Source organism: Peromyscus maniculatus, chromosome 14, assembly GCF_049852395.1.
Source record: "Peromyscus maniculatus bairdii isolate BWxNUB_F1_BW_parent chromosome 14, HU_Pman_BW_mat_3.1, whole genome shotgun sequence".
In the NCBI taxonomy this organism is placed as follows: domain Eukaryota; kingdom Metazoa; phylum Chordata; class Mammalia; order Rodentia; family Cricetidae; genus Peromyscus; species Peromyscus maniculatus.
In genome coordinates this window covers 21,262-165,440 of record NC_134865.1, presented here as the reverse complement: position 1 = coordinate 165,440, position 144,179 = coordinate 21,262, and the positions used below count along the sequence as shown (strand labels likewise).

General features: G+C 45.5%; 1 protein-coding gene across 5 annotated transcripts; it reads left to right on the top strand.

Moving 5' to 3' along the window:
- Positions 1 to 35,957: 35,957 nt before the first annotated feature.
- Positions 35,958 to 132,102, top strand: Frmd6 (FERM domain containing 6). Of its 5 annotated transcripts, none has more exons than XM_076550541.1 (14): positions 35,958 to 36,032; positions 93,416 to 93,680; positions 100,463 to 100,553; positions 105,450 to 105,529; positions 106,500 to 106,576; positions 109,366 to 109,552; positions 112,756 to 112,911; positions 116,179 to 116,244; positions 116,982 to 117,050; positions 119,189 to 119,363; positions 122,774 to 123,109; positions 123,857 to 123,988; positions 126,880 to 126,971; positions 129,186 to 132,102. In XM_076550541.1, the coding sequence occupies exons 2-14, from the start codon at positions 93,582 to 93,584 to the stop codon at positions 129,468 to 129,470; spliced, it is 1,845 nt and encodes a 614-aa protein (XP_076406656.1). In that variant the 5' UTR covers positions 35,958 to 36,032; positions 93,416 to 93,581; the 3' UTR covers positions 129,471 to 132,102. The 5 variants fall into 5 exon arrangements, with proteins under 5 accessions (XP_076406656.1, XP_015859399.1, XP_076406655.1 ...); XM_016003913.3 differs by lacking the exon at positions 35,958 to 36,032 and adding an exon at positions 58,494 to 58,630 and having other exon boundaries at positions 105,450 to 105,553; XM_076550540.1 differs by lacking the exon at positions 35,958 to 36,032 and adding an exon at positions 58,496 to 58,630.
- Positions 132,103 to 144,179: the final 12,077 nt, after the last annotated feature.

Below are 144,179 nucleotides of genomic sequence, written 5' to 3'. Positions count from 1 at the left end.
GAAAAGCGATCAGCTAAGCAAACAAAACAGCAGACCCCAGCCAGAAGTCACAGTGTTAACTGTGGACAGAGAGCCCAATGGTCCCTGTGCCCCAGCTCCTGGTCTCCATGCCTAGCACAGTGGCACCCCAAGTACAACCCAGATCCAGTGGGTGGACTTATCTGGGCGTAGGGTTGAAGACAGGGACTCACAGCCCCTGCCACTTCTCTGAGGCAGCACAGCTTTCTGGGCTGGCCACTCTGGCTTGCCCTCTCCCTTAGTGGTCAGGTCCTGAATGATGACGGCCTCCCAGGTTAAATTCTACTTGTTAAATACGGAAGCAAATGCCTTTGAGGTCCTCTGACTCCTCTGCCCTCCGTGCTTTCCGGAGACTGACTAATCAAACCTCTGTGGGGTGTGGTACCAAAGTCCCCAGGTCCTCTAGGTCTGGATGGAGAGAGAGCCAATAATCTCCACCTTCAGTTCAGTATCCCAACGTCCGCCCATCTCCAGCCACATAACCCAGGCTCCTAAAGAGTTACCAGAAAGCTTGAAATCACAAATCTGAACCCCTGTATTTTAGGAATTCAAGGTGACATTGCTGCTCTTCTAAGTTTTAAAAATCACAACACTCTGATTTCTCCCCAAAGGCTACAGAACAGGAAACAGTTGTACTCTCCACCTTTGCAGAAAGCCCTCCTTTGAATCGCCACGGGGAATTAGTGCCCTAAGCACAGAGAATTACTGCAGTAGATGGCAAAGATGTGCAGAAACTGGGGGCCTAGTTTTTTCCTCCATTTAGTACCATTTTTCAGAAGAACAAGAGTAATTGGGACATAATTTAGTTATCAACAGGAATCACAGTCCTCTCCTGCCATTGACTTCGGAAATTCTTTTGACTCTCGCAGTGTTACAGGCAGGGCAAGGAAGGCTGAAATAGATGTAGAATTACAATGGCCAAAGGTAGGAGAGCTTTCTGTGGATAGTTAGCAGGCAGGCTCGGGGTCTTCCACACAAGCTCCTGAAACTCGGTTTGCAAGGGAGGGTGTAGCAGAGAGCCGACTCCTCCCCGGCTACAGCTAGATAGCAATCTCCACAAGAAACCTCTGTTTTTCTGAGACTTAGATTTTAAGGCAGCAATTTTATCTATAACATCTAAGCCCAGAATTTATTTTTAGCTTTTCCAGAAAGTTGTACCGATTCAACTTTGCCTGACAATATAAGAGGGAGAGGAAAAAAATTTTTTAAAGTATAGATTTTAGTTAGCTAAGCAATTTGCCTTCCTCTGAACCATCAAACCTTGGCCTTGACCAAAGGCAGAGAGAGCCAGGTGAAGTGGAACTGTGGTCAGAGACCAGGAGCAACGACAAGGATGGCAGCAAGCAGCAGCTGCCAATAGTCTGGCTAGTCATTTGCATATTATTTTAATGACCTATTTAACAACACTTAGGTTTGGAATGAAAATTGGGTGATTAAAGAAAAAAAAATATCTCTGGCAGCCATTTTTAGAACATAGAGATAAGGTGTGTTTTCACCGCTGGCTTCCTGAAGCAACAGAGCTGCACAGATGTTGACCTTTGAGCCAGGCCTGGGGTTCTCTTGTATCATGTATGCCCCCTCGCACCCAGGGAACAAACATCATGGCTGGGGAAAGCTGGCTGGCTCCGACCCCCCATGTGGAAGCACCTGAGTTGCCCAGGGCCACCTTTTCCTGACAACTTAGAGAGGCATTTCCCACCCTGGGTTTAAAATGTCTTTCAGGGAAGGTTTCATTCTGGGTAGCTCATCTCCTTCTCTCCCAGGATGAGGGGATCTTTCCAGAAGTTTCAGATCAAACTCACCTTCTCTGTCCGGGGGATCCTGCCAAAGCTCCCGAGTTCCATCCTTGACTTGTGCATTTTCTTCAGAGCTTTACAAATCTCTGCAAATTTACTAAAAGATTCAAGAATTGCCTCCAAGCTTGGGTTGCTGCTTAATGGGGGGGAAAACGGATTTTCTTTTGATCATTTATGCACACATAAAGCCATGAAATAGGGACACTTGGATGAAAGCAATGGGTCCCCGGGAGGTTGTGAAGCCATTATCCACAACCCTGGAGTCTACATCACTTTATCTCTCTATATGTTAATGTCTTTGAAAAGGAAGAAATGATTTTCTCACTTTGTGAGTCTGAAAAAGTCACCCAAAGGTACTAAAAGTATAAAGAGGAAAAATTTTCCCATTCAACATTCTCCTCCCTAGCAGTCTAGATGTCCTCCACTTCCTGAGAGTCACCGAGTCACCGTGGAAGCTTCCTGGCAATGTCAAGGCCAGCACCTTTCCCCATTGGCCATCTTCCCTAAGCAAAGTTGGCATCCCTGCCCCTCTATTCACCCTCCCTCCAGGCATTACATCTTTTTTTTTTTTTTTTTTTTTGTTTTTTTCGAGACAGGGTTTCTCTGTGTAGCTTTGCGCCTTTCCTAGAACTCACTTGGTAGCCCAGGCTGGCCTCGAACTCACAGAGATCCGCCTGGCTCTGCCTCCCGAGTGCTGGGATTAAAGGCATGCGCCACCACTGTCTGGAGTATTACATCTTAAGAACACTTTTTTTTTTTTTTCCCAGAGAAAAAAATATTGTGGAAAACATGTTACCAGACTTAGGGTCACAGTGCGTGTACCCCAACATGCTAGATTCAGCCACCTATCCTCAATAAGCCAATTAAAATAGACAATTGATGCTGAAAAGCAGAAAAAGGGGATAAATTCAATGTGGCCACACTGGGAAGAGGGACATCATGAGTTACCTTCAAACAGAAGCTAAGAGATATGTACAGGCAAGTAGTCAGGCCCAGAGGTAGCCCTATCCACCATTGTCTCAACTCAAGTCTCACCTGCAAGGTTGGCTGACAAGTTGTAAATCTTTCTCCCGGAGAAAAGTTCCTCCTCTGGCTGCCCCCTGCTACAGCGGGAGATTCCCAGGAAAAGTCTAACATCCTGGGCTCCATTGATTCGATAATCTAAGCCACAGAAGGGCACAAGTGTCTCTTTAGAGAATATCCATTCCTGCCAGGCAGGCCAGTTACAAGGGAACATCATTATAGCAACTGGTTTCGTGTATATTTTGGCTCTTCCAGACGTCTCTGGGTAGCCCTGCCTGTCCTGGAACTCACTCTGTAGACTAGGATGGCCTTGAACTCAGGGTTTTGCCTGCCTCTCCCTCCCAAGTGCTGGTTCTAAAGGAGTGTACCACCACCAGCCGTCTGAACACTGACAGTTTTTTAGTGTTGCCTGTTACCACGTAAGTTGGGGACTTGAGGCAAAGGTTATAATCCCTGAAAAGTTTCTACACCCCATAAGCCTCTCTGCCGCTGCAGCAATCCAAATCAGACCAAATCAGACTAAATTAGAAAAAGCCCTGGTTTAATGGGTAAAGCGTTCCTGGATGGTTCTCTGGTGCCCCCAGAGAGGAGACAGGGTCGAGAGACTGAAAAACCACTGGTCTGTTTTCTGGGGTGCAGTTTAAATACGCTGTGGAAGCTGTGCTTGGCGGGACTTTCTGAGGGGCAGGGTCTGGGCAGAGAGATGGGGCTTCCACCAGAACATTCCAGACTCTTTGGGTATATGGACGCCAGGGTGCCAGGGGCTGAGGTGGAACTTCCACCACAACAATCCCCTGTAGGCCAATGTGCAGGGAATTGTACCAGACTGTGTTGCTGGACAACATTGACCAACTATGAGTCTCTACCTTAATTTAGACTTCTATTTAACTTACCACTTACTGAGCAGTTCATAGTTTATGATTTGAAATTTTTTGTTTGTTCTTTAGTTTGGGTTTTGGTTTTTGAAGACAGGGTTTCTCTGTGTAGCCCTGGCTGCCCTAGAATTAGCTCTGTAGACCAGGCTGACCTTGAACTCACAGAGATCCGCCTGCCTCTGTCTCCTGAGTGCTGGGATTAAAGGCGTGTGCCACTACCAGCCTGCTGTGATTTGCACCTTTATCACTATTGTTCTGCCTCCCCGATTAAACACCTGACAGAGGAATTATCTTAGCTTCTCAACTAGCCCCATAGCACCAAAATGACCTTCCTGAATAAACAGCTGGATATCCTGTGCTGGAAAAGGACGTCCCCACATCCATTTAGTTACACAAATACATTTTAAAGTGGAAATTCCCAAGAGACAGCTGGTCCCTGACAGTCACTCCTTGACGTGAATGACTTCCAGAGAGATAATTAGACACTCCAAGAAACAGAGCTGACTAAGGAAAATGGAAGTAATATGAGGTTTGGCCTTTTATTTTGTTTTGGTGTGGAGACAGGATCTCAATGTGTAGCTCTGGCTGCCCTAGAATTCTATGTAGACCAGACTGGCCTAGGTCTCACAGCACCTGCCTCTGCCTCCTAAATGCTGAGATTAAAGGTGTGTGCCACCTTGCCCAGCTCTGCAATGTGGTTCTTTTGAGACAAGCTGGATCAAACTTACATCTATCCTCCTGGGATGATAGGTGTGTGCCTTCATGATAGACAGGAGCAATTTCTGAACCTGTGGAACTCTGAAGAAGGGTTGCCCACCTACTCTGGAAGGACTTGGGGGGGGGGATAATAGCTGTAGATGTGAGTGGGTGTGGACGTAGGTGTGTCTAAGTCTAGGACAAAGAAGGGTGGGAGAGGGAATCCTCACTAATTCTGTGGCTAGGTCTGTAGCTATACACAGATGTATTATCACCTCGTTAGTATGAATGGATAATTTAGAGTATGAATGGGTCACTTGCTAGAGTGGCCCACATGTAAAGAGTACTTTTACACTTTTGAATGGTTGGAAAAAATAAAAATATTATTTTTATGACATATATTATATAAGAACTCTATGAAATCCAAATTTCAGTGTTTATAAAATTTTATTGAGACAGCCTCACTAGCTCATGTATGTCTTTCAAACAGCAGCTTTTGTACTATGATGGTAGACTTGAGCAGTTTTATCAGAGATCTTATTATTTGTAAAGCCTAAAGTACTTATTACCTGGCCCTTCCAAGAAAACTCTGTCTACTCCAGGTTTATAACACGATATTTCCTCTTTTTCAGCTTTAATTCTTTCAGTTGAACAGCCTTCATAACAATCATAAATATTGCTCAAAAAATAAAATTTCTTTCCTTTCAGAATATTAAAATGTGGAAATATTTAAAGAGCTGTTCATCCTCTGTTACTATACACACAGAACCAAACTTCATGCCTCACCAGATGGCATTTGTTAAAGTATGGTGAATCCAAACAGCTGGTAGGTAGGGAATCCTTGATTGGCGTGAGAGTATAAATTTCTGTATCCCATCACAAAGAAAACGCCTGTGTTGAAATCCTAGTTCCTAAGATGATGGCATGGCAGGAGGGTATCTTAGGGCAATCAGAGTGTCAGGAAGCAAGAGCCCTCACGAATGGAATTAACTCCTCAGAGCACTGCCAGAGAACTAGCCAGCTCCTCTCCTGAGTGAGATCGTAGCAGGAGCGCCCCGTTTGTGAACCAGAACTCAGGTCCTTCCCAGACACCTTGAAGTCCTCGGACTCCAGAGAAACAAATTTCATGACATTTTGTTATAGCCACTCAGAAAGACCAGAGACAAGTGACATGGGACTGTTAACTCTTCGTGTAGTGTGGGCCCATCAAAAAAAAAAGAGGTAGAGTTGTGAATGATCCCCACTTCTTTTTGTGTCTCTGTATTCTCTGAATGAATGTCGATGAACAAATACTGGGTTGGTTTTTTTTTTAAAGAAATCTATACATGTACATAGTGAAAAACTTTTTCCCTCTCATTCCAGAACCAGACATGTTTTTGTTTTTGTTTGTTTGTGTTTAATGGAACAGGAGCTGTTAAGTTCTTACAGAGGACCCAACTTCAATTCTCAGCACCCACATTGGGTGACTCACAGCTACCTGTAATTCCAGCGCCAGGGTCTCTGACACTTTCTTCAGGACTTCCCAGGCACTTGCACAGACACAGACACACACACACACACACACACACACACACACACACACACACACACACACATAATTTCACAATTTAAAATAACAATAGTAGAAAACTGTAATAACTTTGATATATTTTATAAAAGCAAATTCTCCCAGGAGACATTGGAACAAGGACATTGTCATCAAGCCACCCACGGGCTTGAGAAAAGGAGTCTGCAGGTCACTGGCTGTGTCATTTAGATGACATCGATGCTTTCCATCTGTGCTTACTTTAGTCTTTCCAAGCTCTCAAAGGAGGAAAACGATGTCCTTTTTTTGTGCTTTTTCAAGCACTACAAAAGCTAATGCATAAAAAATAACCAATAACTCACCTAGTGTGGAGCAGATAAGCATTAAAAAGTATTGATTTACAGCACCTTCCACAGAAAAGTTTGGTTATAACGATGTTCTATAGCCCACAGTAGTTTGTCTTGTGGAAAACGTCATTAAAGTGAAATACAGGGAGTAAGGAGCGTGGAGGGTGAATGACAGATGGGGGACAGCCACACAGGGTGAGATGCCACCTCTCCTGAAGATGAGGGGAGATGGAGTGGTCGGGAAGGGTATTAACTTAATCATTTGGTCAGAAAGCTTCCATATAGTTGGGGGACAGCTGGATTGCTGAGGGAAAGGGGAGCAGCAATGGTCAGAACATCTCCATGGATGTGATAGAACTGTCACAAGAGTTCACAGGAGAGGCAGGAGGCTTTCATACTTCTTATGGGAATAGCCCCAGGAGCCCAAGATGCCTAGGATGCATCAACTCCACAGTGAGCTGGTGAGAAAGAGATTACTCCGGGGGGACCATTGAAGTCAATCATGGTGTGTCCAACACATTTTCCAGCCTACCTGGTTAGAATGATAAGGAATATTTTCTCACTCAGGGCTAGAAAGAAAGAAAGTTGTTACACAGTTACCGTCACAATAACTATAATTAGAGGAAATTGTTGGATATAGTTGGATGAGGGATAAAAAAAGAGTCACTATAGACATTTAGGAAGTTAAGAGGCTAGACACTAAGAGTTTCAGAGAATGGAGAGAGGGGAGCAAAGGTTCTGTAACCCATTGTGCATCTTCAGCAGACACCACGGTACATCCCCTGGGTAGGAGAGTGTCAGTCAGAAACCCTACAATGTGCCGAATTCTTTTAGACCCCTTTTGCTCCTCATGTTCGACAGAGAATGCTACTCTGAGAGTTCATTCCCACGTGTTGGTTCTACCGGAACCTTCTCATACCTAAATTCTCTTCATCTTCTCAACTATTTCTTTGCACCATTCCTGGCATACGCATACCGTTCAGCCCTGGATACTATATTCTCGAAGTCCATGACCCACATGAGCAACGACGTAGCTATGGGAAGAGTAAAGTGAAAGTCAACCCAAAACACAAGCATCTTCACCCCTGCCCACCTACACAATTACTACTCTTCCTGGATTCCTTTGTACATATATTTCTTTACATATATTCTTTGTATTGTGTTATTTACTCTAGTCCAGTTTTAGGATAGATTACTCTAGGTAGCCATTGCTACATCATACGAAGCAAACATAATATTCTCCTAACATTTGATACATACGTCATGCCTGAAGCACTTTGGGTCTTTGCCATATCTTACCACAAAAGGTACATTGTTCTACTTAAACATCCCCCTTGAGGAGGTGAAGGGCAGAGCTATACCTTAAGACGTACTCAGTGAGATGTGGTTATCAGACCTAGAGATCACAACAGGTGCCCAAGTGAGGCCTGGGCACCCATCCTCAATAAACCAATAAAAGCAACCAAATTAAGCATGGAAAACAGAAGAAGGAGATTTATTCAATGTGGTGATGCTGGAAAGAAAGACAAAGAAATCCAGCAACCCCTCCAGTCCATCTTTGGGATCCTGAAGTGAGATCAGCTTAAATAGAGGGTCAAGGATATGTGGGATAAGCAGTTCTGGTCAAGGTGTGGCCCCGCCTACCTTGGCCCCTCGTTGTCTGGGTTTCAGTCATATCCTGTGAGGTGGGTTTGGTTAGTTGTTTAGGGAGATAAGTGCCCCTCTGGTTGCCCTTTTCTTTCTCCCAGCATGAGATTCCTGGGGAAATTCCTATTTCTTTGGGGTCCATTGTTTTAACAGTCTGATAGTCAGATAGAGAGACATGAATGTCTGTTTAGAGTATATTAATTTGTCCCAGGCTTGTGACAGTATCACATTCTATCTACAGAAAAGTCACTTAGTAGCCCAAAGTGGTACAGGATTAACTTCCTCTGGATTATGGCTATTTGCTAGCTTGGCCCCTCTATTTGAGACAGTATGCATACCTTTAAAAATTAATGATGTAATATTTGTTCATTTTGAGACCCATTGAAGAAGAATGCAACTAGTCTTCCAAACATCACTTTATTCGTTTGTTAAAAGGGCAGGCAGAGGAATGAGAAGCCTTGTGTCCCAAAACTTCTTACCTTCCTAGGGCTGATCCTTAGACTCTAAGCTACTCTGCAGTGATGCTTAATTACCCAGATCCCATGCCATTGTCTCTGGAGGGTCAGAGAAATTAGTGTCAATTGAAAATTCTGACTTAGTCAGAAGCAAGATGGGTCAGCCCCCTAAGACTAGGGAAAGCCTCCTGCCATATGCTTGCATCCTGGTGTCATGCTTCAAAGTCATTGAAAGGATGAGTCAAGAATGCAGCATCAGGCCAGGCCATGGTGGATCATGCTTTTAACTCCAGCACTTGGGAGGCAGAGGCAAGCAGATCTCTGAGTTCGAGGCCAGCCTGGTCTACACAGTGAGTTCCAGGACAGCTAGGAATACACAGAGAAACCTTGTCTCAAAAAACTAGAAAGGAGGAGAAGGAGGAGGAAGCGGAGGAGGAGGAAGAAGAAGAAGAAGCAACTTAGCAGCTCCTGGAGAATCCTAGCCTGGAGAAAGAAAGATCTTCCCACTCCACACACAGACATTCTCTCATACACAGGCAATAGCATTAATCATAAACATTCACGCCGGGCGGTGGTGGCGCACGCCTTTAATCCCAGCACTTGGGAGGCAGAGGCAGGTGGATCTCTCTGAGTTCGAGGCCAGCCTGGTCTAGAGAGCTAGTCCAGGACAGGCTCCAACGCTACAGAGAGAAACCCTGTCTAGAAAAACAAACAAAACAAAACAAAACAAAAAAATTCACAGTTCATTCACAAAATATGCACACCTACACGTATTCGGCTATACAGATGTAAACACCTACACAGTTACACACACACCAGTACACACCTTGCATGTGCACACCCTCACATTCACATATACACATATATGCACAAACCCACTAAGTACCGCGCAGACCATGGATCCAAAGACCAATCTCTACCCTCTCTCACCCTAACTCCCTCCCCAAACTTCTGTTTCAGTGGTGCTCTGGCCTTGAGCTAGACTGCACCGTCACAGCCCCCTCCCATCATTTTTTCCCTTCCTAGTATCTCTAGGCTTGAGTGAGTGTCTGAAATCAGTGCCGGAAAAAAAAAAAAAAAAAAAAAAAAACAGGAAGTTTGTGGTGACCGGAAGTAAGAGGGTGGCAGGAAGGAGCTGACTTCCCTGTGTTGTCTTTGGAAAGGGTTGATCAGACGATTTCTTCAGTCTGTTCAAACAGACTGTGAAATTAGCCGTGTTTGCACCGTACGGTAGAAAGTGAACTCCACATCTAATTTAATATGGAAGACGGGGTCATGGTCATTGAGATCAAAGAATAAAACGGCTCTGTCTAATCTTCCCGGACAAGGAAATGAGTGGGCACCTCTTCCACATTATTATCTGTTCCTTACATTCCTTTGATTCAGTTTTACTATTTTCATTACCCGGTGATACGTGTTTGTCGTCGGATTGTGAAAATTTCAGAATTACAGGTAACTCCCGTAAGAAACAGACTGCTGTGGTTCATTTTCAATATGAGGTGCATTTAGAGGTCACCGGAGTCACAGAGAAGCAGGAGGCTCTGGACCTCCCTCTCCCTAGCTGGCACCCGGCGCCAGCTTGTCTCCAGACGAGATTTGGAAAGTCACAGGCATCATCTGCTTCGGGCCTAAGCCCTCATCAGAAAAGGGGGGCAGTCTCAAGCCCCAAATTGTTCATTGGACGAGTCTTTGTATAGTAGGCCAATAAGAGGGGTCTTTGGGAAGTGGGCAAGGCTTGGCCTATGGGAAGAGACAGGAAATGATGAGCCTACTCTAAAAGAGCCTTCCTCGGAATCAGCAAGCAAGCCACGTCTGCCTGTTCCCCCACGCTGGTGTCTCTGCCTGCAGAACTGTGTCTTAAAAGCTGCTCCGTTTTCACTAGCCTCTTGAATTTGTTATCTTCTTTTCAACAAACCCTTCCTCCTCCCTCCAAATTACTCTCTGCTCACAGAAAGGCGCTGTTGGTGGTTCCCAGATAGCCAATGCGGGGCCCCGCAGCTCTCTTTTATGACAAAAGGGATAGCCTAGGACATGAGCTGTCTTAGGCTGGCCTTTCCCCTCACTTAAGCATATGTCTGAAAGGACTTTCCATTAAGTGATTCTTAAATGAGGCAAGTCCCTGGCCCTCTAGGCAGGGCCTTTCCCTAGCTCCCGCCCAGTGCCACGTAGAGCCTGAGGATCTGTCATGGACCCTAATTCCTAGTCCCTGCCTTTCCCATCTTCTAGTCACTGTGCCCTCTGTGTCTGGGCTCCCGCCTGTCTGCTGTGGCCAAGAGAAGGAAGCAGAGTCGTCTTACTGTAATTATTTGAGGTTCTGGGCAGTGTGTGTGTGTGTGTGTGTGTGTGTGTGTGTGTGTGTGCGCGCGCGCGCATCAGATCCTGTAACACAAAACAGAAGAAAATCATTATGCCCTAAACCCAGCTATTTACTCTCCCACACAGGATTTTTGGGCGGGGGGGGGGGGGGGGGGGGGGGGGGGAGTTTGACTGCATAATCTGGGAAAGGGAGCTGGCATCCTGGCTGGGAGCCTTGATCTTCAGAGAGGCTGGAAGGCCCGGCTGGGTGAGGGCCAGGAAAACAGGACTCATAGGAAGCTTAACCAGGGAGGATAACCCAGCATCAAGACAACACAGAAGCAGTCAGATTCTTTTCCTCAAATTCAAGGTCCTTGAATGACCTTTTGGCTCTAGACTCTTTGGACAGATAAGTATCCTGTATGTATGGTATGTAGGGTAGCCTTCTTTCATCTGCATAGGGTTTCATTAGTGTTCTGTTTTGTTTCCTAATACATCCATCCCTACAATAAACATTCATTTGTAAACTAGGCACAGTAAGATATTAATATAAATAACTAATAATAGAATAATTATACCAATGTGCTATAATAAAAAGAGATTTTAAATAGACAAATGATTTATCTCTGGAATTTTCCATTTAATATTTTTGGACCATAGTTACCTTTTAGGCAACTGAAACCCTGGAAAGGGAGATCACCGTGGTGATGATAATTATAGCTACCTTGCAGTACTGTGGAGTTTTGGGAGAGAAAGCATGAGAAATCCTGAGGCCGTTCTTAGGAAACAATGATCTGTAGGTCCATCTTTCCCTTCTTCCGGTTATGATGCTGGGAACCCACTGCTGCCTTCCTTGCCTGGACCTTCCTGGGCGGAGATCCCTGGTGCATCTTCACTCATCTTTTCCTAAAATACCAAAGCTGCTTATATGCGATCTTCGTTCAAGCCCTCGCTCAACGCCCACCTCCCTTCACTCACTCAGGCTCGTCCTTCATTCCTTCAGCAGAAATGTGCTGACAACTATTCTGTACTAAACATCCGAGTGCTGATGGGAAATAAAGAGATTAGGCTCCTGCTGTGAAGGAGCCCAGGGGACAGAGACGGCTCAATGAGCTATCCTAGTGCAGCGGACACAAAGATATTCTGGTTGGATGGCTTCTCTACTCTCTTAAGTTACTCCAACTCTATCTTCCAAGCATCCTATTGAATTTTTATATTCTTTCATGTTCTATTTTTTTTTATGTCTTAGTAGCCTTTCTATTCTCTGATTATTCTTTTTAAAAGTAGTATCTCTTCAAATGTGTGAAAGAAAAGCATAAATGTACATTTCGACCAGGAGAGCTCCTAAGAACCTGATCAGTGAGCCTGGCCTTGATTACCCCAGCCTTGTAACATTGTACGCAGGATCCAAGGAGACTGTTGGCCTTGTTGATAAGCGCAATCACTGCATCTCTCGTACTGTTTTGGTCTGCTGTGTCCTCGGTTGTGGTTTGGAGTAGAAAGAGGCATGATCTGTGCTCTCTGGACTGCACAGCCACCTGGGAGAGAGCAGCACACACACAGTGATGATACTGGGGTTGTTCTACAGACATGAACATGTGGAAGAAAGCACTGGGAGGAGGTGGAGAGGGCCAGCGGAAGACGCCATGTGGTCATGTTGTGACTGAGCTCTAAAGGACGCGAGGGGATTCACCAGGCAGGGAAAGAGTCACAAGTAACAAAGGACAGCGTGGGGGTGGGGATGGGAGCATATTCCATTAAATAAGTGGTATTAAAGAGCTCACTGTGTCATGTGTGTTGAGATTGGTGAGAGATGAGGGATTCTGGGACTGGAGTTGTGTTGTAGGATATTCCTTTACACTGTGTGAAGATGCGTCACTGTGATTGGTTTAATGAGGAGCTGAACGGCCAATAGCTAGGCAGGAGGTATAGGCAGGACTTCTGGGGACAGAGAGCTCTGGAAAGAAGAAAGGAGGAGTCAGCCGCTAGCTGGATGCAGAGGGAAAAGACATGCAGGAGAGGTAATAGCCACAAGTTACATGGTAACACATAGATGAATAGAAATGGGTTAATTTAAGTTATAAGAGCTGGTGGGACAAGCCTAAGATATAGGCCAACCTTTCATAATTAATAATAAGTCTCCGTGCCATTTTTTTTGTGAGCTGGCAGCCCAAAGACAAATCTGTTTATAAATGGCACCCAACATGGGACTCTTATATAGAGCAGAGTTTAGTTTTTAACTGAAGGTGAGGCAGTGGTCTGGAAGGAGACTCAGCTCAAGACAACCATTCCTCTGGACTGTTCATACCCTCCCCTACTGTGTTAGAGACTAGGCTCTCTATCTGTACATCTTCAACTTTTAACACAGACCTCTGGAAGACAGATGGTGCAGATTGTGAATCTTCTCACCCCAAACATGCATGTAAACACAGAGTCTGAGGTGGCAAAGACTCTGAAGCCTGTGTCTATTCAGCTTGCTTGGGCTCAGGAGAAGCCTCTGAAAGGTTTTAAGGAGTACTGTGTGCCTAGGTAGTATTGAGATCCCACCCTCCTGCTTCCAGCAGAGTCACTGCTAGGTGGGTATCCACCTGTGTGTGGTTCCAGCAGCAGCTGCAGGAGGCAGTACTCAGCAAGCTCTGTTATTTCCCCTGATTACTTGTCTTTTCTCCCTTGCTCTACTTACAGGCTCAGCCCCGGGACAATCCTCCACCTAGGGACCCGTGGCAGGAGTTGAAAAAAAAAAAAAATGGCCAATTTGACTTTATTTCAGGTCATCATTCCTTCTACCATGCTGCTTTCCCAAAAAGAGTTCCCAAATTGCCCAAAAGCTGAAAGCTGAAAGGTCCCATCTCAATTTCTTTTCATTCCTTTTTTTTTTTTTTTTAAGCTTTCAATGTTTGGTGGCTTCCTAGAAGAAAGGAAAACCATTGATTATAGTTGGTTGGCCATTACTAGCTTCTTTCTTTTTTTTTCTACTTAGAAAGTTTCAGACAAATATCTTAGGGTTTCTATTGCTGTGAAGAGACACCATGACTATGGCAACTCTCATAAAGAAAAACATTTCATCGCAGTGGCTCAGTTACAGTAGAGGTTCAGTCCATTGTCATCAGGGTGGGACATAGTGATGTGCAGGCAGACATGGTGTGAGAGAGGTAGCTGAGAGTTCTATATTTTGTTCAGGCAACAGGAAGTGGTCTGAGACACTGGGTGTGGCTTGAGCATATATATATGAGACCTCAAAGCCTGCCTCCACAGTGACACACTTCCTCCAACAAGGCCACACCTACTCTAACAAAGCCACATCTCCTAGTAGTGCCACTCCCTTTAGGGGCCTTTTTCTTTCAAACCACCACCACAAACTTTACCAATAAATTTTAAATATCATCCAACTAAATTTAAGGATATGAAAGGTACTAGTATATAACTCAGAAATATTGTGTTCACCCAGCAGGTACAAGGCTCTGAGTTTGATCCCCAATCTCCCATCAGCAGCAGCATAATAAAGATTTTAAGAAATTTTTAGAATCATTTTTCAATGGCCAAAAGCATCTCCATGTATTGTTTCCCATTCTAATAGTCTCTACAAATGTCAAAATAAAATCAAGAGTACTTAATATGGTTCTAATTCTGCAAATAATGGAAACAATACCAACTTCTATTTTTAGAAACATTTATATTTCTCTGGTCCTAAGTTAGGAACAAATACTCTGTAAGCCTCCCACAGATTCTCTTTCTCATAGTTTATTTTTGCTTTATGTGTACCTGTGTTTTGCCTGCACGCACGTCTGTGTACCAGTTCCATGTTAGGTGCCTGCTGAGTTACAACTGGTTTGTGAGCTGCTAGGTGGACGATAGGAAATGGACACAAGTCCTCTGGAAGAGAGAAGCCAGTGTTCTGAACTGGTGAGCCATCTCTCCGGTCTACAGGGCTCTCATTTTCAAGTGGCTGATTGGTTAGAAAAAAAAGGATGAACATCGCTGATGGCCGTGACCTCTATGTCTTTCACCTGTGGCAGCAGCGTTGTGTAGATGGAGTCAGAGATTCAAAATCCAGTGGCTTGCTCAAATGCAACCCTAGGAGAGAAGGGACACACGGCAAGCAGGAGAATGTGCAGGACAAATAGACTGAGGGAAGAAATGGACTGGTCTTTCTACTGTTCCTTGGCTCTATGACACAGAAACCATCATTTGCAGCCTGACAGCATAAAAGCCAGACATCACTTCCAGGAAGAGAAACATAGAGGAGGAGGCGAGGAAGGCTCAGCAAGAGGAAACCACTAGTGAGAAACCTATAGAAAAAAATTTTTATTTAATTTCTGTATCACTTTGTTGTTTTCTTGATGGCAGTTTGAGTCTAGACTTGGTGTTTCTGGGTTCTTGGCCTTTTATTCAAGGAATTAAAACAAAGGCTCACAGAGATTTGCAAAAGTACCAAGGGAACCTCATTTAAAGTGAAGCAATAGAAAGACAGATTACAGTGTAAGAGATTGGGGCCACCTAAGTGAGACTACTCAAGGACCCTAGGTCTCTTTTTATGGGATTCTAAAGGAGGGAGCACTTGCTAAGGGATGTAGTTTGGATGATTCTCTTTTTGATTGATAGGTTAGATTATAATTATGTCTCAATTGTTTATGTCTGTCCCTTCTTGCAATGCACCTGATTCTAATCATCATGTACGCCTGACTCTGAGCAGACTTTAGATGGTAAGTAGGGGATTCTCCCTACAGTTGCTTTGAGGACACAATTTTTGCCTACTGAACATGTACCCAGACCAGTTTTGTTTGACTGGCCCCTCCTCTCTCCTACCCAGACACAAGACTACAACTGAATAGGCTCTGGCTAAGTTTGATTGTGTCAGGGGAGGAGAAAGCTGTTTTCTCATTTAAAGAGGGGTGTGCATGTAGCTCAATGCAGGTGGGAGTCTGATGTTGGCTTGCTAGGTGTGTTGTTCAGAGTGTATACACAGAGTAAGAGTCTTGGGCTGTCAAGGGCACAACTGCTAGAAGAGAGGTGTGCACCTAGCCCAAGCCAAGCCGGGTCCCAGGCTGCTTAACTACCCTCTGCGTTAGCCTGCCTCAGTTTTGTCTCCTTTTCCCAGGACTCCTCATGGAAAGGCATGGAATGGCCTCGTAGGAAGAACTCTGTCACTGAAGAGTGGCATTGATAAACAACTTTGGATCTGTGTGTGGTGGTGACTCAATGCCTTCCATGGCTCTTGGGCACTATGAAATCACCAGGGTGGCTTTGATAGAAGCTACGGTGTGGGCTCCATTTGTAGAGATGTGATTAGTAGACAGTGTGACCTGGACATTAGGATCTTGCAGATCTTTCCAGGCCTTTCTGAAAGGTAGCCACGGTTGAGAACCACTCTGTCTCTTGCTGTATGTGCACATGAATCGCCCGGGTATCTCATTAAATGCAGATTTGAGTTCAGGAGGCAGGGGCTTGGGGCCCAAGAGTCTGCATGTCTAACAAGTCCCCAGGAACGGCTCCACCTGAGAAGTAGAGGAGGTGCGATCTCGGAGCCCATGTCTGGTTAATACTATCGGCTTGCTGGACTCCATACCTTTAGCTATCGGTCACTCTACAGCTCAGCACTATGATGTGAGGAGTTGACAGACTACTACAGCTGTAGACAGTTCCACTAATGAGGATACAGTTATCATGGCAGAACGCTCACGTCACAAAGTCAAGTGAATTTTCTTAAATCATAAAAAGAGTTGTTATGGTGGCACATACCTATAATCCCAAACTTGGGAGGCTGAAGAAGGAGGAATGTGAGTGTGAGGCAAGCCTGGTCTGCAGAAGTGAGTCCCGGTCTCAAAACAAAAACTGAGCTGAACCAAACTAGAGGGTGGCAGACAAAATTTTATACGACCACAAGTGTTGTCCAACAAGGTGGCGGGGGGGGGGGGGGGGGGGCGGGGGGGGGGGATAAGAATTACGTCAATAATGATCTTTTTAAAAGAGATTTATTTTTATGTGTGTGTGTGTGTGTGTGTGTGTGTGTGCGTAGGTGTGGAGGAGGAAGCAAGAAGAGGGTGTTGTGTATCTCCAGAACTAGAGTTACAGGTGGTTGTGAGCCACCCAATGTGGCCGCTAGAGACTGAACTCTGGTCCTCGGGAAACAGGTTCTTTTATTTATTTGTTTGTTTGTTTGTTTGTTTGTTTAATGCACGTGAGTGTTCTATCTGCACGTGTACCTTCATGGTGGAAGAGGGCATCAGACTCTACTATAGATGGTTGTGAGCCACCATGTGGTTGCTGGGAATTGAACTCAGGACCTCTGGAAGAGCAGCCAGTGCTTTTAATCCCTGAGCCATCTCTCCATCCCCATGTTCTTTTTTTTTTTTTAAAAAAAAAAAAACAAAAAAAAAAAAACAACATAACTTTTTATTGATTCTTTGGGAATGTCACATCATGCACCCCAATCCAGCTTCTTTCTCAGTCCCTCGTAGCTGCCATTCACCCTGTACTGCCCCCCAAAGGAAAACTTAGAAATAATAAAAATTAAATTAAAAATACAAATAAGAATATTAATTTAAAAACAAACAAATAGCCGGGCGGTGGTGGCGCACGCCTTTAATCCCAGCACTTGGGAGGCAGAGCCAGGCAGATCTCTGTGAGTTCGAGGCCAGCCTGGGCTACCAAGTGAGTTCCAGGATAGGCGCAAAGCTACACAGAGAAACCCTGTCTCGAAAAACCAAAAATAAAATAAAAATAAAAACAAACAAATAAAAAGCAAGCAAACAAACAAACAAACAAACAAAAACCCACGTGACTCCTCCATCTTTCCTGCCTCTCCTATCACCTCTTCACTCATCTCAGTGGCCTTGGGAGGTGCTGTGTATCATGCAGTAGACCCTTTGGTCCAAACAGCTTTACTTGCACATGTTCATTGTGCAATGTGTTGTTGGTCAGGTTCAAGGCCTCTGGCTTCTGCTACACCGTCAATATTGGATCCTCACTGTCACTCCTCTCCCATAGCCTGCTGTTGCTCCAGTCATGGAGATCCTGCGGCTACGGTTCCCGCAGGACTTGTCCCTTCCTGTGCTCCAACAGGTCATAGATAGGGTAGATGTTGGGGAATGCCAACTCAAAGCCCTAGATGGTAGCTGAGTTGACCAGTGTGGGGCACTGGGACCACCCCCATGAGGGGTGGGGCCAGCTCTCCAGGCCAGTGAAGGACGGGGCGATCTCAGCAAGGCCCTCCTAGTCCTGTACTCAAAACACATGGTTCAACTCATAATTCGACACATGGTTCTCATGGGCTCCTGTGGAAACACAGGCAACAGACATCAGCACCGACCGCAGCTGCAGCAGGACCACGGACCCAGACAGAGCCATCAACAGCAGCTTGGGCCCGGATGTCACCATGACCCAGGGTAGCAGCGCAGGCCACCCCCATCTGTATGTCCTGGTGACAGCCTGACCCTTGGGCACCAACATGGCCTCAGGTGTCGGCCCAGACCCTGGGCATCTGCACAGCTTTGGGTGGTAATAGGAGCATGGACATTGACGCAGACCCTGTCTGCAGTAGGGCCACGGACCCAAACATGGCCCTCAGCTGCAGCTCAGGCCCAGACAACACCATGGCCCAGGGTGGCAGCGCAGGCCACTCAGATCAGCATGGCCCTGGTAGTGGCACATCCCTTAGACCTTAGCATGGTCACAGGTGGCGGCAGCACAGAACCTAGGCATCCTTGTGGTCTTTGGTAGCAACACAGGCCACGGATATCAACACAGACCCCAGCTCTTGTAGGACCACGGACCCAGACATGGCTCTTGGCAGCAACTCATACCTGGGTGTCATCATGGCTCTGCGTGGTAGCGCAGGCCACCTCAATCTGTATGGCCCTGGCAACACCATGACCCTCGGGCACCAACATGGCCCTAGGTGATAGTGCATGTTCTTAACTGCCGGACCATCTCTCCAGCCCCACTACCAGTGATCTCCCCCATTCTCCCCCGCCTTCCCCATCCTGGTTGGTTTTTTTTTTTTCTTCCGGTTTTTCAAGACAGAGTTTCTCTGTGTAGCCCTGGCTATCCTGGAACTCTCTCTGTAGACCAGGCTGGCCTTGAACTCACAGAGATCTGCTTTCCTCTGTCTCCTGAGTGCTGGGATTAAAAGGTGTGCGCCACCACCACCTGTCCTAGCATTAGTGATAGTAATAGTGGTATTCTCTTCATTTTTATAGTTGTCAAGCATTCCATAGTTATAACCATTTGCTGCTGTGACACACAAAATATTGCAAAAGAAATGCCTAAAAATCTGCAAGTAAAAAAAAAAAAAAAAAAAAAAACAGTAAATTTAGCTGGGCGGTGGTGGAGCACGCCTTTGATCCCAGCACTCGGGAGGAAGAGGCAGGCGGATCTCTGTGAGTTCCAGGCCAGCCTGATCTACAGAGTGAGTTCCAGGGCAGCCAGAGATGTTACACAGAGAAACCCTGTCTCAAAAAAAAAAAAAAAAAAAAAAAAAAAAAAAAAAAAAAAAGACAACAAAAAACAAACAAAACAGCAAATTTTAATGTTTTCATATATCCAATTTTATGTTTAAATTCACCCTTATTTTCTATTAGCAATATATAGAGCTCATGAAAATCTCTCCACTTAGCAGGTCATGCAAATGAGACAAGTGCTTTCATTAGATAGCTGTTAACCCACAGAGCTGAGGCTAAAGCCGGCCTCATTGCCATAATGTGGTTCTTTCCTCCAAAATGTTCTCTCTCTCCCTATGAACGTAGCATCCTTATTTATGCTAAGCAGCTTAGAGAGTGCTTCTGGATCTGAGTAGCCACGTCAGGAAGGAAAAGCTGGCTCCGCCAAGCACAAAAGGACCCGCGTTCTCATTTTTATCTTGCCCGGCAACCAGCTGCATGGCTTGGACACCTTGCTCAAATCACAGGGACCTGGTTTCCCGCTTCTGCAAGATGTGTATAAAGAGCAACGCTCACTTCAAAGGTCAGTCTGAGCATGAAGTGAGACAGCGGACACTAAGGGGTGGCTCCACCTCCACTGTGTGCTTCCTGAAGAGATGAGTGTGTAGAAGACACCGCCCCCCCCCCCCCAAGCTTCCTCCAAACTCAAACTCGCAAAGTGCGAGAGCCGTATTTGGGGGAGATCTGTAGGAGCGTTGTCTAGCTGGAATTCTTCTAGCTGTCAAACTATGCCTCCCAGTTCTTAGCCATCTACTAGGCAACAAGCAGGAAAAGTCGCAAACAAAACCAATACAGTGGCGTACGTGCCACACAGGGAAATGAAGAAGAGTGAAAAGTCCCGAACTGACCGCCGTGGGTGGCGCTGGGGAGAAAGCGGATTTGAAGGAGACAGGAGGGAAAGGCAGTCCACTGGAGAGCCTGCAGGTTCATAGGCTCAGAGGCATGAGGAAGGCTGGGTGAGGGCTGCTAGAGCCTTGTGGGGGAGACGAGCAGATACAGAAACAGGCCAGAGGCAGCTTATGAAGAAACCTTCTGGCTACTATGAAGGGCTTGTGGCTTCATATTTGAACCAGGGAGCGATATACTAAATTTGTGATTGTTTTAAATTAACTTTAACTGCAGCGAGGGAGATGATGGGAAGAGAGTTGGGAGATTGTAGCAATAATCCAAGCAGTGGCAACAATGAAATCCAAAAGGGTGTACTAAGAGATGGATAGGTCTTAATGACTGTTTGCATGTTGGGTGTGGGCATGCAATTCAGAGAGGAGGAAGCCAGAGATGGCTGTGACCCAGATAGAAAATGCAAGGGGAGCAGGAATAGGGCGAGAGCTGCTGAATTATTCAATCCTCGGGTGGGGAAATCAGAAAAGTGGACTCAGCAGATCCATGGATACATGTACTCCTGAATCTAGAAAATGGGCGAGCACAGAATCTGTGGGCAAGTGGTCAGCTGACTGATGGGGAGATCATCCTGTTCCTGTTAATTATCAGCAATGTCAGCCTAGCCTGCTGTCACAGTGCCCTGGTACTGGGCTGCATCAGAGACCCACTAACACATCATCTACAGGCTGAGGTGTGAGCCTGTACACCTTCACAAGACCCTCTTTTCTCGAAGAAAAAGTGTCCTCTGCAATTCTAATAAAAGTGGTAGATCAGTAATCTCCTATGGATAGAATATGAGCTATTTGTACAACTTCAGTTTTTCTAATTGCCATATATCTTAAAAGTAAAAAGAAAGGTAAAATCCATTTTAATAATAATTCTAGTCCAACATATATAAAATATAATTTCATGGCTGAGTGGTGGTGGTACATGCCTTTTATCCCAGCACTTGGGAGGCAGAGGTAGGCGGATCTCTGTGAGTTTGAGGCTAGCCTGGTCTACAGAGCAAGTTCCAGGACAGCCAAGGACAGAGAAACCCTGTCTTGAAAAACCAAAAAAAAAGTATATATATACACTTTATACTTTATACTTTATATATATATAAAATTTTATATATAAGTATATATATTATATATAATTTTATCTTTAATCAATAGAATTATTATAGAGCTAGTCAACATTCTTCTTGTCACTGTAAGTCTTCATGATCAAGTGTGAATTTCAGTCTTGCACTCCCCTTGATTCAGGCGACAGCCTATGAAGTGTGCGGTAGCCACACTACTGAACAGTGACACTGTATTGGACGCAGCCACAGACCACCACTCTCCTGCCCAGAAAACTACAAAGACTGAGGAAAGTGTCTGGACATCATGGAACTTCTCAGAACTCACCAGGCAGGCACATCTGCACTTGGTTAAGAACACTGGCTTCTAGGGCCCGGTTCTCAGAGTCTGATTCTAGAAATAGAATCTTCCTGTGTTGTGAGGCTTCCCTTTTAATATCTTGCTCACGTCAAATGTGAAATAATGTACCTCATGTAACGATAAGAACTCATTCTTGCACATAAAGAGAGGATTAGACAAATCTTTTTGTTTTGTAACCCAACAGTGGACCGTCTACTAAAAGATGAATTTGGGCATTTTCTGGGAGACACTGCTGCTTGCAGAATTAGTTTGTTAACCCTGTGGAGATTGTTTCCAGGCTGGACAGAAGCCAAGCATTATATGCAACATTTTCTGGGTGGATAGCTTTAAATAGGATTATTAATTCAGCAATTTCTTTTCATTGAGTTTGGTGGCTTCCTTTACCCATGCACTGTTTATATACATATTTCAGAGACATTCTGTAAGGCCCTATTCTGTTCCCCAAACCCTTGCATATGGGTCCTTTAAAGATTGTCCCCTCTAAAGAGTACTTTTCACGGAGTCTTGGACAGAATTATTTTTAGAGGCAGCGTCACATCGTATGTGAAAGAGTAGCCCTTCCTGTAATCGGCCTGTTGGGATGGTTCTGTTGTGGTCTTTACATAATTATAGACCTACGGCAACGGTCTAAGGGCCATCAGCATATTTCCGAGGCTTCTAAATCAAGGGCGTGTGGTTAATTGCTCACAGGTGTTTGCTGGTGCTTATGAATGCATGTAGTCTTGAGTTTCATAAAATTTTGGCAGGAAGAAGGGACAGGGCTGAGGAGTTTCTTAGGTCCATTCAGTCAACTGATTAGAAGACAAAGGGGTCTCTCTCCTCCTTCGAGAGCAAGTATTTGGAGGATGGCTGAGGACAGACACGTGTGTTTTAAGAAATGTTTAAAAGGAAAAGAAAGTTATCAGGAAATTGTCAGGACAGGGCTGCTCACTATTGTGGCCCAGGCTGCTCTCTCCCTGCTTGGTGGAGACAGGTCAGCACAGGAAAGTGGTACCGAATTTTAAAATGAAGCAGCGTCCCCGAACAAGAATTTTTATTTCTCTCCTTTCCTTCCTTCCTTCCTTCCTTCCTTCCTTCCTTCCTTCCTTCCTTCCTTCCTTCTCCCCTCCCTCCCTCCCTCTCCCCCCCCTCTCTTTCCTCTTTTTCTCTTTTCAGTTTTTCAAGACAGGCTTTTACTATGTAGCCCAGGCTGTCCTCGAACTCGCTCTGTAGACCAGGCTGTCCTTGAGTTCACAGAGATCCACCTGCCTCTGCCTCCCAAGTGCTGGGATTAAATTTTAATTACTAATACTCTAAAGTGTAAGCCATCTGGTTAATTCTTCTTTCTTCTGACTCTTGCTGGTCATTGTGGAGGCAATGCCCTTGGAGAAGACAGAAATACTGATGAGAAGAATTCCATGTTAGATTTGTGTAGAAGTTTGTCTTAAAAAAACAAACATGCCATTATCTTGTGACATGGTATAAAATTCCAAAAAGTGTTTCACACACAACTTCCGCAGCAGTTCTTTGTGCGAATTAGAGAGTAAGAGCCTGAAGACATAAAAACTCATTGACCACATCATTCCGCTCAGATGGAGAATTGTTTTTGTGTTGTTTTGTTTTGTTTTTGGCAAGTCTGCTCAACAAGCATGGATTGAACACCCACAGTGAGCCGGGTACTGATGTCCACAAGGATGAAGACAGCGTGGTTCCTGCACTTAAGAGCATCATACATTTGAGGAAGAAGGAAAAATAAATAGAGAATCCAGCAGTGGGTGCCAAGTACTAGGGTAGAGGCTTGATGTAGCCAGTGAATTGAGAGACATTGCATGAAGACTATGACAATAGAACCAGGTTCTGAGAGATTGGTAAAGCTTAGCCAAATTATGAAAGTCTAGGATTCCAGAGAGAAGACAACCAGTAGATAAAAGACCAAGTAAGGAGAGGGCGGGAGTGAGACTGGAAACACAGGTAGACACGGTACACTCTAGGATCATCCTTCTAGAGATGGAGGAGACTTTAGCTTACTTACAATCTGGAGGGAAAGACTCGGCCCCGTAGAAGAGATTCAATACACAGAAGCTATGAGTAAACAGCAGAGCCAAAACTTGTTCTCCACAGAGCAAGGGATGCCTGCATTTCTAAAACTGGAAAAAAGGGAAGCAGGGTAGAGTTGGATATAGAATAGCTTGGAGAGGATTCGGTGGTGAGGTGGCTATGTTTTATGGCCATACATCTTCTGGTGAATTTCAAAGTGTTGTTATTTGCTGAAAGTGATAGTTTAGTCTTCAGCTATAAACTGAAATTATCTTGGGATCTTAAAAAAAAAAAAATCAGGCCGGGCGGTGGTGGCGCACGCCTTTAATCCCAGCACTTGGGAGGCAGAGGCAGGCGGATCTCTGTGAGTTCGAGGCCAGCCTGGGCTACCAAGTGAGTTCCAGGAAAGGCGCAAAGCTACATAGAGAAACCCTGTCTCGAAAAACCAAAAAAAAAAAAAACAAAACAAAAAAAAAAAAAACAAAAAAAACAAAAAAAAAATCAGTGCTTGAGCTAGTAAGATGACTCATCAAAGGCCACCAAGCCTGATGACCTGAGTTTTATCTCCAGGGTCCACATTCAAAGGAGAGAACTGACTCCCACGAGCTGTTCCCTGACCTCCACACACAAATAAAAGTCATTCAAACAAACAAACAAAAATGGTGCTTAGAGCTGATGCCAGTGGATTTAATTTAGTTTATCTTGGATAACAACCTAGGAAAGGACTTCTTTTAAAGGGCTTGGGGTGAGTTGATGAAGATGCGACAAATGAGAACTACGGATTTAAATTTAAGGGGTTGGGAGTGCAGCAGAGGCTGGGTAGCACCGCTCGGGGAGGTGGGTAATGAGAAAGGGAGTTGAGCATAGGCAATGAAAACTGAGTCAACCGCAAAGACTTTGTAAGAGCCCCAATCTGCAAGGGCTGTTTTCCCCCACAGTAGCAATATTATACCAGCAGGGAGGCTTGTCCCGAAGTGGGCTTTGGTGGTTACTAAGGTAGTGGTAGAAACGAACATGCGCTCAAGGGTACAGAGGCATGTGTATGGCTCAAGTCACTTCCACTCAGTCTAGGCCAGGCTCGGAAATAACGAGACCGGAAGCTCCCCAGGCCAATCCCACCACAATCCCATATTTGTGCTAGTAGACATTCTAGTAAACAGGACTCTGGGTCAGAAAGACAAGAAGTAAACAAGCCACAAAGAGATGCAAAGGAACCAGCTACTCCACTACCTGTATCATTAGCTGCTGAATAACCTAGAGGCGGCTGTGTGTGCCTGCTATAAATATGTATGATGTTGCAACATCAAGAACTGCACAGTATCCTCACCTCCTTTTGGATAAAACATCAGGACCTGTCTATGATGGGTATGACTTTCCCACGTGTCCCAGAAGCCACACTCAAACCTTAGGAGGGCTCTGTGGTAGCCCTCTCGCATTCCTGGGGACAGGCACACTGCTCTTAACTAAAGCGGTGACCTCCTATTGAACTGGTTGCATTGTACACAGTGAGTCACTGTTCTGGCAGGAGTCCCTGCTCTCCACACACGTTCTGACCTACCTTTGGAATGTAGGAACACTGACCTTCTCTGTGATAGCCTGATAGAAAAGTGGCTCCATCAGAGATCTCATGACTAGACAGCAGGCAGATGGCGGGAAGGGAAGAGGAGGGGGGGGGAGGGAGCAGGAAGAGCAGAGGTGGGAACTGTCAAGAGGAAAAGGGAACGCTGGTAAAGACTGGCAGGAAGTTAGTCTATAACCCGGACTATTGCTTAATATGGGAAATCTAGCCATGCAATGCTCAGTGTGTCACAACTACACTCCAGTGAGATAACCAACCGGAATACGCATTACACTGTGGACTATATTTCAATAGACCTGCTACTGCATGTGTGCCTGAGACCTTGGTTAGTTGTTTTAGCTTCTCTATTCCTCTGTCTTTCCTATCTGTAAAAAAAAACAGAAAAACCAGCCTGGAGTGGTGGAGTTACACCTTTTCCTTTCTCTCTTTCTCTCTTTCTCTCTTTCTTTCTTTTCTTTTCTTTTTTTTTTTTTTTTTTGGTTTTTCAAGACAGGGTTTCTCTGTGCAGCTTTGGTGCCTGTCCTGGATCTTGCTCTGTAGACAAGGCTGGCCTCAAACTCACAGAGATCCGCCTGGCTCTTCCTCCCAAGTGCTGGGATTAAAGGCATGCGCCACCACAGCCAGGCTAGAGTTACACCTTTAACCCCAGCACTTGGGAGACAGAGGCAGGTGGATCTCTGTGACTTTGAGGCCAGCCTGGTCTACAGAGTGAGTTCCAGGACAGCCAGGACTATGTCTCAAAACCAAATAATCAAGCAAACACCAACATGGGTGAATATACCATTGCCCACCTTCCAGCAACTCTGCAAAGTAGGCGATGCTGATATGATCATTATATATTATATTCTTAATGTTGAACTGCTGCACTAGACCCCGTAATTATTACAATTCCTGTGTCAGCTAAAATATATTAGCAAAAATAAGAGAGCAATAGTAGCCATTGTTAGTTATTCCTATGTGCTGAATTGGAGAAACTTAAATCACCTTTTCTCACTTCTTATACTTGTTAAGATTCATCTTATTATCTAGTAAAGAGCAAAAATCACCTGGTAAATTTGTAAGTGAATTTAGTGGTACAAGAACAGTCATGCATGTTAGACTAACACATGCAAGTTTCCAATGCATGACATTTATGATCTATTTTTTTCACGCAAATTGGTTGGACATTTATTATATGCTTACATTGAGTTGAAACATATACAGTGTCTGGAGACCATGCATAAAATTATATATAATATATAGACAACAATAAAATATATTAGTGTGACATAATACATGAAAATATAATATTCACATTTGCAAGAGGTTTTTGAGACAGGGCTTCTCTGTATAGTCTTGGCAGTCCCAGAACTCACTATATAGAACAGGCTGGGATTGAATTCACAGAGATCCACCTGCCTCTGTCTCCCAAGTGCTGGAATTAAAGGAGTGTGCCACCATGCCTGGTTATTGCAAGAGGTTTTTGCTGTGGTTGTTTTAAGATTTATTTATTTTTATTTTATGTGTATGAGTATTTTGCCTACATATGTGTATGTGTACCACATGTGTGCAATGCCTCCATAGAGGTCAGAAGAGGAAGTTGGATACCTTGGAACTGGAGTTATAGACAGTTGTGAGCTGCCATGGGAATTGAACCTAGGTCCTTTGCAAAGCAACTAGGATTCTTAATTGCTGTACCATTTCTCCAGCCTACATCCGTAAGAGTTTTTAAGACAGGGCCAAGTGTTGTGTTTGAGAGTAATAATGACATTCTCTGGGTGACATTACATCGTTAAACATGCGTGGATGCAAGATTTTTCTGGAAATTTACTCTCTGTTAAGACCAGAGGATAGAAAGAAACCTGTATTGTACAAAGTTAGATACGGTGCAGGCTGAAAAGGAAGTAAAGGAAATGTTTTAAATATTAGAGAAGGCCGGCCGGGCGGTGGTGGCGCATGCCTTTAATCCCAGCACTCGGGAGGCAGAGGCAGGCGGATCTCTGTGAGTTCGAGGCCAGCCTGGGCTACCAAGTGAGTCCCAGGAAAGGCGCAAAGCTACACAGAGAAACCCTGTCTCGAAAAATCAAAAAAAAAAAAAAAAAAATATTAGAGAAGGCCAAGGCAGCTGGTGTTTAGGGAGCCCATGGAGAAGTGGAAAGAGATTTAGACCTGCATTCAGGAATCAGAGGCAGCGGCCCTTTTGCTCAGGCCTCCTTCTTCAAACACCTGCTCTGGTCATTGTGAGTGACACAGATTGCAGAGAGGCAAATGTGAAGCTATTGGGAGGCTGTGATGAGTGGCCCACCAACTCGATGGTGGCTTAGGAAGAATGGAGGTGGACAGAAAACTAGGCAGAGTCAAAACACATTTTGGAACTGAAATTGGTAGGTCTCCATGCCAGGTTGAATAAGATGAATATTGAAGGGTGCTAAGAAGGCCTCCTAGGGCTTGGGGGTCACAGCTCAGAGGTAGACACTTGTCTAGCACATGCAAGGGTGTGGATTCTGACCTTAGCACTGCAAAAAACCAACAGAGACAATGGCACCCAGGTATCTAGTCTGAGATAAATAGATGGTGCTACCACTGACTGAAATATTGAGGTCTACAGGAGGAACAGACTCAGTAGAGGAAGAGGATGATGCCGTGGGATCTACTTTCAGAATCATGTAATCAAACCGAAGCAATTTCATTCCATTACATTCAGTAAAATGTTATAGCACAATTACAGATGTATTTTACAACAAATTGACAGTTATATCTGTTGTGAGATGTATATGCATGTGCACACCTGTATGTGTATATATGCATATGTATTTACAATATTAAGGAAGTCCAGATGATTCTTGGAGTCCCTGTGCATAAGAAATAATGAGACAAAATCTCCAAGGATCATCCAGTGGTTTCAAATTGCCTTGGCTGTTAGTGCGGCTCCATTTGAACCTGCTCTTCTGTCCACAACAGATATTTCTCATGGCATGAGTTTCACACTAACTGTTCTTGATTTGATTAAAAACAAAGAGTCTTCCTGTGTATATATTAGAACAGGAATTTAAGCCTGTGGGGAAATTGAGCAATATGAAGAAACACTTATTTTTAATAAATCATAGGAGGCCAGAGTTAAACATGTGACTAACTGTGTCCCTTCCATAAGCATTTATTGTAGATGGATGTTCTCTGAGTAACTGAGCTGGAATCTGAGGTGCAGAGGAAAAGGAGGAGGGGAGAGGAGATGGGAGGAAGGACAGGGGAGGAGAAGAACATGCTCCATTTCCTCCCCTCTAACAAATCTGCCGCCAGTATAAAAAGGAAAGCGTGTCATTTGGAAACGTTGTAAATATGACATGAAAGGTTTCTCCTCAGTGCCCTATAAAGCAAGTTCTCTGCCACCGTGACATCACAGAACCACCCCCTGCTGCTTCAAAAGTGCTGGATAGAGAGTGGACTCAGAGACCAGCCCCGACTCAGAGCTCCACGGTTTATAGCAAGTGGACAGGGCATGGTTAGAACCTAAGACACAGATCCACCCAGATGTTTTGGAAGCTTGGTGCTTCCTAGCAGCTGACCCTACCAAAACTATCTTAGCTACTTTGTATATTTTTCTGGAATATCTGAAGTTGCTCAAAAGCTGGATGTCATGTGTTTTCTTGGGGGGGGGGCGTTAATATTACTCCATTTTTTTAAAAAGTTGGAAAGTGAAAAGAAAGATGGACTCGAGACTACTAGCCAAGGCCGATCCTCATGGTGACTATCCACACTGTCCCAATAGCAAACACGTTTATTTCCCCTGTAGTCGTTAGTGCCTTCCGTGTTCTTCTCACTTTCAGCGTGCCCAGCTCTGCCTGATAAGCTCTTCACCTTTATGAGCCCCGGGGCCCCTCATTTGCAAAATGAAACAACTGAATGAAATGGCCTACGTGGGATTTCTTCCTGAAGAATCTCTCTGCAACTTGAGTGCTCTCTGGGAACGAAGAGTTCAGACCCCATGGGAACTGGCCTGACCGCTCCGTGGAGGTCATCCAAACCTGATTTCCACTCAGCTTGGTTTGTGCACTCTACTTTTAAATTGGCCTGGGAACGTCTCTAAAAGTTACAACTGGATGAAATAAATCCATCAAGGGCCGCTAATTAGCAGGGATACATACGCCAGCAGTGGCTTACGAAGAGAGCTCTGTGAGGGTATGGGGAAACGATTCTCCCCAGACCTCAAAAAAAAAAGGTTCCACGGATTTGGCACATGTGTGGGGGCTGGGGTGATGACTGTGTCTCTTTCTCTGAGGAAGTATGATTCCCAAGCGTGTCCCAAATGAGAAAGGTCTGATTCTCCTATAACTTTCTGTTCGGAAAGAAGTTAAGCTATACCAGTCACACTGGGTCCTCAACATGGACTCCTACAACCTGAGCCCACAACCATCCTAGGGATGCTCTTCCTGGGAACCTCCCCTCTCCATGAGCCTTTTCATGTTGAATATCCTCCCCCCCTCCCCTTGATGAATAGTTACAGGCCTGTCCCTTCAGGATCTGCTGAGATAGAAGAATGTCCAGACTCTGCTGCCACAACAGACCTGAGTTGTCTTTCGGGGCCCCACAGATGAAGAGTCCTATAGACCCAGGTCCTCAAGCCTTACTGCAGATGCAGGATACTGGCATAGGAAGCTTCTAGAGCTCAGCAGTGCACTCACACGTGTCTTCAAGTTCTGATGCTTCTGGAGATGGCCTCCAAGTTGGAAGTAGGAACTTGAGAAAGACACAGCACTCAAGCCAGCTGACTTCCCAGTTTGCTGATGAAATCGACTAAATTTGCTGCCGTGGGGCTTTCAGATCACCCCAGTCCAGGGCTGCAGTATAATTTACTTTAAACACAGAGTGGCATTTAACCACGCCACTGTTTATGGACCCAAATCAGCACTCACAGGAAACTGCCTCTTAAGCCTTAACTTTTTGAAGTTCCTCGACACCACATGTGACTTCAGCAGCCTGGTTATTTGTGCTCAGTGGGGTGACGCAAAGGCTCTAAGTGCGGAGTTGGATGTGCAGCCTCCACTAGAGGACTGGCATCCTCACTGGTCCAACTTTGATGGGGCTCCAGGCTTTGAGAGCTTGAGACTGACAGCCAAGGCCACCCCTTCTTGGTTCTGAGCTTACCCCTGTGCCGCCCACCACGGCCAAGTGACCTCTGGGATCAACTTCTTTAGGGCCACAGCACATCCAGATGACCTGTTTTGTCCAGAGGAGCTTCTGAAGGGACCTGAATGTCTGGTTGCTCCACCCTGCAGGCTGCTCAGGAAGATGGGCAGAGCCTCACAAGGACACACGGGGCTAACTCTACCAGGTTGGCTGCCCTTCCTCACCGTGGCTGTGATCTCTAAAGGAAGGAAGCCATCCGGCAATGACTGGTTTCAAACCATCAGTTTCAATGTATGTAATTTGGAAACAGTAACTTTTTAGACTATAGAAAAATGTGTAACAGAATCCTCCTTGCAACCCACTGTAAGTAGGTCAATATGATTTCCCCCACTTTAAGGTTGGGAAACAGATTCTGCCAGACACAGTTAGGGGCAGAGTGCCAGCAGAGGTGCTAAAGCTGGAACTGAAAAGGCTTCCCATCCGGGTCAAGCTCCTGTGGTCACAGAGGAGGCCAGTGCAAGGAGCGTGACCACACCAAGCATCGTGCAAACCAGGGCTGTTTTTTTTTGTTTGTTTGTTTGTTTGTTTGTTTGTTTTTAGAACAACAGGAATCGTTGGCCACAACTAAACAGTACAGTTTGTCTGCCAGCCAACACTTAGCAGAACGTCTTCAGTAACCTTTGCCCGTGGGAGCACATCCGGGTGATCCGTGAGGTCAGTGGGCTGTATGGCTCGGATCGTTCAATTGTGAGAGACTCTCTGAATGCTGCGCTGGCCGTAACTGGAGTAGGGAGCGGACAGAAAGATTGCAGTTGGGAAGCATTGCTGTAGAAGCATTTCCAGGCACTTACCTTCGATGAACCTTCCAGATTTCATTCACTTTGCATGCATGTTTTTACTCTTCTTCCTAGAAATCAGTTTGTGGCTGGAGGGATGGTTCAGTGGTTAAGAGCACTTGCTGCTCGGCCAGAGGAGCCAAGTTTAGCTCCCAGCTCCCATGTCAACTGGCTCACAGTGCCCAGAAACTTCAGCTCCAAGGGGCCTGATGCTCTCTTCTGGCCTCCATACATACCCACACATACATAGTATATATTCACACTCACATGGACACACACACAGACAGACACAAATTAAATCTTAAAAAAGTCAACCCTCCACACACATCCTACTTACCACCCAAATGGCATAAGCTTCAGGTTCCACACCTGTGCCAGGACACCTGCTTAGGTGGGATGGTCTGGAGAGAGAAGAGCGATCAGCGTCATCCCAAGAGGGGGCAAATTAGGCAACTTCTCACAGTACCTTATTTATCATGGTGTAAGTAGAAGGAGATGGTTGCTCAAGAAAGCTCTAGAAATGCAAGCAAATCTCTCAGCTCCAGCTGAGGGTCACAGGTGAAGACACAAACGGAGCAGTCGCCCTTGGCTGTGTGAGGAAAATAGCCCATTGGTCTGTCCTCTGCTGTAGCCGATGCTTGTGATGCTTCCTGCCCGGCAGCTTTACTTGGCATCGCTCCCTAGTCACACTCGGACTCACACACATGGCACACTCAATTCTGGTTGGTTCTTGTTTGCAGAACCCCCAAAATTCAGTCCAAACCAATCTTCAAGAGTCCTTCAATCTAGTTCTTTCTCAGCACAAACTCATCTTGTGGCTTTGTTAGTTAACATTAAGATCTTGACTATACAGTGAGAATAAATAATAACTGCTCCTCAAAAAAAAAAAAAAAAGAGGGGTGAGATCAAAATATGTATGTGTTTATTTAAACAAAGTCTTGCAATAATACTGTTGCGAGGTACTGCTGGTCAGAGGTTATAGTCTACCATGGCCTGGTAGCTCTCTGGGAGCTTGGCGTATCATGGAGGACTCCCTTCCCATGTTGGAAGCTTCCTGTTCTCTACCTGACCTTTTTTTGGAGAATGGGTCTCTAGGCCCAGATGCCTAGCTTGTTTCTAGTGTGGCCCTTAACACAGCTCCTTGCAAGAACTTCCCCCCTTGCTGCCCATATGGTAATCAGACATCATACTAGGAGCTTTGCTACAGGACCCTGATGCCACCCACATACAGAGCCTTATGGTAGGAGTGTGGTGTTTCATGCAAATTAGATGATGCCCGGCCATTGTCTCCAGCCTTTATAGCTCCCCTCACGCTGGAAGGAAGCTGAGCTGTAACACTGAATCAGTCTCCCGGAAGGCTATTTCTGATGTACCACAGGTTGGACAAGGCCCTGATTCCCACTTCTGCTCCCTTCGCCCTCATGGCCTGGTGACCAATAGACCACGAAGAAGGAAGGAGCCCACAGAACATAGCCTAGGCTAGCCTTGAATTCCCAGTGCTAGGCTATAGGGTGCCACTAAGCCAGAGGAAGACCTGAAGAGACCGGCTTCAATAGACAAGCGAAGGCAATGCTTTGGCATGTGGAAAGCAGGGAGGGACTGGATTGGTATTAAAGAAAACACAAGTGATCCTGGTAGAAGTTCTGCTCATGTGTTAGGAAATGAAATGAGATTTTTCATTCTGCAGAATCTTTGTCTCAATGGACCAGGTGGCCCTCATGCTTCCTCATAGTCAACCCAGGAAATGGCCCTAACAGGGACCCTGGAATTCTACATGTCCAAACACCCAGAGATAGTAGAATATGAAAACTAGACCCCTGATTGGTCACTCTGAATGCTGGCATCCCATAAATCACTCAGCCCCCTCCCGGCTCTGTCAATGACTTTTACCCAGTCAAATTCACATCCTCTGTTTCCCCTGCTGACAAAGCCTCATCGGGTCTTTTCAGTTTGGGTGACTCTGCATCTTCCTTCTCCTTCCCCAGGTACCACGGTACATTCTGCCCCTTTTGACTTCTGGTCACCACGAGCACTTGGTCCCCAGTCACAGCACAGCTGCTGTGTGCTGTGCTGAGGAGCCAGACTGACTGACTCCCCAGTCTCTTTGACTACACTTTGAGCCATCTAAGCCATAGAGACTCTAGGTAACGCCGGAGAAAGAAACAAGTGAACGGAAGCAAGTTGGCAATGCACAGCACACATGAGGCAGAGACAGGAACTGTGGTTCGCTGAAAAGTCAGAAATTTTCCCATCGACTTAGTTCTTTGTTTCTTCCTGGGAACACCTTGTGTGCTAGTCAAACACTGGAGTATAGAAGAAAAATCGAGTGTCTTGGAGACTCTGAAGAGCATATAAATGGCAAATTGGACTTGTCAGTTTCTCAACTGTCCCCTCTTCATTCCTAGTTTTTAATATGTTGCCTTCCTAATAGTGAGATGGCCAGTAGGGGAAGTGTCATTCTGTTATAGTATGTGTGTGTGTGTGTGTGTGTGTGTGTGTGTGTGTACATGAGTGTATCCTATTATAGAGTGTGTGTGTATAAGTACATGTGAGCTATCATTCTATTAGTGTGTGTGTGTGTACACATGAATGCATCATACTATTAGAGTGTGTGTGTAAGTACATGTGAGGGTATCATTATTTTATAGTGCGTGTGTGTGTGTGTGTGTGTGTGTGTGTGTGTGTGTGTGTGTGTTCTGTTTCTGTGTCTTTCATGACATGAACTGTCCTGGGCTTTAGTTAGCTGGTGGATCAGAGCCCTAGGAACGTTGCTCCAGGACTCCACAGGGATGTTTTTCACTTGCCCCTATAAACATTTTTACCCTTATAAACTTCAAGGCTGAGATAGTTAGACATTAGCATCAAATCTTTTACGCTCCACGAGTTAGTAAAATGAATTTTTAAAAATCCAAATTGGAGCTAAGGGAGGTTGGAAATTTTGTCTGGGATGCCAACTTGCCTATTTAATACCAATCTTAAATGGTGATTCAGCCCAATCATGTACAAATTTAAAACTGTGTAATTAAACACATTAGGAAGCTTTTAAATGATCCAGGTAGAAGAAAGAAATTATGATGATAATGAAAGTTACATTGTACAGCTTGAAACCCAGAAAGACAGTTAACATCAGCTCTCCTGATTGCTAGAAGAGCCAACATTACCGTGATTTGACAGCACCGTCATTGACTGCCTGCTCTGTCTCAGGCATAATGCAAGGTTGGAGGGAAAACTTCACCAGCAAGACTGGTAGTTAGAACCCGTGTGTTAGGGGCAGAAATGAGAGGATGCTATCTATATCCTTCTTCATTACAAATGAGCTCAGGAGAGCTTGAAGAATTTCTATTGTTTGCATTTTTAGAGAATCAGTGAAACAAAAATTGAAAACAGGACCTAGGATTTCTAATATTTGTAAGCCTATATTTGTCCCATGGCCCATTTGGAATTCCCTCTTTCTTTCTTTCTTTCTTTCTTTCTTTCTTTCTTTCTTTCTTTCTTTCTTTCTTTCTTTCTTTCTTTCTTTCTTTCTTTCTTCCTTCCTTCCTTCCTTCCTTCCTTCCTTCCTTCCTTCCTTCCTTTCTTCTTTCTTTTTTTTTTTAACATGATTGCTTGAAAACAGGCATATTCTAGACAGGGTAGAAGGCAGTGCCCGTACAACTCTTGCCTAAACTTTGGAACCGATTTCATTCAGTGTCTCATAAAGCTATTATTAAATGTGTATACGTATAGTATATATATATATATATATATATATATATATATATATATATATATATATATATATATATATAGCTACAGCCTTCAATCTTTTAGCGCCTCAGCAGAAACCTCATCACTCCAGCCAGGAGGGTATATACAATATTTATCTCTCATTCCAGGTCTTTGTAAAATATTCTTCCTTCCCTTTTTAGCTTACCCAGATCTTGCCTTCTTTAGGTTCACTACGGAGTCCCATTACATAGGAAGCCACCCCCAATCCACTCGTGTTAACTGCGTCCTCCTCTAAGTCTCTAGCACTTACTTTCAGAATCAGTCTTTACAGCATTTAATACTATTCTCCTCTCCTTCCACCTCGACTGAATTGTGAAACCCCAAAGAACAAGGCCCATGTCTTATTCTTTGGAATTGTCCTGTCCTAGGTTTTTCACTTGGCATTAAATATGCAAGATAAATATTTGTGTGTCCAATCCTTGGTGGTACTCCAAGGTCTGATGAGGAGAGAGATAGCACAGTGAAAAGAAAGAACAGGCATTCTGCATCCAACAGGGCTTTTTGACCTCCATGGCCCCCATTTTCTTCTTCGTTGTTGCCATGGTAGAGGCATGAGGCTTCTCAAATAAGCAGCAGGTACTGTGCCTTCTATCAAGAGGTTCTGGACCAATTGGCAACTGTTTATGCACCAAGTCCTGGAAGATAATTATCCTCTTGTGCACAAGTTTGCCAAATAGATTAATGTGGTCTTGAGGTATTTCTTATTCAGGGAAATAAAAATCATTGAGTAACACTATTTGAACTCAGGAGAAAAGAATCAGGGGAGGGAACACAGGAAAGCCTGCAGTTCATGGCAGCCTTGCCTGTGTGACTTTTTCTCTTCATCATTAGGATCAGGACTAGGGTGAGTACAGCACAGGTCATATCTTCATGAGGAAGAGGTTTCCAGAGATGTCCTGCCCATCATTCATTCACTGTCAGGATTTATCGTTCTCCCCCAAGCTACTCCAGTCTGATGTCAAATTAAGACAAGGACCTCTAAGACACATCAAAGGGAGATCTTAAAGGAACCTGCCCTGTGAGCATTTACCTTGAGTCAAATGACCAGTATGGGTGACTTAAAAACCTATGCAGAGATGCGCTGTGGGATAATGGTCTTCATCTCCAATCCTTTGTCTTTCTGCAGTGAGGTAAATGCCAAAACCTTTGAACCACATGGAAGCCAAACAAAGCTGGTTCTTTACTGGTTCTAATTACCTGGTGCCCCGAATACAAACGGTCTTTTTCTTTTCAGTTGCACCGGTGATTTCCAGCAAAAGGAGAGCCCGAAGTGTTCTGGCTGACTTGAGAACCTATAGCTGGGCCATGGGTAAGTGCACTGGTTAAGACAGTCTGAAGAACTGGCGAGGAATTGGTGTCGTGCTAAGATGCAGTGGAGGCTGGGAGGGGGATGTGCTCAAGAACAGAGGTCTACAAAGAAGCACCTTGCTGCCTACTTGTCTCTAAGGGTCATATTTCTTTGTCCTCTCATGGCCTCCCATCTACAACGAGGGTGACTATTTCGTAAGACAGTTGTCATCCTGAGGTTTGGATAGATGCATCGGGTAGTGACAACGGGCAATGGCTTTAGGGTCAGGAAGGCCTGGGCTTGAATCCTGGTTGTGCTGTCAGCTATCCCCTTGAGCAGAGAACCTCTATGGGTCTCATTTCTCTCATCTGTAAAATGGGAATAATTGTTGCACCTACTGTACAGGGACATTGGGAAGATTAAGCAAGGTGCTGGGGCCATCATGACTGCTTGGTAATTATCAACCATAATTTCCCAAGGACTATAAGCTTCTTATAGTAAAAGACTCACATAGTTGAAAATCCCAATGATTTAGCTGCCAGGTAGGCTTGCAGGACCTTTTCAACTTTAAGTAGGTTTTAAGTAGGCTTCATTTGTATGCCAAATGGGCTAATACTTAGATGACTCACACAGTCTCTGACTCTTCTTTACCTGTCTTTGGAACTGCACCCACCCATGTGGGCCGGGAATGTAGCTTAGCAGTGCAGCTCTTGCCACACATGGACAAGGCCCTGGCTTCAGTCCGCAGCAGAGCAAATAAACAAACAAACAAAACCCTGCACCCGTCAGTGCTGGGAGCAGCTGTCTGCGTGGTCTGGCGCTCAGTCAGACCTGGAAGGACTGAGAACGGGCTGAGACTGGTGGCGCACACCTGTAATCCTGGCATTCGGGAGGCAGAGGCAGGAAGGTCTCTTCTGTGAGTTCCAGGGCATCCAGGGCTACACAGTGAGACCCTGCCTCAAAAAAAACCAAAAAACTGAGACTGGATGAAGTTGAAAGAAGACAGTATTAAACAATCCAGTCCTGAGCTGGAATTCATTCGCGGTTCTTGGAGATCCTCAACCACATTTATTTCCTGCTGTATCATCAATCACAAATGAATAGTCCCAGCCCCCAGCTTTGGTATATGTCTGTAAGACCCAGAAAGACATTTCGCAAGCTTCAAATGTGGCACACAGGGACCAAGCCTTGTCAGAAAGGCCTCTCTAGAGGAGACACTCCGGGGCACAGGTAGCTGAGGAGCAGCAGAGGAAAAAGAATGGACCATTGGAGATCATTATAAATCAAGCCAAATCAAAAGTAGGAGAGGACAGACAGAGGCTGGAGAGCCAAGACAGGAAGTGGCAGATGGGCGTGTGGGTGCCAGGTGCAGACCCTGTGGCACCTGCCTTGACATCTCCGTGGCTGATGTTCATGACCAGAAGTGGCTTCTGGCCTGCTGCTCCCTGCTTCCCCGTGTCCTCTCTCTTTTCGGCTTTGTGGCCAAATCAGCCTGTTTCTCTGCTTTGCCCACGGATCTGTGCTTTGCCCAGTTGAAAAGCTGCACCACTGGCACCATTATCCGCCGAGCTATAGACGGAGACCGTCCATTTCCAGGAATACAAGCTCACGAGATTTCGCACTACCGTGACTGCTACATTTGATAACAGAACGTTATGAATTATATAGCAGTAAGACATTCCAAACAACTTCAAGTACAGTTGTAAGGTCATAAATTTTAAATATGGAAATGTTCTAGGAACTTTTTAAGAGTTGTATAATCATCACCACAATCCAGTTTGGGAATAATTCCAACATTCCCCAGATAAGTCCCATGACAGTTTCCCAGTCAGTCCTGTCTCTTATCCCAAGCCACAGGAAGCCTCTAAATACTTTGTTTCCATTGGTTTCCCATTTAATAGGATCATACAGTCTGTCTTTTATATCTCCCTCCCTTCACTGAGTACGATAGCTTTAAAGTTCATCCATGACATGTCAGCCATCGTTGCTTTTATTCTGAAGAGATTTCGCTTTCCCTGCACCAAGGCATTTCCAATTGACATTGTTAATACTGCTAAGAATACTCATGTACGCAGGGTGGTGGTGGTGTATGCCGTTAATCCCAGCACTTGGAAGGCAGAGGCAGGCAGCTCTCTGTGAGTTTGAGGCCAGCCTGGTCTACAGACTAAGTTCTAGGATAGCCAAGGCTACGCAGAGAAACACTGTCTTGGGAAAAAAAAATGCTTGTACAGGTCTTAGAGTGGGTATGTTTTCATTTCTCTTCATTCCCAAGAACGGAATGGCTGGGTGACATCACAAATTTAACTTGTTAAGAAACTGCCGAGTTGCATTCTGGCGTGAAAAGAATCCCCATTCCCACCAGCCTTGTCTGAGGGACCCAGATGTTTCATAGCTTCGCGTGTCCTGGTGTCTGCTTTTTCATGACAGTCGCACGGTGGGGTCATAAGGACCGCACAGGGACACACAGCCATTCATCAGCTTGGAGCCACACGGGGAGAAACGGTGTGTTGAGTCAGACACTCGGAACAAAGTGGGAGAAGAGACCTAGAGCTTGTGGCAGATGCTGGAACGAGGTGCTGGCGGCAATCTCCTTCCCCCAGCCAACTGGGCAGTTGCTCCTCTCTCCCCAAGACCTGCTTTGTTCCTACAAACTGAGGTAGGGCCTTCCAGGATCAGCCTCTCATAGCCTGTGTTGGTATTTCAAAGAAAACAAGCAGAATCAAAGAAATAGTTTGTTCTTGATTTTCTTCTCAAAATGATGGGATTGGATCAAAGTTTGACATGCCAGGTGGTGGGGGGTGGGGGGAGAAAACAAAGGGGCTCACTGTTCATTAATTGCCCACATGCCAGGTCTGAGATGAACATTTCCATATTTTACATCACAAAACTCATCAAGCTTAAGTTAGTTTTACAATCATCACCCTACAAGTGAAGAAACACAGGCCCAGAGAGGTTGAGTAAATCACAAAGGGTCACACAGCAGGTGAGGGTAAGAGCCAAGCCTCCACCATTTAGTTCCAAGCTGGATTTCACTGTGCCAAGAACAAAGGAACAAGGCGGGATTTTAATGGAAAGCACACATAAATGTCAGCTAACAGGAACTCCGACTCCAAGCTTTTCAACTGCCAATCATGATCCCCCCTGTGTGCAGCAATTATCTCCTGGCGCAGGGCTTCTCGCCTGCACACTCTGGTGCAACGCACGATGCAGAGTTCAAGCCCTGGGGCCCGAGGGTCCGTCCAGCTGGCAGCTCCAGGAGGAACGTGGAGGAGTGGGATTCCTGAGTGCTGAAAAGACATTTTCGTTTTTTCTCCCGGCTAAGAAAAGATCGTTCACTCCGAGTCCTTGCCTAGTTAGCACAGAGAAAATCCACAGAGTCATTTTTACCACCCAAGGTGAGAAACAGGGAGGCTCCAGAATTAAACTGGTACATTTTTTTGAGTAATAGTTCTGCATCCCTCGGATAAGAGGAATTTTTACTGATGTCACTGCCACCCACGACCACCTGGCATCTCTGCGTGGTGGCTCCAGAAGAGGGATGTTTTGTACAGAAGGAGCTATGGGGCCCTCTCGGAGAAGGCATCCATTATCTGTAGGCTGTCTAGTTCCATTGGCTCGCCTGTTCCTTACAGAATCAAGTCAGGAGCTGTTCATGCTTAGTTTGAGATTGTGAGACAAGGGTCGGGAGACAAGACTATGAATCATATATTAGGAAGTGACTTTTTCTAGTTATTACAGCCTACACCAATTTCAGTAATGGAGGATTACTTGTATGTTAGCAATTCAGTCTTTCCATGTTAGGGCTTTTTATTTAAATCCCAACTCCAGCGGGATCCTGCTACTTGGCTCATCTCAGGTAATTGCTAACAGCATCTAATGGATATAAAACTACTAGTTAACACCTGGGGCCCAAGGGTAAGAGGAAGGACTGGACAGAAACTTCAAGTTCTCCTGAACCAACTGTGGAGTTAATAAAGGCAGTGATGTGGCATAGATCAACCTGTTCCCAAACTGTGTTTCAAGAGATGCTCTGTGTGGGCTAGACTGCCCCAACTCCATTATAAGTTTGAGGAACACTGAGTGGATGTCTTTGCTGAGTACCAAAGTGTACACATTCTTGGCCATTGAACCATCTCTCCAGACCCCATGATAAAGTTCAAATGCTTATCTATTAGCCCCAAATCTGAGAAATCAAATTCACTGGAGCTTGGGCTGGGAGGGAGTCGGCTATTATCTTCTTCTCTCTGTCTTTTCCTCCTCCCTCTCTTTCTCCTCCTTTCCAGGATTTTCTGGTTGGGCACGCTGAGGTTGAGGTCGCCTCCAGACTGCTACAGGTTTCACATATATGCAGCCATCACAGTCTGGGCCCACATCAGGAGCCCACAAAGCAGTGACGTCAGTGTGTGAGCTAGCCAGGACATAACAAAAAGCCTATCGGTTATCCAGATGCGCAGAGTGAGGTCGCCGACGCTAGCTCTCCGATCAACCACCTCACTGAACAGGGAAATTTAACACGGCTTGTTACTACTGATTAGTTCCGATGTGTTTGCTGTTTGTAATACAAACACAGCTGCACATCTTTGAATTAAAAAACGAGAAAGTGAGTAATTATTTGCCTTAATTAGAAGGTAGCCATAGAATGATAATAAAAAGCAATGGTGTGTGTTTTTACAAGTAAAGCATGTTAAATCAAATGGTATGCAAAATAACGCTAATCAATTTTCACACATGTACCTAAAAACATGCTCCTGAGAGGGAACTGAACTGCTTAGAATTAACAGTAGAGTGGTTACGCGTTCCACACGCAGAATCACTGTCAACCTCCAGAAGCATAGGAAGCTGGAGCATTCTGACACACCTTCTTAAATTTTGGGGGATTCTGCCCCCCCCACCCCATTTTATTTTTATATATCTTTAAATGAATGTAGGGGGTGGACAGAGAAATCCAGCAAATGCAGTCCATGCTATGAGTTCAATCTTCTGCATTCTTAAAAATCTATATCGCCATATTTATGAAACGTCAGAGCAGAAGACTTATTGACTAGGTGGCATGGGGGCCTGGTTCAGCCCCCACTGCTACAAGAAGAAAACAAAACAAAAATGAAACAAAAGAGAGAGAGAGAGAGAGAGAGAGAGAGAGAGAGAGAGAGAGAGAGAGAGAGAGAATGCCTAAGCAAACAGCTTGCATGACCTGAGCAAAGTGGGTTAAAAGAGTTAGCGCCGCGGCCTACGCTGTAGATGCTCAGTATTATTCAATATATGTACGTGGGCTGTTTGGGCTTTTCTGCATTGAAATGAGTACAGAACCACACTGAATACACAAGTACATTTTCATCCAGTGAAATAATACATAACTATTTCTTTAAAATGCTTGTCTCTTGCCACCTGAAGTCCTATGGAATACCACACAGAGCCTTCCTATTGCACCTTGGGAGACACCAGTCTGACTTGAGTGAAGCAAGAGTGAATACGCAGCTCCTTTGCTCAGAGGGGAGACTGGGAGAAACTCTCCCCTCAAGGGACAGGACTGTGCTGTAATGTGTGTGTGTTTGTCCAACCCGTACCTAGCATGCATGGTGTCTCAGCCATGTTGGGCACGCAACGAGGATCTGCTTGAATAAATGAGGGACTGTTTATCATATCTCCAAATTATCTCGACTCCCCTAGTCCCCAAACCAATTATTTGTCAAGGTGAAGGCTTTAATCAAAGCTCTTAGCCTAAGAAAATTAAATTGCTGGGCTTGGCCCCTTTTGTAGGAAATGCACAACTCATGAAATCCAAATGCTCTTGAGAAATCCGGACACGTTTCATTTACCTTTTTTTTTTTTCCTTTTCTTAAAAACAAAGGAAAAATTCAAAGATTAATTTATTAGCTTTTATCAAAACAAAATGAAAAACCCTAGAGAAAAAAGTGGAAAATCGTCTCTCCTGAATCTGGAGGTAACCAGTAACTTAGTGTAGCTGAAAGAATGCAGTGAGGAAAACTGGAGACAGGTCCTGGCACACTGGTTGTCCCTAACCCAGTAAAGTCACCTCATTGCTTTTCACATACAAAATGAAGATGTTAGCTTAGACCGGCAAGCTTCCTTCAGGTCTGCAGACAGTCAGTTTCCCTCTATCCTTCAAGCAAGGACTAGCCTGTGCTCTGCAGTAAGCTTAGTTCCTTTGCCAGCACCGTCTCGAAGGAAGTCTGCCTACATCCTGCTCTTGGGCCCAATGACATCAAAAATGACGGAAACCTAGCCACTGGCACACAAAATCCTCACTTGCCAGGTGAGGTTTTGTGTCAAGTATTTGGGAAAAAAAATTCAAATGTTCTTACTTTCTTTAATGTTTTAATTTTTTTTTCCTGTGGGGCAGCATATTTTCGCTGTAGAGACTATAATCTCTTCCATTGACCATTTGGGTTTGAATTTGGCTTTAGTTTTAGGTAGAGGGCTTCTCTATGCCATAGGTAACTTTACCTTTTCAACATTATTATTATTAAACTAGAAAGTACTCTCTGATGAGTTTGTTAGACTTAAAGAAGTAAAGGAAAATACTTTAGTACCTGATACACAGTGATCAACTGATAAAGCCCCATAATTGACCCTTTCCATAGTCCCTTTATCTAGAAAAACAGTATTTTTTCTGCTAAAGTACCATAAGTTCTGTTACTTTGGGCCGAGTATGGTGGGATGCACCCGTAATCCCAACACTTTCTAGGTAGACACAGGAGAAGCAAAAGTCAATATCCTCCTCTACTACCACTAGGTAATAGAGCTTGAAGCCAGCGTGGGCTACTTGAGAACCTGTCTCAAAACAAAACAAAAAACAAAAATGCTAAACCAAAACCCACTCCTTTTAGGTTGACTAAGCTTTTCGTCTTGTCCAGTTTGTATGCCTTTTGTGGCAAGTGTGGAGGGCAATGGTAGGTCACTGACTGACAGCTCTCCCCAGCCCTCTCTGGAAGACCAGAGCCTTCTGCGGTGAACCAATCTTTGGCTTGCATCAACTCATCTGCTTACCTCGGTACCTGTTCTGTCTGGCTTTGTACCGTGGCCCATTATATTTCCATCAGAGAAGCTACTGCATGAAATGCTGATTTGTGCCGAGGGTGGCTCCGAAAGCCCTTCTATTGGCCGATATCTTCGTGTTTTGGCAAGCTACAAGAGATATATCTGTGGTTTAAAACTATAAAGCGTGACTTGGTATGGTAAGGTCCGGTTTGAGGCCCTCAAAGTTAAAATGTGAGAAGTGATACCTGAAACCTCTCTCAGCGTGACAAGGTCACGTGCTCATTTACATGCGTGTTGGAGTTCTATGTCCCCCATGTACTCTGGGAAGGAAGCAGCCGAGAGTTCATTCCCAAGAGAGCTGAGGAACAAGAGTAAGACGGCACAACTGTAGGGAAGAAAAGTCCGGATTCATTTGGAACCATTTTCCCACACTCACAAATACCATAATAGTAGATACATTTCACATTTAAAAATAAAATGTCACTTATTCATTGAAATGATTGTCCAGAAATTCTTCCTGTATGACTATGCTTCCAATTTAAGGTCAAGAATAAACATTTTAAGTAGAAGCTTTTACATCAAAATCCTTTCAAGCCTGACTTGACTAATTAATTGATGTGCTCCAGCTTAACATGTAAATGATGTCAAATATGTCATAAGTCATTCCTTTATTTTAGGAACATAGCTTTGCTATAAATATAAATGTATTTTTGAAGCGTAACAAGAGTGATAACACTGTCCGGAAATAGTGTCTGAGCTAAAGCAAATGGCATGCCATCAGCAGCAGAGAGCAGAAAAATTCACAACTGTTGGCCACCACAGACTTCCAGGGCAGTGTATCCTAGGGAAATAGAAGTTCAGAACAAGAAAAGTTTGTCTCTCCTCACCCCCTCACCCGCCATCAATCAGCAGGACCAGTCACAACACTAGAGGGATTTCATCTGAAGTTACAGCAAGTAGTAAAACTAAAGACTACATTCAGATGTGGATGTCTTCTCGTGTTCATGATCATAATCCGTGCATCCAGCCAAGTTTTCTTCACAGCCCTTCCAACCCAGCCCTCCCCACTCAAGTCTCTCAGAAGATTTCAATAGTTGTCTCTTCTTCTTCTTGAGATTTGAGGGTATTCATGAATCCTCCAAGATGCTAAGAGCAGCAGGGTTGTCTGTAAAAAGCAGAAAATTTGCCAAGTTCACTCCAGGCTTAATGATTAGAGGGGCCGGGATGGCCTGGCAGCCAAGGCCAGGGGAAGAACGGATGCTCGCCTTCGCTCGGCCTGGCCTGTGAGCCTCCAGAAGAGGGTGGTTCTGCATTGCTCACATTCCTGCTGGAGACTCTCATTGCTGGGCCACTTCTCTGGGAGCCACAGCTGGCATCAGAGGCTCTTGTCACATGTGGGATTTTACCACATGGCTCCAGCAATGCTACACAAAACCCGAGGGACTGACGGCGCTGACTGAGGGACTGACTGACAGTTTTCCATCTGTAACTTGAACATTCAGACTCTCTTGCCATGTGTGTGTGTGTGTGTGTGTGTGTGTGTGTGTGTATGTGTGTGTGTGTGTGTGTGTGTGTGTGTCTGACATGGATTAACTGGAGGTTTTTTGAGAGCACAAAAGCTGAGTTCCAAATAGAATGCCGAAGGGTGTGGCAACTTGAGAGCTCCAGTCTGGCCCTTTCTTTAATCCCTTCCCTTCAAGACCCAGGCAAGCCTGAGATGTCACAGAGGAAGCTCTGCCTAGTGACTCCTTCTTGCCAAATGGCCTCCAGTGACTCTTTGTAATTATTATTAGAGAGGTCCACCCATTGGAAATGGGCTGAGAGTCTCTCCCCAGCCCTTCCTGTTCCATATACATGCGTGGGTTTAAATCAGTGAGTGGGCACACACCTTGGGTAGTTTCCCCTGTATTCTGAGGCATGCATGGATTGCTGTCTGAAATCCCTACACTCAGTGTCACCTATGATCTCAATTAAAAATAGGTGTTTCCATTGTACAGACAGAATTGTTCTCTTTTCAAATTACTCAGGCATTCAATTACTAATGAGTTATTCAATTTGGGGTGATTTGCTTATGTCCTGTTTCCTTATTTATAAAACAAAATATATGATGGTACCTATCTCATACCATTGCTGTTATGACTAAAGAAGACCATACACTTAAACTTGGCACAGGTATTAAGACACAGCGAATGAGCGTAAACGATCAGCTATTACTTATAAACGCAACACATTCCTAGAAGCCCTTACCCTTGTCATTCACTCAACAATCCACTTTCTAGCCACGCCCCCTTGTGTCTATTTACCTATGAACTGTTTCCTTCCAAAGTTCATAATGGGGAGAACAATAGGAACGAAATACATTCATTTACACAGGTACACCGGTGTAAAAGATATACATGTCCAGCGGCCTATGTCAAAAGAGAAAACTTCCCAGAGTGGGAAACAGTGGGATGCTCATCTATCCTGCTCGGTCTATATTCTCAGCTTCAGCATATTTATCAAAATGTTAATTAAGGCTCTGTTCGTTTATACATAATCAGATTGATGTGGCAGTTTCTAGGGACCAAATGCAATTACGCTATTCACCGAGACACTGGTAGTTTCCGCTTCATTACCTTTAGTTGAACAGCTTCTTACCGCTCAAATTAATAATCAATTTTGATTATTCTATTCACATCACAGGAAATTAAAAATAGACGACCCTTTCTCAACCTGACTTGGCTGCAATGACGTCAATGCCCTTATTGTGGTAAAAAGATTACTAATCGCGTCTTAACACATTCCCTTTCTCCTGCCTACAGGCTTTACTCCCTGGAAGGGGGTGGGGAAGCTGCGGTGCCTGCAGCATTTTCAAGCTTCAGATTGAACACTGCAAAAATCTTGACTTCATGTCAAACTTGCTTCGGCATCAGCCTCAACAAGCCGACTACCCATGTGGTCATGCGTGGCTGTCACAATCACTTGGAGTTGGTCGCTGCTCTTTTAAATCAAGATTTGCAGCCTTGTCGCCAGTTCTTATGGGGTTCAGATCCACTGCCAGATTCAGGAACTACTGTCAAGAAGAAATCAGCTCATACATCTAAGTGGGAATCAGACAATATTTTTGCAAGACGGTTTGTTCCCCTTTTTATAGCTGTTCTTGGGTTTTGCTTTCATGGGATCTTCAACATGCTTAAGTATATAACATTTATTTATCATAAATGATAGAGATATGAGTCACAGTGGAAATTTAGAGCTAAGGGAGAGTATTAGTCAATAACAATGTGATCAGTATAATTTACATAGTCAACTTTAGACAGCTCTCAGTCATTTTAGAGTTTAATTTTAAATGATTGGGGATACAGCTCAGTGGTAGAGTGCTTGCTTGTCATATACAGGTCCTGCATTCAATCCCTAGAAACAAATAAAAACCAAGGTTAAGGTTTATGTATTTAGTGGGGGCTACAGACTATTTGATCTATGAAATACATCTCTGCCAAGCCACTGTGTGGGTCCCAAAAACGTGGGCTTTGCCTTCAGTGGCTCTGTTCCAAGCTTCCTGAAGGCTCACTCAGGGTCCCCAGATGGATCCCACCCCCACCCTAGAACATAGGCACACAATTCTGCTGACATTTACCTTCTAGATCAGTGACTATCAACTGGCGGTGAAAATTCTTCATTGCAGATGAGGTCCTCTGCACTGTATAGGGTGTTTATCTGTATCTCAAACCTCTACCTGCTAGCCTGACCACTGCCCTTCTCCTCTCCTCCCTGAGGGCTAAGAGCACCTCTCTAGACATGGCCAGTGTTCTCTGGGGACAAAATTACCCTCTGCATGAGGACCACCAGAAGTGGCAAAATATGAACTTGAAGATTCCTTTGTGTCCCACGTTTCAGGTGTTGAAATGCCTTCAAGGCAAGAAATCCTTCCATAATGGCAAACGGTTGCTTCCAGAATGTTCTTGAGTCTGAAATGAGGAGAGCAGGAGCTACAGGGATTTGAACACTGACATATGCAGCTTTTTATTAACAGGCAGGAAGGAAGATGACACTTTCAAGCGTAGCTCACTGGACCTAGAATTATCTCATCCACCTATCAAGCATGTGTGTACCCCATGCTTTGTCAGATTAACGGCCGCAGCTTTGCAGACTAAGGAGGGATCTGAGCCACGGGGACATATTGGATGCTTTAATTGCTCGAATGAAAAGTTCTAGGTTGATTGACAAGGGGTGCATTTTTTGCATGCTGGGTTTTGAGGTACTTGAGTCCTTAATACCTGACATGACAGTCCCTAACAAAGATCTGCTAATGAGGTGACAGTACGTGATGGAGAAGGGCCTGGAAGGGCTTCGGTAGGGACACTGAGGAGCATCAGCAAAGAATGGCCTAAGGGAAAACACAGATGAGTCTTGAGGTGGAGAAAAGGACCACACCTGAGAAACTGCCCGACCAGCTCTGCAGTGGAGGCCACAAACGGGACGGAGGGACAAAGAACGTGAGGTTCCGTTCAGATTTCCTACTGGTTTTCTGTAAAACTCTGGGCATCAATAAATGAGGATAATGATGGTAGTTCCTTCAGTGAACTACTGTGAGGATTCAGCAAGGTTACATTTATTAACCTTGTCTATGACTGACAAGCAAAGAGGAAGGCTGGGTTGAGAGTGGCAGGAAGAGGGATGTGAAGAGAGCTATCAACCCAACTCCCCTGAGCAGCAGGTGTTTAGTATGGGGGGGGGAGGAAACAGGGGAGGGGAGGGAGAAGAGGAAGAAGAGGAGGGGAGGGGAGGGGAGAGAGAGCAAACGCTATCCAGAAACATCTAAGTAGTCACTGTGCTAGGAAAGGGAGCCAAGCAGAGAGGAATACAAAGTTGACCACGCATCTGTGGGAACACTGATGGGACTGTTGTCTTGGTGACATGGCTGATTAATCAGCTGGTCTATTTGATTTGCTTGGGCTCCCTCGCTAACTTTAAAGCAAAAGCAAGGGAAGCAATGGCTGAGTTGACCTTCATTTTGTTAGGACAGCTGGATTAGAAGACCGAGAGGCCCAGGACTCAAGACTATCCCAGGGATTAAACTGAAAAGAAAAGAAATGAAGCCAAAAAATCAGAAAACGAACAGAGACTCCTTGAGGGGGTGGGGGCAAGGGCGGGGTAGGCTAGGGAGCTGCCTGGTCTGGGGAGAGAGAGAAGGAGGGATGTGTTGGACCCAGTGATTTCCAGCAAGAGCTAGGAGGTGGAGCCACAGCCGCTAACTTCACCTGGAGGAGGGGGTGTTGTGCCGGGGAAGCAAGCCCCCCCATGTAGCTAGAGTTTTCCTGCCTTACCCACAGTCAGGACAAATCTTTGTCACCCGCCAGTCCCACAGCAGCTCAGACCCGACCAAGTAAACACAGAGACTTATATTGCTTACAAACTGTAAATCTATACCTTGCCACAAGGCTGGTGGCTTACCGGCATCTTCACATGCTGCTGGTCATGGCGGTGGCTGCAGTGTCTCTCCGCCTCAGCCTTCTGCTTCCCAGAATTCTCCTCTCTCCTTGTCCCACCTACTTCCTGCCTGGCCACTGGCCAACCAGTGTTTTATTTATTGACCAATCAGAGCAATTTGACATACAGACTGTCCCACAGCACTTCCCCTTTCTTTTTTTTAAAAGGAAGGTTTTAACTTTTACGCATCTCCAAAGTCAGCTTGGTATATTTGGGAATTTGGGCGTAGCTTCTCTTACTACTTCCTGCTGGAGGGGGGCGCTGTATCTTATGGGGACACAAAGAAAATTTTAGGATCATGGAGTAGTCCGTGAGACCGTATTGTCTGAGCCAGTTGCCTTGAAATGATTCTGGATGTTGGATCATCTGGGCCATGGTGTCATCAGAGACCTTTCAGGTGGTCTTGGCTGGTCAAACCTGATGTATCTTAATCTGGAACGAATCCATAGCCTCTGGCTTTCTGTAGAAACAAAAACAGAGCCTCCTTTCCAAAGCAACATATCCTTATATCCAAATTTTGAAGTCAAGGTACCTTTAAAATACACATTTTTGCATAACTCAACAGCTTTTGCAATCAAATGTTTTTCTTCAGTTACAAATATCAAAGAGAACATAATCCAGATTCTCTGTGTGGTAGCCATCTTTACATGGCTTATTTTTTATATTACCTTGAGCCTATTGCTTAAACTGCAGCCTTTTAAGCCTGAAACGGCGCTGTGGCTGCTGGCTCCGCCCACTTCAGCTTCCCAACATGGCGGTGGTACGTTTTCCGCCAGCTCTGGGAGCCATCAACTCTCGGAAATAGTGGGTCTATGCTTCTTATCAAAGCAGCGTGTAGCCCAGAAACCTCTTTTTGTTTTGTACTAGCAAAAGCTAAATCCACCATGCAGCTTAATGTGCCACTTGCAGAGGCCTCATTCCCGCCATACTGCAGATCGAGCTCACACGCCAGGAACCCGCCAGTAACTCAAACCGGCAGCTGCTGCTCATTTGAGAGAGACAATTAGGAAGCTGTTTTTAGCTCCGTTTTAGAATCTTTTCTCAGGTTTTAGGTAGAAACTCTTGCCCCACGTTGGGCGCCATTTGTAGCTAGAGTTTTCCTGCCTTACCCACAGTCAGGACAAATCTTTGTCACCCGCCAGTCCCACAGCAGCTCAGACCCGACCAAGTAAACACAGAGACTTATATTGCTTACAAACTGTAAATCTATACCTTGCCACAAGGCTGGTGGCTTACCGGCATCTTCACATGCTGCTGGTCATGGCGGTGGCTGCAGTGTCTCTCCGCCTCAGCCTTCTGCTTCCCAGAATTCTCCTCTCTCCTTGTCCCACCTACTTCCTGCCTGGCCACTGGCCAACCAGTGTTTTATTTATTGACCAATCAGAGCAATTTGACATACAGACCGTCCCACAGCACCCCCACTCCCCACCCCTACCCCCACCCCACCCCCCACCCCGCTAAATTCAAGCCACTCTCTCTCCAAGGCCATCCCATGGGCATGCTTTGTTGGTAAAGCATTCAGCAGTTTGTAAGTACCTATAGTAAAATGGCTTCAGCAAGCATCGTAGTATGTAGAAAGGCCATAAGATGATTAGGCAAAGCAGAAGGGAGGGTTAGGGTAGAAACAGAGTCTATAATAAGGAACATCATCAACTGATACAGGATTTTAATCATTATCCCATATCTATACTTGAAAAACTAAACATTATGGTTGACTTAAGGCATCCTGTTCATGCCAATCAAAATTCCTTTTTCTCGTCAACCTCTGGGATATTCTGCCCCCAAAGCATCTCAAATGCTGTTTTTCCTCCCACATTCTCATCTGGGAATGCCACTCTGCTCTCCACGCCACCCTCAACACACAAACAAAATGCATGGCACATACACGTTCTTCCTCCCTCCACATAAGTTATGAGAGTCATTCATTCAGTAAATATATGCCAGGCATGTTCTAGAGACTAGGGCCGAAGCAGTTAGAGATAAGCTGTGTGCTCATGCAAAGTTTAAACTCCAGGAGACAAACACATTCATAAATAATTTCAGAGGGAGAAGTGTTACGAAAAAGATGAATGTACATGATCATGAATACCTTATGTTGATTTTCAATAAATCTATGTTATATGAAATTATCATAGGCTATATATATATATGTGCCCATTGTCCTTTCAGACAAGGACAAAAATTACTATCCAATATAGATTAATGGCAGAAGAGAAGAGTCGCCTTCTGTTTTTCCAGCTCAAGAAGTCACAGGGAAGCTGGCCATGGTGCCACCTGTGATCACAACACTTGGGAGAGGGAGGCACGAAGCACAGGCTATCCCCAGCTATATGAGACGTCTGATACCTCAAAAGAGACAAAACAAGAAACCAAGTGGAATGTTCGGCCTACTTACACACAAATCACAAATACATAGTCACTTTTTAAAAGAGTATGTCTCACAAATGCATCCCCCATCTTACCTCAAAGTCAGTTAGCTGAAACTACTACTGAAACTACTACTGCCCAACATTATCCTATCTTTGTACCTATCAAAAGTCAACTCCTTGATCTGAGGTTTTTTTGAGAATAATTTCCCCACCCGTGATTTCTAATTCAAGATCTGCGGTGTTATTACCAGAGTTCTTCCCTCAAGAACTAACGCAGAGGCAATCACTCCAGGGTGCTTTGTCAGGCCACCATTTAAAAAACAAAAGTGTAAGCATTACTTTGCTTGTAGAGGACTTTATCTGGCATTTAACTCCATATCCAAACTGAGTAAGGGTGAGTATTGATTTTTTTTCTAACTTACAGATAAAGGAAGTTAGGGAATTAATGAAGATGTCCCAAATTACTGTCCTTTTCCCCAGCAGGGCCATGTTTTATACGCCAGGTGCCAGGCCACACCAACCAGTCCTTTGACTTCAGTGAAATGACTCCCCAGAGCCCCAAAATCTCACTTGTACTTATTCACCAATCTCTTTCAAGCACTGAAAGCCAAGTTTAATAGCGCGTTTGTTATGCTTACAACCTACTCATGGACGGGGGAGGGGGCTCTTGTGAAGGCCTCTCAACACACCGCACTGTTGCGGGTGTTCTCTAGAAAGCCAGAATCCGCCAAGCAGGACACACAAGTTCTGGAAGATCAGTGTTCCGTTCCCTACTGTTCTCACGGCGGTTGCAAGCACAAAGTGATACTATGTCATAAAACGGTGAATAAAACCTCAGTGGCCCAAGATATCTATATGTTATCACTGTGTCTCAAAGCGACTCCTCCTAAGATTACTATCTCAGATAGCAGACAGGAGATAGGACATGCCTGAAGTACAAATAAGGCTGAGAAATCAGTGTACTGGCCAGCCACACGCTTCCTTCCTTCATCTAATCTAACTTTAGGTGGGGCTGTTACCTGGAAGTCGGGTGTGTTTTCTTTCAGCTTTTCAGAGAGCAATCAAGGAATCAAGGGAGGGAACACCACTCTGGGTCTTTTAAGATCTGTTCTATGGACACCAATGTCAAACACTGTGGATTTCATGCTGGAGGAATCGTCCCCATTCCTGCTGTGTATTTTTCTGTGCTCGGCCCTCTGCTCCCCTCCAGCACCTATGGAATGCGAAGCCTCACTCATAAGACAGCAGTCCGAGCTTCACAAGGACTCAGCTGTGCTCCAGTCAGCCCTGGTGCCCCTTCAGCCAGCCCTGCTGCAGCCACTGAGTCTTGCAACAATCAGGATTCAGAGCCATCCTCCATCCTGGTCACACCTTTGCAAGAAAGCAGGGTTGGGCGGGGCCCTCCTGGCCTTATCTAGGGAGCCTTTCTTCTCAGTCTGGAGTTGAATATTCTAGTTCTCCAGGACTGAGATTGGGATGTTTGTGGGGAAACAAAACCATACACATTGTGTGTCCTATATTCATCCTGTACATGCTGTATATAAAAAAACCAACCATACAGACTGTCTTCTACATCCTGTCCATGCTATATAAAAAACCAACCATACAGACTGTCTTCTACATCCTGTTCATGCTATATAAAAAACCAACCATACAGACTGTCTTCTACATCCTGTTCATGCTATATACAACCAACCATACAGACTGTCTCCTACATCCTGTCCACGCTGTATACAACCAGCCATAGACTGTCTCTTATATCCTGTACTTGGCTGTATAAAACCAAACTTAGCTACTTGTTTGTTTGTTTTGACAAAGTCTTGCTCTGCATTCCTGACTGGCCTCAACTTGTGGTAATTCTCCTTCTTCCTCTGCCTACTGAGTGCAGGGAGGCCATCCCAGCTGCCTTGAGCTTTTCACATTTTGAAGTAAGGAATACATGTGTATAGAAAACCAAAAAAAACAAAATACTACAAATAAGTCTTAAAAATATTTTTAAGATTATTTTATTGTTTAGCCTTTAATCCCAGCACTCGGCAGGCAGAGCCAGGCAGATCTCTGTGAGTTGGAGGCCAGCCTGGGCTACCAAGTGAGTTTCAGGACAGGCACAAAGCTACACAGAGAAACCTTGTCTTGAAAAACCAAAAAATAAAATAAATAAATAATGAAATAAATAAAAAAAATAGAATTAAATTGTGATAAAATTAACTGTGTGAGCATTTTCCAGATTGCATCTGCTATAGTAAGCATGTCTGTACAAGTGCTTTCTAGACACCAGAGTAATGTGTGAACAGTTAAGATCAGTTCCAGATAGTGGAGAAAAACCTTAGTTTTTCATCTATTATGTACTCCAAGGTTTTGAGGGATTCATAGTTTATTTTAATGCTGAAATTTTTGTTCTGGTCTAAAAGAAAAGTCAGTACTTTGACATACTGGCTTTTTTTTTTTTTTTTTAGTTTTTCGAGACAGGGTTTCTCTGTGTAGCTTTGTGCCTGTCCTGGAACTCACTTGGTAGCCCAGGCTGGCCTCGAACTCACAGAGATCCGCCTGGCTCTGCCTCCCAAGTGCTGGGATTAAAGGCGTGTGCCGCCGCCGCCGCCGCCGCCGCCGCCGCCGCCGCCGCCGCCGCCGCCGCCGCCGCCGCCGCCGCCGCCGCCGCCGCCGCCGCCGCCGCCGCCGCCGCCGCCGCCGCCGCCGCCGCCCAGCCAACATACTGGCTTTTAAAGAAAACTTCCCCCAAATCAAAGACTATTATCATACTGGCTGAAGGTCATGCAGATTAAGCTCACTTTCCATTTTGGTAATTAACAAGATGCGTTTTTTTTTTTTTTTTTTTTTTGGTTTTTCGAGACAGGGTTTCTCTGTGTAGCTTTGCGCCTTTCCTGGGACTCACTTGGTAGTCCAGGCTGGCCTCGAACTCACAGAGATCCACCTGGCTCTGCCTCCCGAGTGCTGGGATTAAAGGCGTGCGCCACCACCGCCCGGCAAGATGCGTTTTTAAAGCAAACTAAAATACATTCTGAATGAGATTACTTAAGTCCTAAGGTTTTAAATGTCTTTGTAGCTGATAAAGACATATTAAGCACGCAGACACTTAAAGAGCGTGGCCCTGCCCTGCTGGCTCTCCTACCCTAACGTGTAAAATGCCCTTTTTACTGACCTCAGCTGCTTCATCACTGCGTTCTGCAAAATAAAACACTGAAGGAGATTCAGTGATCAGGTCAAGAAAATAGATTTCAGGTATTTAAATCTATCTAATTATTCTCCTAGGGGCACCTACCCAGAAATTTAAATACAGGTGGTTCCAATTCATGTGATTTGGGACCTTTTTACTTTATGTTGTAAAAGTGACTTCTCAGCCGGGCGGTGGTGGCGCACGCCTTTAATCCCAGCACTTGGGAGGCAGAGGCAGGTGGATCTCTGTGAGTTCGAGGCTAGCCTGGGCTACCAAGTGAGTTCCAGGAAAGGCACAAAGCTACACAGAGAAACCCTGTCTCGAAAAAAAAAAAAAAAAAAAAAAAAAGTGACTTCTCTGTGTTGAGCAAAACCCACATGCCATTTCCATTTTGAGCTTTGATTTTCCCTTGAGTCCATGATAATGACTTAATTTCTTGTCATACTAGGGTCCAGAAAGCTGCAACACACACACACACACACACACACACACACACACACACACACCCCAGTCACATGATCACAGAGTAAACAGAATATAATCTGTAGTGTGCACCATTCAATGATTAATTAAAAGGATTAATGCTATTGAGCAATCGACTTCAAAAGACTTACCTTTATCCAGTTCGGCAGCACAAAACTGAAAAACAATTTCATTAAATTCTCATTTGCTCATCAAATTTGGTATAAGGCAGGATCTTGTTATGTAGACTGAGTAGGACTCAGTTGTCCCCCTGCCTCAGTCCCTCAAAGTGCTGGAATTACAGGCATGCAACATTGTGCTTGTCTTTCCTCATTAATATTTGAGGAAATCTTTAGCAATAGGATACCTTGATTACTGAGGGACAAAGACTGATTTTATACAGCATGTACAGGATGAATATAGGACACACAGTGTGTACGGTTTGTTTCTCCACAAACATCCCAATCTCAGTCCTGGAGAACTAAAATATTCAACTCCAGAGTGAGAAGAAAGGCTCCCTAGATAAGGCCAGGAGGGCCCCGCCCAGCCCTGCTTTCTTGCAAAGGTGTGACCAGGATGGAGGATGGCTCTGAGTCCTGGTTGTTGCAAGATTCAGTGGCTGCAGCAGGGCTGGCTGAAGGGGCACCAGGGCTGACTGGAGCACAGCTGAGTCCCTGTGAAGCTCGGACTGCTGTCTTATGAGTGAGGCTTCGCATTCCATAGGTGCTGGAGGGGAGCAGAGGGCCGAGCACAGAAAAATACACAGCAGGAGTGGGGACGATTCCTCCAGCATGAAATCCACAGTGTTTGACATTGGTGTCCATAGAACGGATCTTAAAAGACCCAGAGTGGTGTTCCCGCTCTTGGTTCCTTGATTGCTCTCTCCGTAGTCAGAGAAAGGAGGAGAATTACTACAAGTTGAGACTAGTCGGGAATACACAGCAAGATCTTGTAAAACAAACAAGCAGCAAACACCAAAATATAAGCCTCTTGACTTTTAAGGGTAAGCGATATGGTTATCATGCTTTAAAAGCATGGCATGCTTCTGGATTCTTCCTCATTCTGTTACCCTACCTAAGATCCCGTAGCTCCTGAACCCAAGTATTTCTTCACTTAATGTGGGGGTATTAAAAATGTTCCAAAGCCAAGGTTGTAGTCCAGACCTAGTCACAGTCATTGCTAGTTTTTCAAAGTCCAGATGATCCCACTAGGTTTACAGGCTTGAGAAGGACCGCCTTAAACTGGTTCCCAGGCAAATGTCTGTTCCTTCTTCCCCTCTCAGGTTTCAGGGTTCTCCCTGAAGGCTCCAGGCCTTTGCACTATTTCTCCAGAGTAACTCTACCACAGCACTGAGGATGTCGCAACTGTTTAAATTTCTGCCTGTTCTCCCAATCTGCTCTAAGATCCAGGAGTGAGTTTTTAATCTTTGAATCCCATGTCTAACCCTATGCCCCAGTGTTGGGAATATTTAATACACCCGAGGAATAGATCCAAAGAAAAACAAAACTAAAATTGTATCATGCTGATATTTAAATGCTTTGGAAAAAGTAATAATTTAAGATGCTCAGAATGTGTCACTAGTAAACTATTCCACATTAGAGAAACATCTCATTGTACCAGTGAAAATAAACTAGATCCCAGCATCAAAGGAGAAACCAGACTACACACAGAACTGCATTCCTCATCGTAATGAGCACATTAAAACCATTATCATGTGATAAGAAACGCATCCTTTCTCAATCCCCTTTCTATCTTTAGTGGGTTGTGTTGCTTCCAAGTCAACTCTTTGGGCATTTTATGTTGCAGGGGTTTATAAAACCTATTTACAAAGTTTGAAGTAGTTTACAAAATGTATCATGTAAGAGTGGGATTACTGTGCGGTTCACTGTTAATATGGCCATTACAATTCAGAAAAAAATTCACATCGTAAATTTTACCACAATCTAATCCTGGACAATAAGTCCAATCCTAAACATTTTTTAAAGCTTTTTAAAATATTTTGCTCTTTGGATTGCCTAATTGTTTGAATAATTACAGTTATGTTTCATAATCTAACAATATGTTGTTTTCTTTTTTTTTCCTCTGCTAGACTTTGATACATAAAACCTGAAAACAAATCAGATTTAGAGACTCTTTTCCAAAACAGTAATATGTTTCTCATTTATCATATACAGTAAATGCTAGTTTATCTCATTAAACACCAATTAAATTATTACCAACTAATACCCAATATATACCCATCCTGAGTAAGTATAAAAAGTGACATCATGATTCACTACTGTTGACGTTAACTATTATTTGTTATTAGTATATAGAGTAAGTAAAAGGCTTTTATTGAAACACTTTTTGTTCTGTTTTCCATAAACGAGCCATCACTTTAAGATCTAATTGTGATTTTCCTAGGAACTGCCTAACTAAGAAAAGGTAACCATCACAATCCTTAATACTCATGCTCTCCAGACTGGAAATGCTTTGGGGGGGGGGGTGCTGTTTAGCTTTTATGTCAACTTGGCATAAGCTAGAATCATTTGGGAAAACGGAACTTCAATTGACAAAATGCTCCCACCACCACCACCACATTGACCTTTGGTGCATTTTCTTAATTGATGATTGATATCAGAGGGCCCCCGCTCACATGTGTGTATGTATTGGGGGTGGGGTGCCACCCCTGGGTTGGTGGTCCTGGATACTATAAGGTAGCAAGCTGAACCAAACCAATAAGCAACATTCATCCATGGCCTTTGCATCAGCTCCTGACACTAGGTTCCTGCACCGAGTTCCTGCCCTGACGTCCTTCCGTGATGGAGTGTGGCCTGAGAGTTGTAAGCTGAAATAAATCTTTTGCTTTTGGTCACGGAGTTTAATCACAGAAACAGAATCCCTAACTAGGGCAGAAGCTGATCGAAAGAAGACGACTATTTCAAAGCTGGCTTCTACTGCTATCAAGTGTTGCTTCTCGGCTACCTGGCAAAGCCAGACACACAGACCGCCCTCTCATTGGAGGGCAACGCTCACAGAACACAGGACGCAGCTCACAGAACCCAGCGTGTAGTTCTGTGGGTGGCAAGCCTCGCGGCCAGTTGGGGTCGCTCTCCCTAAACCCTGCCAGGCACCGCTGCAGGGACAGACGGGTGCAGAACAGAGAAGTGGACTTGACTTCTCCACCTGACTACTCAAGGGGGCCAGGAAACCTCCATGCTCTGCTGAGGTCTTTAGGGCTAATGGAATCCTTTCTTGCCGCCTGCTGCCTCACTCGCCGCCAAGCGGGCCACCTTCACCTAGGGCAAACATCATTCTGGAGGGCCACAGGCAGAGGAGGCTGTGTCAACCTGGAAGAGACAGACTGAGCGGGGGCGGATGGGCTTGGGCCGCGCCCACATCCTGCATGCAGGATAAAGCTGTGAGGGCGAGGTGGGAGCGGGACAGGAGGAGACCGAGGAGTCACGAAGCCTCCTCCACTGGGGACCGCCTCCTCTCGGAGTGGCCGCCCCTGCTTGTTCCGAATTACCAAACGGGAGCTCAGGTCAAACAGCCACCCATAGGTAACCCGGCCCGGCCCACGAGGGTGCGTCCAGGGAGGTGGGGGGGCGGGGGCGGAGCGGAGAAGTGGACCATTCAGACGGAGGGGGGAACTGACATTTACCCTCGTGCCCTGGCCTCCGTCGCCCGGGGGAAAGGAATGCAAAGCCAGAGTCCACTCTCTGCATCCCATTGGAGCCTGGCTCGGTTATCTGGGGCTAAGAGGAGGGACGGATCTCCTCCGCAATCCCTCGCCCCCAGGTCGTCTTATCCCTCCGCGGGATTTTTGGTTAGGTCCGAGGCGAGGCGGGGCGGGGCGGGGCGGGGCGGGGAGGGCAGCACTCCACGTGCGGCCGCGAGCCACCAGCTCTCGGCTCCTTCCGCCGCTTGGCCTCTGCTCCCAGCTCGGGAAGGGGCGGGGCCTCGGGGGAGGGAGGGCGTGTCTTAGGCGGGGCGTGGGCGTGGGCTCGAGGGGGCGGAGCGGAAGGCGGGGGCGGGAGGCGGGGCCGCTGCCGCGTTGGTCTGGCGGCCGCGGCGGCAGCGGGGTTGGGAGCAGCGAGAAGGCTCGGCGCCGCTGGAGCAGACGCCGGTTCCGAGTCGGACGCCTGGCGCTGGCGACTTTGGAGGTATGCGCGGGAGCGGGCGCGGGCCTGCGGGCCCCCTTTTCTGGGACGGTGCACCCCGGCCGCCGCTGTGCCCCCTGCTGGACTAAAGTGTGATTCCCGGCAGTGCCGCTCTCGGCGTCTTTCTTTCTCACGGGGCTGGCGCTCTGGGCGTCGGGCACCGGGCGGGCAGGGCGCCTCTCCGCGCGAGTCGGAGCTCGCCCAGGCCGGGGCCCCGGGGCAGCCGCGGCCGCGAGGGAGGCGCGGAGCTGGGGGTGCCGGGAGCTGCGTACTCTGCGCCCCAGTCTCCCCGGGACCTCGGTTCGTGGGGCGCCTGCTTGTAGCGCCCCGTCTGATTAGCTGGGACCGGTCGTGAGCCGGGTGTTCCCCCCGCGAGCGCGGTGCCGTATTGCCTGTTGTGCGCGCAGGCCGGGCAGCGGGCTTCGGGAAAGCACCCCAGCGCGGCCGTCCGGTGTCCCCGCAATTGCCTAGTGTGCGAAGCCCCTGAAGGGGGCCTCAGGGATGGATACACAAGTCGGGGGTGCGGCCTGCAGAATTTGGGTTTCTGGAGGAACTTAACATGGCCAGGCAGAGAAGACCACTAGCCTCCTCTCCGGGAAGGCGGGGATGTGGACAGCTGGGGGGCCACCCATGTGAGGTCCCCAGGATTAAAACAACACTCGGGAGTTCCAGGATGGCTTAGCCTAATGGTGGGGCGCTTTCTTGAAGGCAGGGGTAGATGGAAAGCTGTCAAAACAAGCACATTTAAAGTTGAAATAAAAGCTGGCACAATTTTCAGACCGTGCAGCTGTGTGGCTAGTGTCGGAAGAAATATTACCTCATTGGCCCCCTTACACCTTTTTTTTGGTGTTGTTTATTTATTTATTTAAGCAGCCAGTCTGTTTTGCTAGCATTGCCCTCGGGAGCTGTGTAATGCCCACAGCGGGGAAAGAAAACTTGGGCAAGGATTCTGGGCACTTCTAAGTGTGGAGGGAAAGTGTACCTTGCCGGATTTTCCACGCACGATTCCCTCCTTTTTTTTTTTCTTTTGACCTGGTGATGTTTGTTTACTGGTTTTCTAAGCATCTACTTACATTCAGTTTTTGCACGAAATATACCCCCTGTTGCCACAGGGTGTAGTTTGGGGATTTAGAGAATGCTTTTGGAGAAAGCTGCTAGCGGCTTCATTTTCCAAGAATGTAAGTCATTTCCTTTCTGTGGTTTCAGGGAGTTGATATTTCACAGCATCAAAACTCTGGTGGGGAAATTTTTCCGTAATACATCTGTCATTTAAAGGGCTTGTGACTTTTGGGTTTTCTTCTTAAGGACAGTGCATAAATTTAGGCTCGGCATTGTTAAAGGGACAAGAAGGGTTTTTTTTTTTTTTTGGTTTTCCTTTCCCAAATCTAGAGTATTGAGACTGCTGTAGAAAGTTTTAACAAGCAAGACCTACAAATGGCTTGCAGGATGGAGAGTGGGGGAGGGGAAGGGAGCAGACAGGGCCAGGAAAACAGATGCCTTTTGCTCCGGTCCTTTGTAGTAAAACTTGTAGCACCTAATCATTTTCTTTGGGTGCGGTTTTGAGACATTACAGTTTTACCTTAAAAATGAGAATACTCCACAATTGAAGGCAGTTGACATTGAAATGTGCGGTGGATTTTTTTGTGTGTGTGTGTGGAGGCGGGATATGTTTGTAAACATACTGACTTCGTATTTCTTAGTAAAGTAGACCTTTGGTATTAGATGGAGGTTCCCCGGGGCATATCTCATATCAAGTTATCTGCAGGATATCTTCTCCAGAAAGTGGAGTGACATAAGAATTCATTCCCCCAACAGTTTTGAGTTGCTTGCAGAATACCTGTGATTAGACTGTGGCCACAGTAATGGGCAGTTCCGGTAGGGCTCAAAACATTTTGACACAGGAAAATCTTTTGTCTTCATCCCTTCCTCTTTGGGGCTAACAGGGTGAAGACAATCAGCTTCAAGTTCACAATTTGAGCGTGTAGATTTCAGATGCCTCTGGCTTTACAGGAAAATGCCTGAAAGCAACCTGGGCATGAGGCCTTGCTTTTAAAGGCAACATGCCAGTGTGCTATAGGTTTTTTTAAAATCTGTCATTCAGCTGGGCTGGCTGAATTGGGGGCTGTTGTAGGCCATTCCACATTTAACTATGCTTATAGAGCTTTTGGCTTTCAGAACTTATGACATAATGGGCTGTGTAGTCTTTTGTGGCAGTTGCTTGGAATGTAAGTTTCAGATAGAATTGTTTTTGACTGAGCTGTCAGGGTTAAGAGTTGTGTGTAAATGACTCCTGTCTCACAGCAAACTCTGATAAAGGAATTCTTTGTAGTTTTCAGCTTGGATGTTATACATTTCGATTTCTAAAGCTGTGTGTGTGTGTGTGTGTGTGTGTGTGTGTGTGTGTTTAATGAAACCTGCAAACAATTATTTTATTACATGAAAGCCAGTACCAAGAAAAGATTAATTCAGTCCAGATGTAAAAATGTATGTGAATTTTAGATTTGGATGATCTCAACAAGTTTCCCTTTTGTGGATGAGACTGCCTGGCTCCCAGATGGCATCCGCAAATTATCCCATAGGCCCGTTTCTGAATTGAGGACCGAATTTCATGGGTTTTCTCCAGAGTCACTTTAATGTTATTTTAAATCTTCTCAAATAGAAAGCTCTCTGCACGGCTGCGGAGAGCGAGCTTGTTATTCACATAGCAGCCTCCCAGTGCCCCAATGCAGTATATGCAGTCTGTTCCTTGGTGTCAAAACAGGAGGTAGAGAGCATCTAGATGACTAGCCTTCAAAAGTTTCTCATTAGTTATCCCATTCCAGCTTTTCTTCAACAGGGAAAAAAAAATGTTTCAGGTGTTTACAGTCTTCAATGGAATCCAGCTGTAAGAGTTTGTGGTTTCCTGTGTGTTTGGTTCTCGTTTGACTAGCCTCAACCCTCTGTCCCCTTCTTAGTCTGAACAAGTAGTTTAGAAAAGAAGATTATCTGTTTGTTTTTCCAGGCAGAGTTTCTCTGTGTAACAAGTCTGGCTGTCCTGGAACTCACAGAGATCCGCCTGCCTCTGCCTCCCGAGTGCTGGGATTAAAGGTGTGAGCCACCCCGCCCTGCCAGACTCCTAACTTACACTTGTGTTAAAAGGACTCCGATGCACATTTCCAACCTTAGGTTTTAGGAGTCTTTGTATGATTATGGGGTCTTTGTTTTTAGGTTGTTTTTTGTTTTGTTTTGTTTTTATTTTAAATAAAACCTGAGACAGGTTTTTTTTTGTTGTTGTTGTTGGTTTTGTTTTATTTTGACAGGGTCATACAAGGTAGCTCTGGATGTCCTATGTAGAGCAGGCTAGCCTCAAACTCACAGAGATCCATCCGTCTCTGTCTCCTAGTGCTGGGAGGCTGGAATTAAAGGTGTGTGCCACCACACTGGGCTTTTCTATGACTATTTTGTGTGTGCAATTACCCATTTTGTAACTTTGCTATGTTCTGGTTGTGTGCAGAACAGGAGATGTCTGTGATGGAGTTTCGTTTTTGTTTTTTATGCATGGGTTTTGGTTTTGTTTTGAGTTTTTTTCTAGACAGGGTTTCTCTGTGTAGCCCTGGCTATCCTGGAACTCCCTCTGTAAACCAGGCTGACCTCGTCGAACTCAGAGATCTGCCTGCCTCTGTCTCCTGAGTGCTGGGACTTAGGGCATGTGCCACCACTGTGCAGCTCTGTGAAGGAGTTTTATGAGTAGTGAAATTTTAATGAAACTATCTTCTCCAAAGCTAAGTGGGAAGAGTGGCGGCACCAGCCTTAGTGGCTAAACCTCCATCAGGAGGGGATAGTTGAGAGGGCTTTTAAAATCGCACAGTGTCCGGGCAAGAGGCCTTGCCGACCTATGTAAATAGGCAGAAACAAGTTAAAGGGATGATTTGAGAGGAATGAGGTAGCAGAGTACTGAGCACTGGGTTGTATGGAGAACTAAAACTTAGAAGGGTAAGTCGTGAAAATCAGCATTGAAGTAGGGAGAACTTCCGATTTGAAAGTAGAAATGAAAAGAATAATGTCTCTCTTAGCTGCACAAAGGACAGATTTGGAATTGCCATGCCTGGGGTCTGTATACAGCCTGGGATGGGACTGGCTGCCGATTGATTGTTGTCCTGGAAACCTTGCCTCCCTTCACGTTGATTCACTAGTTTGCTGTTAAGTAATGCGTAGGAACCATATGCCATTATTGCTCACCCTACCTAGTCACTTCCGGTGGAAAATTTTTGTGTGCAAATACTAATGATTATACAGATATTTAACTGGTCTCTACCATTTGGGGAAGCTATTAATACATGCTTAATTAAAAACTGTGGGACGAAAGGCTTCTTAGCGGTAATGGCCGACATTGTTAGAAAGTTTGGGGTAGAGGCAGGCACTCAGTACATCTCTTTGGCTCTCATGATTTAATGGCGTAATTACTTCTAGTGCAGGTTTGTATATGGTCACTCTTTATATACCTCAAGTGGCGCCATCCTGCAATATATCATATTGATCAAAGAGATTACAGAACACTGAGAAGGGGCCAGAGAATAACCGATCTAACAGCTGGCTGTGTTGCTCCAGGAAGAGAAAACAATGTGTCGGAACGTTCACAGATGAACCAGTGTCGTCCTAAGGAGAAGGCAGTGTTTACGTGGGGTTTCCCTGTCATTGTCTCTAGCTTGGCATTTTCTCACTCTTCTTTTCCCACCTGTACGGCCACGGAGGCAGAGTTTAACCAGTAAGAAACTAGGAAGAGATGCAGACTACCCGGGAGATTGTATTCATGAGCTCCTAGGTCGAGATTCTGATCAAAAGCATCAACTTAGATACGCAGTATCCTGAGCGGATTACCTTGGAGTACCTTCAGATGTTTTCCAACGTTTTTTATGCTTTATATAAAGCGGTGTTTTATATTAGCATACAGCCACAGTCTCATGTGAAGTTAACTCGAGCTGGCTCTCTGGTCACGTTGAATGAAATGTAATTAATATTCTCTCCACAGGAAACAGCATGTTCTGTACCGTTTTGAGTGGCTGGCTGGCTACCTTTCACACCTTCTAGTCCTTGTTGCTTTATCTCTTTGAATCTGTTGTTCACTTATATATATAGCCAGAGGAATGCACAACTCAGAGTCATCTACCACAGAGCAATATGGTCTAAGGAGGACCATCATTCTGACTTCTTATGTAATAGGTTAGTTTAATCTGTTCTTAGATTTCATCTAAATGCAACCAAATGTAAGTTGCTTGGTTTTCTTGGCTATTTTTCTTTTGGGGATTGGGTGGTTAGCCCGACAACGTCACATAATACATAGAAATTGATGTAGATAGTGGTGATTCTTTTTATTTTATTTCCACTAATTAATACATCCAATTTCTCCATTCTGTTAACAGACAGTTGACTATTTTGATGACTCAAAAAAAAAAAAGTACTTCAGAATTGAGAGTATAATCTTTTTGTTTTTTTGTTTTTTTGTTTTTTTTTTGAGACAGGGTTTCTCTGTGTAGCTTTGCGCCTTTCCTGGAACTCACTTGGTAGCCCAGGCTGGCCTTGAACTCACAGAGATCCGCCTGGCTCTGCCTCCCTGAGTGCTGGGATTAAAGACGTGCGCCACCACCGCCTGGCCGAGAGCATAATCTTAAAATTAAAAGCAACAAAAATAACTTCAGAAATAGGATGTGAAATGATTTTTAACAAAGCGGTATCAACAAAAACACTGAATATACAACAGGGAACTCAAGCTTTATGGGACACAGTTTGAAGTGTGTCAGCTAAACAGTGCCCGACTTCAGCTGAGCCTTGAGGTGGCAAAAGGGGCCTGAGGTGACGTATTGGCTAGCCCATCACTTTTGGAGGTAGAATGACTCACACCACATCTCACCTAATGACCATGCCACGGTGGGAGCGTCTCGGGACCCAGTGGAGTCCGGCCAGCAGCCAGGACAGATGGGGCTGCTGTCCAGAGTGGTGCAGGTTTCGCCCTGCAGGGGAGAACCCAGGGCTGGAACCCAGGGCTTCTCATGCTAGTCTGCCTGGAGGCTCAGGTTTTAGAGGGTGGATGTCATTTTCTGATTCACCCCCACGGTGCTGTGTGGCTCTGCTCAGATAGCCAACCTGTCGGAATGGATCTGTAGTAAGGCAGGATCTCTTTCCGTCCAGCTGTGTCCACGCACGCACGTACGCACGCACGCGCGCGCGCGCGCGCACACGCACGCACACACACACACACACACACACACACACACACACACACATATATACCCATACCCTCCAACCTGTCGGAATGGATCTGTAGTAAGGAGGGATCTCTTTCCGTCCAGCTGTGTCCATACACATGCACACCCATCCCCTCCAACCTGTCCGAATGGATCTGTAGTAAGGCGGGATCTCTGTCCATCTGGCTGTGTCCGTTGCCTCCCGCCCCCACCCCTGTACCCTCCACACTGAGCTATTGGGATTTGTCTTTCCCCCTTCTCCATCTCCTCTTCCTCCTGTCTAGGCTGGCCAGAGGTATATTGGGCTGCAAACAGCTGAGTGGGTATCTCAGACCCTGTTGATTTGTTGTCTTATTGGTCCCAAGTGATCTAAGATGGACTCTAACTTCAGAAGATCCTGTCTCTAAAATGGTTTGGATCCCTCTCTGCAATCCCCGCCCTCCTGCCCCCGCATCTTCTCCCCCAGCAAGTAAGCATCCTCACAAACAGCCAGTCTTCCCCAAGAACAGCAGTGACGCTCTGACGCCGCCGTAAGTGCTGTGACCTGTCCCAGGAAGCACTTACGCAGCAGCCTGGGATTGTGATCTCACTGAGAGACCCAGTGGATAACACCAGGAGCCTGCAAAGGATGCAGATGCTTTGTCTGTCTGTCTGTCTGTCTGTCTGTCTGTCTCTCTCTCTCTCTCTCTCTCATGTCTCCCTGGAGAATAGAGGACATTTGCCTGGTTCCAGACGAGGCTTACCATTTCAGCTCAGGCTCATTAAAAAGGTGGTAGTGGATGGTAGAATTACAGACATCTTAAGGAAAGAGTATGTCATTATCAGCCCTGTTGGAATGAGGCACTACCTTCAACAGAAAAAAATTTGTCATGTATAATCTTGGAAAAATGTTCAGAGATGCTGACCAAAGATCTTCAACCCTGACATGTTGCTCGGTGAAATGACAAGAGGAATGACCAATACACTTTGAGGGCTGTCTAGAGGAGAAGCGGGAACGTGACGTGGTAAGATGCGGACTTTCATTTGTCTTTTTAAATTGGCATATATTCATTGTACACAGAGATAGGTTTCATAAGATGTTCCCATTCAAGTGTACCGTGTGATTTAGCTGTATTTACACTTCCCCCTTCATGTCCTCCCTTTATCCAGCTATCCTTGCCTCTGTTTTCATGTCACATACACATACACTCTCATAGGAATGATTTCATGAATGTGTATGAGATCTAGAAGCCACATATTAGAGAAAATGTATGAGTCTTTCTGAGTTTGGTTTATTTCACTTAATTTGGTGATGTCCAAATTCCTTCTATTTTCCTGCAAGTGATACACTTTATGATTGGATAAAACACACACACACACACACACACACACACACACACACACACACATACACATCAAATTTTTCTTCACCCATTCATCTGCTGATAGGCATTGGGTGAACGCCACACCGTGGCCGTCATCATGAGCAGTGTCTCTAGCATGCTGACCCAGATTCCACCAGGTAGCTTTGAAGTCACTCCGTGGTACTCAGCCTCTGCTGTTCTCCTTGGGTACCTGGAGCAATGGACTTGGGCTTTGCATGTCCTGCCCTCCTATAAACGGATGGGTGAAGGTATGAATTGTCCCCATACAGTTCCCGTGATCACGAGATGGAATGGGACGTGCAGATCAGCTGGCCTGGTGTCTGACATAGAGCAAGCAGTCAGGTGTCAGCCATTGTCCCTGAAGAGGGAACTATGTATAGAAAGATTAATGGGCTTCTCAGAGGTCGCCTTTGTTGACAACTAGTTCATTGGATTTTCCTCTCAGGAAAAGCAGGCAACAAAACCGGTTGCTGTTGAGATATTGGGCAGTTTGTTGCTACAGGAAGAACAGCTGGTCTTTCCCACTGATTGATCATTCATGGGAGGAAGTTTCCCCGAGTTCTCTTTGTTTTTTATTTTCTTTCTTTTTACAGATACCAAAAAGTAAATCTGCATATTAAAAATATTCCCCTATGTCATTAATATATTGGGTAAAGTACTTTCAAACTTAAGAGTGGCAGAGGACCCTGCTTTCTGCTCATAGACCCTGCAGAATTTCCCATGAGCCCTTTCAAAGAGAGCCCATGTTAACTGGGCTGAGGCAGTGGATTATCCCTCAGCCCCTCCCCATCGGCCCAGTTTATATACTGTGAGTCAAACCCTTAATGACTTTCTGTTATTGGGCCCAGAGTTTTAAGATTTAAAACCATTCATTCAGAGGAAATTAATAGTCTGAAAGTTTCAGAGGGAGCATTTAAACAAAAAGGAACTTAGCTTCAGCACATTGGGAAGATACATTTACATCTAAACAGCATAATTACTAGCTCAGCTATGGGCCCGGATGAGTCTTGCTGTATCACTCTGATCTGTTCCTGGAAGAGGGGATGCTACCTCACATGACCTGTTCCTGCCTCGTCTGCACTCTGGAAATCCCAGACTGGAGTAAACCAAACACTTTAAAAGTGTACACTAGGCCCAGCAGAAAATAGGTTCCGTGTCTTTATGGAGTGTTCAGAGCTGTGCTAAGTAGTTCCTGCCGAAGGTCTCATGGTCTGCTTGGCCAATGAAATACGTGTACGGGGAAGGGTTAGATGTTTGTAGGTAGGTGGTAAGTGGAGCCTCAGTTATTAGGTAACCAGTGGTGATGGCCAAGTGTCCCAGATCTAGCCCCCAGCTTTGGGTGCTGAGCCTGTGCTAGGTAGGAAGCCAGGCTGCGCTCCATCTTCGGGAACTTTTCCTGGGCTTCTGGAAAAAGCTTCAAGTATTAGAGGAAAACTAAGACATTGAAGTGACTCTATGTTTCAATTCCATTGTTCATTTAACATAATATACAGCTGGCATGGGCAGGTTGCATTGTCGGCCCCAGAGGCATGATAGTGAGCATAGTCTCCATGGTTCTTGTAGTCGATTAAGAGACAACCGAGAAGTAAATACATTTTATGTGTTTAGAAGGTCATAAGTATGAAACAAAAGGAGGTCAGAAGAAATGCTAGTCCAGGGAGCTTGGGGTACAGACTGCTCTTGGGCTTGTGTCTGATATGTTCATGGTAAGCTGAGGATGCTGGGAGATGAAAGTGTGCTTGAATGTACCTCACTTACCGAACAGCAGAACTTATCTGCACAGTGCTGGGGAGTGTAAGCTGTGTCTCGGGATCCACTGCACTGCTCCAGTATCAGGAGAGGAAGTTGTTCTGCCTGTGGCCAGCCCGGGAAGTATCAAAAGTCAAAGCTTGAAACATGATTTAACTTACTGTATATCAATTTTACATCACAGTTAAAAAAAAAATTATCTGCAGTGCAATTTAGATAGGCCGCATTGAGAAGGTAACTTGAAGGAGTCGTGCAGATGTTCTGAAAAGAACATTCCAGCAGAGGGCTGGTGAAGACTCAGGTGGAATGTGTCTGAAGCTAGTGAGCAAGAAGAGTAACGGAAATCAGAGCACTTTGGTGACTGGTCAGGAAGGGCCAGCCTGGGCCATTAGAAGGACTTTGGTTTTTACTGAGTGAAGTGGGGAGCCATGAGGATTTTGGGGGGCGGGGGGCACGGTACTCTGACGTGTCTTGATGGAATTACTGGCTGTTGTGGGGGAAATGCAGGAGTGGTCCACGGTGGAAACAGAGATGTCAGTTAGCAGCCGTTGTCAGTAATCCCGCCTGACAGGGGCCAGTGAGGAGGTGGGAAGAAGTCGGTAAGACACAGCATCTTCTGACCATCTCAGCCCGAAGACCAGGCTATCAGGGCAACGCCAAAGCGTTTTGCTTCATTGTCCCAGCGATGGTGACTGAGATGGGCAGGGTTCCCAGAAGCTGTTTTGACTGACTTCCAAGTGGAGAAGCTGAGGAGGAACGAGGTTGGCTGTGGAATCTGGAGTCCAGGGAAAGGGTCCAGAGTTTGGATTCTGCCAACAGAATGTGCATGAGATAACTTGTGCAGAGAGAGAGAGAGAGAGAGAGGCGCCACTGAGCAAAGCCATGGGGACAGATAAGTTTTCATAGTTAATAGAGAAGAAACCCACAGTCCAAGGGAGGATCTTACGCCAAGGAACTCACACATTTCCAACGGAGTGGGCCTTTCCTTGAGTATTTGATATTGTTACGGACACCATTGTCCACACCATGGGCAGAATTGTTTTTCTGACTGTGGTGATGGGCAAGCTTGATTCCGGGATGCTTTATCAACAGACTTGAATTTAGAATGAGCTACCAGAAGGATTGCAGGACATGTCCCTGAAGTCAAGTAAATGTCTCCAAGAGGAGAGAGTGAGTGGTGTCACTTGTTGCTCAGAGGTCAAGCGGGGTAAGGTTGGAGAGTCATTCTTTGGACTCCCGAAATCACTCTAGACCAAGGCAAAAGCTGTGGCCTTAGCAGGGTAGGCACGAAAACCCAGTTAGAGAGGATCGCAGGAGAATGAAAAGCTCATGAAAGATAACTGTGTGTAGTTCTGACACTTAAACATTTAATATTGGTTGTGTGTCTATTTTAATATGGGACAGCAGTTCAGAAATGGGATTGTTGGGAGTCATGAGGGCTTCAGTGAGCTCTTTAAGCCCCCCCCCCCCAGTTATTGTTGCTAAGACTCTGGTGTTCAGATTGTGTGTAGTCTACTTATTTTGAAGTAAGAAAACTATTCTGATGCAGTTTTGAAGTTGCCAGTTGAATGTCTTTGGCTAAAAACTGTATCCTGAAAGCACTTTTCGTGAGTCTTTATTTTATCCATCCAATGGTCTGTTCTTGAATTCAGCATATAAATTCTTTTATAGGAAAAGAGATGTGTGCTTTGAGGTGGCGTTTTCTGAAGTAGCCGTAGGTTTGGGGTGTCCAGACTATGCATAGGGACTACTCTGGAAGTCCTCGTTCACAGAGTGGATAAAGATTAGGGTTCTCAAGAGTCATGACAAATAATAAAATTCTCTTTAATGTTTGTTCTATCCTTTGTTAATGGTTTTCATCATGATCATTATATCTCAGCTTGTGATGAAGCAATTTTTGTAATTCCGTGTTTTATATTATAACTGGGCACCAAGAATTTTCCCTTCCTGGAATTACCTTTGGATTATAATGCTAATTTTATGTAATACTGTCATCAGAATGAATAAACAATTCTCTGATACTAATTCTCTTTCTCTAAGCGTATTAAAACCTGAACACTTAAGCTTTGAATGTGCAAGGATTGTCTTAGAGTGGTAAAAGCTTATAAGTGATTGGGAGAATTAAGACTTTGTTACACGTATCTGACTATTGTTGTGAATAAAAGATTCTTTAGAAAGCCCCTGATTGTGCAGAAATGCTGAAAAGGGCCAAGCCTTCATTGGCGGTGGGTTATGGCACACGTTTTTTTGAATAGTGGAGCACCACTGATTATAACCTGTTTACAGCGGACTGTGGTGTAGGCATCTGATGTCCACATTCTTAAGCACTGCTCTGTTACCACGTTTGTATTATCTTCTTGCATGTCTTTTCAGCTGAAGCTTGCAGCTCACTCTACAGTTGGTTAAATGGTTATAATGGACATGTTGTAGAAAAACACACCAGGCCAGTGTGAAAAGATTCTGCAGTGTGGTATTTTCCATGGTGAATGCTGTGGTGTGCCGACCTTGAAGCAGATTTTGAAATCGTTAAGCCTCTTCTGTCAGGGACTGTAGGATGCTATCCAGATTTCTTAGCATGGCATTTTTCATGCCAAACCAAAGTTGTGTGCCCAAGGCCCACCAGCAAGATTGGCGGCAGACGTAATTTAGCTTTTAACACGTTTATTTGCCAACATTTAAAACTTGGGAAAGTTGACATTTTAAAAATTGTATTTTAGACTTTCCCTTAAAGTCAGAACCCCTGGTGGTGACCTTCTTTGTGTGGGCATGTACTCTGCACCCGCACAGAGCCCAGCAGAGAGCCATGTCCAGGTTCCTGGAGTTGGACCTCTTTGTCTCACGGGAGCCTGCCTCATTCAGTAGGCTGTGCGTTTGTTGGGTGTGTGTGCTTGCTGTAGCTGGTTATTTTTTCCCAGTGTCATTCCACAGCGTCTTAGGTCTAGTTAAATGGCCTTTCCCATCAGCCTGTATGACACACCAACACCACACTTCCTCTTCTGGGATCTCTTTCCAGAAGCTCTGTGCTGTTGCCCCTCACGGCTGAAACCTGGCACCTGGTACAGTCAGCTTTGCACGCGTTACCCAGCTCAGCCCAGTTTGATCGTTTCTTGAAAGCAAAACCCATATAATTTACTAGCACCAAGAAAGTTTATTTTAGATTTACTGGATTAGTTATTTTGGGTTAGTTTCTAGTGCATAGTACTCTATAATTACCAGTGGTGGTATAGAACTAGAAAATAGCAGTCTTACATAAAATCTCCTTCAAATTGTACTTTTAGGTGTATTATTCCCAGTCTTTGTCATATCCTTTGCTTAATCTGCTTGAGTATTCATTCACTGATACTTCGGTTACCTTTGACGCTCTGTTTGTATTGCATAGTGTTTCCAGATTAATGAGTTATTACTGCTTACCAGTTTGGGGGAGGTGTATGCTTCATCTTAACAATGAGCACTTTCAAAAGTCCAAATCTTTTCATTCATTTGACAAATAATGTGTACACTCCTAAAAAATCTTAATATTCTAACTAGAAGTCAGATTACTTTTTTTTTTCTTTTTTTTTTCTTTTCAAGACAGGGTTTCTCTGTGTAGCCCTGGCTGTCTTAGAACTCGCTCTGTAGACCAGGCTGGTCTCAAACAGAGATCCTCCTGCCTCTGCCTCCCAAGTTTGTTTTTGTTTTTAAAGACAGGGTCTCACTGTGTATCCCTGACTGGCCTGGAACTCACTGTGTAGGCCAGGCTAACTTTGAACTCACAAATCATCTGCCTGCATCTGCCTCTCTGAGTACTGGGACTACAGGGGTGCAACACCATGACTGGTCGTGAAAGGTAGATTTTAAATACTAGAATACATAATGAAAGTTACTGCAATAAGTATATAAACAACCCCGGGCAGTGGTGGTGCACATGCCTTTAATGCTCCGGAGGCAGAGGCAGGCGGAGGATCTCTGTTTAGTTCGAGGCCAGCCTGGTCTATGGAGCAAGTTCCAGGACAGCCAGGGCTACACAGAGAAACCCTGTCTCAACCCTACCCCCACACCCCCCACCCCCGCAAAAAAAAAAAAAAAAAAAAGTCCACAACAAGATCTTAGTGGGGAGCTTTAGTGTCTGGGAGGGGGCAAAAGTAGAGGATATAATAGTGACCAGGCTCTGAATTCCTTCGCCTTTCCTTCTATTCCCTAACAGAAGATTTTAAAATAATCGGAATATAAAAATGCAGCTTTTGGGGGGAAAATGAATGAAGATGTAACTAAAAATGAGAGGGTAAGGGATGAGACTGCTCAGAAAAGGACAGAGAGTTTCCAAGGAGTTTTCTTTGGCTCTGGTCATTGCAGTGATGCTAAAGAAAATAACACTTTAGGACTCTAGAAATTGTTTGCTGGTTGAATCTGTTCTCAAAAGCAAACAAAAGACAAAGGGAACATTAGGCTTAAAATGGAAGACATAGCTAATTTGGAAAATATTTTATTTGTATTTTTTATTTTATTATTTTATGAAACTATTAACTATTTCAAAGATATTAACAGTAAGGTCTTTTCTCATTGCTCTCAGAAGGAAAAACAATAAAAATAAATGAACACCCTCCCCCATGAGAAGTGGGAGCACCTTTTATTTAATGGTTCCAAGCTCATAACTGAAAAATACCACAAAAATGCACACCAGTGTAAGCCAACGGTGTGCGGTGTACAGAAGGTGCACACCGGTGTAAAGCCAGTGGTGTGTGGCATACAGAAGGAGCACACTGGTGTAAGCCAGTGGTGTGTGTACAGAAGGTGCACACCAGTGTAAGCCAGCGGGGTGTGTACAGAAGGAGCACACTGGTGTAAGCCAGTGGTGTGCGGCATACAGGAGGAGCACACCAGTCTCGGTGTTTGTGTGGACCCCATCACCACTACCAGAAATAATGGCTCCTGGTTTCTCCAGAGAAAAGAGAATTCGGTGCTTAACCAAACCTATCCAAACGCAGTGTTAGAGTTCATTTGTTTTTTCATAGTAAAGTCAGTTTCAGGGTGCTAGTTTGAAATATTTGTTAAGGAATTCAAGTCACTTACAGAAGGAGATTTTTTTAAATGGACAGATTTTAGGGAGTGTTACTTCAAGTAAACCTGAGATTTTCTGTTTGTTTGTTTTTTTAATCAAATTAAGGAGCATTTTTTCCAGAAATGTCTAGTGTCTGGAATTTGCAGTAAATTCTAATTAAGTCCATTGAAAATACAGCCTTTCTAATCTCCAGAGTTTATTTTCTGAGCCTGCAGTCATTTTAAATAGCTGAAAACAGACATTTGGTTGATTTGTAACTCACTAAATTATTTGCTTTTACAGGTGCCCAGAGAAACATTAAAAGAGAAATTTTCATGAAGTCACAGAGTCAAACCTAGTCCAGAAAGCTAATGGAAGTGACCCAAGATAGAGCATAAAATCCCCCTTACTAAACAGCCTGCTGTCCTGTAAGTGGGCCAGCTTCCCGAGAAGTACGTTGTCGGGGGCATGGGAATCAGAATGGTAGAGACAGAGATCTAAGCTAAGACTTCTTGTTCCAGAATCTGTTTTCTGTTAAATGGACTTTGAAGTAGTATTTTAAATTGCCTAAGAGATTGGAAAGGATGTGAAATTTAGTTTGAGGGCTTGGGGGATGGAGCAGCCTTGGGGTCAGCCAAACTGCCTTTTGGGGCACTGAGTCCTGGTGAGACTTTGGATGGTGACCCCTGTGTCTCGTACAGGGATGCTATACTGTTGGGAGGTCGGTTGTGGCTTAACAGGTAGGCAGCAGGCAGCCTGACAGCAGACAGGCTCCTGCTCTCCCCATCTCGACTCCTCCCCTGCCCCCGGAGCACCCCTTCCCTGCCCCCCGGAGCACCCCTCCCCTGCCCCCCCCGGAGCACCCCTCCCCTGCCCCCCCCAGCACCCCTCCCCTGCCCCCCGGAGCACCCCTCCCCTGCCCCCCCCCGGAGCACCCCTCCCCTGCCCCCCCCCAGCACCCCTCCCCTGCCCCCCCCCAGCACCCCTCCCCTGCCCCCCGAGCACCCCTCCCCTGCCCCCCCCCCAGCACCCCTCCCCTGCCCCCCCGGAGCACCCCTCCCCTGCCCCCCGGAGCACCCCTCCCCTGCCCCCCCGGAGCACCCCTCCCCTGCCCCCCCCCCCCCCCCCCCGCCCCCAACACCGCTGCTTCTTGACCTGTGTCCGGCAGTGTCGCCGCCGTATTCCTTCTGAGCAGTATGAGGTCATTGAGCTGGCATTTGGGCTTACACCTTTAGCAGATCACTTGTGACCTGCTGACCCAGAAGTTCAAAAGCAACTACAGGGAGTGTATTCTGTCCGAAGTCTGGCATATGAGTGAAATCTGTCGTCCTGTAACAGGGATACATACTCAGCTCTTAATACTTGCATTGAAAAAGTACAAATTTCTTTCCTTAAATATTCAAAAGGCCCTAAGTAGAGACTGAGTTTTTATGACTACTGATAGAGGATAACAATATAAATTATCTGTGATTTCTCAATGTGAGATCTATCTTTTGAAATGCCCGAGTTTGGGAATATTGTGAGACAGAACTTTCTGGGGAGATGCTACACACAGACCTGTTCACCCCAGATGGAGCCCATGACAGACCAAAGTAACGATACCGCCAAAGTCCAGCTTGGTAAACCAGTGAGTTTTATGAGGTTACTTACAAGAGCAGAAACGACTCAAATGCATCACCAAAGCCACCCCAGCAGGGGTGACACTAAGGAATCTGAGAACTGAGTATGTATGTAGCACAACATTTTTTGTCCCCCCCCCCCTTTTTAGCCCCTTTAAATTTTATATATTTATTTATTGAGATAGATTCTTACCACATAGCCTGGGCTAGCCTGAAACCACTACTCTACTTAGATGAGGCTAGCCTCTAACTTGCCACAATCCTGCCTCAATCTGCTAAGTACTCTTGATACCTTAAAAAGTCAATTTTAGTTTCTGCCAAATACTAGCAACTTATTTCCTTTAGCTCATGTTTATTTTGACAGAGAGAAGTTTCATTTCAGGCTAAAGTCTATCTTTTCAAACATTTTCAACTTGACACAGAATTCCAAATCATTGACCTTTAACCACAAAAAGCAAAGATGTGTGTAAAATTTTACACTGTGGGTCCTTTGTTGAATGCAGCTGTTATCTTGTTACTTTATCGAACTGGCTAAAAAGGAATCTAAAATGAAAAGTGTTTTGAAATGATTACACATTATGTATTTAAAGATTAGACATTAAGTTCAGGAGCTTCATCTACTCTTTACAACTTCATAGTTTAAAAACTGGGGTGTGCAGAAGGCTCTGGAGCTCACGAGATAGTTTAGCGTCTTGTGGAAGCGTTTTCTACCACATACTGTCTAGAGTGGGACATTTGCTCACAGGTCACTTTGAAAATGAAGACATGGATGACTTGTCTCAACACTGGTTTGTGTGCCAGAGATGAGCAGAGCAAGAGCCTAGCACAGGTCGACCAGAAAGACCTTTGTCTTTGAAAGTACACTTAACACAGTATATAGCAAGGGGAATGCTACATACAACTGCCTTCCGGGTTTTGTTTGACAGGAAATTATCTTTTGCTGTTTGGAATTCTTCTTTTCATTTTACCAAATTACCATGACTTCCTACATTTCAGTTTTAAGATTGAGTTTAACCTCAGGGTTTAAGATAAAGCCTCGGCTTTACCAATTGAGCCGATTTTACATTATATTCATTTCACATATAACAGGAGGTTTGAGGTAACAACTGCTACTTAACATGTAAGTACTAGTGGATATATAGATTCATTTTCAAACATTTTACCTCCCTGTGACAAATAACATGCATGAGAAATAAAGTTCACAAGTTATAAGTAGATAATTGAGTTTTGGCAAATGTATTTACTCGCATAACCAACAAAAAAACTGAAATATAGACTATTTCTATGGGGACCAAATGTGTCCTGTGGCCCCTTTGTAGTTACGCCCCATGCCTACTTTCACCTTCCTTTTGTACATGGTTTCTTCTGTCATTTAGTATGTGTGTGTGGGGGGGGATATAAACTTTTGTTAGGGATTTTGGTGAACATTCATGAGTGATCTTTTTTAAAGACAAAGCCAGAGGGGGGTGGTGCACTCCTTTAATCCCAGCGCTCGGGAGGCAGAAGCACGAGGATCTCTGAATTTGAGGCTAGCCTGGTCTACAGAGCAAATTCCAGGACAGTTGGGGCAACACAGAGAAACCCTGTCTTGAAAAACCAAGGGGGGCAGGGAGAAAAAGAAAAAGTGCTTCATGCTTTGAATTCACCATTGGTTGCTCCTTTTGCCTTCCTGGGTAGCATCCAGTTGTCGGTTGGCCCATTCATTGCCCTACTGATGAAGGAGATTTGGGTTGTTCCGTTTTAGAGCCGTGATAAAGTTACTGTGATACCCACGTTTATTTCCTGTCTTAGTTGCATGGTGTCTAAATATGTAACCTTAATAGAGAAACTGCCTAGTTGTTTTTCTAAAGTGCCTTGTGCCATCTCAAGATCCCATGAGCAGTGACCAAGAGTTCGTCTTGCTTCAGATTCTTGCCGAGTCTTGCTACTGTCAGGTTTATGAGAATGTAGGTAACTTACTGTGGCTTTTATTTGTGTTTCCTAATGACTAATGATGTTGAGCGTCATTTCAAGTGCTTATTTGTCCTTCCCAATTAGTCTTTGCTGAAGTGACCATTCAGATTTATTGGTCATATTTTTAAAAAAGTTGTCAGCTTTGTTTAGTTATAAGAGCTGTTTGAGTTATTTATGTTTTCTGGGCTTGTTTTGAAGCAGATGTTTACTTTTTTTCCAGTTTGAAGATTTCTTCATCTCTAAGGTGACTTTCAAGGGGCAGAGTTCTGTGGAAGATTTTTTTGTGTAAGGCCTATGGTTGTTTTTCCCCATGTAGTTAGGCCTAATAGTTTCAGTACCTTGATAAAGATGTATTCCTCATTGAATCATTTGATGGCTTTTGTCAAAAGCTGGATGACTTTATATAGGCTATCTTCCTGAACTCTTTATTCTGTCCTGTTGAAGAGTTCTGCTTTTGTTTGGTTCCGTTGACCTGCATCTGTCCCTAAGCCCCTGTCCTTAGGCCCCTGTCCCTAAGCCCCTGTCCTTAGGCCCCTGTTCTTAGGCCCCTGTCCTTAGGCCCCTGTCCTTAGGCCCCTGTCCTTAGGCCCCTGTCCTTAGGCATCTGTCCCTAAGCCCCTGTCCTTAGGCCCCTGTCCCTAAGCCCCTGTCCTTAGGCCCCTGTCCTTAGGCCCCTGTCCTTAGGCCCCTGTCCTTAGGCCCCTGTCCTTAGGCCCCTGTCCTTAGGCCCCTGTCCTTAGGCATCTGTCCCTAAGCCCCTGTCCTTAGGCCCCTGTCCTTAGGCCCCTGTCCTTAGGCCCCTGTCCTTAGGCCCCTGTCCTTAGGCCCCTGTCCTTAGACATCTGTCCTTAGGCATCTGTCCTTAGGCCCCTGTCCTTAGGCCCCTGTCCTTAGGCATCTGTCCTTAGGCCCCTGTCCTTAGGCATCTGTCCTTAGGCATCTGTCCTTAGGCCCCTGTCCTTAGGCCCCTGTCCTTAGGCATGTATTACACTGCCTTGCTTGCTCTAGCTTTCCTAAGAATTCCATGAATGGGATTGTAAGACTTACTTTGTTGTCTTCAAAGTCATTTTAGCCAATTTTATATCTGCTTATTTATTTTTGTAGAGAAAAAAGCACATTGCAAGGTTTTAAAACTTTATTTTGAAATGATTTGAGAGCCACAAGAAAGTCCAAAAATAGTAGTTCATTGTACCCTTTGATAACCCCTCTACTTGGAAAAATCTCATAACTATATATATTTTCAAAACCAGGAACTTGACATTGGCATAATGCTATTATCTATGCTATAGACTTAAACTAACTGTATTTCCTCCTGGTTGGAGTTTTTGTTTGGTTTTGGTTTTTGGAAATAGGGTTTCTCTGACTAGCCCAACTGTCCGGGAACTTGCTCTGTTGACCAGGCCAGCCTCAAACTCAGAGATCTACCTGCCTTTGTCTCCAAATTACTGGGATTAAAGGTGTACACCACTGTGTCCAGCTTCGTCTTTGTCCTTTATATTTTGCAGGATTCAATACACCACGTTTTGTTAAGCATGTCCATGAGAAATGTTGGTCATTTTGTTTGTTTTTCTTGTAATGATTAGGTTTTGGAAATGCTGGCCTCATAAAAACAATTGGGAAATAATTCTCCTTAATTTCCTAGAAATTTTGTATAGAATTGGCTTTTTTTTTCTTCTTTAGACATGATAGTAGTTGGAGGGACAGCATCTGCACTTGGCACTTCCTTTGCCAAATTTTCCTAGAACTTTGATCTGTGTGACAGATGGTGTATTTAGGTAGCCTATTTCTCCAGTGAGCTTCAGTAGATGGTGTCTTTTGAAACATCTGAACATTTCATCTCAATTGTTGGGTCTGTCAACTTAAAATGTTCATACATCTGTACCAGTTGCCGGGTTTTGAGTTTGGACTCTATTCTAGTGTGCTAGCTCCCATTTGGTCCTGGGAAGATTTGAAGCTTCTAAGGTATTTGGAGAGTTGCTTCCACACTATAGCTATTTCAGAGACTTTCGGTGGGGAGGGCCTCCGGAGTAAGCCATCTGTTACCATGCATGCTAGGGAGGTGCTCTCCCTGGCTGATGGGACCGAGAGCCATGCCCAGACCCTGTGAGTGAAGAACTCTGGGGATTATTGGCCCATTGCTCTCCGAGGATTCTGTGTTTGGCTTTGTGGGACTTTTTTTCCACATAGGCACCAATCAGTACTTGGCCAGTGATTTCTGGCATGTTCCCCCCACCCTGTAGATCTTCGGCCCTCACTTTGCACCTCGACATCCCCTTCAGTGTTCTGTGCTGCCCAGGTCCCAGCAGCCTCTCCCGCTCCAGCTCTGATCTCAATCGCCGCGTCTCAGGGAGATGGAAATCAGCAAGAACTAGAAACTCCTAGATTTTACGGTGGTTTTGTCTTGTTTTTAAATCTTTAAAACTCCTCAAACTAGAAGAAATACTTGTGAAAATATGGAGAGCAAAACACTCCGGGGTGTTTCGTGCATAATTTCTGTGCTTGTGCTGGTTCTGCAGCATGGTTCCCGCAAGCACTCATCTGCTAAGGAAGTTTGTTTGTGGCTCATCTTGAGTGTTGCCAAGGTAAGACTGAAATGAAGGTCTTATCAATGGTGTTGATAACCTGGAGCGCAGGTATCCTCTGGCCACCATGCGTGGCAGCTTGGGGAACTACCATCCTTTACCCCCAGAGGAATCATTTCCAAACTCTAAGTAGATTGCGTTCAACTGGAAGATGGCTTTTGAAAGAAAGACTTGTCAGCGGAAGTTTTAGGATCATCTGATTATTGTGACCTGTATCGACAGCAGATAACATTTTGCAGATTTTATATGTGAGAAAGAATCCTCATCCAGCTCTCCATAGTAGGAAGCCCAACATTAGGGGTGACATGCTTTCTTAACTCATTCCCTATCCCTAGGTGCTGGAGTTTGAACCCAGGACCCAACATAACCCTAACCAGGAGTTCTGCCTGTGATCCATATCCCCAGTCTGTAGACACTCAGGTATTTTTAATTATTTGAGGGGGGGAGTATCCATGGTGCTTGTATGGTGGTCAGAGTCGGGGTGGGTTTCAGGAGTGGCTTCTGTTCTTGCACTGGATTGAACTCCGGTAGTCAGGTGTGTGCATAAGCCATCTCACTGGATCAAGAGTACATTTTTATTTTTATTTTATTTTGAGGCAGGGTTTCACTATGTAGATCTGGCTGTCCTGGAACTCATTGTGTAGACCAGGTTGCCTTCAAACTCACAAACATCTGCCTGCCTTTGCCTCCCAAGTTCTGAGATTAAAGCCGGCACTTGCCACTATTCTGGCAAGATGAGTATTTTTAAATGCACAGCTGGAATGGTTGAGACCACCAGCAGTAGATGGTCTTGTCCTGGTTAGGATTGAGGGAGTTCATGGGGTGGCACTGCGCCACCAGTGTGAGGCCTCGGTCCTGCCGAGAGTGACAGCCGGTCACAGAGAAGCCGCCCATCCAGTCTGCCTGGGCTGAAAGTCCCTGGCTCATCTCAGGAATAGTTGTCTTTCCGGTGTGATCACAGTCTTATGAAAAAAGTACTGAGCAGAGGTGGGGTAGTTTCTGGTTTTGTTTGGCTTGGGACTTTTTAAAACTGTAACCTTCAAGATTGAGGGATGGTTCTATTTTTTTTTTTTTTTCATGGAAGATTAACCATGTTAGTGTAGGGTAAGGTGTGATTCTGATTTCCTTCCTCCACACCCTTTAAAAGCCAGACTAAGTCCCTCACAGCTCAGTGGGTGATTACTGTAAGAAGGAATGTGCAGTGTAGAGGGAGATGCACATCACACAACCAGAATTCAGTGAGCAGGTGGGTCAGGCCGAGGGAACTTGACTAGGCTGTTCGTGACTCACTTCTGTACTTTGGCAGCCTCACACACTGTAGGGCACAGAGGTTCAGGCCAGGGCTTTCTTTCCATCTGCCTTAGAAGAAATGGATAATCAAGGAGTTGCCCTTGATTTTTATCTTGTTTCAAAACCCCAGTGAAAAGAGCCGGAGAAATAAGACTTGTGAGTTGGCGTAGGGGGAAGCAGAACATTACCCCACAGGTAAGCACCTTTGGAAAATGACATTCCAGCTGGTGGACTTGGCATTGTTATGGCAGTTACCTTCCAGAAGTGAGAAGGCTGAAGGAATTAAATACTGGCTGTTGGGTAAAAGAGACAGCTACAGGCTGAAGATTCCCCAGGGACAACATAAGGGCCGCAGCTGTGGCTTCCCACCGTCTCCCATCAGCCACTCCAAGAGTGACACAAACCACCTCGATTTCCTCAGAGCAGACCAGCTCGTGGATTTAATGACACTGTAGGGACTGTTGGCCAAAGCTGGGCTGGGGCAGACGAATTTTTAATGTGTCTGATAGAGACTCCCCGTGTGCGAGTAGCTACAGTGACTATTTTGTGAAGCTGTGAAATATAGGTCATGCACGGAGCAAACACTTTTATCGTTTTTCTTAAGTGCTCCTTAAGCCATAAATCACAGTTCTGTCTGCATATGACATTTTTGTCTCCAACTCATGTATTCAAAGCAAAATCCCCAAGGGGGTGTAAAACAAGACTTCATAGCAATATAAAGCTCTGTTAGAAAATTTTCCTTTGAAGCCTGTAGATTATGCTTTTGATCTTTTACTGAAAAGGATGTCTGTCCCCAGACTACATGTGTACAGGCCACGTGTATATGTGTGCATGTACATGATGACATCTTGTGGAACTGCCACATGTTTGGGTGTGTCTGTGTAACAGTATACCTCAGTCTCATTTTATTTATATATATATATAATTTATATTTATATTTATATTTATATTTGATATTGAATTTCTGGCACCTCAGAGTCTTTCTCTAGCATCATAAGTGTTTCCTGGTATAATTCTGTGGCAGTGAGGGTAGAAAAGACATTGTATTAGTACTTGAGTATGTTTGAGGTAGTTAAATACTTCCAAACTTTCTATTAAATATGTAGCTATTATGCCTTCTGAAGAGATTTAAATTATCTCATGTCCATTACTGTTTTAAACTAGGGAAGGAAAATCTTGTAAGGAGAAGCCCAACCCACACCAACAGGGTCCTTTGGTCAAGTGCCAGCTATCTTACCTGTCAAGTTCCCCAGTTCAACTAGTCTCTAAGAGGCAGTGGTGAGGATTTCAGCGATTGCACTTTATTAACAGTGTTCCCATTCAGTATACCTGGAAACCCAAGACGTGAGCACACACATTGTCACGAAATTGTCTAAGTGTTCATTAGCACCAAGTGCCCTTGAGGCTGGTTTTCAGTTTCAAAGCCATGATGGCCATTATGTGCTAGGTGAAATATTTGATAGTAACTTAGAATGTGATAAACTGCATATAGTCCTCAGTGGGTCGCCTCGTGAAGTGTGACAGGCAGGCATAGCAGAATCACATATATTCCCGCCCTTGTATATCTTTTTTAAAAACTCGATCGCTAGTATGTCGTTATTTTTCTCATCAATACCTGCGGATTGGTTTTATTTTCTACAATTGGAAAGTCACACATAAAGTGTTTATATGTAATTATCATACAAATTTGAAATGACTCATTCCTTTGCTTCCCTTGGTCATTTGGCCATGTGCATCCTGTTTTCCTAAAAGAATCATTTGTTAATTTTGCCTATTTTTTTTTTTTTTTTTTGGTTTTTCGAGACAGGGTTTCTCTGTGTAGCTTTGCGCCTTTCCTGGAACTCACTTGGTAGCCCAGGCTGGCCTCGAACTCACAAAGATCCGCCTGCCTCTGCCTCCCGAGTGCTGGGATTAAAGGCGTGCGCCACCAACGCCCGGCCTTTTTTTTTTTTTTTTTTTTTTTCCGAGACAGGGTTTCCCTGTGTAGCTTTGCGCCTTTCCTGGAACTCACTCTGTAGACCAGGCTGCCCTCGAACTCACAGAGATCCGCCTGCCTCTGCCTCCCAAGTGCTGGGATTACAGGCGTGCGCCACCATCGCCCGGCTAATTTTGCCTATTTTTGAACTTGCTAATCCTAGAGATAGAATCATATAGTTTTCTATTAACTTGATTTTTTTTGTTCATCATTTTTGAAATTTATATTTGCTCATCTGTAGCTGTAGTTCATTCATTTTCCCAATGAGTGGTTTTAATGTTGAGTATGTTACTTTTGGTAGTAGATGTCTCTGTTTCCAACTTGTATGTATATTGTTATAAGGAGCTACTTAATGATATGGAAAATATGCAGTATTCCAAGAAAGTTAGCAACTTCTCAAATGTTTCATTCAGTCTTTCCTAAAGGAGTTACAATTTTATGTTCTCTTTGGACAAAAGTATTTCAGGAGAAACATCCAAAAAGTTCATGTTAAAATTCCATATATATTCTCATATATATATATATATATATATATATATATATATATATATATATATCACAAATAATGAGAATTTCTCATCATCTACAAAACCGTAATTCCTGTGGCAGATGGAATTGAGTGCAAGTCCCGTGAATGAAGGAATCAAAGATTTCATTGTAGAAATTAGAAGCAGACGCGTCTCAGTCTAGTATTTTCTGAGAGCAGCGCTTTCTGTGGGCAGTGGCAGGCTGGAAGGTCATCTTGGTTGAAAGGAATTTTTGTGCCTCGTTGCTAAACCTGGTGTGACTTTTGAATGCAGATGACTGTGGAAATAATGTTTCTGTGGTTGAAACTTCATGAATTTCAGCATTCCGTTTGCCCTCCCTGCCAATGGCCTGTCTGCCTCACCATCGCTTCCCCACGGTACTCAGTTTTGGTTTGAAAAGGCCATTTGCTTGCGGGGAAGTTGATTCTCCCTCCAGATCTAGAGGTGAATTTGTTCCTGCCTTTTGATGGGGCGTTGTGACCCATGATGTTAATTAAGTATTCTTGTTTGCCACCTACCACATGCTGGCTGATGTAGCCCCTCTAAGAGATGCCGGTTCAGATGGGACTGATTTCAGGATATCAGGAAGAAACTGGGTCCTAGATGACACTGTGTGTTCCTCCATCAGACCCACATAAGACAACGGCTTTATAAATCTCCTTAAATTATTTAATGAGTCACGTTTCCTAACAATAGTGAGATTTATCTCGAACTTGCCATATGCCTTACAGTACCCCATAGCACATGGACTGTTCCGAAAGGTGATAGCACTTCCCCACGGTCATACAGCTGGTGAGGAGCTGGTGAGTTAGGAAACAGGGAACAAAGAATCCAGCAGTTGGCTCCACCGTTCAGGTTTCAGTTGGGTATTTTTTGGCACTTGCAATTTAGCAAATCCAAGTTGACATTACCACAAGTTGTGGAGACTTTAAAAAAAAAAAAAACTATTCTCTTGATAGTGTTGGGGAATAGTATTCTCATTGTTTGCTCATTATGTTTAGAGGAAAAGAAAAGATGTGCCCATTTTGTCTATAACCCTTGTAGAAGATGTTCAAAAAGCTGTGGTCAGTTCTTCATACCACTGAGGAAAGAAAGGATTTATTTGTTTGCTTGCTTGCTTGCTTGCTTATTGGTTGGCGTTTGAGACAGGACCTCACTCTGTGATTTACTAAGGAATTTCTTTGCTTCTTTGGCAAGTAAGCCTCACTGGGTTCCCAGGACAGACATAGAGCTACTCCAGGTTAATACAGACCTGTCCTGGAGACAAATCGTCTTCCCCGACCCGAGCGGAAGCAGCAGCTGCTCACCACTCGGGGATGAGAGTTCAGGCTTTCTAGACCAGCACCTGCATTTTCTAAGGAGCAGGAAGGACGGTGTTCGTTCTCTTGAAGAAACTGACAGATGAGACAGGATGCGAGGGGGGATAATCCTGGGCAGAGGGAACAGCATGGTCAGAAGCAAGAGAAAACCCGTGAAATGAGTTGCAGTGACCCAAAATGTGAGTGACAGGGATCCCAGTCCCTTGACAGTGCTGAGCCATTACAGAATATGAGTGGGTGTGTTAGCCGTGATCAGGGGCGTGTTTATTAACACAGTCGCATGGGAGGGTGTGGTTAAGGAGTAATACAGTCCAAGAACTCGGGAATCCGGGTGAGAACAGCAGATAATCGGGGAGCAGCTCGTCAAAGGGGTGAACGGCAGAGGAGTGTTATTTTTCCTTTCTGAGATTATTTTTCAATGTTTATATATGGCAGTCAGATCTTTCAAGCTTTGAAGATCACTTTGTTATTTACCCCCTCCCCTCAGTCTTTGTGTTTGGAAAGATTATCTATCAAAACAAATTAGGTCGTTCGTTTTCACTTTATCGCCGTGGCATGTGAAACTGTGTTCTCCCAGTAAGTATTCCGATGGTAAGAGTGCTGATTAACTGAATGATACTTCATTTTCTCTGGGGTATGACCAGGGTGAATATGACATTTCCATCAGGGTTTTAGAAGGGGGGGGGCGGTCACTCTGGCTCCTCTTATGGACTCCGGGAACAAAGCCCTTCCAATCTCTGATTTATAGTATGATGCTTGTTCCTCCTCACCCCAGAGAACAGGCATCCAAGTCATGCTTCCAAGGACTGTGCTGTTAGTCTCTAGGGTAAGAAAAGTCATGTCACTTCCCCAAGTACCACCGCCATCTTAGCCTTTGCTTAACCTTCTCACTCAAGTGAGTGTGAACGTTACAGAAAATAACGATGGTAGAGGGCAGAGCTTGGGAGCAGAAGTCGAAATAGCAACAGTTGGGTGCAAAAGCATCAGGGTAGCTAGAGCAGGCGACTAGTTGGTGACGTCATCCTGACGAGTGTGCTGTCTCATGGGATAGCATCACTTAGCATTCAACTGGAATGTCATAGTGTTTCTGTTCTTTCTACTGTGTTAACTTGGACTCCTCACAGATTTTCAGCTCCGATGGGCAGAATTTAGCAGGGGTTTGAAGGATGACAAGTGCACACACGAGCTCTCACATGTCATCTCTAACATGAAGTCATAAACCAGAATGCAGGGGAGGGAAGCTTTATGAGCAGCTGTCAACATAATACTCCAGAGGTTTTAAAGTTTCAGACTTTCACATTAGGAACATTTGCTGGTGAGTCAGGTGTCCAAAAATGTAAAACCTCTAGAATCTGAAACACTCTGGTCCCAAGAATTTCAAATACAGAAACACTCTGGTTCCAAGAATTTCAAATACAGAAATACTCTGGTTCCAAGAATCTCAAATACAAAATATGCAACTGGCAATATGTTACCAAGTACTAGGGTTCGCAGGTGCCGGCTGGCGCTGGCTTACTTGTTGGTTTGGGTCCCTATATTACTCCAGTAGTTGCTCTAAAGGTATGCAGTGCCTGTGGATGGTTGGGGGTGTTTGTGGTTTGAAGGGATGTGTAGCAAATGGCTCTTACTGACAGCGTTCCGTTGCACTACAGTTTACAAGCACCTTGCTGGGGGTAGACTTCCCATTTCTTCCATCCTCACTTTCCATGGTAATACTTTGCTGGATGCTTTGGTTCAGAAGTGTATTATGCTTTGGTCAGAGTATTGCTCCAGATGTGGAATTGTTAAATTCGGTGATGTAAACATCTTGATGCCTGTCGTAGATGGAGCCATATAGGTTGTACTCACTGGCCATGTCAATCATAATGTAGGAGATTGTAACATTTATTGTATCACGGTATGACACGTTTGGTCCTTCAAATATTCTTCTCAAGTCAAAAACTAATCTACCTCTGTGCGTCCTTTGGTTAGCCAGCACACATTTGAACACACACGCACACAATCCCTTGCTGTTTTTCCAGAATTTCCAAGGGGTAACGGCCTAATACAATGTCACTATACCGTGTACAACCAGCAATACACTTCTCCTTTCCCAGGATAAACTTCCTGTAATTTAGCTGGCTATGAAAATGTGAAATGAAGAACTCTCTGTGGGATGATTTTTATTGCAGGGCTCAGTCGTAGCCATTGCTTCTCCCTACCTTGACACTGAATGTTTTATATTCATTATACCATTAAATCTATCCAGTATTTTAGGAGGCCAATATTATGGATTTTACGAATGAAGAATTGGCCTCGGATTAGGAAATGTGCACGTGGTCACACAGCTGGTATCCTGTGGAGTCTGGATTAAGATCTAGGTTTGCCCGATTGATGAGGTCAAGTCTGTCCTGCTCTTTTCTGTGCATGCTGTAAAACTCCTGGGGGCCAGCTCTGTGGAGATGTGCCCTCACCCTTCCCCCAGTGCTTATTTCTCTACTGGAGCAAGGTTGGAAAGTGCAGATGAGCAAACAGGAAACGGATGTTCTTCCAGAGCGTATGGCTGTGGGTGGTTAATAGCCACCAGGCACTCTCTTCTTACACACAGTAGTCACTACAGAACTAGCCATAGGGCTGGAGAGATGGTTCCCAAGTTAAGGGCACTTACCACTCTTTTAGAAGACCCAGGTTCGGTTCCTAACACCTACATGGCAGCTTACAAACCCCTGTAATTCCAATTCCAGGGGACTAGGAGCACTAGGCAAGCATGTCGTGTGTGTGTGTGTGTGTGTGTGTGTGTGTGTGCGCGTGCGTGTGCAGGTAAGCACTCATAGACATGAAAACTGGCCATAAACAAACTGTCCCACTTTCTTCTCTAGCTAAATGACAAAAGTAAGTTTTATTGTTCTCTAGTATCTCTTAGAAGCAAATGACCCTTTCTTAAAATCCTTTGTAAGATAAAATATCTAGGCAGATCACAAATCAAATGTCATATTTCCAGGTTGGTCTTCAAAGTAGAGAGCTCCTTGGGGTATGTGCACAGTAATGGGAGGATCTGTATGTGCAGCCTGATAATGCACAGCCACAAAGCTGAATTTCAAAGCTATTCTACAACTGCAGGCCATGTTCATTCAAGAAATTGACTTTAAAGAGTTCAGGCCAGATTTTTTTTTCCTGATTTTTAATTTAATTTTAAATTTAAACTTAATTTAAAATATTTAGTTTTAAATTAATTTACTTTTAAAAATACACATTTGGACCTGGAGAGATGGCCCAGGGGTTAAGAACTCCTTCAGAGGACCTGTGTTTAATTCCCAACACGCGTCAGGTGGTTCACAGCTGCCTATAGCTCCCGCTCCAGGGGATCCAACTCCCTCTTCTGGTCTTAGAGGGCCCTGCTTACACACACTTATGCGCATAGTTAAAAACAGATATTAAGCCGGGCGGTGGTGGTGCACGCCTTTAATCCCAGCACTTGGGAGGCAGAGCCAGGTGGATCTCTGTGAGTTCGAGGCCAGCCTGGGCTACCAAGTGAGCTCCAGGAAAGGCGCAAAGCTACGCAGAGAAACCCTGTCTCGAAAAACCAAAAAAAAAAAAAAACAGATATTAACATGTATTTAGTAAAAGCTTATTACTTAAAAAAAAATAGCTGGATGGTTAAAAAAAAAAAGCAGCCCATAATAATTCTATATGGAAACTTATAGAACATTGGTTCTTGACCATGGATAATTTTGCCCCCCGGTAAATTTTGGTAATGTCCATTAACATTTTGGGTTGTCACAGCTGAGAGAGAGAGGGATTTCTGGCAGTTAATGGGCAGAGGCGAGATGTAGCTAAACACATGTGATTCAGGATGAACCCCATTACAAAGACCGTTTGCCCCCCTCCCCCAATAGCAGTAGGACTGGGTTAGTTGACTTTCTCCTTGTGACGGAGTGCCTGCTGGGAGCACCTTGAAGGAGGGACGCTTTATTCCTGTTCACAGATCTAGAAGGCGCAGGCCGGCCGGCCCGCAGGGATGAAGTGCGTAGCAAGGCTCCGTGGCGTCGGGCGCCCGGCAGTGTCCTCTGTGGTGGTGCAGCAGAGAGAAACGGAAACAGCCCAGGATGGTTAGCCTCCACAGGCCTTTCCTAGGTCCTCCCCCGCCTGTAGGATCCATTGCACGTTCAGATCATGACACGTGCCAAGGCTGAGCAGTCTTCCGTGGGAGCCTCACTGGTCAGGGATGTTTGCTGTATGCAGACAGCCAGCAGTTGATGAACGGCAGTCCATGAGTCTGGCCTTGGGGATGTATAGTGGCCCCACTCTCAGATCTGCAAAGACAAGACCAGAAAAAGCAGAATTTGAAGTGGCTAAGTATTCATGTAGAGGTGATGTTTTGATACAAGAAACGGTTATCAAGCCAGGCTGTGGTGGCGCACGCCTTTAATCCCAGCGCTTGGGAGGCAGAGACAGGCAGATCTCTGTGAATTAGAGGCCAACCTGGGCTACAGATCAAGTTCAGGACAGCACAACAAAATCCTGTCTTCTCTTTTTTTTAATATTTTTATTTATGTGCATTGGTGTTTTGTCTACATGTATGTCTGTGTGAGGGTATCAGATCCCTTGGAAATGGAGTTACAGATAGGTGTGAGTTGCCATGTGGGTGCTGGGAATTGAACCCAGATCCTCTGGTAGATCAGCCCATGCTCTTAGCCACTGAGCTGGCTCTCCAGCCCCCAGAACCCTGACTAGAAAAACCAAAAAGAAGAAAAAGAAACAGATGTCTGCAAAAGTTGCTTTTCAGTGGTGCAAAGCATTCTAGCATGGCTTGTTCACACAGCCCACCATAGTTCCAGGGAAAAGGAAGACCTGTTACTTCCTGGGAACATGACAGAGGTGCTCTTTTCTTCCCTGTTCCACAGGGGCTTAGCAGCAGTGCCCAGCACACAGCAAGTGTGTAGCCAACGTTAGCCATCATCGGTATTGTTATTTCACCTGTGCCGAGCATCCAGCGAGCCTTGGCATTTACCTTCCTCTGTCTGGGAGTTCTTCCCTGAGACGGATGGATGGGTGGGTGGGTCGGAGGACATGACATCCTGCTCTTTATCCAGGTGTTTGCTCAAACATCAGCCCATCAGCAAGGGGTCCCATTGCCTGATTTAACACCCGTCCACACGTCATGGCCACGGCACTGTCACCCACTCTGGCCTACAGTATGTGCTCACTGCCTGTCTGTCATTTAGTAGGTGCTTCTCACATGTACTTTGTGTTGATGAAATAAATGAGCAGAACAGTGTGGAACTTGTTTTATGAAAGACATGTGATAGCATTTTAGGACAGTATACTTACACTCCTAATGCTGTGACCCTTTAATGTAGTTCCTCATGCTCTAGTGATCCCCAGCTGTAAAATTATATCCTTGCTACTTCATAACTATAATTTTACTACTGTTATGAATCATAATATAATGCCGGGCGGTGGTGGCGCACGCCTTTAATCCCAGCACTCAGGAGGCAGAGGCAGGCGGATCTCTGTGAGTTCAAGGCCAGCCTGGGCTACCAAGTGAGTTCCAGGAAAGGCGCAAAGCTACACAGAGAAAAAACCCTGTCTGGAAAAACCAAAAACAAAACAAAACAAAACAAAAATCCCAAATGAATCATAATGTAACTATCTGATATACAACCTCTGTGAAAGGGTCATTGAACCCCCAGATGGGTCGCAGCCCGTGGGTTGAGGACCACTGCTTTAGAATGACTTTCTAGTCACATAGTATAGCTCACGTATAGGCTATATCTCTGTACTTGAAGCTGGCACTCAACTGCACCTTCCTTGAGCTGGCTTGCCATTGCCACCCATGTATGTGCCCTTGGGAATCGGGACAGTGCTCAGGCTTCTTGACAGTGTCCCTGACCATGTCCGAGGGGACCGGCTGCCCATGCGGTCCTGCTGCTCATCGAGCAGAGAGCACATCGTCTGTGTGTGACCTTTGCCTTACGCATGGGAACCAGTTAAGGTGAAGGTAAGTAGGGTTCCCATAGTCCACTTTCCAAAATAGCATCCTTTGTTTTCATTGGATAATAAAGTGACCACACTGGCTGCTGCTGCGGTCTTTCCTAATCAGGTTTGCCTTTAAGACAAGGATCGTCTTCTTACATTCTAAGGAAGTAAATCCAGAAAGAGACTCCTTTTTGCCTCCATCCAAGCTGAAACCACACTGTGTGGGTAAAAACTTAAGGCTGGAGATTGTGGAATGTATCTTTTTTGTAAGTCTCTTTGGGGAAAGGGCTGGGGATCTGATCACTGTCAACACAGTCTTCTGGTTTGTCCATAAACTGGGACAAAAGGGTAATCCTCAGGGTAGCAATGTCCTCCTGGGGCTGAGTTGGGGCTCAGCATAGACCACAGAACAAGTAGCTGGTGATTTCTACCTGATTTCTGCAATTGGTATGAATTGGTATGAATTCTGTCTAGACTGTTTCCCAGGACAGTCCAGTTGAATTTTACACTGGTATGTGTTAGAGATAAGTTTTGGTTTGATTTGTGTTCACCTTTTTCGTGGAACTTTTAAATCAGCTTCAGTGCTGTCTTGGTATAGTGAAGGCTTAATTTAATCCCGTCTCTGTTCAGGGGGCTTGGGTTTGTCACCCTTGTGTTAAGTGAGGCCGTGACACTTCTAACTGTGACTGTCAATAAATGTGCTGCCGTCGTCTTTTTCCGGACTTTTGTACTGTATCCGAACCATTAAATAAGAATTGTACCCAAATGATAAATTTTAATGAGGCTGGATCCATCCTAAACCTCGGAACACCTCCCCCCCCCCCCCCCCAGTTTAACATTTAAATTCCAAAAAGTAGGTCAGTAGAAACATCCTGCTTTGGTTTAATTAAAAATGGAAACGCATAGGACTATCTCAATACGAAGTGCAGATTTAAATATGAGGAATTATAGTGGGATTCATGTCACTTAAGGGTTTGATCTAAGTAAGATATATTTAATCACAGCTTCTAATTTATGAAGTGGAGAGAAGCCTAAAGGAATATTCCAATAGATAGGGAAACTGGCCATGGAATTTAGTAGTATGATGGAGAGTCTCTCCAGAACCGTCTCTCTCCGTTTATATGGTATGCCTAAGGATATTGTTCTCCAGGACCTTAATAGCCATCTTTGGAGAGAGGAGTGTTCTGTGCACAGTGAGCGTGTGCAGTGTTCTCACTTCTCAGAGCCTTTAATACTTTCTGAAGTTTTAAGAGAGGGTCTAGTGGGAGGCTCTCTGTCCCCACAGTGACCCGTTTTAGGAGTTTTCGTAGTTTCGGTGTTTTTACCACAGTCTCCCTGTGTAGCCCCGGCTGGTCTGGCCCCAGTGTGCGGCCATCATCTCCGGCTTCTGCAGACCAAAATTGCCAGTGTGCACCGCCATACCTGACTTATGTTTGGCTCCATGATGAGATGGGGACTTGCTGTCTATAGAACTGCACGGGAATGTACAGTAGCCCAGGATGGCCTTGAACTTGAAATTCTCATGCTTTAGCGATGAGACTCCCAGCATGTACCTGGCTTGCTTTAGGGATTGTATACCTTTGAAAATGCTGAGAACATTTCCAGCAGTAGCGATGAGGGTGTCATTGTCTGGTGTGGGTCTGTTCTTCGGATGTCCTCCCAGCATGCCCCAGAGTTGGGTGGAATGCAGCACTATGCTAGGTTCCTTCCCTCCACATGTGCTCCACCGCAGGGTGTTGTCGTGAGCAGAGGTGTCACTGTGGCCTGGACACTGCTTTGTTTCCAGCCCCAAGTGTGAGTCATATGCAGCCAACATCCTCCTTCGAGCTGGTGCTTGGGCACCGTCGATAGAAAAGAACACTTTCTAGATGAGCGACTCCATTTGGGGAGTGGCTCCTGGAACTCAGAGACTGAGCATCCACTGTAGAGAGGCCGTGGCCTCCAGAGGTGTGCTGGAAACCAAGAGGAGGCAATCACCCCTTTCCTTTAAGGAAAACAGAAGGTCTGAGCGATGGATGGTCCCCTTCCTAAGAAGGAAATAACCACATACAAGATTAGCAGCCTAATTTTAGTTTCAAATAATTCTCTTGAAGATTGTATTTTTTATGTTTAAAAAAATCACTAGATCATATTTACTCCTGTTACCAGCTATGAATATAGTCTCTTAAATGAGCTATAAGGAGCAGATGGGTCAAGATTCTGTTTTGGAATTTAGTTTCGTATTCCCGGACTTGCTTTCTCGCATCCTGCAAATACAGCTGCCGGGGAGTAATGTAAATAACTGATGACGTAGAGACAGCTAGTCTTAACACTGCAGTTGAAGGATGTCCTGCCAGCAGCACCCTACGAATTACTCCTCAAGAGTAGGAAAAAATTCCCAGTGCTTTAAAATGATTCCGCAGGGTCTCACCAACACCAGGAGGCAGACGCCAGAAAGGAAGGGCGGAATTACTGAAATCCAGAGAGAAAAGTTTCAGTGCTTGCAAGCAAAGTTACACACTTCAAAACTCTGGGCGGGGATGGACAACTTAATGTCTAGTTAACTGACAAAACACGAGAGGTTTCTAAGACCTCTAGGTCTTTTATATGTGTGCATGGTTTGGTAATACAGCATTCCTCTTGCTGTATGTTATGTGATCAGTGAACTAATGAATTAAATTTTCATCAGCTAGTTAGAGAACCAGGAGAAAGCAGGACATAAAGACTAAGGAAGACTTCATAACCATGGGGAATGCTGTGGAGAAATCCATTCCAGTGGCTACTGAGGCTCCCGTGGGTGGTCCAGCAGCCAGGGCTTCCTTCGTAAAGCCAGCCGGTGCAATGGTGAAGGTCACGAGTGATCGGTCAGGAATGTGATAGAACACTCATCTGTGTTCCGTAGTCCCGGAAGCGAGGCTTTTGTTGATGCCGTTCTTGTAGTTCATTCCAGAACCCTGTCGTCTCCCTTGAGAGGCCGGGAGCTCCTCAGTCAGGATCCATCCATGGCCTTGAGCCTGTGGTGCTTGGTCGTCTGTGAATGCCCAGGCTCTCACCATGTCTGTTAGCTCGTGTCTGAGAATGGAGTGCGAAGGTGGTTGTTCAGGGGCAGAATCTGCGCCTTCTCGTGTACCGAGAGCAGCAGTCTTCGCCTGAAGCGCACCTTCCCTGTGCCTGACGAGTAGCGGTGTACCACTGGCCTGCCGCTGCTCTGACCAGACGTCCCCTTTCTCCACAGGTCTCCCCGTGGACTCCGTACGGCTATGAAACCCACACAGCGGGCCGCCACCATGCTTCTCCTGCCGGCCATAGGAGAATGAGGAGAAGTCGGCTCTGGAGTGCTGGGAGCGACTGCTGAGCACCCGGTGCCCCCAGCCTGCCCCCTGGAGAGCCCACAACACACGATGAACAGACTGACCTTCCATAACAACAGAGTCATGCAGGACCGTCGCAGCGTGTGCATCTTCCTCCCCAATGATGAGTCCCTGAACATCATCATAAACGTGAGTCGTCCCCTCTAGGAGAATTTCAGTGTGTGGTCCCCCTGCCAGACCACACCCACATTCATCATTAGAGAACGAACCAGAGATACGTGGCAGACTTACTACACTTCGGCATCCACACAGCCGTGAACAGCCTTATGGCTTCTGCTCCGCCCCCTTTGGCGGTGTCAGACTTGGCGTAAAATTAGGAGTTTGGGTACTACACTAAAAAAAAAAAAAAAAGGTTTCTGTTTTTAAACTTTATTGAATAATTTTTCAGTTGAATTAATTTATTGGATGTCTCTGTTTTCTTATCTTTCTGTGTGGTCAGCCTTGTGTACATTTGGGATCATTTGGAATACCTTCCCCATTTCCACTCGGGAAGGTTTCTGATTCACAGTGCTCAGCAGCAGCACCCCCTCAGATCCCATCATGGGACTCAATTACTTCTTTGAATTCTTCTGCCCTTAGTTTCTGCATTAGGAAGGATTCATTTTGCTATTTGTACTGTATGGAAGCCTCTCTCTCAGCTAAAAATTAATGTAACAAGATGGGAATCGGAGACTCTAGATGGAGTAAGAAAAGCAAACTTGAACATTTTTTGAGCCTTGGTTTCTGCCTCTAAAATTGCTTGGCTCCCTGAATAAATTTTCTGTTTAAGTCTGTCCATTTGTGTCCATTTCAAATGCTCGGAGTTGTCATCTGTGTAGGTAAAATGGTAGCCGTGGCTGAGATTCTCCTACGCATCTTGACTGGTTTAATCAGTCAGCCCAAGCAGTGTCCAAAGTGAGCTGAAGGGCAGTGGATAAGCTAGGCTGTTAACCTCTGGCTCTCGAGTCAGAATCAGGTATCTAGTTAACCAAGACATTGAGGGCTGGGATCCTGTTTGCAGCTTTTTTTTTCCTTCTGACAGGTAAATTGTATTTTTACACATCGCAGAGCATAGGCGTCTCTAAGTGCAGCCCAGTTATACATATACTGTTAGTATATGTGTCCATGTAGCCATTGCCCAGCTGAAGATAATGATTTTCATCTCCTCAGAAAGACCCTTTGTGACACTTTTTCAGGGTAGACCTATAAACACACACATTAATCAGAGTCGATATGTGAATCATAGACCACCCCAGTGAGTAGAACCCTTGGTGGTATATAACACACATGTCCTTTACATGTTTTAAGCACATGCAATCCAGGACATAGAGCTTAAGCACTGAGGAAACTCGTCTGCCCTTTTCTGTCATTTTACCCAGGAAAGTGTGCGTGCATATTGCTGAGTGTGTGGCCGATCTGTCATCGTGAGAAATGCTGAGAGGTGGCAACCATTTCTAAAGGAATTTATTGGTACTGGAGTCTCATCTGAGGGAAATAATTTTGGAGAGCAGACTAAAAGACTCCAGGCAGGCGGGTTCATGGCATGTTTTTATGGTGTCATACCTAGCATTTTTAAAATGCTCTTCCTACTGTCAGCCTTCATACTTTCTCTTTCACCTAATTGCAGTCTGATAGAATTGAGCAAAAATTGCCTTAATGTGGTGCTGTGGGTTAGTTTTCCCACATATATGCTGCTATGTAGATCCGTGGCTTTAAAGTCTACTAAAATTATTCGGGGAGGGGCTTGGTGAACGAATGCCCAGCTCTTTGGGCTTCCCCCATGGAGATGCTGGTGTAGGTCTAGGGCAGGACACCAGAATTTTGATTTAGCAAAATTCCTCCGCAGGGACCAGAGATGGATGAACCCCTGAGGCAGACAGGAAAGCCTGTGGCCCGGCCCCACTCTGGAGAGCCCCGCTCACTTACTGGTCTTTGGGGCCTGTGTTGGTGATGGAGGCTGCTACCATCAGGGGGCCTGGTCTGAACTGTCTACCCCGTTACTTTCTTTACAGCTTTGGGCACGCTGCTTCAGTCTGTTGTTCATTATTTGGTTTGTTTTCCCCATATGAAGAGGGGCTGTTCTATGTATGCCTCGTGTGGGAACCCGGCACGGCTTTAAAGACACTCCGTGTGTGGTGGTCCCTTCCTTGGTGGTGTCTGTCCTGGGAGTTGCTCAGTAAGTCAGTCATTGTGGAGTAGGCCTTCACTTGGCTAGTTCCTTGAGCTGTTCGCTCCATTTCATTAGGGGCTCTGCCACGGAAAGCAGAACGGAGCGTCTGGGCGCCATGCTGCCCCAGAAGACTTCTTACCCCAGGGAACATTGGTCCTCTGCCATGCCGAGGCTCCTCTCCAGCAAGCCCTGGGACCTCAGGAAGGAAGGGGTTAAGTAGCCTGGAGGCTTGCCCACTGCTCGAAAAAGAATCCAGAGCTGCCCAGAACCCCTTTTCCCTACAACTGAGAACGGTGGTTTTGATGTTTGCAGAGTTGGGGGTAACAAATTAATTGTAACAAAAAATGTTTGTCAGTGGCCTCCTGGTCGGGGTCTCTCTCTCTCTCTCTCTCTCTCTCTCTCTCTCTCTCTCTCTCTCTCTCTCTCTGTCTCTCTCTCTGTCTCTCTCTCTCTCTCTCTCTCACACACACACACACACACACACACACACACACACACACACACACACACACACACACCAGCCAGCAGTGAGGAGTGTGGTTCGTATACACTTTTTTTTTTTTTTAGGAAGTTTTTCCCCTGACAGGTACAGCTGACTTCATATTGATTTTTCTGCATGTGGAATCAATTTAATGTTTTAGTCATTTTGAATCTCCATGAATTGTATTGATAGGGGCTATTTTTAATTACTCTTAATCATCAGATATAAAATATGGAAACTTAAAAATAAAATTATGGTGACTGTAAGAGGCAGAAAGTCCTTGAGTGGCAGAAATGGCAGAGCCAGGAGCTTGCACCTCCCTTCCTGTGGCAAAGTGAAGAATTCTTTCCCTCCAGAGAATATTTCGAACATCCCTGCCCAGTAACAAGTCATTGGCACAGCAAGGATCAAACCCCCTTCCACTTCAGAGTTCCCCAGAGAGGGTATTTTTAGATAAAGCCCACGCCGCCGTTGAGAAGGCAGTACTTTGTGAAGTTCCCATTGCCCCTGAAGATGAGGGGAATTAAGAAATTTCACAATCAGCCATGTGGCTTTGAAGACTCGACTCTGCAAATACCCAACGCCACTGCTTGTTTTCACAGCAGGTAACTTTGAAGCCACATCCTTATTTAATTACAGTTTTTAAACAAGAACACTATACTTACTTGATGATTGTTAAAGAGCTTGAGCAGAAGGTTCCAGATACTTGATTTAAGTAGCGGAACAGTAATAATTAGATGGGATGCCTGGAAGAGAGGCCCGGCCTTATTTAGTCAAGAGTCACCACAGATTTTATTTTACAAACGTTTAGTTTGTAGTTTGGAATCCAGCTGCTCGTTCCATTTCGTCCTGGCTGCTCCATATCCAACCAGGCCAACTTAAAGTTAAAACACAGTCCAGCTCAGGGTTAAAAGTGCCCCAGAGCAGTGTGACGGTTTAAGTAAGTCTCCAGTTTGTGGAGCTTAGCTAGTGTCAGAGTCGTCTGTAAATGTGAGCCTTTCTGCTCCTCGCTCTCAGTCTGTTGAAGCCTCTTTGCCACAGTATAGCTGTGACATGAAATACAGACCCAGTGCTGACAGTGAATGCTGGCAATAAATAGAAGTTCTCCAGGACACAAATCAAACCAGCACAAGGGGGACCGGGGTGGGTGATGGTTTCCCAGCAGCCCGTGGGTCTTCCCAGTGGTGAGGTGAGCTTGCATGGATACGTGGTTAGGAAATTACTGGATGGCAGGACTGGAGAGCTGGCTGCTCCTCCAAGGACCCGCATTCAGGTCTCAGCACCCACCTGAGAGCTCATCCGGGGGACCCGATGCTCTTCTCTGGCCTCTGAGGGCACTGCACACATGGGATGCACAGACATACGTTCAGGCCAAACACCCGTACACATAAAATTAATGGTTGCAGTGTTGCTGGATGGCGCATTGACAAGCCAGAGTGTCCATGGGGGTCACTGAGGGAGACGTCTCTGGCAGACCACAGCACCTGGGGGGACCCCAGCACAGGTGCTCAGGAGCTCCCTGGGACTTGGGTCCTGAATGTAAACGGACGCTGCCTGTGACAGTTCATCACTGGGACAGGGTCTAGAATCACCCAAGCAACTTCGCAACATCCCCGTGAGGGATTGTCTGGATTAGGTTCGTTGACACAGGAAGACACATCCTAAATGTGGGTGACCACCCCATGGACTAGGATCCCAGACTGAATACAACTGACAAAGTGAGCAGCAGCATTCATTTCTCTGCTGACTATGGATTGATTCTACGGGACCCTGCCTGAAGCTCCTGCCCCCACCCCCACCGCCCTACTACCCCGCACCCTGCCTTCCCACAACAATGGACTGTACATCCTTGTACTATAGGCCGGAATGAGCTCCTTAACTGCTTCCTGTCAAGTATTTTGTCATAGCAGCAAGAAGTAACTAATAGCCACCACAGCTTTCTTAATTCCTGGTACTTGGAAGAACTAAACGGGTCCCTCTGGCCTTGAGTGTCTTCTGCTCTTTCCAGTGGGATTTTGCATGTTTTCATTTTCTTCATTTTAGTGCTGTATTAAAATATGATAAAATCATTAACTCAGAGTTATGCAAATTGTAATCACTAAAATTACAGTTGGTGCCATCGTTGACTGTATGCAGATAAAATTCACAAAGGTTGTGTTGCACGTGTTTTGACCTGTGTGTTACTGTTAATACGTGTAAGTTTGGAGGGTCTGCCTTTGCTACTGCTCGCTTGTGCGCCTGAGCAGTTTGGTTTTCCTTCTGTGAACTGAAGAGATGGAGCTGGGCGGTCTCTCAGGGATTCTGGCTTCAGCGAGGCCGACTCTGCAGGCCCACACTCCTCCCACCTGGCATCTCAGTCATAATTGAGAAAGCCTCAAAACTGTATCCGGGGGCTGGGCATTTGGCTCAGAGGGTAAGAGTGCTTTCTGAGCAAACTTGGGGACCTGAGTTCGAGTCCCCAGAACCCAGTTAAAAGCCTGACACAGCAGCAGAAGCATCTGTTACAGTGTGTCTGCAGGGAGGCGGGAGGTGGGGAGGTGCATGCAAAGAACCAGCACCAAAGAGACCCCTCAACCAAGGTGGAAGGTGAGGACTGACCCAGGGTTGTCCCCTCCCCTACATGCACACTCCACAAATACAGATGCATGGACACAGACACAAAGGAGCAAGCGATGTCTTCTCAATAATAGCTCATCTCCAGAATGTTCGTGTGGTTATTGAAGTATACTGAGAGTCAAAGGGAAAAATAAGTAATAACAGCGATTGATAAATAAATAAAATCTGGGCAGTCTGTCACTGAGCAGTGGGTGGAATATTTTGCTTAGACCCTTAAGAAGAAAACTTTCCTTGAACAAAGACCCTAAGGAGACAGCTCATATGGGAAGATACACAGATGGTCCACGCAGGTGCTCAGTCTCAGTAAGCATCAAGAAAACGTAAAGCGAAAGAACATTGAGTGCCACCTTACAGCTGTTAAAATGGCTGTCACCAAACAGGTTGACAAGAGTCCTGAGGACGTGGAGAAGAGGAGGAGCACTTGTCATCTGTGATCAGAATGTAAAGCAGTGTGGGCCCTTGTGGCAAACAGCATGTGGTTCCTCCAAACATTAAATATAGTATGAGGGTCAGGAGAGATGGCTGAGCGGTTAAGAGCACTGGCTGCTCTTCCAGAGGACCTGAGTTCAATTCCCAGCATCCACATGGCAGCTCACACCTGTCTGTAACTCCAGTTCCAGGGGATCCAACAGCCTCACACTCATATACATGCAGGCAAAACACCGGCATTGCACATAAAATTGTAATAACTACAGCATTAGTATGTGATCTCGGAGGTCCACTCCTGGGTAGCCCGAGACAATGAAATCCCGGTGGTGGATGTGCGTGCACCTGCTCTCTTGCAGCCTTGTTCACAGCAGTCAGCTGTGCCTACTGGTGACTGAAGGCAAGGTGTGGTGCGTCCACACATGCTGGAGTCATAAGCCACACAGGAGGGAGAGCGTGTCATTTGCAACAACATGGGTCAATCCTGACAGCATTATACTAAACGACATAAGCTAGGCACCGGCCGCGTGGTCTCACTTGTGTGGAATCCAAAAAAAAAGGCTACCTCAGAGAAGCAGAGTACAAGGTAGTTACCGTAGTTCCTGGGGCCTGAAGAAGGAAGGGCAGGGAGATGTTGGCCAAAGGATCCAAAGTTTCAGCTGTAGGATGAGTAAATTCAGGAAACCTGTGAATGGCAACCGTAACCAGTCATGTGCTTATACCTGAACTTATCGTTGGCCAGGAGTAGATTTTAAGTGTTCTTACCACACACAAAAATAGTATGTATGTGAGGCAATGTATTGGTTAATCCGTTTTGTAGGGCATACACTATAACAAAACATTGAATACTATGTAAAAACGTATCATTAAAGTAAGAAAAGGTGTTCAAAGAAAGAACATACTTGCCACATAAATATCTTCAGTGGAGTAAGCTCTTCTGGGGACCTTCTGAGGAGCCCATTTTTCATGCAGGATCTGAGAACCTGACCATGTGTCGTAAGATTTATGAGTCTTATGCAAGATTGGATTGGTACTCTGTTAGCATGCTGTGGGTCATGATTATGTTGTGATACTCATCGGAACATAGCCACAGGTTGCATTGATAAGCTACTGGTGGTTTTGCTGATGTTCAAATGTCCTGAGAAGGTGCATATTTACAGAGTTTTAAAGTGGCTGATTTGGGGTTCACTGTGTAAGCTGAATTGAATTGTCTTAAGTGTCCTTTTTTCCTTCCTGCAGGTTAAAATTCTGTGTCACCAGTTGCTGGTCCAGGTGTGTGACCTGCTCAGGTTAAAGGAGTGTCACCTTTTTGGTCTCAGTGTTATACAAAGTAAGTCTCAGTCTGTTCTCTGCTATGTTTAGTCAACTGTCCTTGAGAAAATGACATTTTAAAGCCTAGAGCCATCATGCTATGTAAACTGATTGTTTACATGCCCATCAGCTAATCATCATTCTTAGTCTAGTATTTATTTATTTTCCAATATCAGCATGATGTATTTTTTACATGATTTAGGGTTTTTATTATTAATTTATTAATATTGATTCCTTTTTAGGAGTCTAGATATTTATGCATCTGTTCCCCATTTTTGTTTTATTTAATTTATTTATTTAATGAACCAAGTTTGATTTTTGTTTTGTTTTCTTATACACAGAGACCAGCTGTAGTTGGGAGTTAAGCAGATGTTTTTGTCATTTATCATTACAATCTATAATACTATAAGTGATAATGGCTTGTGACATTATAAAAATTTTGAACACAGTAAAGCTGCCTTTCTTCTGTTTAGTTCTCTTGTGGTTCGCAGTATAGCAGTGACGGATTCATTAAATTTGATTTTTCTGTTTTTCTTCATGCTCTTCTTTCTATTCAGACTGTGTGGCTTTGAAATGCAGTCATTTTCTTCCTCCATTAGATGAGAAATTTGCAAAGAAGGATCTCATAGACGGGTTGCCTTCTCATGTCCCTTACTTAGCACTAGACTCCTGGGACTATCTGCATCCATTTAATAAAAGCTGTCTTATGTCAATTTGTAGCTGGAAATTTCTCTGCCTTAGTTTTCTAAACCCCAGAGTCTTTTAGCATCTCTGCTCACCTTTTTCAAGGAGGTTTACTTGTATTTAATTATGCTTTCTATGTTTATGTGGATAATCTTTGACTTGAATCAGTTTAAACCTAAAGGATTATGATAGCTTGAGAATCTGGTCTGTGCTGTGAATATTCGCATCTGCCAAGTTAGAAAATGTATTATGGTCAACAGATCAAGCCAGCTCCCTCTCCTCCAAAGTGGGAGCTGTGTTCAGTTGTCTGGGAACGTGGGATGGAGAATGAGAGGCCTGCAAACCAGCTCCCTGCTCTGTTTCTGCAGTAGTCAGTGCAGTGACAACAGGAAGAATCCATCATTGCATTTGTGCGGACCTCTTATCTAAACAGCGGTTCTCAACCTTCCTGATGCTGTGACCCTTATTGACCCTCAACCAGAAAATGATTTGGTTGCTACTTCCTACCTGTAATTTTGCTACTGCTATGAATTGTAATGTAAATATCCAATGGTCTTAGGTGACCCCTGTGAAAGGGTCTTTGGACCCCCAAAGGGGTCGCAGCCCATGAGTTGAGAACCACTGGTCTAGAAGCTGTAAGGTGCCTTACAGACTCCAAGTGGCTCTTGCTGCGGTCTCCTCGAAGCTAATTCTTCCTTGTGCACCTGCAGCCAGACTGTTGATCTCGGTGGTTCAACAAGTCAATCCAAGAAAACCAGTTCCTAGCTTCCTTCAGTTTTCAAGTTGAGCTTTGGAGATGCTCTGTAAAAGAGAGTGGACAGTATGGTGAAGGAACGTTGGGACAGCAGTCAGGTGACCTGGTTCTGATTCCGGTTCTACCGCTGGCCAGCAGTGAACCTTCAGACATGCCACTAGACTTCCGTCACTGTCAAGTTGTCTCACGTCAGATACACTGCTGTCCACACCAGCTTTGCAGGATGAATGTGTGCTTGAGAATTGGTCTCACGGCTTTGGTTGGTTGGGTGGTTTTGGATTCCCAGCACAGTTGAGCAGGAAGTATAGAGAGTTCCAGAAAGCCGTGCACATGCAGGCACAGCTTCCCCAGTGTCGGCCCCAACACGGGTGGAGCATGCGTGGTAATCAGTGAGCCTACAGGGATCCTCTATCCCCCAGAGTCCATCATCTGCACTTGGGTTCACTCCTGGCGATTGTATCCCACGGCTTTGGACAGATGTGTGGCATGTGTCCACCATCAGAGTGTGCAGAATGGCCTTACCGCCCCGAAGCCACTCCACCATTTCAGAAATTGTCCTTGTCAGTTGAATAGTTGGAAAGGATGTGATTCTCCAGCGCTTCAAACACTGGCATTTTAACACTCTTCTCAGAAACCACCTAAACGCCAGGAATCTCGGTGTCATCCCAATTCTGCAGCTTTTGTTTTGAAATAATTTCAAACTTCCAGCAGTGTAAGAAGACAGTAAGGCTGTGCGGTGGTGGCGCACACCTTTAATCCCATTACTCAGAGCACACAGAGGCAGGCTCTGTGAGTTCGAGGCCAGCCTGGTCTACAAAGTGAGTTTCAGGACAGCCAGGGCTACACAGAACAACCTGTCTCGACCCCCCCCCCCCCCAAAAGGAGAAGACAATAAGGATTTTCTCATTGCTAATGTCAGAGCACATGTCTTCTTCCATCTGTGATCTACCTGCCTGTTTCCCGTCTTTCCAAACTTGAGGGAAATTTCTTAGAGACGAGCAATATCTCTTAGATAACGATGGTGGGAACTTCACTATCAGGAAGTTGACACTCTAATGCTAAGTAGGTTTTAGCCGAGGAGCCTGGCAATACCCATCATAGTCCGAGGTAGCCTGGCTCAGGTCTGTTCTTCAGCCATTCTGTTACCCCGCCCTGCGATCTTTGCTTTTTTTTTTTTTTTTTTTTAAACAAGAAGAGTCAAGTTACTTTGTGTAATGTCTTTTCACTTGGATTTGGTTTATGTTTCCTCGTGATTAATTCAGGGTATGCATGACTTGGGTGGGGATATCAGATAGATGATAATGAGCCCTTCTCAATGTACAGTATCATGAGACATACAATAGTTACTTATGACTTTATGGTGATGTTAGCGTTTGGCAAAAGTTCCTTGCCATACATTCCTTGATAGTCAGGAGCTCATATTAACGCTTCTGGTTATAATCTAGTTCCATGGTTTGTTCCGCCCCTCTTCTTCCCATTGTTTTCAACAACTTTCTCCAGCAGTGAGAGACCTGTCTCGTTTGCTCAGGCATTTAGGGGTGTGTTCGAGAGGGTGTTACAGAGGCACAGATTCCAGGACGGGGTATGGAAGGGGACACAGAGCTGCTCTCGTTGGGCCTACCAGTTTCCACGTGTCCAGATCCCCCAGTTCTTAGGCTAGACAGCTCTGGCCACACTGTCGAGTGAGAGACACATAAAGGTCACTGTAAAATACGCCTGTGCTCATGAATTCACAGACACCGTGGCAGCATCCACGGGGCCTGCACAGGCCTAAGCCAGGTGGAGTCCCAGGCCCGAGAGGGGGGAAATAGTTCCCATCCCTAACCCAGAAGCTATCTCTAATTACCAACCTCTCACAAAGGAAAACTTAGTTTTCTCCAACTGTGGAGTCTCACTGGGAACACAAACCACTTAAGTGCAGGCCCCATGCCCAGAAGTACATGGCCAACACAAAACAAACTCAATGGTATTTTTGAACACATTTTGTCTCATATTGCTTTGGGCATTTTTTTTTTTAATCTTAACTGGTCTTTTGCTTATATATTATAGTTTCTGATTTTGTGTTTTTATTTGTATCTGTTTTTGTTTCTTTTTGATATTTTGGGTTGTTCTATTCGCATGCTTACTCTCTAAAGAGAGAGAAGGCGTGGAGTTGGATGGGAGAGGAGGTGGGGAGGAAATGGGAGAGAGGAAACCGTGCTCTGAATATATTGTATGACAAAATTATTTTCAATAGAAAGTAAAATGAGAATGTGCATGTGTTACTCTGAGCGGTCTCACTTGGGTCTCATTTTGCTGCTTCTGACAGGAGCTCCAACCACTCACCCATCAGTCATGTTCAGTCAGTAAAAATGCGAGGCTAGGCGACCGCATTCACTGGCCTGCTAGTTGGGTTAAGTGGCACCTCCCTGTCTTTCCTCTCTGGGATGTCGTCTTATCCCTTCTTTCATGTTAAGAGGACTGAAGAACCCGTTTATAGCCAGAGTAGCAATTCTTTACCAATGGCGTCTTCTGATCAAACCCAGTGTTCATCTGGGGCTTCACTGTGGAGTCAGCTCAAGTCTTCCTGGAAGGAGTACATGTCCCTTCATTGTGAAAATTGTTATGGAAGACCCAGGAGAAGTTGACTTTAGTGATGGAGGAGAAAAATAGATGGGGGGGGGGGGTAAGTAAAACTCCGTACAAGATAGGAATGCTACAGGCTTCTCTTAGGAGATAGATCTTTGTGAAACAATCTCTCGAGGAAAAACGGAAACGTTTGTGTTTGGGCCAGCTTTTTTTCTTACGCTCCACTCCTTTCTCGTAAGTTCCAGGAGTTCTGTTTTCTGTGATAGGATAGATCCCAAAGACAGAGCCAGTAACCGTGTGTCATTCTGGCAAGCTGTGCTCTGGCGTGGGAACGCAGAAGGGATGTGTTTAAAGCCAGCTCGCCGCAAAGCAGGGGTCACGTCCACACTTGGAAATCTATCCATGTTCAGTGTCTCACCGAGGATTGGAATGGTGGTGGTGGTGGTGGTGGTGGTGGTGGTGGTGCTGCTGCTGCTGCTGCTGCTGCTGCTGCTACTACTGCTGCTGCTGCTGCTGCTGCACCAGTGTTTTGCATCTGTGAGAAGAGTCTTCTGTACACTAAACCAACGTGTTATATTTTCTAAGATGCATGTCCACAGGAGTGAGTGCTAGATGGTGTGTGAAGATCCTGGAAGCCGAGCGCGTGGGGGAGTTAGAAGCCATGGTTCTTCTAATAAGCCTTGTTTGTTTCAGAATCTCAGGTTCTGTGTTGCAGAAGCAAGAGAATTCATAACCTCATTAAAATCCAGCTAATACACCTTGGATTTTTTTCATTTCTTGAGTTTTCCTGACTCACGATACATTCACAGATCATGAGGCTGTGTTTTCTGAATTGTGGCTTTGAATATTGTTTTCTTTGAAACAGATCTTTTCTCTTTAGTATCTTGTCTTTTTTTTTTTAATGTGCAGATAATGAACACGTATATATGGAGTTGTCACAAAAGCTTTATAAGTATTGTCCAAAAGAATGGAAAAAAGAGGCCAGCAAGGTACGACAATACGAAGTCACTTGGGTGAGATTACATTTATGCACAAAATTCTTTTTTATTCTTTAAAAAGGTTTATTTTAGCTGTCACGTTAGAAAAAAAAAAGTCATAAGCAATAATTTCTCCAGTGGAGAATGAAAAAAGGAAATGAATTATAAGTGCTGAAATATGTTGCTGGGGTGTGAATGGCTGACATCATAAACCAATAGGTAATAGTGTTTCAGTAATGTGGGGGCAATGCTCCCAAGTGAAAGGCACGAGGAAGTATTTGCTTTTCTCCTGTGACAGTGTTGTCAAAGCTTGTAGGATTTATTTTTATCAATTTAAATTTGTTTTTTACAGTCTGACATTCAAGCCTTTGTTGTTTTATTACGCTGGCATCTTTGTGTAGTAAACACCAGTTCTGTTTGCGGGGGGAGCAGGCACAGGGGGGTTGTGTGGTTTCCCCCATCGCCCTGGTGAGTCAGGAATGAAATCACACATCTAATCCCAGCTTCTCCCATGGCAGCTCAGGATTCTGGGGCTACACTGGAAGTCGACTTCAAAGCCGACCACAGATTGAAGAACTCCGGCGTTTTAAGTCAACAAGCAGTGTAGTAGACTGTGGTGTGTGGAATGTTGAGGAAACAAGAGAGCATTTGTAGTAGGGAGCAAATGGTCACCACAGGGGACAGAGCTGGGCCAGAAGCCGGAGCTCAGCTAGAAATTTCCATGGCATTTATTTTTATCTTCCCTTATGTTCCCATTGGCATCACGGCAAATGGGAATCCAGAGAGGGAGGGTGCCCTGCTTTGCTTTGTAACTTTCTGGTTCGATGTGGACCTGGTGTCCACACGGGACACCTGTGCCTACTACAAGCCCCACGTTCCAAGCAGGTCCAGCCTCTGAGCTTTGCAGGTGATGGCAGTGTGACTGGCTGTGGAGCCCTTGGAGATAACTAAACACAGCTCACTGCACGCGTCTCTGTCTTAGGGCATCGACCAGTTCGGGCCTCCCATGATCATCCACTTCCGGGTGCAGTACTATGTGGAGAATGGAAGACTGATCAGGTAGGAAGAACCCACCAGCCTAAGCCTTGCTCTCCTCCATAGCACTTTTTTCTGACATACACCATAGTGTTCATTGCGCTCTTCTGCCTGTCGGAGTGTAAACTCTGCACCAACAACAGTTCTGTTGGTTGTTTGCTTGACTGTTTTTGCACATTCATGTATTCTTAGTGCCTGAAACACAGAGGCATATTTGTTATTGAATTAAGTATTTGTTGGCTAAATAAATCATAGACTAAAGGTGAAAATGTTAATGTCACTGGCTCACATTTTCACTCACAGTCGCCAAGAAGGAACTATCACTGTTGTAAAAAGAGATTCACTAGGTATGATTATATTCTTTTTGTTTGTTTTGTTGTATAGCCCTGGCGTCCTGGATCTCACCCTGTAGACCAGGCTGATCTTGAACTCGGAGATCTGTCTGCCTCTGCCTCTCAAGTGCTGGGATCAAAGGCATGTGCCACCACCACCCAGCAATTATATTCTTTTCCAGTCAGCATGGGGCCACAAACTCTGAAGCTGCCATTTTTTATGCCAGCTTGGTTTTCACTTGAGGTCTTGTTTGTACTCTTAGTAGTCTCAGAACTAAGAGTAAGCCTCAGGGAGCTTCCTATGGAAATCGAGGGTACACTCTGAGGGGGCAGGGAACAGGTTTCTTCTTTGTGAAGATGAAAGTGTTATGAGCACCATGGTGTAAATCAGAACGAATTGGTTTTGAATCTCTTCCTTTGGCATGGGATTCAGTGCTAGAGAATGGGAAGAGATACATTTTTGGCTGACATGAACTGTAAGAAATATGAACCTCTTTCCCTTTACTTTGAAACTTTGAGAAACCTGATATGAAAGGAAAAAAGATGCTAGGCCAACATGATGTGAAAAATTAGGACTTCATAGTTTCTACTATTACCAGATGCACAGTAAGAGTAAGAAGCACTGGTACCCGGAGACTGTTTCTAGAGGCTAAACACTTCAGTTTGTGTGAAGTGCTCACCCGCTTTTCCTGGTAGGATGGAATGCCCTGTAAGAAAGGAAAATAGAGTGCTTGGCCACTGATAAGCCCCATAGGGTTAATGAATGTTAACCCTCTACTCCTGAGCACCCACACAAACACACTGTTAGCCCCAAAGATGGGAGGAGAAAGATGACCAGCCCGAATCATCATGGCCAAATTAATTAAAGCAAGTTTTTTTATTCATGTACATGAGCTAGCTCCCCCTAAGTCAGGGTTTGAGAGGTCATCATTGGATATGAGGAAGACAAGGCTTTTATACCTCAGGGGGTAGATGGTTTCTAAATGGTGGATTTGGTGGGCAAAATAGGCAGGGTTACAGGAGCAGAACATAAGCATAACAAGTTAGTCATAACGACCTCCTGAAACAAAGACAGGGTTGCAGGTGGGCATAACAAGGTAGTCATAACAACAAATAGTCATAACAACAGGCAGTCTTAACAGGGTAGTCATAACAACAGGCAGTCATAACAGGGTAGTCATAACAACAGGCAGTCGTAACAGGGTAGTCATAGGTGGTCATATAACCTTCTCAAGCAAAGGGGATTGCAAGATGGTTATAAACAACGTTCTGAAACAAAGACACAATTGCTATTCCCAGAACAGACAACGCAGAGCCATTTGCAGTTAAGGTTACCCGTGGGACAGAGCCCACCCAATCTGAGAAATAGAGGTTTACTCACAAACAGGAATAAACCTATTTTGACCTTACTATAAGATGGAGGCAGGCTGGTTTTTCACCACCTCGCCATTAAACTACCCAACAGTATGTAGTCCGTATGATAAAAGGCAACACTGAAAAGTGCCCTGTCCACGGGAAAGGAATCACATAGGTGCTTTATTTTTGAGCTCTTAGCCTTGGTCTTGGTTAAAAGAGACCATTATGTTTCTGTGATCTCCTGATGAGCTGTGACGGTAAACAGTCTGAAGTAGCGGGGCCAGTGACCTCGCCTTACATGTACATGTCTGCGATGGTTTTCCTTCGTTTAAAACGCCCCTGTTTGCCCGTGGACATTCCTTCGGAGCTGACTAGATGTCCTGTGACCCACCCACCCACCCACCCCTGCCGCCACTGCTGCCAGCACTTCCTGTTCATCTCCTCAGTGGAGAGCGACTCTGTTTCTGCCTGGGGAGGATTTCAGAGTGTGCACTGTTGGCATTTCCTGTTGTGGGGAGCGTCGTGGGGTCGTTTCATGTGCCTGGGGAAACACTCCATGCAACAGCCCCCTCTTCCTGTAAAACAAGGCAGGTTGAAGGGAAGCCTTGGTTCATTCGTCCTCAGAGCAACAGGAAAACAACAAACCGCTCCTGTGTGGTGTTCTACGAGCATCTTAACGTGCTTCAGGGCGTTGTGATACACTGCAGAGAGGAACAGTACGAGGACCGTCAGACAGGCATGTTCCCGTTGAGTGGTACGCTCAGCAGTGATGGGCAGAGGAGAAAGGAAATTAAACAGACTGCTAATGCCCAGCTTCTGTCATGTCTGGGTTCTGTGACGTACCAGCCTTACCAGAGTGCCATTCCTCAGATCTCCCTTTCTTTGAATACATCAAAGGCTGTGTGAGCCTTAGGGTGTGTTTTTGGCATCTGAGCCTTCCGACCCCCGCAGCCTCCTGAGGCGGTGATCTAGTCCCAGCTTGGGCCTTCCATCTTGGTGAAGTGGGCACAGGGAGCCAAAGCCAAGGGCCTCTGCCAGCAGATGCAGAGGGAGATGTGGGTTCTGTTGACATGTGTGTGTACCGTTCCGCCCTGACACGACCTCTGTCTGCCTGTGTTTTCCCAGTGACCGAGTGGCCAGGTATTATTATTACTGGCACCTGAGGAAGCAAGTCCTGCACTCGCAGTGTGTGCTCAGAGAGGAGGCCTACTTCCTGCTGGCGGCCTTTGCGCTGCAAGCCGATCTCGGGAACTTCAAAAGGAATAAGCACCGTGGAAAGTACTTTGAGCCGGAGGCGTACTTTCCTGCGTGGGTAGGTACCGTCCGCGTCCTCCATCCTGCCCATGCAGGCACGAGCTCCCTCAAGAGATGAACCCGCACGTTCTGGGGACAGTGAAACCACTCAGGATGCCCACGAACAGGTCTAAGAAAGGACAGGAGCTTGTCACCCTGCGTGTCTCTGCTAGTCTACTCACAGCTGAGGAGGCTCACTGGCCATCCCAGATACAGGGGAACTCAAGTGTCCACAGCCCCCCGCTGGGGTGTGCAGGGCAGTGACACTCAGGATCCTCCTGGTGAAAGGTATTTTTTTACCCCTTGGAGGAAAAAAAAAATGATCGCTTCTCAAGAGATGAAGTCATCCGCGGTTTTCATGGGCTGAGAAAACAAATCTGAACCCCCCCTTTGGCTCTGACCTCTGTGTCCTTCCCTGCCAGGTGAGGAGCCACAAGAAGATAGATGTAGGTCAGCCTGCTCCCTAGCCTGTCGGGTTGCCCTTCTCCCTGCAGGCCACTCTGTCCCTCCCCTCTGTGTCCTCCGCTTGCTCGGGCTCGCTCGGGCAGTAGGTCGATCTTCACAGAACAGTGGGTCCCCTGCGTCCACAGAGCCCCGCCGCCTGGCCTGCTTCCCGCCCCAGGGGAGCTTGAAGAAGCCAAAGATAGGCGGCCAAGTGTGTGTGACTTCTCCAGCTTCTTCCTTCCCGTGTGCGTTCCTCGGTCCACCTCCGCCTGCCTGCGCCCCTCAGCCACGCGCATGCTGGCCTCTCATTGCCTGTTTAGCAGACACTTTTCTCTCGTTTTCTGAGTTTTTCTACTGCACTTGGCCCTTAGCCGTTTACCCCAGGGAGATTTCATCCCAGTCACTGCCTTTCGTGACCACCTTCACAATACGCAGGTGACCCCTAAATACGTTTACACGGTACAGTGAGATGACTGGGCAATCGTAAGTCCCGCAGACCCAGCACCCCACATCACACTCCTCTTCCCCCCACCTCCGTATTCCTGGCATCAGAGTGCTGGACATGGCCGTCAGCCCGGTTGCCCAGAACCTGGCTGGTGTCCCATGGACTCTGCTTGGTACTCTACCCCCTCCATGTCCCACCCAGCCACAGCAGCGTCCTCTGGCATGGCCACTCCATTACCTGTCACCCTGCTTAGCCCCGAATCTGGTGACTTGGTTTCCTTCCGTGTCCACTGTATCCCCTCCACTCAGCGGGTCCCTCCGCTCGAGTCCCGGGTCTCAGCACACCGTTGTGGTGCCAGACTTGCTTCAGTGTCCACAGCCTGCAGCTGAGAGGACTGAGCCTCTGTCTCGCACAAACCTGCAGCAGCTCGGCGCTTGCCTGTGCTCTGAAGTCCCGGCTCCCAGCTATGAAACGCCAGGATCTGCTTCCCGCTCCCTCCAGCTTTTCTCAGCTGTTTGTCCTGCACCTTCAACTTTGTCTTCTGGCAGCATCCAGCCTAGTGACTCACTTACCCATGTGTCTGCATAGCCACTGTGCTTTCTCACTTCTGGCCACTCCTCTTTGTTCGTTTGTTTGTTTGCTTGCTTGCTTGGTTGCTTAGCTGGTTGTTTTGTGTTTTGTGGAGACAGGCTTTCACTATGTAGCCTGGCTTTCCTGAAACTCCGTGTAGACCAGGCTGGTTTAGCACTCACTGAGATTCCCCTGCCTCTTCCTCCTAAGTGCTGGCGTTAAAGTCGTGCCCGTGCAGCACCACACCCAGCAGGGGCCTCTAGCATGTGGAGCCTCTGGGCCTTTAGCATGTGGAGCCTCTCTCCTGGTGTCAGCTGGCTGCCTCCTGACCCTCTGGAGATGAGCTCCTGGGGTTGGGTGGGTTTTCCTGCTGGGGTATCCAGCACTGTGCCTGGTGTCCCTGCTCTGGACAGAAGGTCTTGGACATAAGTACTAGTCATCTGTTCCCAGATAACCTGTTTACTGCTTGTCCCGACTACTGTAGTATATCTTTGTGTATCTTAAGGGACAAGGATGGCTGTAGCCATTTCTGGTTTTGATTGACATTCAGTATTTGGTTATCGAAGGGAAAGTGTGCGATATGGCACCTCTTGCTGTTGGTAGCAGGCTTTGTGTTCTCCGGCTGTCATAGCCAAGGGTGGTCATTTCAGTCAGAGCTTCCCTAGTATGTCATAGCCTCAGTGGCCGGGGTACCAGTTCTCCTCTCCAGTCATCCAGATCATCCACTTGAACGTCCTTACACATAGTGTCTCCATGTGTTCGGGGCCTGGCAAAGACAAGCTTGGTGTGCTGACGGAGATGCTCTCCAGAAAGACAGAGCCAAGGAGCAGAGGCTGTAACTCCAGCAAAACTTGATAATGGCCCTGTCATTTCCCATGCATGATTGGTTTTGTTTGGAGAAGGTTTCTCTGTGTAGTTCTGGCTGTCCTGCAACTCTCTGTAGACCAGGCTGGCCTCAGATCCACCCGCCTCTGCCTCCCGAGTGCTGGGAGTTCATAAATTCATTCTGAAATATTCAAAGTAAGAAACAAATGCCTGCTGGGTCTGAGAAGCCACATCACAGCTGAAGACTCACCGGTGTTTTCGCTCTCCTTGAGACCCTTCCCTTTGCTCAGGCCGCCGCCATCTTTTCATGGTTTCAACTCCTTGTGAAACCAGGGAGGGCATTCTCAGCACCTCTTAGCCTGCAGCTGCTGGGGACCGTGTGTCTTTGTCACCTTAAAGCTCGGGTGGACACCATCTGAGTGTAAGCCTCAACAAGTCACCATGAACGTTGAGTTGAAACGGTGTCCTTGTACGTTTTCAAGTGGAGGTCCTGACCCCTCGTGTGAAAACCAAGTGTTCCAAAGAGTCCTGCCTGGTCCTTTACCTTCCCCAGACGAACGTTTATGGTGTCGTGTTCCGTGTGTGTGACTGGGGAGCCAGAGGGAGCCAGAGGCTGCCATGTTCTGACGCAGGTGTTTTTTCTGGTGCCCGTCATTTGGGGAGTGCAGTCCATGAACGGTGTGAAGTTACACCAGTTTGTGTAGGGTCCCCCCCCCCCACTTCGGTGATCTTTAAAACCAAGAGAATCGGTTTTTCCCATTGGGATTTTTCTTCTACCAAATGGACTTGTAGCTGTTAACGTTAGCCTGTTCCACCCAGTCTCACGACGAGAGAGTTGGAAGTGGAATAAAATTAGAATGTCTAATGGAAACGAGCCAGTTTGTGTGGCCTATTTTAGCCTCTCACCCTCTTGTCCTCTGGGGGTGGTGTTCCAACAGGTTGTTTCCAAGAGGGGGAAGGAATACATCCTGAAGCACATCCCAAACATGCACAAAGACCAGTTTGCCCTGACGGCCTCCGAGGCGCATCTCAAGTTCATCAAAGAGGCCGTCCGCCTGGATGACGTGGCCATCCATTACTACAGACTGTACAAGGTAGGAAAGTCCTCGGCCCAGCTCCTGGCTGTGCTCTTCCTGAGCGAGATTCCAGCTACCCTTGGTTTCCAGGGCGCAGGCCTGGAGGCCATTGTGATCTGGCCTGAAGTAAACATCTGTAACAGTCGGTAGCAAATGGCTACAGATCGTGGCTCTGGCTCTTCATACTCAGGCTGTAGTTCTTTTTCGGCTTTGGAGAGCAGTCCTTGCCACCCGTTTGGTGGGTATTATTTTAGCGTTCCTCTAGGTGACACTCCAACCCTCATTCTCCCGCCTTGTGTTCCCTGAGTTACAGGAATGTCCCCACAGGACCCAGTGCAGACAGGGCGCTGTGTTCCTGGTTTATTCTTCAGACCCCTGCCACTCTGTAGGAAGCGCTCATTTTATAGGCCAGGAAGGGAACTTGAGGAAGTTAAATAATTCATCAGGGTTGCAAAACCAAGTGACAGAAAGTGAATCCAGCCCAGGCTTCTCGATGACAAAGTGTGCGTGTGCGTGAGCACGCGTGTGTGTGTGTGTGTGTGTGTGTGTGTGTGTGCGTGTGCGTGTGCGTGTGCGTGTGTGTGTAAGTCAAGCACTGCTCACACACAGGTGCCCCTTATTCTCTCTTGCAGCCTGTGTATCCCTAGCCCTACTTTTCTGGCCTGAAATGGGCCACACGTTCACAGAGCACTGGGGAGGGGGTACTCTGCACACACTCACGCTGTCCTTCAGCATCTTCTTGCCTTCTCTTCCCTGCTCCACCCCCCCCACACACACACACACATCTTCCCTGTCCTCACAAGTGCTATTGCTTGACCAGAATTGGGTTCTCCTAAGTACTCAAGGTGCTTTTACAAACCCAGTGGGATGAAGTTGTTAAAATGTGATCTGTAGGCCTTCACTGTGAGATTGAACCCCAGTTTGGCTCTTTACTGTGTGACCCTAGGTAAGCATTTGACATCTCTGTGCTTCAGCTGTCCCATAGCTTAAAGGATGCTAGAACCTACCTACCCCAGAGGACTGCGGTGTAGAGGAATTGATGAGTGAACCGTGCTTGAAACAGCGCAGGTCACGTGTCCAGCAGAATGTTCAGCGAGCTATTCTGTTGATATGTTTGCTGTCCCTACCACACCCTTTGTGATGAGATTAGTATAACTGGGCCTGTGTGTGTGTGTGTGTGCGCGTGCGCGCGCGTGTGTGTGTGCACGTGTGTGTGTGTGTGTGTGTGTGTGTGTGTGTGTGTGTGTAGGGGTGTGTTTAGTCATATTGCTGGGTAGTCTTCCCAGCCGATTGCAAAACTCCACATACTGCAGAACTCAGCATACTCTCCTTCCGTTGCTCTGGCTCTCACAGTTAATACCTCACCATCCTAGGAAGGCATACGGAGTTCCCTGAGATCTGTCTAAATTCCTAAAGGGTTGACTTGCTTTTCCTAAGATGTCTTTGTGACACCTCGCTTTACGTGAGAAAATTGCAGGAAGTGGCATTTGAGACAATCCGTTCATACTTTGAAGTACATTAGAAATATAAATGGTATTTTGGACAGACTGTGGCCTTGGAGTGAGATCTCAGTTAGAGGCCCTGGGGATCCTGGGCAGCTGCACTGGTCACGGGCCATCTGTTGACTAAGAATGATGCTGTGTCCTGTGAAGGCCAGAGGGGCCCATGCAGTAACAGGCCTGAAATAGCAGGACACCTATGACATTAGCAGGTGTTCAGAAAGTGACATTGCTTTTTGTCTTATTCGCTGGGGAAGCTGGCCAGTTTAAAGAAGCCCGAGAAGGAATTAGTCTTTCAGTAAAGTTGATATGGTTCTGTGTTACATAGAAAATGCCTTGTCTGTTTTAAAAAGACATTCAATAGAGAGCCGTCACTGAAGTGAGTGGAGGAGATACTGCTTGCTACCTGATGGACACCTCCTGTTTGGAGAATTCACATGGCATCCATTCAGTCTCCTTCAGTAGGGGGCAGCTTATAAAAAGGGAAAAGGCAGACCAGAGAACTCTCTGAAGGAAACGGCTGTGTGGCTGTTTTGGACCCCGCCTTATTTCAGAAAGCGTGCCACAGCTTGGGGAGGGAAACCGACCTGAGCTGGTGTGCTGATGGGGCAGGCGTGTGAACCTGGCACTGCATATGCCTTTATTGACATGAGAACGAATTAGCTGGGAAGAAATCATCCAGGCTAGTAACAGGCCAGCTTTTCTATTCCAGGAAAGAGCGTGTTTTCTAATACTTCTCCCTGTGTTCTGAGAAAACTGGCCTTAAACTTAGTGAAGACCTAGGGGGCCGGAGAGGTGGCTCAGTGGTTTGGAGCACTCGTTGCTCTTTCAGAAGACCTGGGTTAGATGCCGACCCCCCACGTAGTGGTTACAACCCTCCCTAACTTCAGTTCCGGGGCATCCAGCAGCCCCTTTCAGCTCGGCCAGACCTGGGTACATGTGGGGTGCACATACATACACCCAGGCAAAACACCCATGCACATGAAAGAAATCCAAAACCGCTTTTAAACGTAATAAAGATTCGATAATACTCACTTATTGTTTTGAGATTTCTTGTAAATTTCAAAGTGTCGTGCCTACTCATTACACATAAGTCCTTAAAGATTTGCCCAAGCTGAGCACATTTTTAAGTGTAGCATTCTTTTCCTTATAGTTAAAATGGCTTAAGTTTTACAGTTTAGATACATAGACACATAATAGTAGAATGTGTATCCTGTCAGCAAGTATTTGCGAGTTAACAATATAAAGCTTCTTCGGGAGAGCCTTAAGTGTTTGGTCACGTGTCTCTCCTTTCGGCATCAGGGATAGGTGGGGCGCCGGGGGAGTTCCCTGGTTTGAAGCCTGCCAGCCTGTCAGTGTGTCTTAGACTGGAACTAGACCACTGCATCCGTAGGCCAGCATCCACACAGTACGTAAGCACAAAGAGAAGGGGAAATGGTCAGTGGGTGGGAAGACAGTAAGAAATGCCTTGCTGCTGCTGCTGGAGTTCTTAGTGCCAGGAGCGTTTAGAATAGTCTCAGAAGTGGAAGTTGTGTGTACAGTGCTGAACACTAAAACCTGGAAACCGAAGGAGTCAGAAAATAAAGAGAATAATTGGTTTAATAAATGCTCATGATATTCTGGAGCCTTGCAGGAAACCAAGGATGCCGAAAGATTTGAGCAGTTATTTTAGGTTAAGAAAACAAAAAGAAAAAACCTAATTCTGAAATGTGTCTTTTGTTTCTTAATGGCTCAGTTGTCTATTATACAAGGAAAAATGGTTTTTCATAGAATTGTATCCCTTCAGGATAAAAGGGAAGTTGAAGCTTCGCTGACCCTGGGACTGACCATGCGGGGAATACAGATTTTCCAGGTTTGTAAATGGGGTGGGGGGCGGGGAATATCAAATGGTGTTGAGCAGGTCTTACTACAGAGAATGCCTGTGTGACCCTGCCGCGGGCTCAGCCTCACTTCCTGTCTGTCTGTCGGCACAGAGGTGGGTGATGTCAGCCATGGATGGAGGAAGATCAGTCCAGTCAGGCACTCCCGAGCCTCACTGTCCAGACTTGGCTCCTTGGGTCTCGTGGATTATCAGTGTTCCTCTTTCCCACCATAGAAACCTCCTACCTACCCAGTGCTTCGTGACGGTTACAGTTTTCTAACACACGGTGTCCTATAAGTGGGTGGGGACTGTCCCCCTTCCACAGGTAGAGCAGTGTCTCCCTTTAGGCTTACATCGGGGACTGGGAGGAAGTAGCTCCCTTCGAAGAAGACAGAAAGATGTCTTATCTTTGATCCAGGCAGAATATCCAACTATGGAACTCTCAGTCCCTTGGTTGCTGAGTGTCTGTGAGTCTTTTAGACTTCCTGTTTAAATGCAGGATTAGACCCTAGGGAAAGTTGCCTTTGGAGAGCCAGCGAACGCAGTCCACGGGAGCTGTGGGGTTTTGTTGATCAACTTAATTACCGTCTGCCCCCCTCCAGAGAGGGCTGAGGACCCTTTCCGATTTTTAATTACTGAACCATGGTTTACTCCGAAGTAAGAAGACAGTTTTAGGATATCTGTCGTGATTCCTCTTAACTCCTTCTATGCTGAAATTCTTTCTACAGAATCTAGAAGAAGAGAAACAATTGCTGTTCGATTTCCCCTGGACAAATGTTGGGAAGTTGGTGTTTGTGGTAAGTGTAAAATAACTCAGAAAACAGGGGTGAGGAAGAGCAAATAAGCCTTACAGGCTGATTTAGAGAATTTGGGGGGTTTCGTTGTGAAAAATATTGTGACTAAGAGCAAAAGGAATCTTGCTTTGTTCTGTTTTTTTGAGTGGGGTCAAGGATGGTTGTTTGTTTTGTCGTTAAAATCAAAGCTGGGGCTGGGTGAAATGCCTCAGCACAGAGGGCTGCAGCCAAGTTTAACAACTGGAATTGAATCCCTGGGCCCCACAAAAGTAAATTAAAATCAAAGAATTTAATGTGTGTCCAGTGTCTGCCACTGCTGTAAGTAACCTGGATTGCAGGAGAAAGTGAAGGGAAAAACACAAGGTGAATCCACCAGATAGGATTGCGTTTAAAAATCCACAGTAGAGGCATTGTTGGCACGCGGAGTAAGTGACTCAGTGTGTGCGCTGACTGTTGGCCTAGGAAGTCACCTCGTTCCAGTGAAGAATGCAAAGTGAAATTTACAAAGGTGTTTCCATTAATGCCAGCCGATTTCACAGTTCAGCCCCTCGTTTTCGATAGTCCGCCATAAGCAATGGGGGAAAGCTCTGAGATGATACTAAGTTCTGTGAGAACAAATTCTTGACTCTTCGCCATGTCTCTACTCTGCCAGCCACGTTCACTGTGCGGTAGCCTTCCAAGAATTACAGTTTCTATTGTGTGTGTCTGTGTGGAGGTCAAAATCCATGATTCTACTGAGTTCTGAAGCAATTGAGAAAAGTCGACCAGGAAAAGCTGTAGCTAAAGTTGGGTAGACCAGAAGGCCTAGACGATAGAGGGCCATCTTGCCTTTGGAGCCTCGCAGCCCTGCCAGTCTGACTCTGCATTGCCTTAATTCCTTGAGCGCTGTCTGCCCTGGCCTCACTCACGTTAAGTGGAGCTTGCTCTGCCCACTCCGCCCTGGTGCTCTCGCGGTCTGGCCCTTTTCCAGAACTGTTTGAAAATCATAACCCCATTCACCTCCTTCATGGCCAGAATCAGTAGTGATAAAATGCATTGATGAAATGAAGACCCTTTAGGGAACTTTAGACTTCCTGAAAGTCTCACCACACCACCCTTCCCTAGATGTTTTTTTGATTCGGCATGGACACCAGGAATCCATTTCAAAAGTTTCCCGGCCCTGCCTATCGGTGAGATCTTGAGCAAGTGACACTCAGTTTCTCTCTGCCTTGGTTTCCTTCTGAGATGGGAGTAGCCTGTGCTCTTCACTACCGACATCTTGTGAGAGTTCCATGAATTGTTGCATGTGTGGTGCTCACTGGGAGTCAGTTATTGCTGCCCCAGCGTTGGGGTCATTCAAGAGCCAGTGCTTTAAAAACATAACACAGTCTCCATGTGAGTTAGAGTCCTTTCTGGTGGTGGTGGTTTTCTTACTCTTTGTCTCTTTGGTGGCCTGCCACCCAGCTCCCACATAAATCACACACAGAGGCTTATTCTTAATTATGAATGCCCGGCCTTAGCTTGGCTTGTTTCTAGCAGCTTTCCTTAAATTATCCCATCTATCTTTTGCCTCTGGGCTGTTATCTTTTCTTACTTTGGTAACCTCACTTTCACTCTTTCTCCATGGTTGGCTGTGTAGCTGGGTGGCTGGACCCTGATGTCCTCTTCTCCTTGTTCTCTTGCTCCTCCTTCTCCTCCCAGAACTCTCCTTCTATTAATTCTCTCTGCCTGCCAGCCCTGCCTATTCTTTCTCCTGCCTTGCTATTGGCCGTTCAGCTCTTTATTAGACCAATCAGGTGTTTTAGACAGGCACAGTAACACAGCTTCACAGAGTTAAACAAATGCAACATAAACAAAAGTCACACACCTTAAAATAATATTCTACCACACAGTCCCCTGATGCTTTGCTCCATCTCCACCTGCTTCATTTGCTACATTAAAGTGTTGGGGTTGCATCTGAAGGGGTCTCTTGTACTGGGCCAAAGAACATGAACGCAGCCCTCCCTGAGTTTGGTATTCTCTGTCCTTCGACAGCTCTGAAGGGGAGAGGAAAATAATGATTTGTCCCTCAGAGAATCTTAATTTAAAAATGAAGGGGACTTTGGCAGTTTGGAGATTTTTTTTTTTTCTGCCATGATTCCATTTGCACTTTTCCTCCACAGGGCAAGAAGTTTGAGATTCTGCCAGATGGCCTCCCCTCGGCCAGGAAGCTGGTCTACTACACGGGCTGCCCCACCCGCTCTCGGCATCTCCTGCAGCTCTTGAGCAACAGCCACCGCCTGTACATGAACCTGCAGCCTGTCCTGCGCCACCTCCGGAAGGTGGAGGAGAACGAAGGTGGGATGGGTCGGGGGATGCTGTGGGTCCCCCGCTGGCCTCTTCCTCTCCCTGCCAGGAACAGGAATGTTTAAGCACCTCCAGAATGGGATCTTTAGAGACAGAGACTGGAAATTCCGAGCTCAGTTCCGTCCATGTCTCAGTCCAGGAGGCCCTCTGACTGAGACAGCGCCCCAGCCTCGTCTGTTTGGCCCCTCACTTGAAAAGCTTGCAAAGGACTAGGGCGGAACCCTTCTGCATCAGAGAGCTGAGCGCCCCAGGCCAGTGTGATGCCTTCCTTAGGCCCATGTGACAGTGAAGATAAGTCACAGCTCCTCTGATTGACAGCAGGGAGACCCTCAGGATGACACTGTAATAGTAGAAATGGAGAAGGCCTTTTCTGCCCACGGACTTTGCCCACAGCCCTGTGGTGGCTTCGTGGAGATGTAGTGGACCCGAACAGTTTGTTTGAGGTCCTAGCACTGTTCCTGAGGAGAGAATGAGCTGAGTGAGGAAGGAGGCAGTGTCGGGGCCTCTGGTGGCAGACCTCTGTTAACAGCTTGTCATCAGTTATGGGCCCTGGGGCTCCTCTGGTTAGTAAACACCCCCTTCTCATCCCGATTGTGGTCAGTGTCACACAGATTCGAAATGGAATGCCTGCCTGGGCCTCAGGACACAGTGGTTCATGCTGTGGGTCTATATATTAAACAATGTATGTGCTGACCCCAGTGCTCCTGTGGAAAGGAACAAGGACCTGTCCTCCCTCTCACAAAGCAGCCTTAAAGAAGACTTGCATCTGATCACTTTCTCTAAAGCCAGATGTGACCAGATGTGTGCGAAAATTCCTTACGTCTACAGTGGTGAGACCATGAATCACTCCCTGCCATCTGCCACTGTGACTCTCCTGTGGCACCATGCGGTGTACTGGCTACTGGTGCAGGCTGCCCTTCTCCCATCAGCCTCACACATATGTCACCTGGGCTGGCATGAATCTTAGGGACCCACTCTTAGAGACTTAGGAATCTTAGGGACAAAAGCACCAAGGAGGAGCCTGTGAGAGCAGGTGGCCCACCTGGTTGTAGAGCCCGTGATCTCCCAAATCTGCCACACTCCTAAGTGGCCACTGTGGCACCTCAAGAGAGGTTTATTTATGGCCTCAGTTCTCAGCCCAAGGCATTGTAGAAATTCAGAAGACCTTGAGGGGACCCTGGAGAGGCCAATAGGGTTGGTGCCTCTCCTCTGCAGAGATGAGGGAGGGTTGCAAAGGATGCTGAGCTCTCGGAGGCCAGGGCACCATCCCCTTGATGTGTTGGCGCTTAAGTGAGCAAATGTCTCAGTCCGCCCTGCTGCTGGAACAGAGCACCCCAGGCTGGCGATGCATAGAGAATGTCTGGAAAGTCCAAAACAAGGCTGGGCGTCTAGCAGGGACTTCTGGTGCATCATCTGGAAGAGCAAGGAGCAGGCACAGGGACCAGAGGAGACTCCCATAGTAACATTTGTCCATGAATAAGGGCAGGGCTCTCAAGACCAACTCACCTCAGAACACCCCCACATCTTACACTGTCACAACACTAAGGAAATGTCAACCTGAGTCTGAGAGGGGACATTCAGAGCATAATGGGGGTGGAGAAGTGATGAGGGTGTGTGTTGCATCTTTTATTTGGTTGAGTTTAAATAAATAATGGGGGTATTATTCTTACAAAAAAGATGCCCTTTTGTTTGTTTATTTTTCCTACTTGGAGGTCCTTCAGACCTGAAGAAATCCTCATACCGAGTTTCTGTGAGCTAGCTCTGATGCAGATTCACCAATCCACATGTAAGGGTTCCATCATTTTAACCAGAAAAGCCCCTTTTGGCATTTAGTTAAGCATAAAAGAAGGGGTATTCTTCAATTTCATTTCTTCATACCTTTTGAAGATGCTGCTGTTTCACCATTTTTATAGAAATGCTCACGAGAATACTTCCATGGGGTTGAGAGGAGGAAAGTTTGCCTTGTGTCATTAAAAGCATCATCGAGCGAGGCAGTCCACACCTTTGATCCCAGTACTTGGGAGGCAGAGGCCAGCCTAGTCTACAGAGTGAGTTCCAGGACAGCCAGAGCTGCTACACAGAGAAACCCTGTCTTGAAAACACAAACAAAAAAGCATCCCCTACAGTTACTAGAACAGATTCTTAGGTCCCAGGTTATATTTCAAAATATAGTTCGCAAACTTCTGTTCTCCAGGCTCACTCTGTAGAAGTCTTGGTCTCTGATGATCTGGCCGTGGGCTCTCGTGATCAGGAGGGGGCAAGGGGGCATGATCTGCGTCCCCCAGGCCTCCTTGCTTTCTCCTGCCACCCATTTCCTCCAGAGAGCTGGTGGGGTTGCAGGTCAGGGCTTTGTGCAGACTAAAGGCCTGCAAGTGTTTCCACTTAGCCAAGAAGCAAGGCAAGCATGTCCATTAACAGGCCCCCCGAGATCCCAATTTTCTGCTGGTCCAAAACCCTATCAATTTAATGTTGCCCGAATGTACTCTGTCCTTAACATTGCTCTACTGTGTTTCTTTCTCATCAGTATTAAGACAAGGAAGCTAGACTGTTCCTTTTACATTTTTCTCACCTGAAACCGAAGAATTCTGCCGTGAGCACCAGCCCTTAGTTCAGCGGTGGCTCTGTAACTCCATGTGTGTTTAACTTAGTGTCTGCTGAGAGAACTTCCTAAAGCCTGACTTCCCAGTGTCTGTCTTTGACCCCATCAACCAACACCACCAGTCTGTCCGATCAGAGACCGCCTGGCGGGGGGGGGGGGCACCAAACCATTAGTGATGACCGTGGTGGGTAACGCCTCACTTTTTGGCCGAGCTGGAAAAAGCCAGTCTTGAATTACTTGAGAAGCTAGGTTTTAGAATCTTCGTAGGAAATGGTCTGAATATCTTTGTCTTGTTGGTAGCTGAAGGTAATGGGATCGAGGAAATGGACACACAAAATGAACAGCAGTCAGCATGTTGAGTAACTGTTCATCGAATGTTTCTAGAATCACTTGTGGAGGACCAGGTTTTGATATTTAACGTGCTGTCATCTGCCAGCTTTGCAAAATCCCACAGTGGTTGTCGTGGCAACGTCACACGGCTCCACCAGGTGTTCTCAGTCACTGAACTTATTTCACTGTGGAATGGTAGCAGTGTGCAGACAGGAAGTAACTGGCCTGCCATGACACTCCGAAGAGCCCACTTCTCTGGTATTTGGAGCTTCATAACTGGCCATTTTAAAGTCCTCCCAAGGGATTGCTGCGCCGATGTGTATGCCTTGGGTAGTGTTCCTACGTCAAGCCCCGGTTCCCAGAATCCCTCAGTCGCTAGATTGAGAGAGACTGCTGTTGATCTCAGCCTGACACCCTCCTGTTCTTCTGCCTTGGTTGAGTATGCGCTGTTGACCTACTTTCTCCCCCACAGAGAAAAAGCAGTACCGGGAATCCTACATCAGCGACAACCTGGACCTTGACATGGACCAGCTGGAAAAGCGGTCACGCGCCAGTGGGAGCAGCGCGGGCAGCGTGAAGCATAAGCGCTTATCCCGCCACTCCACGGCCAGCCACAGCAGCTCGCACACCTCGGGCATCGAGGCAGACACTAAGCCCCGGGACCCAGGCCCGGAAGACAGCTGTTCAGGCAGCGCCATGCACCGCAAGCTGAAGACCTGCAGCTCCATGACCAGCCACGGCAGCTCGCACACCTCAGGAGTGGAGAGCGGCGGCAAAGAGCGCCTGGAAGAAGACTCGCAGGATGATGGTAACGTCTGTCGGGCAGCTTTCCCATGTGGGTCCCGTAGACTGGGTATCTGGTTAGTGGCTGATAATGGTGATGGAGAAGTCTTGCCATCTCCCCAGTGGCCTGATCAAGTCGCCTGCGTCTGTCAAGGACCTTTGCAGCCTCGGGGTTGGCAGATTGTGTGACGTAGAGGGGACAGAAGTCCTGTGGCCCTTGTGTCTTGTGTTCCTCTTCCTTTAAAAAAACAAATGCATCCAGTATATACCGTGAACTCCCACAGTGTTTCCTTGAGTGTCCCCCGGGTCACCAGGACTGTAGGGAGTAGAAAAGAAACATAGAACCTGGCCGCTAGGAAATGACTCTCTGTTGAGAGAAAGCCTCAGATCCTAGCCTGTGCCAGCCAGATTTAGCATTTGGGTGCTTCTTTTGAGTTTGTTTCTATTTCACACAAGATCTGGAAAAAACAAAACAAAGCAAAATTATTGATGGGTGCTAATGACCCATCAGTGTCAGTTAGCCCCAGGCCATTGCGGCTTCTCCTCTTCCTTAAAGAGTGGAGTAATTGACAGCAAATCATGGCACCAGAGTTTTGGCAGTATCAGCAATCCTTCAAAAGGGGCACATCATCCTGAGAGTGTCCCTAGACTTTCCTACTGCAGAATTGTGTTTAGTCTCAAATGCACACATTTACCTGGCTGGCCTCACAGTACAATGTGGCTTCTTCTTCCTTGGGGTCATTAAATGTCTTCTTCCCTACTTCTGTGTCAGAAATAGAGATGTTGGTCGATGACCCCAGAGACCTGGAGCCAATGACAGAAGAGTCGCTGGAAGTCAGCCCCGACGTATGCATCTACATCACAGAGGACATGCTCCTGTCAAGGAAGCTGAACGGGCACTCCGGTGAGCTCTCGAAGCAAGCTGTTCCCTCCAGAAGCCCACAAGCATGTGCCTCTGAGAATAGGAGGGTGGTGGGGACGCCCGGTCAACCAGGGAGAAAAAGCCACTTCAGGTCACTTGATCAGAGGGCCAAGTGCCTTCTGTGTAAGAGTGGAAGGGGGTGTGTGCACCAGGAAGGAACATTAGCATCTTTTACCCAGGCTGTGGACCACGCTGTGCTGCTGGCTGGCTGGCTGGCTTTTCTTTCTTTCCCCCACCTCGCTCCCTTGCTGAGAATTAGAGAACCACATGGCCTTGGAAGGAGCCTTGGAGACCCTGCAGTCTGGCCCTTTCCCTTTTGGACATGAGAAAAATCAAGAGATTAAAGAGACAAGTGCTCATGGCTAGAAACAGACGTCAGGTCACCACTCTATTACATGGATAGAAGAATCTGATTTTTAGATAGACAGTCTTTCTTTGTTGTTGTTGTTTGATTTGGTTTGCTTTGTTTGGTTTGGGTTTTTTTTCTTTGTTTGAGTTTTTTGAGACAGAGTTACTCCGTGTAGCCCAGGCTGTCCTGAAACTAGCTTTGTAGACCAGGCTGGCCTCGAACTCACAGAGGTAGACATTCTTAAATTGCATACTTGCATGAATTCTAGAAAACATGCCTTCACTGTAACTTGACACTGGGGTTATAGACTGTTCTGTGATGCACGTTTCCACCATCTGAAGTCAGCAGTGTGAGGTTGTTTTAAACCTCTGTGTGCCTCTATCACATGTCATGGATCAGTCTCCTCTGTCCTTGGGCTTAAGACTTAGGGAGCCAGCACTGTGAAAGGGCCCTGGATGCTTACTCTCCAGCCACTTTAAGTAGAGGTTTCTCCACCTCTCCGAGTGGCTGATACCAGCTGTTCGAGGGGAAATAGACAGACACCCGATCGCTGCCATCCTCCCTCTTACTGTACAAGAGCCCAAGGAACAGTTCATGGCAGAATTCCATATGCTCACCCAGCCCAGCCGCATGTGGTGAGCCTAAACCGTGGCAGCAGTGGAGATTCCTGATGCTCGACCAGCCTTGATGTATATATAATCAAGAACAATTCTCTTTATTATATTGAATTTTCTCTTTATATATTAAAGGTAAATCCTCAACTCTATGCATATGATAAGTGCATGGGAAGCGCTACATATTTATGTTTGTAAAAAGAAACTGATTTGAAGTGGTATACACCAAAATGTCCATGAAAGTAGAATACATGGGCCACTGGCAAGTGCTTCCTATTTATATGTTTCTGCATTCAGTTTTCATGAGATTATCAATTTTGTAATTTTGAATAGAAATAAAATTTAAATAGGATGACTTACTATTTAATATACCTTTTTATATGTTTTTAATAGTGAAAAAGAAAACAGCGAAAAGTTGAATTGTCCAATCACTAGACACTGGAACATTAGACAGCCTTTATGAGACTTTTTAAAGGATACTCGACAGAATTCAAAAGCCAGGCAAGGAAAATACAACTTATGTAAAAAAAAAAAAAAAAAAAAAAAAAAATGAGCTAACTGAAACTGTTTATATAGAACACATAAAAAAAAAATGTGACTTTGAGGGGGCCGTGCATGCTTTCCGTTTCTGCCTTGCATCACCCCAGTTTTCCAGTTTCTCTGCCACATGAGCGTTGCTTTTGGTCTCTGATGTCAGACTGAGCACTGATGAAGACAGCCATGCTGGACTCTGCCTTCTTCAGTGGTGGATATGAGCTTGGAGGAGAGCGTCCCCAGGCCCAGGAGCCAAGGACGTTGCCAGAGAGCCCACACAGAACCATACCACATGCCCAACAGTGCACGCGCCCTTCAGTCCTGTGGGATCTATTCAAGGGGTCACACTACCATCCCAAGCAGGAGCATCCCCCGAGAGTTCTAAAGCACCCGTGTGTAAGCCAGGAATGGCTTCACAGTTCACATTTCAGTTTATCTGCTTACCGAATCCTCTCTCTGTACAAGGTGCACCCCTAGGTGCTGCAGGCTGCCAGCGGTGGCTGAGTAAACCTCTCTGGCGTGGCGGGGTGCACTGTCCCTTGAAGCCATTGTCTCTGCCCCTGCTGCTGGTCCTCACGTGTTTCGGTGGCGTTTGGTCCGATACCCAGCGCGGGTTGGTAATTTCAGCCTCTGAAGCAGTTTGGGAGAGCGCATCACTCACGTGTTAAAGTCAGAAAGGAGAACATCGTCCTTAGGTTCCTGGTTCTGAAAATTGAGGTTTCCTCGAGGCACAGAGGTGGTTAAGGGCTGTGCTGATCTCAGAGATCCGGTGCTGCCTTCTCACTGCCGTCTCCATCTTGATCTCTTTCCGCTAGCATCTGCCGTTGGGGCTGTGGTCCCAGTGACCTGTTGGCCAGTGGGAGCTCCTGACCCTTTTTGTCCATGACTGTTTAACCATCCCCAAATGCTGGTTGAGTAGCATTGTTTATAAAAGGAAGCTCAGGAGATGTGGGGAGGCTTGAGAACTGGCCAGGATCCACAGCCAGTTAATTATGTGGGCAGGTTCCAGCCCCAGCCCATCGGATTGCAGAGGCCAGCACCCTCACACCTGATGTCCACATAGAGCCAAAGCTAGGAGATTATATTGGTGCTCCACACTATGAGAGGATAAGGGAGACATGGAGACAAGGTAAAGAGGCCTCTTTACACCTAAGGCCTCCATCTAATGTTATAAACAGCTTACTCCTGGACCTCCCCACCCTAGCTGACCCTTATTCCCTGCCCTCTACTTCCTACCAAAGAGTGGGTGCCACCAGCTGTGAGCCACTGAGGAGTCACCATGAAAATCCTCAGTAACGATCACAGTTGGCCTTGTCAGAAAATGTGGAGGAGGCTCATTGTTGTTGTTGTTGTTTTTTTTTTCTGTTTCACCTCAGGGCTAATTGTGAAAGAAATCAGTTCTTCCACCTCCAGCTCTTCAGAAACGGTTGTCAAGCTGCGTGGCCAGAGCACCGACTCCCTTCCGCAGGTACGGGGCACTGAAACCTTTGTGTTAGCAACTGGAGTTACAGACCTGCTGTCTGTCCTAGTTAGGGTTTCTAGTGCTGCGAAGAGACACCATGACCACGGCAACTCTTACGAAACATTTACCTGGGGCTGGCTTACAGTCCAGAGGTTTAGTCCCTTATCGTCATGGCAGGAAGCATGGCAGCGTGCAGGCAGACACGGTGCTAGAGAGGTAGCTGAGAGTTCACCTTGGTCTGCAGGCAGCAGGAAGTGAGCTATGGGCCACACTGGGCATGGCTTGAGCATAGGAGACCTCACATCCCACCTCCACAGTGACACACTTCCTCCAGCAAAGCCACGCCTCCTAATGGTGCCACTTCCTGTGGGCCAAGCATTCAAATGCATGAGCCTGTGGGGGGCGTTCCTATTCTGACCACCGCACATGCTTACATAGGACTACACTTCATACACATGAGCAAAGAACAACCAGAAGGAAACGAGTCATGACCAGTTACCTACGTCCTCACTGTTTTCTGAATATTTTCATCGGGCATGCTAGTTCCACTTATATTTGGGTTTTATTTGGATAATTGTGTACTCTGTTGTAGAGGGAGCCTCTGGTCATCAGGCTTCTAGTTAGCTGTGTGCACCCAAGAGGGTGTGTGTGTGTTTGTGTGTGTGTCAGGGTTGACTGGCCACCTCAGCAGGTGGGGAGATCGTTGTTGAGTGTGGTAAGTGGCAGGGCATTTTCACTGAATTTCCAAATATGCAAGTTACACTATCTGCCGGCTGTGGCCACTGGTGCAATTCTTAAAATGTCTATATACTTACTATATACGTATACGCTCCTTTTCCCCTTCTTTTCTTCCTTTCTCTGGCATTGGGGCTCACTTTGGACTTTTTACCCTCACGTTGTTGGGGGGTTTTTTTGAAGGGGGGTACCCATTTTTTGTACTTCTTATAAAAGAAGCCATACTACGAAAATGACATTTATTAAACATTTTTCTACAGTTTCCAATATTAAACAGTATGTGTAGCGAGGAAAGTTGGAGCCCAAGCTCTGTCACCTCAAAATGCTGCGTACACTGTACACAGATGTCCCTGGACACCACAGGTATCACTGCTGAGCAGCAAATGCCAAACCTACAGCTCTGGGACATTTGTGTGCCTTGAGAGTTTGTGGTAATAAATAATTCCATGTCTGAGGTCCTTCTGAGACCTGGGAAGTTTAAGGGGCCATTCCACTTTTTAGCAAAGCGTGCTCCCGGAAGGTTTGTGTCTAGCAAAGTGGTGTCCTTTTCCAACAAGTTGTTCCTTGTGGTGCCAGACAGCAAACTTAGACTACCTAGTTTCTTATACCCAGTAAGCATCTCCCATTTGTGTTACTATCTTTAATGTCTCTTCAAGTGGTCTTTAAGGACCACTTGGGATAAAATTCAAAAAGCCCGCCACCTACTGGTAGCACTTGGAAGGACAGAACCTCTCTGAGTGGCTAGGACTGCTGCTTTTCAAAATTCTGCATTTCAAAAATTATTTCTTTTAATTATGTGCATGTATGTGCACATGAATTCAGTTACCCGTGGAGGCCATAAGAGGGTGTTAGATACCCAGGGACTGAAGTTTACAAGTGGTTGTGAGCCACTGCTTTGAGCCCTGGGAACCGAACCCGGGTTTTCGGGGAGAGCAGCCAGTGCTCTTAAAGGCTAAGCCATCTCTGCGGCCCCAGTTTCCTCCCAGCCTTCGGCAGCAAGAGCTCTTTATATTCTGGACTCTTTAAAACTTGCTTCTTCAAGATGTGTTTCTTGAGTGATAATTACTTTTCCATTTCTTATTAAAATATTAATAGGCCCAAGCAGGAAAGGTGTTAGCAAGTTGAACTGCCCTATCCTGATGGAAAGAAGAAAGAAAAGCAGCGTTGTTTTTTTTTTTTTTTTATCTTTATAGCTAGATTTCTCACATGCTAGGAGCAGTTGCCCGCCTGTCTTTGTGTTGGCTGTATGTACTAGGGAACACTACATGGCATGTACCAGCTGAGTATTTGGGCAGAACAGGCACATTGAAATACTCAGTGAAAGGTCCTTCCCCCAGAAGCCACGGGTTGGAACGCACTTTCTAACACATAAGGACTACTTGGCATTTTATGATTTTTACAGCAGCCCTCTCTGCCAGCCAAAAGACATTACTTTCCCGGGTAGTCTGTATTATTTCATTCTCTCACCCTCCCCTTATCTTGCAGACTATATGTCGAAAACCAAAGACTTCCACCGACCGACATAGCCTGAGCCTTGACGACATCAGACTGTACCAGAAAGACTTCCTGCGCATCGCAGGTCTGTGTCAGGACACTGCTCAGAGCTACACGTTCGGGTGTGGCCATGAACTGGACGAGGACGGCCTCTACTGCAGCAGCTGCCTGGCTCAGCAGTGCGTCAACATCCAGGATGCTTTTCCAGTCAAAAGAACCAGCAAGTACTTTTCTCTGGACCTCACTCACGACGAGGTCCCAGAGTTTGTAGTGTAAGCCCCACCTGTGGGCAGCCCTGCGGGCGGCTGCTGTCTGCTGGGGGCCGTGGAGTCCGAGGTTCTTTACATACGATGTGTGCCATATTTTTTTCACCCCCAAAACTTAGCTCTTTCTTTATAATATCCGTGATGGAAACAAAAGCCTTGGGACAATGCACTTTAAGTATTATGCAGAGGTAGAAGATACCCAGACTGTAAAAGGGAGACAAGTGCCCGATGTTTATTGACCCTTTGGAAGGAAGGATGCTTTAGAGCTTACCCAGCTTCCAGACTGTTAAGGTTGTGGTGTGTGTGTGTTCATCTCTTGTTTTCTAGTTCAAATCATGTTTATCACATGAAAGATGTCTGGCTTCTCTGTTTGCTTGTGAGGTGTTTTTTTTTTTTTTTTTTTTTTTAGCCACTCCCGCATGGGGCGCTTACGGTTTGGGGGAGGACGGAGGGAAGCTCTCTCTTCTTTTATGGAGAAGCATTCTCAGTACATAGCCATTGCTGCCTCACAGAGGTTGGCCCAAAATGAACACTGCTGAAGTGATGGGAGTCTGTGGTTCTAGCCAAAGATGAGTACGTAATGGAAGCGCTACTCAGAGTCCAGGAGACGTGGGCCGGGATTCCTCCACACCCGGACAGTGCCACATCCGCTGTTCTGTTCTTCCAGGAAGCTCTGAGATTCACTTGTGTTCATGACATGGTGCGTTTTGTGGAGTTGACAAAGCTGGTATATGTTGAAAACAATGGAAATGTCTTAGAAAAAGTTTGCTGGTGTTTTCTTTGTTGTTTTTTTAATGCTGGCAAACAGATGGTAATGCTGGTTTCTGCTTTAAAAAGATACCCTAACTGTATGTATATGTTATACATATATAGATACATGGGACTATGTGTGTTTATATGTGTTTAAAGCTTAATGACTTCATCTGGACTTCCATGTATGTCTTACATACATCAGATTCCTTGTTTAATGTTGAGGACACGTTGTTGAAAGAATAGCCAGACAATCAGTTGATAAATGTAGAGTTCAGAGCGACTTTCCTTGTGTGCCTTTGGCCAAGATCCTCAACCCTGATTGCATACTAAGACATATCTGGGGAGCTTTTAAAACGAGCCTGGGTCCTACCCCAGGCCAATTTAAATCAGTCTCTTGGGGGTGGGGCCCAGGTGAAATTATCCTTTCTTATAAAGCTTACCAGGTAGAAATAATGCACAGTAGGATTAGAGCCCACTGATCCAAGAGTGTCTTTTTATTAATTTTGAAATAAAAGTATACAGAGGATATTAGTGATTGTGGATGGGCCATTTTTAAGACAAGTTACTTCCCTGCTGCTGTTACAATGTGTAATGAAACCAAGCCAGGAGAATGAGTTTATCAACTTGATATGCAGTGAAAATGTTGCTCCCACTTCAGGAGAGAACCTCATAGCACAATGTCTTTCTAGGGGATGTTTTTAATGATTTAGTTAGTATTTTACAGCATTTGTTTACCATATTTTGATACTCCATTTTTGCTATCTGCCAGGTTTTATTAAAAAAAAAACTATGTATTATTTTCTAAAGAAACTCATATTTTTGTACAAAATTATGTTTTCAAGTAATGAAGAAATAGATTTAGGGTACGGCAGAACATGAGCAGTGTTCCCTGTGGATGGGAGTCAGTGTTACAGAATCAGGGGGGCCACAATCCTGCCCCCCCCAGATGCCCTCCTGTACAGGCACAGCTTCAACAGAATCTCACCCACCAACTCTTCACCTGACCCTTTCAAGAGAAGAAAAAAAAAAGTCCTGTGATCATGACATTGTTTTGCTTTTGTCTAATGCTTTTAGAAGAACCAAAGTTTCTGATACCAGAATGTATCTCAGTCTCCTTGCGGAAGGATGAACGTTGAAGGGATGACCTAGTGACTTCTTTTGCTTACGAATCATTACATAATCTCACCATTTTTTTTATAGACCCTTCGGGGCCAGACCCTTCGGGGCCAGACCCTGGTGAAGTTTGTACCCTCGAGAGCCCAGATTGCCATGCTGTGTGTTCCCACAGCCCTCAGCCTTGCTTGCAGATACAAAGATAAAAAGGTCGCTTCATTGAACAGGTCATGCTCTGCACCTTTTCCCCTCTCTGCTCCAGAATCCAGTCTCCAGGGTTTTGCCTGTGGAGTTGCTTTTCATTCACTCTCCTTTGGTTGGATTTGGGAATAGCCTTACGGATTTTTTTCAAAGATGAAAAACCTGCTAGGGAACATTTTTCACTTTCTGATGATCCGTGGTAGAATCGTACACAGATATGTTTGTGAAAATCCACTTTGAATAATTGACATTTTTGTATTGGGGAAATTGTTTTTAAGAATAAAGGAAAAGAAAAGTGTACAGCTGTTACTCTGCTGCATTTGTTAACATGTCCGTTGCTGGTAATATACCAATTTGGTGTCTGTCACCTTCCCACATCATCTGCGTTTGTGTTCGCAACAGTGAGCTTTATATCTAAGTAAGCTGTAAATAATCCTTTCTGTGAAAGGATCGTCATGATGGGTTGATATTGAAAGTATGTTTAAAAAAAAAAAACTTGCATTATTTTGTAATTATTTCTTATAGGTGTTTCATGGTAAGATCAGCAGTCAATAAAGTTAACTTTTGGCCTTTCAGGTGTCTTTTCATATTAGACTTCTCAGTTAAGCAAGAACTGGGAAGGTGTGCCTGTGTGTTTTCTTTGTGTTCTCCTGTCCCGTAATAGAGGATATTTAAGGCAACCTTGTGCTGATGGTGGTCAGAGATGTTGCCGAGTTCTGCCATGTGCCAGGCCTGTGTCACCCAGATTAGGACTGCTCGTGGTAATCCTCACGTCCGTGAGGCGGTGATTCCTACCTGCTAGGATGAACCAAGGTGTCAAGGGCTTTTTCAAATAGTTACACACTGCTGTTTCATCAGAGGCTAAAAGGACTAGCTTTTATATTATGTATTGTGTGTACATGTGGGCACATGCCACGGTACCTGTGTAGAGGTCACATGACAGCCCACAGGGATTTATTCTTCCATCATGTGAGTTCTGGGAACTCAGCAAGGAAGTACCTTTATCCACTAAGCCGTCTCCCTGGCTCTAAAAGGGCTACTTTAAAAAAAAAAATTAATTAAAGCAATAACTTTAACTTAAACATTGAAAACTATGAGTTGTTTTTAAGTGGTTGCATTTACAAGGCTGAATGGTAAAGGCCCCGAGGCATAAAGGGAAGGAGCCAAGAGTTGCATCTAGAGATGATCTCTGCAAAGCCTAGCTCACCATCAAAGACAAGACCATACCCCTCTGCTCCGGTTTTCTTGGCTACAAAGTGACAGTAATAATTCAAAGGACTGTCTGAGAAATTAAATAAGGGAATAAGATACCCTGGTGAGTAGGGTGAGACACAAGTTTTCAGAACTTCAAACAGGCATTTAACTCTTAGGGAATAGAGCCATTGAGAAGCCTAGAATTCAAAAACAAGAGGTGGGGTGGGTGGGGGAGTGTGTATATGTGTGTAACACTGAGGTTTGCAGTTAGGGCCCCAAGCATGCTAGCAAGCACTGAGCTACATACCAGGTTATCTTTGCTTATGTGTGATGTGTCTGTGTGTGTGCACAAATACACATGTAGGCCCAGAGTTAATGTTGACTGTCTTCCTTCATCTCTCTCCACTTTATTGAGACAGGCCTCATGCTGAACCTGGAATTCACTAACCTCAGCTGGTCGAGCTAGCCAGACTGCCTAGTCCCTACCTCTGCCTCCCAAGTGCTGGGGTTACAGGTGACCGCCATACCTGCCCAGCATGTATGTGGCTTCTGGGAATCCAAAGTCCAGTCCTTGTGTTTGCAAAGCAAGTGCTTTGTCCACTGAGCCACCTCCCTAGTCTTTTTATTTTTTATTTTTTCTGGGCAGGATCTCACTAAGTTGCTAAGGCTGCCCTTAAACTCATGATCCTCCTGTCTCAGCCTATTGAATGAGTTATAGGCCTGTATCATCAGGCCTAGCTAGAACTAGAACACTCTAGTGGGGTGTTATTCATGAACGTTGCAGAGAACACAGTAAACTGAAGTAAGTTTCCTGTGGAATAATCCTTCTGTACATTGTGTGAATATATGTCGCTATGATTGGTTTAATAAACAAGCTGACTGTAAAGTTAGGCGGGAAAACCAAACTCAGAATATGGGATGAGGAAGGGCAGAGTCAGGGTCACCAGCCAGACAGCTGGACTCACAAAATGGAATAGAGGTAAAAGCTATGAGCCTCGGTGCTGCACATAGATTAATAGAAATGGGTTAAGTTATAAGATCTAGTTAGCAACAAGCCTGAGCTATTGGCCAAGTGCAGCTAGAGTTTTCCTGCCTGGCCCACAGTCAGGACAAATCTCTTTCACCCGCCAGTCCCACAGCTGCTCAGACCCAACCAAGTAAACACAGACTTATATTGCTTACAAACTGTATGGCCGTGGCAGGCTTCTTGCTAACTGTTCTTATATCTTAAATTAATCCATTTCCATAAATCTATACCTTGCCACGTGGCTGGTGGCTTACCGGCATCTTCACATGCTACTGGTCATGGCGGTGGCTGCAGTGTCTCTCTGCCTCAGCCTTCTGCTTCCCAGAATTCTCCTCTCTCCTTGTCCCACCTACTTCCTGCCTGGCCACTGGCCAATCAGTGTTTTATTTATTGACCAATCAGAACAATTTGACATACAGACCATCCCACAGCACTTCCCCTTTTCTTTTTTTAAAAAGGAAGGTTTTAACTTTTATACATCTCCAAAGCCAGCTTGGTATATTTGGGAATTTGGGCGTAGCTTCTCTTACTACTTCCTGCTGGAGGGGGATGCTGTATCTTATGGGGACACAAAGAAAATTTTAGGATCATGTAGTAGTCCGTGAGACTATCGTCTGAGCCAGTTGCCTTGAAACGATTCTGGATGTTGGATCATCTGGTCCATGATGTCATCAGAGACCTTTCAGGGGGTTTTGGCTGGTCAAACCTGATGTTTCTTAATCTGGGACAAATCCATAGCCTCTGGCTTTCTGTAGAAACAAAAGCAGAGCCTCTTTTCCAAAGCAACATATCCTTATAGCCAAATTTTGAAGTCAAGGTACCTTTAAAATATACATTTTGGCATAACTCAACAGCTTTTGCAATCAAATGTTTTTCTTCAGTTACGAATATCAAAGAGAACATAATCCAGATTCTCTGTGTGGTAGCCATCTTTATGTGGCTTATGTTTTATATTACCTTGAGCCTATTGCTTTAAACTGCAGCCTTCTAAGACTGAAAAGGCGCTGTGGCTGCTGGCTCCGCCCGCTTCAGCTTCCCAACATGGCAGTGGTACGTTTTCCGCCAGCTTTGGGAGCCATCAATTCTCAGAAATAGTGGGTCTATGCTTCTTATCAAAGCAGCTTGTAGCCCAGAAACCTCTTTTTGTTTTGTACTAGCAAAGGCTAAATCCACCACGCAGCTTAATGTGCCTCTTGCAGAGGCCTCATTCCCGCCATACTGCAAGTCAAGCGCACACGCCAGGAACCCGCCAGGAACTCAAACTGGCAGCTGCTGCTCATTTGAGAGAGACAATTAGGAAGCTGTTTTTAGTTCCGTTTTAGAATCTTTTCTCAGGTTTTAGGTGGAAACTCTTGCCAACTCGTTGGGCGCCATTTGTAGCTAGAGTTTTCCTGCCTGGCCCACAGTCAGGACAAATCTTTGTCACCCACCAGTCCCACAGCTGCTCAGACCCAACCAAGTAAACACAGAGACTTATATTGCTTACAAACTGTATGGCTGTGGCAGGCTTCTGGCTAACTGTTCTTATAGCTTAAATTAATTCATTTCCATAAATTGCCACGTGGCTGGTGGCTTACCGGCATCTTCACATGCTGCTGATCATGGCAGCAGCTGGCAGTGTCTCTCTGCCTCAGCCTTCTGCTTCCCAGAATTCTCCTCTCTCCTTGTCCCACCTACTTCCTGCCTGGCCACTGGCCAATCAGTGTTTTATTTATTGACCAATCAGAGCAATTTGGCATACAGACCATCCCACAGCAGCCAAGCATTTATAATTAATAAGGCTCTGTCAGTTATTTGGGAGCAGGCAGTCAGGACAGGAAAACTGCCTACATAAATTGAAATGGAGGGAAAAGAAAAGTCAATCCACTTGTTATTTATCCAGTGCTATATCCATCTTGTCTTCTTTTCAAACCATTCTAGGAATTAGTCACCCTCATTTCACCACTGAGGAAACAGTCAATCTTGCCCAAGATCCCAAAGCTAGTGAATGGTACAGTGGCATTTTAATTTTTTTTTAATTTGAATGTTTGAGTAATTTTGTCTGCATGTATGTATGAGTCCCATGTGCATGCCTAAAGCCAGCAAAGGCCAGAGGAAGATGTCAGTCCCCTGGAGCTGGTGTTACAGATGAGCAGTATTGCCATGTGGGTGCCAGGTACTGAACTCCAGTCAAGAGCAGCAAACACTCTGAACTGCTGAGCCATCTGTCCAGCCCCATGAATCAGAGTTTTAAACCCAAATCTATACAAAACCTTTCCCCTTGGACATGCCAAACTAACCAATGACCTTGGAGAAAACAGACACTAATAGAGAAGAAACATTCTGGGAGTGGAAGTGATATTTGCCAATTGATTGTTCTTTTAGTACCCAATGCCAGGCTTATACCAGGCTTACACGGGTATTGCCTTGGCACAAAGGCAGTGAAGGCTTGGGCATGAGGAGTGGGAGAGCAGAGGCTTTTTTGGGAAGGACTATGCTTGAATAGGGCTTTTCTGGGAGGGTGGGGCTGAAAAGTCACACAGCAGTGGTCCTCTGGGTCCCTGTTGAGGACGGAGCTCCAGGGACCTGTTGGCTTGAGTAATTAATTACTCTTCTACCTAGCCATGACAAGTCTTGAGTGCAGAGAGAAGACAACTGGGTATTGTTTTGTTTTCTCGATGGAAGGAGTCACTGAAGGTTAGTGCAGAAGGAAGACAGTGTGGATTGGTTTGAGGTAAGCAGCGGGGTGGTGTTTGCAAATGGTTAGGGTTCCCATCACTATAGCAAGACTAGAGAGGACGGTGAGAGTCTGAACAGGATGTGGCAATGAGGTAGCGGAATCAAAGGGCTGTTAGACACTCGTCTTCTCTCCCACCAAACGAGACAGCAGGCGATTGTGCACTTGGCAGAGGCCCTGGGAAGATGACCGTTATCCACTACTCTGTATCGTTAGTGACGTGTATGCTGTGTGAATACTTCGCTTGTCAAACATAGTCCCAGTGGCTACCCCTCCCCCACTCTTCAGCTTCAGCTGCTCATTGCAAAGACCTGTAGAGCATAAACCAGCCATGACCCAGGGCTGGCCTGGGGCATCTGGCCAGTTCATCCAGGGTGATTCTGCAGGTAACACTAATAAACACAAGAGTGGAGCTTTGTTGTCAGATAGCTGAACCTGAGCAATAATGGACCAGCCAGGCTACTGTCCCTCAACTACCATGAGTCTTGCTTGGGATGGGCTAATCTCCAGGGCATCCATGTAGATTGTTGCATTTTGTGAGAAGACATTCCTTTGTGTCAATACAACTGCTAGAGGCACTGAAGTTCAGATGAGGCAATGGGCTCCCTGTGTCAGGACATCTGACTACATCCATCCACCACCACCACCCCGCGGGGGGGGGGGGGTCACGTGCTGTCCACTGAGTGTAAGGTTGGGGACCCGGGAGTGCTGCCAGATGTTCTCAAATGCCCTGCTGCTGTTTTATTTGCTTCATCATTTCTCAGATGCTTAATGTAGGTTGATCCCCAAGCAGTGGATAATGAAAGTAAGCTACTCCACCTAGTCCTTTGATTCTTAAGACAAGCATGTAGAGTCAACAGAGGAGCGTGACTTCTGAAAGGTCCTGCTCAAATGCACTGAGCCATTGTAGGTGACAAAGTTAAAATACTCTCATGAGATTAATCGAATGCTCTACACATGGCAGAGCTATAATTAATCAACTCATTACATAGGGTGGGTGTTGACGCATCTGACGTCGACTGTAATCAGCCCAGGTCTCCTCCATGCTCTGCTGTCATTGCTGCAAGAGGTTGATTTTGTTGGAACAGCCAGCTCTCAACTGGGAAAGGAACTGTGTTCCAAGTTTGCTTCTAAATTGATTGTCTGACATTTAGAACGCACATTCCCCATTTCCCTTACTAGCCTGCAAATGCCAGGGGTATTATTAGAGATTTTCTTTGTTTTGCCTTGGGCATTAGTAACCATCTGTCAAAGAGGGCAGGTGAAGCGACCCCACGAGCAGATGCCAAGATGACAGCAGACCCTGCAGGGCAAGAGTGAAATCCCAAGTTCTACTTCTCACAGTTCCTCCATATCCAACTTTAACACATGTCGAAAAGGGCACCAGGTAAGCCAGGCCGGACGAAGCTCTTCAAACCCTGTCCATCTTGGAGTTGAAGAATGTCCACTGTTTTCAGCACCTGCCCCAAGTCCAGGGCAGCACTTGGAGATCTTCTGGCATCGTGGAAGAATGGTCTAGAAAACACTACTGTCTGATCCACAGAGGTGAAAGGAAGAACCGGTTAGGAAAAGCCCAGGGCCTTGAATTGTCTCAGGGTAGGGGAAGCTCTCCAAAAAAATTAAACTTATGTGAAAGCTATCAAATGTAACATCAATATGAATGGGTGTGATGATTAATTTTTCAGCTTAATTGGATGAATTAAAAACCCTGGGCATTAGTGAGCCACACCTTTTGATTGCCTCTGAGGACTTTTCCGGAGATGGTTAGCTGAATGGAAAGACATACCTTGAATGCAGGTGACACCATCCTGCAGACGCAGGGAACTTTTCCTAAACGGAAGTGAATCACATTCAGTTTCAAGTTCTAGCAGCAAGTGTTCATTCAGGGTAAGAACACCACTCTTGTGCTATTCTGGCCATACACAGTGCAAATAGCATTTGCGTCTGTTCCCAGCAAGTACAGTGTATTGGACTAAAAAGAAGCTGCTGTTTGACATATTTTCCAATACTGAGTTGAACTAGATATGCCCCGTTTGTGTAGGAATCACAGTTCTTTTGGTTTGAGCTAGATTACTCTACTTTCCCAATAGGAAACACAGTAGAGTGCAAAAATGCCCTTTTCTCAAAAGCAGTGTTTTTCTTGTACGGCAAACTAGGGTTCAATTAAACTTCCTAAGCAGAGTTGAATCACATTCAGTTTCAAGTGGTAGCAGCAAGTGTTAATTCAGGGTAATGACACCACTCTCGTGCTATTCTGGCCCTACACAGTGCAAATACATTTGCATCTGTTCCCAGCAAGTACAGTGGATTGGACTGAAGAGAAGCTCCTGTTTGACTTAGTTTCCAATACTGAGTTGAACTAGATATGCCCCATTAGTGTAGGAAGCACAGTTCTTTTGTTTTGAGCTACCTCACTGTACTGACCCGATAGGAAACACAGTAGAGTGCAAGAATGCCCTTTTCTAAAAAGCAGAGTGTTTTTCTTGCATGGCAAACTAGGGTTCAATTAAACTTCCTAAACGGAGTTGAATCACATTCATTTTCAAGTGCTAGCAGCAAGTGTTAATTCAGGGTAAGACCACTGGTGTGCTACTCTGGCCATACACAGTGCAAATAGCATTTGCATCTGTTCCCAGCAAGTACAGTGTATTAGACTGAAGAGAAGCTCCTGTTTGATTTATTTTCCAATACTGAGTTGAACTAGGTATGCCCCGTTTGTGTAGGAACCACAGTTCTATTGTTTTGAGCTATCTCACTGTACTGGCCCTATAGGAAACACAGTAGAGTGCTAGAATGCCCTTTTCTCAAAAGCAGAATGTTTTTCTTGTATGGCAAACTAGGGTTCAATTAAACTTCCTAAACGAAGTTGAATCAAATTCATTTTCAAGTTCTAGCAGCAAGTGTTAAGTCAGGGTAAGAACACCACTCTTGTGCTATTCTGGCCATACACAATGCAAATAGCATTCAAGTCTGTTCCCAGCAAGTACAGTGTATTGGACTGAACAGAAGCTCCTGTTTACTTAGTTTCCAATACTGAGTTGAAATAGATACGTCCCGGTTGTGTAGGAAGCACAGTTCTTTTGTTTTGAGCTAGCTCACTGTACTGGCCCTACAGGAAACACAGTAGAGTGCAAGAATGCCCTTTTCTCAAAAGCAGAGTGTTTTTCTTGTATGGCAAACTAGGGTTCAATTAAACTTCCTAAACGGAGTTGAATCACATTCTGTTTCAAGTTCTAGCAGCAAGTGTTCATTCAGGGTAAGAACACCACTCTTGTGCTATTCTGGCCATACACAGTGCAAATAGCATTTGCGTCTGTTCCCAGCAAGTACAGTGTATTGGACTGAAAAGAAGCTCCTGTTTGATGTATTTTCCAATACTGAGTTGAACTAGATATGCCCCATTTGTGTAGGAAGTACACTTCTTTTGTTTTGAGCTAGCTCACTCTACTTGCCCAATAGGAAACACAGTAGAGTGCAAAAATGTCTTTTTCTCAAAGGCAGTGTTTTTCTTGTATGGCAAACTAGGGTTCAATTAAACTTCCTAAACAGAGTTGAATCACATTCATTTTCAAGCGGTAGCAGCAAGTGTTAATTCAGGGTAAGGACACACTCTCGTGCTATTCTGGCTCTACACAGTGCAAATAGCATTCCAGTCTGTTCTCAGCAAGTACAGTGTATTGGACTGAAGAGAAGCTCCTGTTTGACTTAGTTTCCAATACTGAGTTGAACTAGATGTGCCTCGTTAGTGTAGGAAGCACAGTTCTTTTGTTTTGAGCTACCTCACTGTACTGGCCCGATAGGAAACACAGTACAGTGCAAGAATGCCCTTTTCTCAAAAGCAGAGTGTTTTTCTTGTATGGCAAACTAGGGTTCAATTAAACTTCCTAAACGGAGTTGAATCACATTCAGTTTCATATGCTAGCAGCAAGTGTTAATTCAGGGTAAGAACACCACTCATGTGCTATTCTGGCCATACACAGTGCAAATAGCATTCGCGTCTGTTCCCAGCAAGAACAGTGTACTGGACTGAAGAGAAGCTCCTGTTTGAATTAGTTTCCAATACTGAGTTGAACTAGATAAGCCCTGTTTGTTTAGGTAGCACAGTTCTTTTGTTTTGCGCTAGCTAACTGTACTGGCCCTATAGGAAACACAGTAGAGTGCTAGAATGCCCTTTTTTCAAAAGCAGAGTGTTTTTCTTGTATGGCAAACTAGGGTTCAATTAAACTTTCTAAACGGAGTTGAATCACATTCTGTTTCAAGTTCTAGCAGCAAGTGTTAATTCAGAGTAAGAACACAACTCTTGTGCTATTCTGGCCCTAGACAGTGCAAATACCATTCAAGTCTGTTCCCAGCAAGAACAGTGTACTAGACTGAAGAGTAGCTCCTGTTTGAATTAGTTTCCAATACTGAGTTGAACTAGATATGCCCCGGTTGTTTAGGTAGCACAGTTCTTTTTTTTTTTTTTTTTTTTGAGCTAGCTCACTCTACTGGCCCTACAGGAAACACATTAGAAGGCTAGAATGCCCTTTCCTCAAAAGCAGAGTGTTTTTCTTGTAAGGCAAACTAGGGTTCAATTTAACTTCCTAAACTGAGTTGAATCACATTCAGTTTCAAGTTCTAGCACAAGTGTTAATTCAGGGTAAGAACACAACTCTCGTGCTATTCTGGCCCTACACAGTGCAAATAGCATTCGCGTCTGTTTTCAGCAAGTACAGTGTTTTGGACTGAAGAGAAGCTCCTGTTTCACTTAGTTTTCAATGCTGAGTTGAACTAGATATCCCCGTTTGTATAGGAAGCACAGTTCTTTTGTTTTGAGCTAACTCACTGTACTGGCCTAATAGAAAACACAGTAGAGTGCAAGAGTGCCCTTTTCTCAAAAGCAGAGTGTTTTTCTTGTATGGCAATCTAGGGTTCAATTAAACTTCCTAAACGCAGTTGTATCACATTCAGTTTCAAATGCTAGCAGAAAGTGTTAATTCAGGGTAAGAACAACACTGTTGTGGTATTCTGGCCATACACAATGCAAATAGCATATGCGTCTGTTCTGAGCAAGTACAGTGTATTGGACTGAAGAGAAGTTCCTGTTTCACTTAGTTTCCAACACTGAGTTGAACGAGATATCCCTCGTTTGTGTAGAAATCACAGTTCTTTTGTTTTGTGCTAGCTCACAGACTGGCCTTATAGGAAACATAGTAGTATGCAAGAATGCCCTTTTCTCAAAAGCAGAGTGCTTTTCTTGTATGGCAAACTAGGGTTCAATTAAACTTCCTAAATGAGTTGAATCACATTCAGTTTCAAGATCTAGCAGCAAGTGTTAATTCAGGGTAAGAACACAACTCTTGTGCTATTCTGGCCATACACAGTGCAAATAGCATTCGTGTCTCTCCCAGCAAGTACAGTGTATTGGACTGAAGAGAAGCTCCTGTTTGACTTAGTTTCCATTACTGAGATGAACTAGATATGCCGAGTTTTTATTGGAAGCACACTTCTTTTGTTTTTAGCTAGCTTACTGTACTGGCACTATAGGAAACACAGTAGAGTGCAAGTTGCCCTTTTCTCCAAAGCAGAGTGTTTTTTTTGTATGGCAAACTAGGGTTCAATTAAACTTCCTAAACGGAGTTGAATCACATACACTATCAAATGCTAGCAGCAAGTGTAAATTCACGTTAAGAACACCACTCTTGTGCTATTCTGGCCATACACAGTGCAAATAGCATTCGCGTCTGTTCCCAGCAAGAACAGTGTACTGGACTGAAGAGAAGCTCCTGGTTGAATTAGTTTCCAATACTGAGTTGAACTAGATATGCCCCGTTTGTTTAGGTAGCACAGTTCTTTTTTTTTTGAGCTAGCACACTGTACTGGCCCTATAGGAAACACAGTAGAGTGCTAGAATGCCCTTTTCTCAAGAGCAGAGTGTTTTTCTTGTATGGCAAACTAGCGTTCATATAAACTTCCTAAACGGAGTTGAATCACATTCAGTATCAAGTTCTAGCAGCAAGTGTTAATTCAGGGTAAGAACACTACTGACCCTACACAGTGCAAATAGCATTCGCATCTGTTCCCAGCAAGAACAGTGTTTTGGACTGAAGAGAAGCTGCTGCTTCACTTAGTTTCCAATACTGAGTTGAACTAGATATGCCCCGTTTGTGTAGGAAGCACAGTTCTTTTGTTCTGAGCTAACTCCCTGTACTGGCCCAATAGGAAACACAGTAGAATACAAGAGTGCCCTTTTCTCAAAAGCAGAGTGTTTTTCTTGTATAGCAAACTAGGGTTCAATTAAACTTCCTAAACAGAGTTGAATCACATTCAGTTTCAACTGCTAGCAGCAAGTGTTAATTCAGGGTAAAAACACCACTCTTGTGCTATTCTGGCCATACACAGTGCAAATAGCATTTGCGTCTGGTCCCAGCAAGTACAGTGTACTGGACTGAAGAGAAGCTCCTGTTTGAATTAGGTTCCAATACTGAGTTGAACTAGATATGCCCTGTTTGTTTAGGTAGCACAGTTCTTTTGTTTTGAGCTAGCTCACTGTACTGGCCTTATAGGAAACACAGTAGAGTGCTAGAATGCCCTTTTCTCAAAAGCAGAGTGTTTTTCTTGTATGGCAAACTAGCGTTCAATTAAACTTCCTAAACAGAGTTGAATCACATTCAGTATCAAGTTCTAGCAGCAAGTGTTAATTCAGGGTAAGAAAACAACTCTCGTGCTATTCTGGCCCTACACAGTGCAAATAGCATTTGTGTCTGTTCCCAGCAAGTACAGTATTTTGGACTGAAGAGAAGCTCCTGTTTCAATTAGTTTCCAATACAGAGTTGAACTAGATATGCCCCGTTTGTGTAGGAAGCACAGTTCTTTTTGTTTATCTAGCTCACTGTACTGGCCCAATAGTAGAGTGCAAGAGTGCCCTTTTCTCAAAAGCAGAGTGTTTTTCTTTTATGGCAAACTAGGGTTCAATTAAACTACCTAAATATTTTGAATCACATGCAGTTTCAAGTTCTAGCAGCAAGTGTTATTTCAGGGTAAGACACCGGTCATGTGCTATTCTGGCCATACACAGTGCAAATAGCATTTGCGTCTCTCCCAGCAAGTACAGTGTATTGGACTGAAGAGAAGCTCCTGTTTGGCTTATTTTCTAATACTGAGTTGAACTAGATATGCCCGTTTGTGTAGGAAGCACACTTCTTTTGTTTTGAGCTAGCTCACTGTACTGGCACTCTTGGAAACTCAGTAGAGTGCAAGAATGCCCTTTTCTCCAAAGAAGAGTGTTTTTCTTCTATGGCAAACTAGGGTTCAATTAAACTTCCTAAACGGAGTTGAATCACATTCTGTTTCAAGTTCTAGCAGCAAGTGTTCATTCAGGGTAAGAACACCACTCTTGTGCTATTCTGGCCATACACAGTGCAAATAGCATTGGCGTCTGTTCCCAGCAAGTACAGTGTATTGGACTGAAGAAAAGCTCCTGTTTGAATTAGTTTCCAATACTGAATTGAACTAGATATGCCCCGTTTGTTTAGTTAGCATAGTTCTTTTTTTTTTTTTTTTTTTTTGAGCTAGCTCACTGTACTGGCCCTATAGGAAACACAGTAGAGTGCTAGAATGCCCTTTTCTCCAAAGCAGAGTGTTTTTCTTGTATGGCAAACTAGGGTTCAATTAAACTTCCTAAACGGAGTTGAATCACATTCAGTTTCAAGTGCTAGCAGCAAGTGTTAATTCAG

Coding starts and splice junctions, on each gene's coding strand:
- Frmd6 (XM_016003913.3), top strand. CDS start 93,582: ATGAACAGACTGACCTTCCATAACAACAGAGTCATGCAGGACCGTCGC. Junction 93,681..100,462: donor CCCTGAACATCATCATAAAC/GTGAGTCGTCCC, acceptor TCCTTCCTGCAG/GTTAAAATTCTGTGTCACCA. Junction 116,245..116,981: donor GGGGAATACAGATTTTCCAG/GTTTGTAAATGG, acceptor TTCTTTCTACAG/AATCTAGAAGAAGAGAAACA.